Source organism: Chelonia mydas, chromosome 1 (genome assembly GCF_015237465.2).
Source record: "Chelonia mydas isolate rCheMyd1 chromosome 1, rCheMyd1.pri.v2, whole genome shotgun sequence".
Lineage (NCBI taxonomy): Eukaryota > Metazoa > Chordata > Testudines > Cheloniidae > Chelonia > Chelonia mydas.
The window spans coordinates 192,408,218-192,552,396 of record NC_057849.1 but is presented as its reverse complement, the minus strand read 5'-3'; the positions used below and the strand labels follow the sequence as shown (position 1 = coordinate 192,552,396).

Sequence of the window (144,179 nt, the reverse complement as noted above, 5' to 3'; positions counted from 1 at the left end):
ATGTGGGAACTTGTGAATTGCAGACTGTCTCATGAGCCAGGCTTTACGCTGATTTGCTTCTTGCTGGTCATGAAGCCTTGTTTTTAAAAGCAAGGATGCACCTCCATTGCTATACTGATCACTAGCACCTTTATTAACCACACTAAAGGGAACTTCAACAAGCATGCACCACAAGCAACAAGGTTAAATTGTAACCTTGAAGGCCTTCCAGACGCATGTCTGAGGATTGTGTCCTGCTTGGCAAAGCTCTCCTTGTGCTGGGGAGTAAGGGGTTAGTTCTTCAGTACTGGGCACAAGACAGGAGGTGGGTGTGGTTTGCCATTGCTGAAGTGTCTCCATTTATTATTGGGATTGGGAAGGAATTTTCCTCCAGGGCAGATTGGAAGAGGCCCTGGAAGTTTTTCGCCTTCCTCTGTAGCATGGGGCACAGGTCACTTGCTGGAGGATTCTCTGCTCCTTGAAGTCTTTAAACTACGATTTGAGGACTTCAATAGCACAGATATAGGTGTGAGGTTTTTTTTGTAGGGGTGGTGGGTGAAATTCTGTGGCCTGCGTTGTGCAGGAGGTCAGACTAGATGATCATAATGGTCCCTTCTGACCTAAATATCTATGAATCTATGAACAGTTTCTTTTGCATTTGCTGGTCCTTTTCTGTGCTCTGATTCACCTGTAGACAACATCTGTTGCCCCTCTCTGTCCCACTCTTTCTCCTGCCGTCTCTTCTCTCCATCTCTGTGGCCCAGTGCTGCTGCTGTTGCTACATGTTGGAGGGTCTCTTTTTGTGCCTTTCTGGGATTCACTCATCAGTGAGTCCAACAGAACCTCCTTGGTCTTCCTTGTTCTTGACATCAGACCTCTCTTGCTGTGCAGATGTCAATGACTGTCCGATTGGCTCTTCTGTGGCTACTGTCCAAAGAGAAGATGAGTTAGTAACCAGAGTGAACAAGGCAGTGACGGCAACCCAACCTTTCCTGGCCCAGCCACAACAGGAGAAATGGTTTTAGCAGCCTCAGTCTAGGGCACCATGAGGTTGATAGGAATCTTCAAACTGCCACTTCTGTGACTGGGAAACATAATGCGCCCCAGATGCTCTGAGTGGCCCAGTTTCTTATGCACCATCAGCCTAGGTTTGGAGAACACATTTCTGGTGTTCTCATGTGCTGTAGAGCCCCACACATGTAATAGACCCACAGAGAGCTGGGAGGGCCTCTGCATCTTTGTGCACCACTAAGCCCACTACTAACGGACACCAGTCCTGGCCTCTGTACAACTAATGGTGTTCTGGAGATGAAGTGGTGGCCTCCAGACGCCAGGGAACCCCTGCCCTTCATGCACCGTTGCCCAGAACATGAAGGAAAGCCATTGCTGGCCTACATAACTTCAGTGCTCTCTTCTACTTACCTGATCTCCCCCTTGCCCCTGACTCTTCCTACCTAAACCAGGAGGTTGAGACAGAATTTGAAATTGTCCCCCTTGAAACACTTCAGTTTGCAGCCACCAGGGAACTTGCCTATTGCTCAGTGAAACTAAAGGGTCAGAAGTCAGTGAATGCCAAGTTAAGGTTGAAAGATCAACTTTATCTCTGCCCCTTTGTGCTTATGTTACAGACAGATTTTATTTAAAGGCAATAGTATACTAGTGTCTCATGATGTAGGGCACCAGAAGTTACAAGCTAGGATAGAAGCTTTCACATGGTGAGTTCCAGCATCCCCCCACATACTCAGCAAATTGGGCCAATTGTCTGACCTTCTGCTTGTCACATCTAGGCCTCTCCATAAGAGAAGATAAACTGGGAGGGTTGGCCAGTTCAGGGGGGCAGGGAGCTGTATTTGTTCCTACTATGCAAAGGTCCCCAGGGTAGGATTGAGCCTGGAAGCATTTGAGATCACATGCTGACTTCCACCTTAAAGGTGGAATTGGTTTGGATTTGCCTCTCTTCCTCTTTACTCCTCTTCAGTTCAGTGTATTAAAGCAAGGTGCCCTTAGAGACACAGAGTTAGCTTCCACCCTCATGATCTGGACATCACAGGGCTAGATCTTTTGTAAGTGTCCAGTGGAGCCACTCCCTAGTCACTTGCTCTGAGGGACCAGGCACTGCTGTCTATCCTCCAGAAGGGGGTTTGCCCTGTTCTCCCCGACCCCTTACGGTCAACCTGTTGGTACAGATTAGACCGCTGCCGAAGGGTGAACCCTGCTGTCAAATTTCAGCAACTAATCATGAAAATGGGAGAGTTTACAAGCACCAAGTTAGCAAATGATTTCAGTTTTAAAATTTGTAAAGAAATGCAGAAACAACCCTCCCTCTCAGTTCACATATTGTAGCAAAAAAGTTTCTACATGTCCAGTAGACCCCAATGCTTTTATATCAGTTATATCACCAGATCAGTACATCAGGCTGTCACTCATTCATTGATATTGGGAAGTTATTTTGCCTTAGCACTGCTGAGGTCATTGTTAGTTTTGCATTAAAATGTGCTCATGGTTCAGCAGAATTTGTAGTTAAATTTGGCAGGTTCACTTTGGTGCACATATATTCCATTCTGGTTAAAATGTTATAAAATACTCTATAGACAAACACTGTCTATGTACAATTGATATTCTAGGAATGAACACATGAGGAGCCATGATATGGCCAAAACACAGGTCCCAGCGTCAGGTAATTTTTTGAAAAATGGGTACTGAGAAAAGTGACACAATCCAGTGGAAAACTGCCAAAGGGTGATATTTAAACTTGTATAATTCTCCCTGCATCAACTCATTTTTCATCAAACCGCCATGAAAAATTCAAATGGTGCTCAAAGTTTATATTGTGTGTCTTGGTTTCTTCAATTTCAGTTATCCTTTTACAAAACAGAGGTTTAAAGCTCCTGTTAATCTGAGTTTGGCAACACAACCTTAACTGTTATGTAGTACCCATGGCACCAAAATATTTTCTGTGGCTAAATCAGACCAATGAAAATGGGAGAAAATAACTTCTTGCTATACCCTGTTATATAATGTTTAAAAATACTTGTGGCTTAACTAGCATTTGTGGATAGTCTATTTCAGTAAATAAGTACATAAATCAACTATAGAGACATCACACTTTGTCTGCAATGTACCTTTCTACCCTCTCGGTAGTCCAGTTAATGATGTTACAATGTGTATCAATTTCATTTTTATTCCTTTCATCAGATGCTGTCCCTGCCTGTGTGACTTACTCTGTAAATGGGATGGTGGGAAACCTGGGCAGTTTCTTAACTTTGTTCTCTGTAGGCAAGTTTGACTGAGGGAACGTAGCACCATGGTTTCCACTAGGAACAATTTGTTTCCTGGTTTCTTTATGTTTCCTGGAATGAGAAGGTAGCACTGTTTCCTTAAATCTGTAGAGCGAGCCAGGCAAGGGGGCAGGATGAGGAAGGGAGGCAGAGGTTCTGAAATGAAGCGGATTTGGGGATAACACTATTTTCCTTATTCTAACAAAGTTCCTTTTTCAGTGGTTAGACGAAAGTGACTCTTTCTGGATTTCTTTACCATTTGCAGTATGACAATACTTCTCTCTAATATTAAACGGGTGTATATTTTTAGTAAGTTCAAGTCAGGTTATAGATAATAGATAAATAAACCAAGCTGCCATTCCAGATATTTATTATAGTGGTGTGTATCTCAGGAGTCAGAAAATGATCCTCAGCGACTTCACTTGACCACAAAGCTGCATCATGACACCGTAAGAGTTATTACCATTGTATCAGGTTAAAGCAGTTCTGCCACTTTGGGCATTAATCTTGGCTGGTCTCACAAACTAAGCATGGCTCGCTGGGTCAACACTTAAATAGGAGAGCTCCAGGGAAGATATGTGCTGCAGGAAGAAGTCTTGGTGATTCAGTAAGTAGCACATTTCCCACTAAGTGAGAATTAAAAACGTGGGCTGGTCACGCACACAAATTGCACTGGTTTAGCTATTCTGCAATGGGGATATGTAACGGCAGTACATGTAGACACAACTGAGCTGGCTTTACTCTAGCTAGAGTGCACCAATATAGTGAAGCTGCTGCAGCAGCCTGGATTTCAAGCACAGGCTAGTTGCCAGAATAAGTACCCAGGCCCCTGGGCAGGCTTGTACAGCCTGTGATTAATCCTGTGCTGCTGTGGCTTCACTGCTCTTGCTACTAGCACTAGCTAGCGTGAGTTTGCCTGCTCATGCTGTGCACTCAGCCTCCAGCTGCAGAGTGGACATACCCTAAGGATCATAGAATCATAGAATATCAGGGTTGGAAGGGACCTCAGGAGGTCATCTAGTCCAACCCCCTGCTCAAAGCAGGACCAATCGCCAACTAAATCATCCCAGCCAGGGCTTTGTCAAGCTGGGCCTTAAAACCTCTAAGGAAGGAGATTCCACCACCTCCCTAGGCATTCCAGTGTTTCACCACCCTCCTAGTGAAAATTTTTTTCCTAATATCCAACCTAAATCTCCCCCACTGCAACTTGAGACCATTACTCCTCGTTCTGTCATCTGCTACCACTGAGAACAGGCTAGAGCCATCCTCTTTGGAACCCCCTTTCAGGTAGTTGAAAGCAGCTATCAAATCCCCCCTCATTCTTCTCTTCCGTAGACTAAACATCCCCAGTTCCCTCAGCCTCTCCTCATAAGTCATGGGTTCCAGTCCCCTAATCATTTTTGTTGCTCTCCGCTGGACTCTTTCCAATTTTTCCACATCCTTCTTGTCGTGTGGGGCCCAAAACTGGACACAGTACTCCAGATGAGGCCTCACCAATGTCGAATAGAGGGGAACGATCACGTCCCTCGATCTGCTGGCAATGCCCCTACTTATACAGCCCAAAATGCCTTTGGCCTTCTTGGCAACAAGGGCACACTGTTGACTCATATTCAGCTTCTTGTCCACTGTAACCCCTAGGTCCTTTTCTGCAGAACTGGTGCCGAGCCATTCGGTCCCTAGTCTGTAGCGGTGGATTGGATTCTTCCATCCTAAGTGCAGGACTCTGCACTTGTCCTTGTTGAACTTCATCAGATTTCTTTTGGCCCAATCCTCCAATTTGTCTAGGTCCTTCTGTATCCTACCCCTACCCTCCAGCGTATTTACCTCTCCTCCCAGTTTAGTGTCATCTGCAAACTTGCTGAGGGTGCAATCCACACCATCTTCCAGATCATTTATGAAGATATTGAACAAAACCGGCCCCAGGACCAATCCTTGGGGCACTCTGCTTGATACCAGCTGCCAACTAGACATGGAGCCATTGATCACTACCCATTGAGCCCGACAATCTAGCCAGCTTTCTATCCACCTTATAGGCCATTCATCCAGCCCATACTTCTTTAACTTGCTGGCAAGAATACTGTGGGAGACCATGTCAAAAGCTTTGCTAAAGTCAAGGAACAACGCGTCCACTGCTTTCCCTTCATCCACAGAGCCAGTTATCTCGATGTAACATTGAACCTAAACCAGTACAAGTTTGTGTGTGGACACTTACATTGGTTTAAACCTGGCTTGCACTTGTTTCGCTTGACTCTGTTAAATAAGAGGAAATGCCCTGTTAAAATAACAGGGGCAAGCTAAACTGATATAATAGTGTTTACACACAATGTTGCCAAACTTAGCTGAATTGGTGCACCTTCACACTTTCAGTTAAACTGGTGCAACTGAGTGTAGGCCAGAGTTAAGTCTCTGCATTGTAGTGCTAAGGTTGCTCTGCTGCGGGACCTTCCATCTTTCACATGAGCCATGACACTGAGACACTGACCATTCATTCCTACTCATTGAAGATTCCACAACCATTTTGGCTCAGATTGGGGTGTTAGGACAATGTGATGTGACAATGTGATGTGACAATGTGTGTAAAATTTCAGTTTGGGTGACTAGATTCTACTTCCCCGAATTTCCCACTGTAACTTCAATACCTGTAGGGTTATGTCAGATTGCAGTGTGCTGTTAGAGAGCACTCGCATGCTACTCTAGAAATGGCTGCATTTTAATGGTGGATGAAATGATTCCAACACAACATAAGAAAAGGAGTACTTGTGGCACTTTAGAGACTAACAAATTTATTTGAGCATAAGCTTTCGTGAGCTACAGCTCACTTCATGCATCTGATGAAGTGAGCTGTAGCTCACGAAAGCTTATGCTCAAATAAATTTGTTAGTCTCTAAAGTGCCACAAGTACTCTTTTTCTTTTTGCGAATACAGACTAACACGGCTGCTACTCTGAAACCCAACAGAATATATTAATTGAAAAGAACTTTGGTGCTTTTCTGCCAAAAAGGCACACTATAAATGTAAAACTAATAATAAAAGTAATGAGATGGAGATACTAGAGGTGTCTGAACCACTAAGGTAGCTAGAATCTGTTCTGTTTTTTCCCCTCTGTGCCTGACTATTCTCACCCATTTCCCCCCCTGCCAGCACCTCCATGTTATACTGATAGGCTAAGCACTGTTGTTACCCTTTTAATGCTGACCTGTAACAACTGTTGCTATTCAATCCTTGTGCCTCCCCAGGAAAGGCTACCAAATGGTGTGATGGTTTTGTGATGTGTGGGAACTGTGAATAAGGATTGATCTTGAACTCACCCAGCTGCATGTTGAACTCTAATTCTAAACCACTTTTGTTTTGTTTCCCGGTAAGTACTTTGGTTCTGTTTCATTGCTGTGTTTTCACCTTGGATGTTATGTTTCCATTCTGTATTAGTCTTCCCTTGCATCTCTTGTGGCTAGATGAGGAATTACATTGCAGACTTCAATTAAGTTGCTGTCTGTCCTAGCAATAAGTCTGCATGTTGGAGTTTAACGGGCTGCAGTGTTCAGCTTATCTACATATTAGAGCTGCGTACAACTTCTTGGCTTCATACTTTAGAGTTACAACAACCTATAATTTCACCCTTGTGTTTCACTTAAATAACAAAATATGATTAAGAGGTTTTTTTGTTGTTTTTTTGGGGAGGCAGGCCTGTTTTTGATGGAAGATTCCCTGGATAGAGGCATGGTCAGGATCTAATTCTAAATCACAGTACCTTCATTTAGATGCAGATTGAAGAATATGAAGCTAACTTGGATGTGTTTAAAAACCGTTTGTGCCACTCTTCAATCGTAAGACTGCATTAAAGTTCAGTCAGCAATAAGACTTGCGAAGTTCCATATGGTCAATATAGGAGTGTCTCTGCATTCCAACCAGTGGAAATAATTTATTTTGGCTTTCAAAAGGCTTTTAATATGCTCATTTACAAAAGACTGCTAAGGGATCTTGGGTAACCATTGTGTGTGAAGAAGAGCCCTGTTGTGCATTGAAAATTGGTTTTGATATAGGAAACAAAGACTGGGAATAAACTGCTAATTCTCAGTGAGGAAGAAGATTAATAGTAGGGCATGCCAGCCAGGAACATGAAAGGGACGGGGAAATCAGTGATATAGCTTTAAAGAGTCAATCGCCTACTTCTAACGTTCTATTCACAAAAATGAAGTGAATTTAAGACCCATTTACTGCAGCTTATTTTTGTTTCTCTAATTAAGGCTGAAAGTTAAAAGCAACAGTCTCTTGCATCTGTACCGAGGCCATGGGGATGGGAACGGAGGGCTCTAGGTTTGTAGAAGAGGAAGTAAAAGACTAAGAGGTTTCAGAGTAAGAGTGATCCAGTGAATAACCAGGGGCCTGTGAGCCAGAGAACTCTTGGGTTCTGTTCTGAGTTTTTTCCACTGGCTTATACAAAAATTTCAGCGTGTAAGTAAATCTTTGTAGGATTGGTCCCATGCTGTGTAATTCTGTCCAAGTCACTTAAAGGGACAGCGTCAGGTTAATTTGTTAATTTTATATATTTCTTTAAATACAGATTTCTGTACCAATCTAACTAGTAACGCCTAAAATTATTACTATTGGCAAAAATTTAAATACCTACTTATTTTTTCTCCATTTTTATGACATATATTTTACTAATGTACTCAAACCTGGTCTCTGTGCTGAAGAACTTACCCAAAAATACAATCAAAATCTGTTTGTCTACTTTGCAATCAAAGGGGTGTTTGTAGCAGCTGTAGACATACCCGAGATAGCTTTGATCGAGCTCAGTGGTTCAAAAACTGTGGATTGGACCCCAAAGTGAGTAACAACCCCATTTTAATGGGATTGTCAGAGCTGGCGTTAGTCTTATTGGGGTGCAGGGCTGAAGCCCTTGGGCTTTGGCCCTCTCTGCCCGGGATGGCGGGGTTTAGATGGGCTCAGACTTTGGTCCCCCCCGGGGTCATGCAGTAATTTTTATTGTCAGAAGGGTGTTAGGATATAGATATTCAAGCCTGTCTGTAAAGGCCTGTACTCTAAGAATTTAGATGTATTCTTATCACTTGCCTAGTTATAGAGATATAAAAGAAAGACAGTGATTTTGATTCTGCCGGTGTAAAGGGCCTTCTCTTACTGTGACAGTCTGAGGCCCTGTTCTTAGGCTAAGGCCTTTGGCTGAGCAGCAGAGGCAGCCACAAGCTGGGAAGCGAACGGTCACATCCTCACATTCCAAACTAGTCACATTAAAAGAAGGTGCTACTGGGCTGTTAGGAATACAGTCCTGTCCTGATAGTGCCTATCACCTCCAGAGAAAGGGAAGTGCCTAGAAAACGTAAAAGGAAACTTAGTTTGATAGCATCCTGTCTGGCAAGAACTCACTTATCACTAGCTGGGATGTGAAATCCTCACTTCTGTATTGTTTTGTCATTATAGTTCCCACTTTGCTATTAGAAAAGGAGTACTTGTGGCACCTTAGAGACTAACCAATTTATTTGAGCATAAGCTTTCATGAGCTCATGAAAGCTCATGCTCAAATAAATTGGTTAGTCTCTAAGGTGCCACAAGTCCTCCTTTTCTTTTTGCGAATACATACTAACACGGCTGTTACTCTGAAACTGCCACTTTGCTATTGTTTGTCTGTATAATCTCTGTCTGGTTCTGTGATTGTTTCTGTCTGCTGTATAATTAATTTTGCTGGGTGTAAACTAATTAAGGTGGTGGGATATAATTGGTTATATAATCATGTTACAATATGTTAGGATTGGTTAGTTAAATTTCAGGAAAATGATTGGTTAAGGTATAGCTAAGCAGAACTCAAGTTTTACTATATAGTCTGCAGTCAATCAGGAAGTGAGTGGGTGTGTGGGGGGGAAAATGGGAACAGGGAATGGGGGTGGGGAAATTGGAATCATGTTTGGCTAAGGGCAGGAATGGGAACAGGGTGAGGCTCTGTGGTGTCAGAGCTGGGAAGGGGGACACCAAGGAAGGAAACTGGAATCATGCTTGCTGGAAGTTCCCCCAATAAACATCGAATTGTTTGCACCTTTGGACTTTGGGTATTGTTGCTCTCTGTTCATGCGAGAAGGACCAGGGAAGTAAGCGGGTGAAGGAATAAGCCCCCTAACAAAGGGGGTCACAGTGCAATGAAGTTTGAAAACCCCTGTAGCACTGAAGCCACAGCAGTCTGGACCATAGTGCAGGCTAGCAGTCCAAGTAAGTACCCAGGGTGCCCGGGCAGGCTTGTACAGCCTGCATTGAAGCCTGTGCTGCTGCACATTCACTGCGATTTGGTACCTGTGCTACCGAGATTAAAGCCAGCTCAGGTATGTCTACGTGTGGTGCAATCATGTCTCTGACTGCAGTGTAGACATACCCCAAGGCTACATCTACAGGGTGAGCTTAGGGGGCTACTCGCATACTCGTGTTACTCGGATGGGAGGTAGTGCGAGTATAAAGAACAGTGGAGCTGCAGTGGCAAGGGCTTAGCCATGCTGAGTACATATTTGGGGTTCAGGTGTGTGTGCACCCGGTATGGCTACACTGCCCCATTGCTGCCGCTGCTCGTGCTAACGTGGCTACGTTACTATTTATACTCACGCTAGTTCCCATGGAGCTAGCGCAAGTCTGTGTATGCGAGCTGGGTATCACCCCCCCCCTCCAGTCGTACTGTATTAGTTAGCCTGGGCAATAAAAATGAGCCATTGTTTATAGTCCATTTCTAATATTCCTGGTTCTAGTAAATTAGCAGGATGCCGGAATGTTTGGATTTCATGCATGTGTTTGTGGGGGAAGGGGAGGAATCTTATTCATTTCTGATCAAGTTAGATTGAATACGAGTCCTTATAAAATTAAATGCTAGGCCTAAATTGACCTTTATATGAATCCTTTATATGAAACTCTATTTACTATGTTTCAATTTCCTCATTTGTAAATTGGCTATAATAATATTAGACCTGAACAAATAATTCACAATGAATGATTTATCCTTTTTCTGCTTGCAGAATATCCACAAACAACTCTTGATGTATTTGTTACTCAGTAAATATTGTTATATTTATGAAATGATCATGAGGACAATTCTGTGAGTATTTATTTTTTATGTGCTATTTGAGCAGTATTGATTAGGAGTGATAAATTACAGGATATTCATTCTGTTCCTTAGCTGGCTGAGTCCATAGTCTATATAATTTTATATAAGAACCTTTGCATGAGTGTGTGAGAGACTTGTTTTTGGCTAACGCTCAAGCATGTAACTCTGAAATTGTCTTTTTTTGCAAGGATTTGTGCCAGTAACAATCAATGACATGAATATTTGTGAAAAGCAAACACAAAAGAAATGAGCATGGTCAAAGCAATTCATGTAAACATTGGCAGAGCTTTATTTTTAAACAGTATTCACCTGTCGCTGTGATACTTCCCTAACTCAAACGGATGTTGTGTTGGTTAAAGTTCATAAGGTGCTTCATAGATATGCTACACCTCGTCAAGTGTTTATTTGGAAATGGCAATTTTAATAAATTCCTCTGAATATAGCCAGCCACTCAGTTTGTTCTGATGTACTGATTCTAACCTGGTATTTCATTGGTTGATTGTGTCATGATATCCCTGCTGGAAAAGATGTGGGTGGAGTTCTGAGAGGGGCCTTATTATTTATCTATTTCATCAGTTTAGCATATCCATTGTTACTTTTCTGACTCACAATAGTGACTAGTCTATACATGGGGGGGAATCCAGCATTACGCACATTTTAAAGTTTGGCATGAAAGGGACCAACAGTTATATGATGCTGCTTTGTGAGAGAATGAAAATAGGGCTGTCCCTCCTAAATTCCTATTGATATAGATAACACAGTGAGGTAAAGTAGTGCCATCCCTACTCATTTTACTTGAGGAGTCTTATTGACGCCAACAGAACAATTTTTTTGAAAGCGAGCAGGATCTGGCCCTTAATGTGACGACTGCTGTCGGGCTCATATCCCAATTTAAGACCAAAAGATAACAAGGGCTAAAAGCGTGAGCTCCATAGTGTGTTCAAGTTAGCTCCTCGATTTTTAGCCTCTGTGGATCATGCATATGAGGAGGGTGTGTAATACACATGAATGGTGGGTTCCAATGACACAGAAGTTAGAGATAGAAGATCTTTATTAGATCGTTGTCCAGCCCCATGCATGCAGAAAATAGGCCACTGAAAGATGAGAAATTAAACTAACACTACATATGCTCTCAAGTCAAAGGTGCTGAGTTTCAGCTTCATCTCTGCATGTCTTCATTATGGTGGTTCTAAGTCAGATCCCTTCTGCTGTTGTCCCTTATTTTTCAGTTCAGTTGTGTGTGGGTAAAAGATCTTGAACTACAGTGGCTGAGCTGATATTAAAATCATCTAAGAGGCTGCCTGATCTATATATAAAGCTGATACAGGTCAAAATTCAAAGCTCCATCTTCTTTCTGAGGCAATAATCTACACAACCGAGCAGTCTGTGACTGCATTAACTCACTGCGATTTTTGACAGAAGAGACCTTGTTTGCACAAATCCCTTTGAATACTGATGGGAGTGTGATTACAGCTTTAACAAAAGTGAAAGCTGAATACAAATTTGGGAGGGCCAGACAGTGTTTGGTATCGCTTAGTGTTTTCATCCAAATTCTAAATCTTATTCATCCAGATGACTCTGATCTTCATATCAGTGCTCCAAAGGAAAAGAACAGAGGAGCAAAACAGCTTTTGGACTGAAGAACTGATTTTGTTATCATGTTACCAATGCACTCCATTTGGGATATTGTTCAAGGGCAGGATCAGTGCTGGGCTTTTGTTAGAGACCTTATGTTTAGAATACACTCGCTCTCCTGAGAGTTAATCCAATGGAAAAATGTTAAATTCAGGTCAGAAGATACAGAAGGTAGGATTTTGCTCAGCATGTTGAATTTTGCTGGCAGAGTAACTCTGCCTTAAGCTTAACACTAGCCTGATTCTTTTGAAAGCTTTCAAACTTAATAGCTAGATTCTATTTTCCAGTGTCAGGTTTTGTTCCTGAAACAAATTGGCAATTAGCCACCGACCAAGGGAACAAAGGGGGTTTATTCCAAGTAAATGCAATCATCATGCCTTGTCTTGGTATTTTTGCTTTCTTATGAGAGTAAAAATATCAGGTGTGTATTTTTAGCTGAGGAAATTGAACAGAACTGAGTATTATATTTAGGGTAGCTATTCTTTTCTTCTTGGTGTTCAGCTGCAGTACCCATGCTATAGCCCTAATATCACTGCTTCAGGTGTAGCAGTTTCAAAATGTAAATGGACAAATGGTTGTAGTTGGCCTTGCACGATGGGGACAGGGAGAAGGCACAAGAGTCCTCTCCCCATTTTGTGCCCCTTTGCATAGACTGGCCAACATCCCCCTGGAGAGCACAGTCACTGCTCCCTGCAAGTACTCTTCTGGGTACCTACTGTCTGAAAGGGGGTTGGGTGAAGTCAGAGCCATGGCTTTGCCTCCTGTCTCTGTCCAGGTATGGAATATGGAATGGCTCCCTCCTCTCTAAGAGCTATTTTAGAGCAATAGAATGTGCTCCTCCACTGTCCCCAGAAAGAACTCAGTCTGCCACAGGGAGAATTCTCCCTGGGGGCTTCAGTCTACCTGTACCCTACTCCAGCACAGTAGAGGAGTGTGTTGCCCAATGGTAATGTAGCATTCAGACCTCAGATTAGAGAGGAACCCTTCTAGAGGCATTAGATCCTGCAGTGAGCTGAACAAACTGGAATCCTAGTGAATTCAATGGGATTTGAGGGCACTGGGGATCAAACCAGTAACAAAGTGGTACTTCGTTCCACTCTGAGCCCCCCAAACTCATCACTGTTCTGTATTTAAGCTAGCTCAGAAATACTTGAGTTTTTAAAATAGTGCTTAAATGAATCTCCTGTCAGACCAGAATCTTGTGAGGGGCGAGACCACCTACTGCACGTTCTATTGGGAATGCCCATGTCAAACATGAGGTTAGGGCAAAGTTCCATTTCGGTGCAGTACTTCAGTGGGAATTTTAGAGGTTTATATTCTGCATGCTATGTCACCGTAGTTGAGATCTGTGTTAATGGCAAGACTTGCTGGAAATGATGCTAGTGGGTCACAGCTTATATTTGGGAACCATTGTGTTCTGCTTTTGCTGTCCATTTTCTGGCAGACTAGCATCTAATGTCATATAAGGCTGTGATAATTATTTTTTTTCCCCAATGGAGCCTAATGGAGTGAAGTGCTCAACTCCCAGTGAAATTCAATGGGATTTGGAAACATCTCCTGTAGGCGCCTTTGAAAAAAAATCACAGCCTTAGGCTTTGTGTAGGTGGGGAAATTTACTGGCAGAACCTACACAATTATATTTGTTTCAGAGTAGCAGCCGTATTAGTCTGTATCCGCAAAAAGAGCAGGAGTACTTGTGGCACCTTAGAGACTAACAAATTTATTTGAGCATAAGCTTTCGTGAGCTACATTTATATTTCGTGAGCAATTATTTGTATAATTCCCTGTGTGGACACTGAGATTTAGAGGACCCTTTTTTGATGTATCTCATCTCTTTGGAAGTGGTTTAAGCTAAAACCAAGCCATTTTGTGGCCATATGCCTACTTCTAGAAATAATTTGGTAACTCCGAAAGAATATTCAGTATATTGCGAATACCCTTTTGTACATTCCTTCGTCCAAGGAGGATTTTTCTTTATCTTGCAAGATTCAAGCACACATCCTTGTTTTAATACTAGCATGGAAAAAAGTAATTAAATAGCTCTGCAAAGAAAATCTACTCTAACTTGTATTGCTAGTTTATTCTTTTCTCAATACCTAATGCTTCTGAAGTGAGTAGAGGTCATCAGTTTGAACCATCCAAAAGAAGTCGTCGTAAATCAGTGTTCCTCATCAATAACACAGCATGCCTAGGAAAACTCCCCACCACCCTTCCTAGAATTCAGAAGTATTTTGTTTCTGAAAGTGGACACCATCCTAGGTAGCAGAGAAGGAAACCAAGTAAATAATAGAATTCTCTTAGTCATTCAAAGTGGATCACTTCTGCTGGACAGATTGTACCTCTGTGCATCCATGTTTTCTATATGGCTGTTCCACCAATCCGTATGGTAGTGTTAGAACAAGACACCTACAGAATCAGATACAAGCTGGTGGAAGAGTATGGCTACCTGTTCCAATGTATATTATTTTTATGAGCGATGATAGACATTTTGATAGACTGATGCAGTTCTGCTTCCTTTGTCTTCATCTGATCCTGCAATTCCTTTCCATGTGTAGAGATCCGGTTTTGCTCCAGTAGGAATGTGCACATGGCAGGCATGGACATTATATGAGCAGAGCAGTGGGTCAGATAGAGTGGTTATGCATAGCCTTTAATAGGTGGTGTCCGTTTAGATGGGAATCATTGGATGATATTTTCTTTGTGATGAAATCTGTGACTAAACAGAAGGCTAGATGGAGAGTTTCCTGGCAGACTCCTGCAACAGGAGCTATGTCACCACAGGAACAGCTCTGGAAAGAAATTATGATTCAGATACCTCTCAGCTGGAACTCTTGATTGCTGTATGGAAGGGAAGTATGCTGCATTTACCCATTAGCAGAGCCAATAGTATTTCTCCTCCCCGACCCCCAGCTCTCTGCGGCATAAAGCCTGCTCTGTTGGCTGGTGGCATGTGACCAAGCACTTGTATACCATAGAGATGAGTGTAGTCTGGATGGGTGGATGGATATGTAAAGTTGAAGTGGTAAAGCCCTGGCACAGCCTATTCGTTGGCTCCTCTCTGCTCTCATTGCACCTCTCTCTGCTCACCGTGCTCGTTCAGAAGAATATTGGGCACACAGTCTCAGTTTTCCTTCTCCCCAGACTTGGGATCCTAGTGAGCCCTGTGTTGCTGAGCTCCTGGCTGGGCCAGGCCTTACATCCTGTAATGGGCGGTAGTCACCTCTTTAGCACCTCCTGCTGCTGTGTGCAGTACTGCAGGCCTTTTCCTGCACCTGGAGCCCCCTGTGAGTTATTGGCTTGCTTTGCAGCTCTTCAGTGGCTTAGCACTCTGGCCAGGTTACACAGTCAAAAATCCTTTTCAGGATAGCAGAGAGACCAGCAAAAACCCTGTCTGTCTGCCCTCACCAGGAACTTCAGCCCTAGCTCTGGGGCCTTTTAATCCAGACCTTCACTTGGGTTACTAAAGGAGCCTCGCCCCCTTCTAAAGGCTTAGGCTGCTTTGCCAGTGGGGGAACCCAGGCCCACCCACTACTCCAGGCTCCAACCCAGGGTCGCTATAAGAGCAGCTGCATACTGCTCCCTTCAGTTAGTTGCTGCTACTTCCCTGGGCTTCTTCCCACCTGCCCCCTTTATTGTCACCCCATAACTTAGGTTAAAGTCCTCTCTCTCTCCCATTTTAAGCAAATGCAACCAGTTGAGCCCCTGTGGCCAGAGCAGAGCCCCTTTCCTCTCTCCTCTGGTCCCTGCCAGGAACTGCCCCGCTAAGACCCGGCAGCTGCTCTTATGTGAACCTTCTGGGCTATAAGTAGCTGCTTCCTTGCAGTCTCTCAAGACAGGCCAGGAGGAACCACCTTCACCACTCCTTTCTTGGGTGGTGTAGAAGGACTGGGGGGGTCTGCTGATCGGAGTCACAAAGGCCAGGTACAGCCTTTCACACCCTCCCCTTGCTCTCTGGTGTGGTCACGGAAGGATCGGTCATAATGGAAGCCAAATATTAAATTCTTGTTTGCTACTGTTAGGTTGGCAGATAATCTGGGTGCAGGTGTTGGCTAACGTTGAAATATAGCCATAATAGCCACAATAAACAGGCTTATAATATCCCATAGTGTATCTCCGTCACAGGGTAGACCTTCTCCTACCCTCCAAGTTCTGCTGCCTAGCCTGTCCTCGTGGTCTCCTAATCACAAACACACACAAGCTGTTTCTCTTTGACCATGTGGGCATTTATTCTTCATTTACAAACCAAAACAGAATGTAGCCCAGGCACAAACAGCAGGAGAAGAATTAGGGTCTGGCTACTCGAAAGAGCTTACAGTGGCGCAACTCCCTCTAGAGTAGCTGCTCTAAGAGGACTGGGAGAGAGAGCTCTCCCTTAATTACTTCAGCCCTCACCAGCGGTGGTAGCTATGTCAATGTAGTGCTTAAGTCAGCATAAGTTATGTCACTCGGGGCCAGCTAATTCACATGCCTGAGCTGCAGTATAGCCAGAGCCTCCCACACAGCTTTCTCTCCTCTCCTAGGCTTACCATCTGAGCTCCCCTTTCTTTCCTATCCCTCCCAACTACATATCCTCCTACTTACTGCCACCAAACATCAGTAATCCTTAACAGGAATGGGTTACTTGCTTCAATGAAGCCTGCAGCCTTCCTGGTGCTGCAGCAAACTCAGTGACCAGGATGCTACAGGTAGCGCCCTGTCACTATCTCACTATACAAATATCTTCCTTACGACAACGATGAAACAACTTAAGACTATGCATAGAAATTATTGCTCTGATCAGTTATGACAAAATTATTCATTTGTTGTCAATATTTCATTGTCCAAATGCATCACTAAAATGATTGTGTAGTCAATTAAATCTTAGTTGCTCTTTGGAATCTTGTTGTGCTTCTTTTTCTTTTGCAGATAGCCAGACGTCCCTAACTAAGCGTTCGTTGAGGTTCTTATTCTCAATTATCTTAATGTCATGGGAATATTTTAGTACAGGTATTGATGGAACTCAAGAGATTACCTATTGTGCTGGTAGTTCATACTTTGCTCAGTACTGTACTTCACTAGAGTAAGTTGGAGTTGGACACTGAAGTTATGTTGTAGTTGGCTGGTGGAACCTTTTTGGTAATATCAAAGCCATGTACCAGCCCCTAGTGAGTACCTGGCTGAGATCTTCTCCTCACTATACAGTCACGTGAACAAATTAGAAATCTCTGTCTAAGTCATAAACTTCCAGGGGGACAAATACCGCACTCACCTCTTGCCTGCCTGAGCTACCTTGTCTAAGGTTTCTTTCAACAACAGACTGGGATCCATTTAAGACTGAACAATTCATTTGTCATACCATGCAATACATCTCTTGGCTTCTGATTACTTGTTTGATGGTGTTCATTCTTTTGCAAGGGACCTGCTCCTCTTTAAAAGTTCAAAGTTGTTGTCTTTCACTAGGGTCTACTGACCATTGTTTAGAAGTGCTGAGCATATCCTGACTTCTGAAAAATCAGGCTAGATTCTTCTGCTCTAACATAACAAGTCAAATAAAAAAAACCCTCCAGTTCCAGAACGAAATCCAAATACTGGATTTTGAATATGCTTTAATAGTGCTCGTGGCACTTCTTGGATGGTTGAAAGCACTTGCTCTTGAGGTTCATCCTTCACAATGATCTTTGGATTTTGCCACTGGCTAAGTAACATACCCTGTTCTAACATATTACTCAGACCCAAAGTCTCTCCGTACGTGAGTGAGTACAGCTCTTATTAACTTTAATGCAGTCAGTCCCGTGTACCCAAGGCAGAATTTCTCTCTTAATTAGCATGCCACAGCTTTTTCCAATTCTCTTCCCAGCAGAGCATATTTATATCAAGCGAGGCATCCAGAAGTTCCAGGCATTGCTTGTAGTGGCTGAAAGTGATGAGTATCAATATTTAGCTTGCCTGGGGAGATGGCTATTGTCTGTAGGCAGAACATAATCTGTGATTAATGTCTTTTTCTTTGTACAGAGATCAGGAAGACTTGAACATGTGGAGATGTTAAAAACAGGTTAGATGAAGTGCTTAAGAACAGTATATATTCAGCAAAAGCGGCAGTCCTGCCTCAATGGACTGGAGGGGACAAATGACGCACTGTATCTCGAATACAGGATGCATGATTTTTTTTTTTTAGTGAAATATTGTATAGTCAAGCAGAGATGCTGTTGTACTCATGTCTGTTTCAGACAGTATATTTAGAAAGGAGTGGGGATGGGGCATATTTTCTAAAACTGGATTTCATGCAGCCTTGGTCTTGAATTTTGTTTTGTTTCAGCCCCAGTTCAACAAAGTGCTTAAGCACATGCTTAAATCCCATTGATTTCAAGTAAGGGCAGATCCTCAGCCAAGTTCCCAGCCTGAGTGCAGATTATATACAGGCAATGGGAGGTAAATAATCGTTGTCCCTTCCCTTTGTCCCCAGGTTACAGAGCAGATGCTGCTGCAGCCTCGAAGATGCAATAGTTCTGTGGTCCTTATGCATCTCCTTCAGATGTGTTTGGGAGTGTGAGGTACAGGAGAGGGAGGGTCTTCATACATGTACATTCTCTTGGCCTGCCCTTGCCTTGGTGCTGCCCTGGAGGAACTGAGTTCCATGCTGAGCAAGAGGTGTGTACTCCTCCTGCAGCTAGCCATATCCTGCCTTATTGCACAGAAGAATCTCACCAGTTCTGGCCCTTTGTGGGACTGGGATTTTCCCCTTAGAGCAAAGTTTTCCTTTTTGATTTTCCTGGTGTATCTTGAACTCTCCCTCTTCTTGCACTGATTGTTTGTGGGAGATATGGGATTACATTAGTAGGGAAAGCAGAATACTGTATTAGTCAAGAGTCACTCTTGTGTGGCTGTGAGAGGAGAACTTTGCCCTTGATTTGCAAACATCTTTCACAAATCAAACTGCTATACGACATCAGGGGGAAGCCCTGGAAAAACTGGGCTTAGCTGTTTAGTGTGTTTTGCTGCAGGGAGGGAAGAAGGTAATTTGTAGCTCCATGGACTGTACTGTGGTAGAATTCAGCTTGCAAGCAGTAAACCACTGAGCACCCTGGTGACAGGCCGTAGTATTTCACTACCTCAGCCTCCCTTGTTGCCCAACTCACAGGCAAACAATATTGGTTTCAGCCCCTAAGGGAAAAGGAAAAAACTACGATTAGTAGTGAAAATGTAATAGCAGCATTCACACCTTGTGACAGAAAGTTAAGCCTAAGGGCGTTTTTGATCACAGAAAAGCCTTGTCCTTTCTGGCTGGCTTTGTAGCACTGCTGTCAGTTCTCTGTGCCAGAATACAATTTCATCAATCTCAGTGGCTGTGCCTGTTGTCCTGGAGGGAGGAAAGGTACTATAATATATTTTTAAAAAAAACCATCAGAGGAGTATGACGAACCTCCTACTGAGAGTGCATTGTTTGCAAATTGGCATATTGAAATGTACTTGAGCCCATTCCGTGCTTTGTTTCCTTGAATACATTTTTGTTGATTTAGGAAAGTAATTTTCTTGGTGTGGGCATTTGTTTAGTGTTTCATTAATAGCTGTGCACTATACATTACTAAACAGGATTGGAATTTAGTAATGTATCTCACTTGGAATATGAATCTTCTGTTCAGTGCACCTCAGTGTGGGCATGTTTTGTTTTGATTTTCACAACAAAAAATACATTAAAAGAACATTAAGGCTGTGAAATAAGTGAAATGGAAAGGTAGCGATAAGGATGAAACCTGCACACAATGCAGAACTCCATGATAAAGCTACATTACTGTAACACTCTCTTGAGCTAGCCACTGAAGGGTTAATTTCCTTGTTTGTTTCTCAACTTTAATGGCTATGAGAACTGGGGAGGGCGGGGGAAATCTGTCCTTTATCATTTTTTCTGTTGAAACACCTGTAACTAATACCCCCATGAAACAATGCATGTAAATGGTTGCTGGCCATGCACAGAATAAATGTTGAAGTGCTCTGTGAATTTCTCCATGTAAATTTTTACTTGATTGTTGTGTATTTCCATAATTAGTGTAATTCTATCTAATTACACAATTTGTGTATGTATGTTAATCTCACATTTACAACTGTTTTATAATTATAAAAATCATTACGGAAGACAAATCTTTATTGGGCATAACCTTTTTGTATATTTAAATATGTGGTGCATATACCATGTACACAGGGCTTGAATGGCAACATCTGAGACATTTGAAAATGTGGTTACTTTAGTACAAGGGTTTCAAACTTGAAATAATGGCACAGGGTAAATTGATGTAATTTACCCATCCCAGAGATAATGCTGTGCATGCCACCTGCATCCTTGTATTTGTTGTCCTAGTGAACTTTGGAAATCCTATTTGATTAAGCTGGGACAGGTCATCTGTGTTTTCTTGTATCAGGTTCCTGCTGTAAGATGCTTCAGCTTAGTAAAACACAGGTCTTTTCATCCTGATGTTATGGGGCAGGGGATAGTGAATGACATGGAGTTTGAAGTTCGGCATAACTCTGAAAACTAGTTTTTGGGTTCACAAAAATAACGTTGATATTTTTCCCTTGTAATCTATAATCATGGGTGTCGCAGTTCAAGGCAACTGCACCTGTATTCCCCCTCTATGGAGCAACAAGGGCATCCGGCTCCACTGGCTGTTGTCTCTCTCTTTGGTGGAGACCCATGTCTCTCTCCCTTTTGATGAGGTATTTCCAGGCTGAACAGTTTCCTGGCCTCACTGTATTGTTCTCAGCAAGAGGCTCTGCCTAAGCAGACCCGCTTACTTTCTTCTCCGAGACTAACAGAGAAATTGCTCACCGTTATAAGTTACGCACACAGCACTTCCTATAAAAGCCTGTTGTATTCCTAAGGTACAAGCACTACAGAGAAAACATGAAAAACAATGAAAGGACCGACATGCAGGCTAATCAGCTTACCAGGGATCACTCCAATTCTAACATGGGCTCTGACAGGAGCAGTCCTTTAATACCCCACCCATGTGGGATTCCCTGTGGCTTCAATTTCATCACAAATTCAGCACAGAACAAGCACCCAGTCTTATGGGACATCAGTAGGCCCAGTCCTTCCCACCATTGCATAAGGATTGGGGCTCTTGTGGACTACAGGTCCTGTCTCTTTTACTGGATCAGGAAGAAGGCCTTGCATTTGTTTAAAATCCAGGCTATTTATTTATTTTTTGTCTGTTGGTCCCTGGAGGACCCAGTTGTAACTAATATATTAAGCCATCCCCTGAAGAGGTGTGCAAAAGGCTAATAACTAGACGAATTGCTTTAGCATCCCCTTCCTACGAGAGAAGTTATGTATGTACCATTCCACAATAACACAAATACAACTGCATTTTTAACACAATGGACCACAAAGGTGTTAAACCTAATTCAATAAGGTTTAACTTAATACAGCAAAGTTTTTTTTTATCTTAATTCCGTAAAGTTTGTCCAGGATATTGTCAGTCTGTCACAATGGGAACAAATTAAACGTGTTTTTTTTTTTTTAAAAAAGGATATGCTTGCTAAAGGGAAATCGATTTCATACTTCTGAGCTAAACAAACATCCTAATCTTTAGGCTGCCACAAATAGATGTTTTATAATATGGTACAAGTATTTATTTTTCATTAGACTTCCCTCTCCTCTCAGCTCCTTACTCCATATTTGCTCTGGATTTATCTGTCTTCTATATCTGTGCCTTGAGTCTCATCTTCTCAGTAGAATGTCAAACTATCAATGTTTGAGTGAGTGAGTTTGACATTAGTGAGCTTTCCATTTCTAGCAGATACCATTTTTGTCTTCGATTTCCTTTTCATTCTCACTAGTGTAACTGTCAGCCACTTTCGTATAACATTCATTTTATCAGTTGGTGTAATTTATTATTGTGGTTTACATGGTAAATTAAAATACTTTACCCTGATAAATGCATTCATAATATTCCCCATTGCCATTGGATTTTGTGGCAAAACCAAATATACAGAGAGATGTTATCAGTTGATCCTGTATGTCTTCAAAAGGGAGATCACATATCATAAGATGTGCTATGGTAAAATTCAACAGATAGGTAGTACCATAAACTCTAATTAATCTTCATTACACTAACTGTGGTCTTGATGAAATCTAAAAGTCTGTCCTCCTGCTTTGTATTAAATTGTGTATTTAATTTTGTCTCCCACTTAATCCCAAGTGAAATTTTTCAATGTGAAGTTACTCCCATGCAAAAAAGAATACCCAAGAACAAATGTGGTTGTGTTGAGCACCAATATTTTCTCCACGATACACTTTCTTAGCTGTTGTTCCAAGAGATTAGTTTTTTTTAATATGGCACTATTACTTATTTTGTCTTGCAAATGATTAATGAATAAATATCTTGTCTGCATTAATCTAATTTTTAAAATGTTATTCTGATCATTGGCATGTGTTTGTACTAACAGTCAGAGAGGTGAGGCTGGGTGTTCGGTGACATCAACTGTTGTTTAAAGATTATGTGCATTTATGGTTGTCTTCTTGTATGTACTCATGGTCTCTAACACCCATACTCTGTTTGTAGTGTAGATATCCATGTACTAAACTGCTGAGCTACATGATAAAGACATGGATCTATGCGCTTTGACTCGAACATTCCAACCCTCTGAGCAGCTTCAAAGTCCCGTAGAAACAATTCCTCCTTATTCTTCTCTGCCTTCCAAATGTAAAATCTCCACCACTCCCAGATTTACTCTTGTGCCCAGTTGACAATATTGAGTCCTGTGCCAGTGACAAGTTTGAAGATCAGGTGTAGAAGAATTATTTTTAAATTTTTCAAAAGTAAGTTTTCTTTGATTTGTTAGAATTTTTCCCCTCCTTGTGAATCCTGCACATGCTACCCAGTAGAGTTGTAAACTATTATTCACTGAAAATAAAATAAAAAATTGAATGAAGGTTTATGAATTCACTTCACCTGCGATTGATCCCCTTTTCTGGGGGTATCTTGTGAATATTTCTAGCAAATAGGTTTGCTGGCAGGAATGCTTGGCAAAACAGTGAGTTTTAATTGAATACTGCAGAGTACTGGCAAAAATCAAATTTAGAACTTCATAAGTAAGAATATTTATCTTAGAAACCTGATTCTGGGATTCCAGGTTTTTCAGTCACTGGCGGGGGAGGTTGTCCCAAAAACCTGAAACAAGAAAAACAAATGTCTTGTCTTGACGCGGGGGGGGGGCATTCAGTACTTACTATTGGTTAAAATTACTGGAATTTCAGATTCATATATTTTTAAGGCCAAAAGAGACCATTCTGATCATGCTGTCTGACTTCCTGCATCACACAGACCATAAAACTTCATGCAGCAATTCCTGCATCAAGTCCATAACTTCTGGTTGAACTAGAGCGTCTCTCTTAGGATCCCCAGTCTTGACCTAAACATTCCAGTGATTGAGAATCTGCCATGTCTCTTGGTCTGTTTTACAGAGAAAATTTTACCTTGGGACAAAAATCTAAAAGGAGACAGCCTAAAAGAAAGGCAGTTTCCGTAACCACAGAGGGGGAACCAAAAGTTACAGGTCATTTTGGATATTTGTGTTTGTGAATTGAAGCTTTCTGCTCCACAGCCCCTTAGCCCTTTTTTTAGCTAGTCCTGCAGTGTGTCTAGTGAATGTGGTCCCGCTGCTATAGAATGATGACTTCACAGCGGCAGGAGGTAGGTATGGAAGGGGTGATGAGGGAGTACTCCGTTTGAAGATAAAGATCTTGAATAATTAACCAATATGGCAAGACAAATGCTGTTAAAATCATGGCAGAGAGCCCAGTAGATACGCTTTAAAAGTTTTCACCAGTTTAAAAATTCCTTTTTGAAATAATGACAAGCAGAGAGATTTCTGAATATTAAACCATCCAGCTCTGGAAATCAAAACACTTTACAATTAAAGTAACATTCTTTTTTAACTTAAAACTGGAAAAAGAAAACATTAATCACAATCTAAAAGTGATCAATTTAAATATCTGCCTGCTGAGAGGAGTAAGCAGTTTAATTTTGGGAGCCTGCACGCTTCTGCTTTATTCTCAATCAGCAGTGAGTTGTGCTCATAAATCTTCCATGCATCAATGGCAGATTATACACCCTAGGGCTATATAGTACACTCCCTTTAATCCACACTCAGAATTTTCATTGACCTTAATGGGGGTGGAATGATGCCTGGTATGAATGGTAATAGGAAATCACGTTAAATTCTTGGTTACCAGCCTTGATGCAGGGCTGCTGGAAGGTAAATTAATGTCTTGGGCAACAAGTTAGGTGGCAGCTACCATCTCCTACCACCCCTTCTTCGAGGGGAGTCAGTCCTTAGGTCTTTACTTCCTAACAGCCTCTTCATGGGCAGCCTAGTGTCTCAGCTTCATCTACTGGTTCTGACAAGATCCCCTCCTCCAGGGGAGCAATAGAACTTGGACAGTTACATGAACATTTGTTGCATAAGAAACACTTACCGTTATAGTAGAGTACACAGTTCTAGCCTGTTCATGGATCGGAGATACTCTGTGCATCTTTGTCGTCAAGGAAGTTGATACTTAAGAGCACAAGCTAATATAGCTTAATACATACCTCAGAACTCCGGGTCCTGTCCTGTTCTCCCCCCCCACTTTTTTGAGATATCAGTATCTATTTAGGGTGGATTGTGGTTTAAAGCTTGTTTCTCAATATTCTCTGTAGTAAAAGTCCCCTGTGTAGGTCTGCAATGTTTCAGAGCATATAAAACATTTTAATTACTCTCTTTTTGATGGACCATAATAATACGTGTATATAAACAAAACACAGCTGTTTCTTAATCACGTGTACAATGTCAATGATCTCTCTGTGACACACCAGGATACAATCCAGACTAATGAGCAGTTGTGTGAAACCTGCCCTGCAACCATGGATGCCTTACACTGCCTTGAGGAAGTAGTTCTCACCTGGTCTGCTCAAACAGCCTTCTAGCATGAGAGAGAGAGAGAGACTGCAGCCTGCCAGCCACACTTGGGTTATACTGTGGCTTTCACTAACCTTGGTTATACTGCAGGGTGACCCCAATACACTCCCAGTCTCAGATGTCCCCCAGGAATGTATGTCCTTTACTGCCCAGTGCTCTCTTGGACAGTACAAAATACTTTAAGTTCATTCTTCCTTAAAGGGAATAATATGCCACCTTATTTCAAATGATTATTTAGGCACTTTAATTTAAACACACTGGATTAGATAAAATGGTAAAACAGGTTTATTAACTCCAGAGATTTTAAATGCATACACACAATGAGGCCTGAAAGTCAGAAATGGTTACAAAAAATAAAGATAAGACATTGACTAATACCTTACTTCACAAACTATATCAGATTCAAGCAAAGTTTCTCACCTCATGCTTTCAGCAGTCTTACTGACCAAACTCTGTAGGTCAGGACCCCTCCCCCATAGTCCAACAAATACTTCCTTTGTCGCTTCAGGTACAGTGAATGCAATGGTCAGGAAGAGAGAGAGGGAGGGTGCCTTGGGGTGTTTGTCCCTCCTTTTTATAGTTTGTCCCTCTTTTGAAAACACTTCCAGCTGGGCACTAGGAGACAGTCTCTATGGAAGGATGTTCCCTGCTGGGTTTTTCTCACCTATTTGATCCTTCTTTGTTTCCCTTCCTGCCTGATGACTCTGTTTGCTGCTTAAATGCAATTTAAGCAGAGCATGCATTCCGTTGTTTAAGACAGATCTGTTTGCCAATCATTGTTTGGGCAGAGCTGTGGGGTTTGGAACATGTGTTTAATAACATCATACAGGGAAATCTTATAACTTTATGTACAATGTTGCCACCCATTTTATCAGGATAATACTGACCAACAAAGGATCAGTTTTCAAATGATATCTTCCAAGACATGCCTTGTACAAAAATTATTACAGTAGTGAGTAAGTTGTAAACATCAGGCTATATTCTGTCGCACTTGTTTCCTGAGTCAAGCTTTATTGGTCTATTTGACTACTTTGGAAAACTTGTGGTGCCATAAGAAGCTTTGAACTATTTGTAAAATCTCTTCAAGGAGTACGTGAGGGTGAAATACACTCCGCTCACAGAAAGTCTGATGGGGCGACGGGCTCTCTATATGTAGCGTGTAGAGCAAATAGGGAGGTGAAATCCACCCTCTCAATCTTCAGTAGAACAAGGAGAAATTTTTGATCTGAAACTTTTTGGTGAAAAATGCAGCTTTGGCAACATTGAAATGTTTCAGGACTTCATGTTAGTTTTGTCAAATTGTTTCAGGGAAAAAATCCATCAGAACTAAATGTTTCATTTTGATATTTTCAAAATGAAAAACATTTTAAATGTTTTGTTTCAAACAATGGCTTATGCCAAAATTTCCTTCAATTTTTTAAAAAAACCCAATCAAAAACCATTTAAAATGGTCAAAATCAAAATAAAATGTCTTGATTTTTTTTTTATTTAAATGAAACTTTAGTTTGGCCCCACAACCTCCCCGCCCCCCGGAATTGCCAGTGAACTGAAAACTGTTATTCACACAGCTCCAATCTGGAGGTAGGGAGTAGGGCTGCCATGCAGCTCCTTATGCCTGCTTGTCCAGCCAATGGGAATATATTGCCACTTCAGTGCCAGTTGCACAATGAGTTGAAGCCATAGGATCTGTATAAAGGGGAATCCATTGGCCCCTCCTGGACTTGCCCCCAGCACGCCCTCCTGCAGAGCCTGTGTGAAACTGGTGCAGAGAGACCTTTTTCACCTATGGTGTCTCTGCACAGGGCTTAGAAGCTGCATGTAGCTACAGCTGAATTTGACCTTTGGACTATTCATTCAGGACAAAAGATGACAAAATGTAGTGCAAATATAAAACACTTCGATTTAGTAAAGTCACAAAATCATTCTCTACCCTAACCAGTTGCAGAGACCAATCTGTTACTGACAGCAATATCTCTGCCAGAGTTACAAAGAGGACATGAATTCCTCAGCTGAGAGCTCTCCGGCATGGGGACCATCGCTTCGGAGTTTGTTTGCACAGTTGAGTACAGGGGTTCTCAAACTGGGGACCCCTCAGGGGGTCACGAGGTTATTACATGGTGGGTCGTGAGTGTTCAGCCTCCACCCCAACCCCCACTTTGCCTCCAGCATTTATAATGGTGTTAAATATATAAAAAAAGTGTGTTTAATTTATTAGGGGGGTTGCACTCAGAGGCTTGCTATGTGAAAGGGGTCACCAGTACAAAAGTTTGAGAACCACTACCCTACGGGTATGCATACCCTGGTTGAGAACCACTGGTCTAGTACAAAGGGCCCCTGATCCTCCTTGGAGGTTAATTAGGTATTGCCCCAATTGAAATTAATAAACAATAATTTCTACAGAATATCCATTGAGTGAGGAAGAGGACCAAGAACTAACTACAGGACTCCAAGAACTGAGTACACATGACACAGTTCATACAAGTCATGAAATTGTGCCTAAGGATTAAAAAAAAAAATCACGTTGGGACTTTTACCCATAAAGCTATCCAGTTAGAGAGGGCTCTACCTACCTATCTTAAAGACTGCCAGTAAAATAATGGTAGCCTGTCATTCTAGTGCTATTTAGTCAGTGTATTATTAATGCTGTGCATGTGACACAAAACGTTATAGCATTATACAGAATTTCTCCATGATACTTAATGTTACAGTTTGAAGAAACAAAGTGAAGTTAATTTTTTTTGGAAGTTATCTTTACTGTTTTAGGATGAGTAATAGAGCTGTGTGTGTGTGTGTGTGTGGAGCACAATTTACAACATGTTCTTGAGTATTGCTCTTCCGGCTTTGAGTCTTTCTTTGTATGTATGTGCTTCAGCCTGCAGTTTCTCCCCAAGAAAGATGCTATTGGATAGAAAAGGTGTAAATTAAATGGAGATATTTGCTTCCTTGGCGCTTCTTGCTTACTCCAGGTCTCCTGGCTGTAAAAGTGAATATCTTTTATTTCCCGCACGCTGCTCAACTTCATATTTGATTTCATGGCCTCTGTTCCAAATCTGAGCATAATAGACTGGCAGTGATGGGCTGGAGCGGGTTCTCTGAGCTGATTTCCCAGCCTTCTCTGCCTGCCACTAAATCAGTCCTGCACAGATTACTTATCCCTGAAGCTCATAAAAATATTTCTGAAGTGCAGTTTTTATTTGCTTTCAGAATGGACTGGATTGCACCAGATAGCATCTTTTCAAAAGCTTTCCCTGGGGCAGAAACCCCCTGGGTCTTTTGCGATAATTTCATACTCTCTCCCTTTCACTGCATATTCCAAACAATGTGATATATTTTCAGTAAACTCTGTGGGTTAGATACTCAGCAGCACCAGAGTTCTTGTGCGTGGAGATGATGGAGGAGGAGCTAGGAGGAAGGTGACTGTAAGACACCCTAGCACTCTCCCAAGCCTCAGGACAGTTGGATGCAGAGTCAGACCCTGACATAATTTACAAGTACTGTAGCTTTAAAGTTGTTCTATATTCTGCCTGTAAAAGCCCCCCAAGGGCTGCTATGCCGTTTAGGGATTGCGGGAGTGCAATATGGCCAGGCCCCTCCTGCTGCTGGCTGTTCCCTTCTATGCATGGGGTGGGGCCACTCAGTGGTGACATTGAGCTTACGATGTCATTTCTACACCTGCAGAGGAGTCCACTGAATGGTTCAGGCTGAGGCAAACTTTTTTGTGTAGGAACCCCTTTCTTTCCTTACCTCCTTCATGTAGATGTAGGGCCAAATTGTGCCCAACTTCTCAGAGTTTGCAAAGAGGGGTGGGCTCAAGGAACATATTCTGTGCTGCACTCATTGTCATGGCATTGGAGGATACACAAAATGTGGTAACCTTTTTTAAAAGCACCCAAGTGACTTAGGAACCTATTTTAAGACGTGATTTAGGGAGTTAGGCCCAAGTTGTTTTTGAAAATGAGATTTAGGGTCCTAAGTCACTTATGCACTTCTGATAATTTTACCCAAGGAGACTAATGGCCATCAAATAGGGTTTCTTTCCAAACCTCTGCACTGGGTGAAATTACATGCAAGTTAATGTTGTTGGTTGGTTGGTTGTGGTCATGGACCAGGATCAAATTGTGCTATGTGTTGTACAAACACAGAACAAAATGAAAATCTCAGCCCCATAGCACTAGCAATCGAAGTGGTGTGTTCTAAGGGCGTTGCCAGCACTCACGATTTGATTGCTAGTCTTGCAATATGTGGTGTTTTCCCAGGAGCTGAAGCTTTAAGGAAGGCTGCTATTATTACATGCAACTCTGAGCTTTTTTTTTATGGTAAATAAAAAGAGCCCTGGCTTTATTATTTCGTAAATCTCACCATTTTTAAGCCAATCTCATAATTTTTGTGGCTTGACTCATGAACTGTTGGCAATGCTCTGAAAGGTGCAAATTAGACTTATGGGCCAGAGCATCTGCCCCACTATGTGGTTGACACTAATGCTCAGGGACTCCTGTTTCCTTTCAGACCACGTCCAGACTTGCATTCCAGAATCTCCAGCCCCATGCTAATGTCTGTCCCTCTAGGAACATGATCCTCTTTCTTCAGCTCCACTCCTCATACTATACCCCAAACAACACTTAGTGCTTTCTCTGCGTCTCATAATTTCTGATCCATTCCAGTTAGGCAACTAGCATATCAACTAATTCTATGCTCACCGCTGCTTGTTTTCTTTTCACAGTTAGTTTTAAAATTGCTGTTTGCTATGCTGCACTAAGTAGAATCACTGGTTCTGCTGTTGGGTCAAATGGGAGTATTTGCAGATTCGTTTAAATGAAACTTTATGCTCTGAAATGCTATCACATTTTTTTAGTGCATCAAAGTTGTCTTATCTAATCACCAGTCTCAAAAGTGTACTTAGGCTTCAGTGGTTCTTAATAAATCTAGCACTATAACATACAATGCCCAGAAATTGGTTCATGTCTTACTATATATAGAGCTAAGTCCTTCAGCTTCATTAATTTCTTTTTCTTTCATAGATTCTGGAGAAACATCCTTACTGGATAATGCATGTCCATTGGATCCCCCCCATGAATTTAGTTTTCTTTAAGAATTCAGTTCTGATTTTAAAAAATCAGATACTTCACTTGAGGCTGTATTGTGTTTTTTCTCTCCCCACCCCCCCAGCCCCTTTCTTTATATTGGTCCAGAATATCACTATTAAAATTAAATGCATTTGCTACAGATTGTATCACTTCTCTGATTACATCTTGGACAAATTCTACTGCAGAGGAAAATCAAAATGATTTAGGAAGGAAAGATAGTGTGTGGGACTGGGATTTAGGCGGTTGGAGTTCAGTTCTCAGTTCTGCCACAGACTCCTTGTGTGATTTTTGAGCAGGTCGCTTTGTCCCTTGGTGGCTCAGTTCATCGCCTGTGAAATGTAGAGAATGTATAGTTTCTCTCACCCTTAGTCTGTTTTGTCCATTTAGACTGCAAGCTCTTAGGGGAAGGGACTCTCTCTTACTATATGTTTGTATAGCATCTATCTAGGACAATGTGGCCCAGATCTCGGCTGGAGTTGCTTCAGGATTTCCTAATACAAATAAGCCCAATATGAACAGATTCAGTAAATACTGAGCTGGAGTCCTCTTCTGGTTCTAATTCATGACCATCTTTGAGATGCAACTTAGAAAATATTTAGTTTCCATTTACCATCTATAAACTCTCATTCATTGTATTTGTAGAGGTGGGGGAACACTGTGCAAAATTGTTCATAACACTTATTCATATATGTCAATTCATGGGTTTCGCATACACACCTGACCATAACATGACCTTTTAAAGATATTTTCTTGCAGTTGTGATAAAAGAAGATAGGCAGAGGGTTAAAAGGAGAAAATAGGAGTAGGCAGTGTCTTTTAAAAGACAAGACTATTTTTAAATGGTTTGGAAAATTTGAGTTGTGCATATGTGACTCCCCTGTACCCCATGTTCACCCCTGTTGTATGGTTATGAAATATTTTGTGCAAAGTGTGCCTTGTGAGGTATCATTTGAAAAGCCATAATCTGCTGAATATGCCTATTCTGTTGAAATGTGTGTAACATGACACTGCGTGTCAAATTATGAGAGTTTGTTATATGATTGCTACTGAAATATGCTGTAACACCCTCAGCCCACTTTCTCAAAGGCAAAGACACATTGGGATGGCAGCTAGGTGCTAAAAGGCCATTACCTGCTTAATCAGAGATTCACCAGCAGGGGAGTTGTAAACAAGAAATTTACAGTTCATCTAAAGCGGGGATCAGCAACCTTTGGCACGTGGTCTGACAGGTAAAGCCGCTGGTGGGCTGGGCCGGTTTGTTTACTTGCAGCGTCTGCAGGTTTGGCCGATTGCAGCTCCCACTGGCTACGGTTTGCCATTCCAGGCTAATGGAGGCTGCGGGAAGAGGTGTGGACCAAGGGATGTGCTGGCTACATCTTCCTGCAGCCCCCATTGGCCCGTGGGAGCTGCGATTGGCCAAAGCCGTAGACGCTGCAGGTAAAACAACCGTCCCGGCCCGCCAGCGGATTTCCCTGATGTGCCAAAGGTTTCTGATCCCTGATCTAAAGGATGATTTGGAGCTCACATACGCCATGGACTAATTGTCCACACCCCAGCGGAGAGACAGGGGGAGGGCTAATCCCCAGAGAGGAGAAGGATATAAAAATAAGAGAGAGTGCCACCACATTACCTCTCCTCCCCCATCACAACTCATGGCAGCAAGATTGCTTGAAAGACAATAGGAGCATCATTGGACTGGGAGGAGTGATACTAGTTGGAAGGCTTTCCAGTTGGTATGGACTGCTGAAAGTTTTTGGGTGAGAGACCTTTGTCTTCAAATCTTATTTAGCTTGGTAAAGTTTAGGAATTAGGTTGTCTTATCTTTTTGTTTCTTTTATAACCGGTTGTTATTTTATGCCTTAGAATCACTTAATCTACATTTCTCTAGTTAATAAACTCGTTTTATTGCTTTCGCTAAACCAGTGTGTTTTGGTTGAAGCATTTGGGAAATCTCTACTCAGGTTAACAAAGGCTGGTACATCATCATTTCCCTTGATGAAATGATAGACTATTAATATGCTTGCATTGTTCAGTAGTGTGCTGGACAGTACAAGATGCACATTTCTTGGGGTGCAAGGCTGAGACTAAGAATTTGCAGGTGTCACCCTATGTGTAGCTTGAGTGGCTGAGAGAACATTCATGTAACTTTATGTGCTAATGGCTGAGTGTGAGCAGAGCCTGGAGAGGCTGCTTTCCACTAAGCAGTGTAAAAGGCACACTGGGCCCTTGTGAATGTCACAGCGCCTTGTTAGATGATGTAACTGTGTGATGGTATTTAGTGTTCCCCTCAAACTCCCTGCTGTCTTTCCTCCTACTGTTTGTTATGCTCACTTGTCATGTCCTAAACTAGACTGTAAGTTCTTCAGAGCAGTAATTGTCTCCTTATGTGATTGTGCTGCACCTAATATGCATTGATCCTGAATGGCTTTTGGATGCTACGGGCATGCAACAATGAATAGCAGTATTAATTATTGCTGGTCCTAAGTCCACTGTGAAGTCAAAACTGGTTTGACCTAAACGTAAAATGCGTCTTCTTACATGATGGATAATAAGAACAAAAGGCCTGATCGTGATCTCGCTTACCATATACTGATGTAAATCAAGTGTAATACCACTGAAATCTAGTTTAAAACTGCATAAGATCAGAATACAGCTCAATATCTGCTCACTATCATGATCATCATCAGTCATCAATACCATGATGTACTTGAGTAAGCTCCCTTACCCTGTTTTCTTTGGATACCCTTACATTTCCTTCCTAATATTAAAATCCCCTTCTTTAGTGGTGGTTCTTGCTGGACTCCTCTGTGCTTTGTCCTGCTAGGACATATTTTAGAAAAGTGATTCCTTATCCCCATAGGAGACACTGTTTTTCTAAAGACTGAACATTTGGTCTGTCGGAGATATATACCGCCTCTTCCACAGGAGAGATTCAGGAAGTTCCAGCCCAGAATAACCACTAGCCAAGTGGATAGGAAACTCACCAGGGATGTGGGATATCTTGATTCAAGTCACTACTGCAGAATGGAGATTTGAATATGAGTCCTCTCATCACATGTGTTAAAATACCCAAAACAACACAATTTTTATTTGCCAAAAATTCAGAAAATTTTTGGTTGCAGTTTGTCCTAACCTGAACTGAATGTTTTTTTGTTTGTTTGTTTTTTTCAGTTTTTTGGAACTGCCAGAAAACTGAAAAATCAATTATTCTAACAGCTATTGAAATTGTAATTTTTGTTTTTTTGCTTCAGGGTCTACCTTGCTAAAATGTTTATCACTTCTCAGTCTGATCGTAATGTTGTGTGCTGTCTCCTTTTTCTCTTGCAGTTCCAGTTTTAAATCTTTCATGTTCTGTTTCTTGTAGGACAAAAGTGTGTGTTTGTTCAATGCATTTTTACATTGGCTGTATGTTTCTATATCATTTAATGGCTTGCTTGCATATATATCCTAAATTTGTCTTGCTAAATGCAATCCTTTCCCCCCCATCCCCCTCCCCAGCTCAAGTGATCTGCACTCAAGTGGTGTAATTCTGCAAATATATTTTTAAAAAAAATCTTAACTTTTTATTCCACGTGAAGGAATACCATGTGTTCCCACTGAGTCTGTGCTCTCAGATGAAGAGTGTGATCTTACTATTTCTGAGATGTAACTGAGTATACTGTCTTAACTATCTTGTTAATGAGAACATATATAGGGAATTGATAGGATATTGTTATAAGGGACTTAAACCTGGAATGTTTCAGGGCACAAGCCAACCACTACCTGATAGTGGTTAGGAAAAAACCTTCCCTCTAAAGGAAGATTATTCCATAATTTTCCTCCATGGAGCTGCTTACACCTTCGTCTCAAACTGCCGTTACAGGCCACTGTCTGACACAGTGGACTAGATGGACCACGGGTCTGATCCCTTGGAGCAACAATTATGTTGCTAATCAGACTTCACATAGCTTTTCAACTAGGCAATAATTTTATTTTCTTGGGACCTTTCCCTTTTTTCAGTTCAATTTCAGTTTTAGTTTCTTTTGGTTGCTGTTGTCAAGTTGTCCTGAAAAGAAGTGATGAGGTCAGATAGCTTGTTACATTAACAGAAATATTTATTTAGTACGTCTTGTTCAGGTGGAGCACATAGATCTGCTCTATCCATGGATAGTATTAATCCTTTGCAGATCTTTCTAGTCAACCAAAATTGAAGCATTTGATTGACATCTTGCTTAGGCAGAATGCTGATATATCTTAAGCCTGCAGAGCTGACTCCCCAGCTCAGGGTTAAGGCACTTTGAGGAAATGTTAGTTTTGACTCCATTTGTTAAGGTTGCAGTCAGACTTTCATTACAAGCCTTCTTTTAACGGGCTCCCTTAAGGACTTGTAGGTAGGGTGACCAAATATCCTGATTAATATCAGGACCATCCCGATATTAGGGGCTTTGTCTTGTATAGGCACCTATTCCCCCCTACCCCCCCATTATCCTCCCCCGTCCTGATTTTTCACACTTATTATCTGGCCACCGTACTTGCAGGTAAGTTTACCAAATGGGCTATGAATTCACTGGAAAAGAGGTGTGTTTTTTTACCTTAAGAGAGCTAACTTGGGATAGCTTTCTCAATGCGGTATAGTAATAGAGACAAGGGACAGGTAGTATTTATGTCATTGTAGCTAGTTGAGGTAAACTCCGTGACTGAAATAAAAACCACCTGTATCCCCTAGGATTTTGTATCCAGACAGCTATCTCCAGGTGAAAACACACCTTTTCTGCAGCAAATACATGATAATAATCATCGGCTCCCTCTCACTAAAGAATGACAGTGTTAACTTGGGTTACTTAAGTATGATGGAGGTACTTTAATGTTAAGCAGCAACCTTAACTTCAGCTCAGCAACGTATTTCCTCTGTCATAAACAGAGGACTTCAGTTCCCAATGCTTTCACTACAACTTCTTTAATCAGCACTACATTCATTTTAAAGTAAAAAACCTCCTCCCCATGCCCAAATTAAACGTGCCGCATTTGGAAGGTGTGGCACTGAGGTGCAGAGAGATTCTGTGGCGTGCCCTGAGTCGCAGTGAGTCAGCGCTGGAGCTGGGAGTACAACCCAAAATCTCCTGGCTCCCTGTCTCGCGCCTGAAGCCCAAGACTACCCTTCTTCTTGGCTGTCGCTACTCAGTGTCTTTTTAATCTGTCCAGGTGCTTATGTGTCTGCACAGCACCACGGTCTGACCATGGCTGATCTCTCGCTGTTACATCGAGCCCGGAAATCTCATACATGGAATGTGGTTTCTGAGCAGTTTTCTTGATTAAAGCCCTTGAATGAATAAATGATGAAGTGGACTTAACAGCTAGGGAAGAAATGGCTCAGATAGAGCTGTCGGTCTAGAGTGGGTATGTTTCCAACATTGTTTTTGGTTTTTATGGATTATTTAAATGAAGTCACTCTAATCACAATGGCTCATAATGTTTTCATTTTGTATAACAGCATTTACTTTGGTCTTCTTGTTACTGTACTCAGCACGCTCTTATGATATCTACCCGACAGCATCTTTCTCTAATGTACAGGCAAATGAGAATTGTAACCCTTTATTTCCTCCCCATTTCATCTGGAAACAAAGATGAAATTCAAGCCTTGAAGTGTTTTTAATTTTTATTTGTTTTCTTCCCCCCCCTTCCCCCATGCAATAGCAGGGCAAGCTTCCCTCATGCTGTCCCACCAATATGTTTTGATCTTGTCCTGCTTGCAGCATTTCTGAGATTCTCACAGCGTGATGACAAAAAACTGTGACGAGGAAAATCATGAGTGTGGTCATGCAGGGCAACTCAAAGGGGCTAATTATGTCGCACTGATTTATGGGCACATCTGCAAAGGGCTGTGTAGCGGGGTGGTCACCCGCTCCTGCCTGGAAGGGCTTAAAACAGCCCTGGGGCAGGGGAAAAGCTGGGCTGATTGGGAGGCAGCCTCAGCAGTGGGGCCAGTGAAGCCAGGAGCAGAAGGACTCGCTCTCTAAAGCTTGTGGAGAGGGAGGGACCTGCCTGCTGGGAGCATACCAAGGTACCTTAGGTGGAGGAGGGCTGGGGGAAGGCCAGAGGAGCTGGGGAGCTCCGGCCTGGAAACCCCCGAGGCTGCAGGGATAGTGGAAGGCCAAATAGGTACTGGGGTTGCAGAGGGCAGCCCAAGGGGTAGACAGAGTCAGCAGGTCCAAACACCCCTTGGCTATGAAGAGTGGCACTTATACTGCAGTCAGCCCCAGGGAACGGGGGCTAGGTGATGACTGGCCGTGGCCATAGACTGAGGCGAGGTGGGGGTAGAGGGTTGGGGGTTTCCCAGGGAGGGGAGACCCAGATCTGTGCGGGGTACTGCAGGTGGCAGCACCCCGGCATGAAAGGGGGCACCGGGGTCCAGGACGGACTCAGGGCCCAGCGGCAAGTGGGACACCGGCCTGCAGAGGGCGCACTGGAGGCTGGAACACTAATTCCCTGGACGACCAGCAGGAGGCGCTGCAGGGATGAGTCTTGCACCGTTACAGGCTGGAAACAAGGATGCTAAGCAAGGGACGCTTGAAAGAAAGGAGAAAGCGGCCTCATCACTAGTGGTGTAGTGGTGTGTTTAAAAAAAGAAAAAAGAAAAGGAGAGGGTAAACTAAGCTTTTTGGTGTTCCAGGCTGGGCAGAGGTACGTTAGGCATTTAAGGGTAGGCAGAGCCGCCTTTATTTTGAATTGGGTTTAGGCGAGGATGACATCAGCACTAAAACTCAGAAGTGACATTAAAATGCATATTTTCATCACTTAATTTCACATGCAAAGTGACCACACTGCATGAATTTAATGCTTTTGAGAGTTTTATAAATAAATACATTGAGTAAATGCAATATTTCCCATTTACTATGTTCACCCTCAACTATACTACTGCTCTTCACTAGAGTGGATTTTGTTGTCTAGTAACAGGTACCAGTGTACTTATTTATGATTTCTTTAAATGGTCCCTAACACATGCTAGGATTTTTAGAGGATGACAGAAAAAGAAGTCCCTGCCCTAAGAGCTTGTGGTCTGAATTTCAGACACAATACAGTGAATGAGAGCAACGGGGATTGTGGTGGGCATAGGATGTAGAAGGAAAAGGTGTACAAAGCTTAGGCTATGCAGTTACTTGATATGCACAATGGATCGTTCTAGGGAGAACTAAATAGGCAGATACCTTTACCACAGCCATAGCCAGTATTTCCCTCAACAGCTCTCCTACTAACACTTGCTGGCATGCAATGACGAGGCCCTTGCCTCCCACCAACCACCAAAACATGTAATCCCTAGCCCATTGCTCCCCTAGTGTCTGGTGAAGCTAAATGATGGCTGACTCCTGCATAGGTGTGACAAAGGTGGATGGGAGAGAAGGAACTGCATAGTTTGGCCTAAAGAACAGAAAGAAAAGACTCTCTCAGGAAGACATAGGGGTAAAACAAATGAAAGTGCTGATATACTTTAAAATACTACAGTGAATTTCCAAAATTTAAAAAAATCTAGTGCCCTTAGTTATTTTTTCCCTATAGAAGATAAATGGCTCCCAAAGAAAAACATTTTTGATTGAATTTTGGCAGTAAACAAACACAAATCATGTCCCGCCCTGCAGTCAGCCAGAACATGGGATGAGCACAGCTTTTTAAAAAAAAAAGGAAAAAGAAAGAAAAGGTAGGTGGGGGTGTGTGTACCTTTAGAGCATAAAGAAATGAGGCAATGGAGTAGCAGACAGCTGGTACCAAACAGCCAGATTCACAGGAAAGGGCAAGCCCTCGGCAGATGAGGTGAAAACACTAGAAGGCCCAAAAGTGACAGCACAGCATTTTAGTGCTTACTTTACAGTTTCAAACCGCAAATAAAATCTCTACAAGGACAAAATGGCAAAGGGGAAAATGTGACTCTTAGCGTCATGGGTCTAGAATGTCGTCTCCAACACAGAAAGGGGAGAGGAATGGAGAGGCTGGGAAATGCTATGTGGTTCACCTTGAGGAGATCCCAGGAAATGTGTTGGAGGCTATGGAGTGGAAAGAACAACAATTTCTCAGACCCTATGGGGAATCCCCACATGGTGGGAGATAGGCCCCTGTGATATGGTTGTGGCCTCTCTCTTCCCTCTGCTGACATGACTTCATCAGAAGGTATATTGGAGGACTGTCTGCTTGCCAAGACCTGAAAGAAAGAATATACCCATGTGCTTAATTTGCTAAAGTGAAGTAGTAGCTGGTTTGTTTTTCCCCCTGCAGTAACCAAGTTCTGAGTTGAATAATAATCTCTCAGTATTGTACTGAAATTGGCCTGGTTGGTTTGCAGATTTTAAAGTATCCAAAGGTGTCTGTTACGTTCATCACAAGTAATAGCATTAGAGGCCCTTTCAGGGGCTAAAACACCAGATATAGTTGATTTGGTGATGACCTTGCTGTTTCTTAGGCAAATGCTTTTTGTTGTGCAGCTGTAACATTTTCAGGCTGATGAAATGGCAACAGAAAACACACAGGGAAATTGGTCGCCCTGCCAAAGACAGCTGGGCCTAGTTCCCTCTTCACAACTACTTTGCCTTTGGGACTGTGCTGCACTTCTGGCTCCTGATTGGGTGTGGGAGTCGGGAACAGACCAGGGACCAGTTCTTTTATTGTGTTGTCACTAAATCTCTAGGTCAGTCCTATGTTCTCATTTTGATAGCTGTGTTGAGGTGTCAGCTTTTCATTTGTTTCAAGGGTTCTTTAGGTCCAGTGGGTGATTTTTTTTTTAACCTATCGCAAAAAAAACCTTCGAAATACCACTGTATGCAATATTAGTACAGTGCTGCATTCAGTGCCTTGTACAGAGGTTGGAGTCCATTTTGGCGCATGGCTTGCGGTGCTTGGAGGCAAGGGGGTGCTCCAGTTATACCATGGGCTTGAGAATATTCTTAGCCCAGTGAAATTGGTGCGCTCTTGGCACATGATGATGTGGGAGCTCATTATCTCTTTTGAAAAACTCGTTTTCCAGCCTACTGATTAAGGTTATGAGAGCCTACTTTCAATATGCCTCCTGCTCAGTTTTTAATTCCCTGGCTGACAGTAAAGAAAATTCTAACCAACTGTCAGGACGGTTTATATTATTCTTTTGTCTGGATGGCACATTGATCCAGTTGATAATGCCTTCTTGAAAAATGAGTTTGTCTAAAATCCAGCTTGCAAAGGGGAGGTATAAAGGTACATAGCGTTTTCCTCTCACTGGGGACCTTTCTGTTGTTCTGTATTTTGGTACAGAGTATAACTTAGAGTTCTAATCTAAAGATCAAGCCTCTTGCATGGGAGAAGCTGAATTTTCTGCTTTATTGTGCTTAATAGGGTATTCCCTGATTGATTGATTGTATCTGGGCATGTTACGATTTTATGAATGTGAACTTCCCTGTTAAGATTGTTTTAGTAACTAACATGACTACATTCCAAGACCCTCATTCAATTTTCACTCCGTGTTTACTCAGTATTTACCTAGGAAAGTTTCATAGAAGCGGGTTGAAATCTGAGTAAATACTGAGGGGGATTGTCCATATGGGAAAATTTTACCAGTTAGACTATAAATATTAGTGTAACTCCTCTTATGGACCATGTTCTAGAATAAGAGTGTTTTTCTTCAATTCAGCTTAAACCCCTTTTGTATGTCAGAACATAAGCTAAACTAGAAGAGGGCTTACACCAGAATAAGGGTGTTCATATGGGGTGTTCTATGATATGACTGTAGGGTATGAATTTAAACCTCTATCTTATGCCAGTATATCTTTCCAATGTAGACAAGCACTAGATTGTGCAACTGTTACTTGCATGGTGATCGCTGATTCATGCAAGTAATCCACTTATTTCTGTTCTATTCAGTTCTCATAACACCCATCACTGTAGCATCTGGGACAGTACGTGTGTAACTTCTCACCGGTGTGAGTAAGGATTGAATATCTGAGTAAACGCTGAATAAAGGTATCAGGATTTGTTCCCCAAATAATGGAAAATGCAGGCATATTTCTTTGCAATGCAAGCTGAACTACCCACATTTTTCAACCAAATAATTATTGCTTCACTCACTCTACATTCTAAAAACGAACAGACTCCCAGTCCTTGAGATAATCTTTCAGCAACTTAACGCTAAACTCCAGAAAAGCACTTAGGGCCATCACAGAGAGGCTATTTTACTCTTTCTCAGAAATATACGATTTACTATTCAGCACTTGCAGGTGTGTAGGGAACTATCTGAATGGGAGAATCTGTCCACTCCTCTAAGTACTTAATGGGTCGCTTATTTCTTCTTGCCAAAGAGAGGCTGGTGATGCGGGTGCTTTGTTGAAGTAGCCAATGGCAGAGGGAGGGGGAACGGCACTACTGTAAAGCAACAGAGAACTAGCTTAATGTCACTTTCCAGAATTAAAAGGCCCCCTTCTACCCAACCTCCTGAAATTCTTATAGGCCTCCATAGAGGAAGAAAAATGCACTGAGTTAATGAAAGATGTAAATATAACACGATTAACAGGGAGAAGGTGTAGGACAATGGTTAGAGTAGGGGTTGGGAATTGTCTCTATTAGTAATCAGGACTCTTGTTTGATTAATAACTGAAGGATGGATTGTTTAGTGTTAACCTCATTTCAGTAATGTGGGTCTACATTTGTACGGTATAATTTTGTTTGTAGGACTAAAGGTGATGGCAAATGGTTTGTTGGAAATTAATTTTAAAAAAAATCAGATGATCCCAAAGCAAAACACTAGGTGTCAATATCCCTGAACTGTGAGGAAATGCAGATCCAGATCTGTATTTCGCAGCTGGCCCTTATTCCTGTAATGGGCCAGATCAAAAGCCTGGATCCTTCCAAATGAGCTGAAGGTGATATCTGAGTTGCGATCCAAACTTGGAGATCCATTGCTTTAAAATACAATAAAGAGAATATTTTAAAATGAAGAGGAATTTTCACACAAGAAATTCACTGCTCTGCTGTTCCAAAGCACACTTATCTAGTCACTGCAAGGTATTTGTATAATCAGGGAAAAACTGGGAGTAGCCTGTTGCAGAAACACTCTCACAGATTTTAGTTTCAGTTAGCAATTGGTGACTATGTTCCCTTCACATCAAATTTGTCTTGCAAAAAGTAACAGCATTCTAACCCTACGGTGGATGAGGGAATTCAGACAAGGAAAAATATGTAACAGGTCATTGGTGACTGTCTTGTTTTAGCTATACACATCACTGGTGCTTAATGCGTAATAAATAGTGAGAGTTATGGCAGTGATGTATTTGGCTAAATATTTGATATTTAGAAAAGAAAAGCAGGTTATTTTAGAGCTTGATGATTATTATTATCATTATTACTATTATTATTATTTATTTATTTGCACCTACAATTCTGAAAGCCACTTTTTTAAAAAAAAAGTTATAATAGAATAAAATTTTACCTGCTGAGAAATCTTGGTTTTAAAAAAAAATCCTCTTGGACCAAATCCTGAAGCTTTTACTCAAACAAAACTGCACGAGGTGTTTAGTTTGAGACTGGACTGTGTGAGAATTTTAACATTTGTCTCATTATGATCAAGCTATATTTTCCACTGAGCTGAGCAATCCTTTCGACCATACTTTTCCTTTCCTTCTACCTCGGCATAGCTCTTTGGCTGCCAAGGCCAAAAGGTGCATCATTGCTGGCTTGCTTTTAAAACCTCTTTCAAAAAAATCCACATGAAGAATCACCCCACCAAATAGTAAAGGAGAAAGCTTGAAATAAGGTAGGATTTATTTATTGACCATGTATAAAGTTTTCTAAACTATCTGTTTTGAGCATCAGCAGTTCTGATTTCAAAGAATGTACAAAAATGAGTAGTGAGATAGGAAAAGGTCTGTGTGGAATGGAAGAAATTTGAGTTTGTAATGAGTAAAGCATGTTGGAATTGTAATGAGGTACGTTTGAGAGCCAGAACAAGTAAATGTATTTTTTGTTTTCTCTTTTGATATATGATATATGCATAGCACTGTGCACTTATATTTTCTTGCGAGAATGACTGTTTGAAATTTTGCTATAGAAAGTGCAAAAAACATTGAATATTTTACACAGCAAAATCATTTCTCCACAAATGAATAGCATAAAGTCAAAGAATTAAATGTCTAGCAAGCTCATGCTTTGTGGAAGACAGTCAGTCACTTGCTATGACCCTTAAAGATGCAGATTCTTCAAAAGAATGAAGATAATCTAGTTTTTGTTTTATTTTTCCACATTAATGAGTAAAGGGGATTCCTATTCTTTAAATGTAAAGGGTAGGTAAATAAAATGTGTTTAGCAGTAAAATTACTGAATGCCATTATTTATAGAGACCTGGATAATGGATCCTTTTGTTTTTATGGGTGCATGCAGTATGACCTTTAGATTGTACCTAGTACAACTCAATATTGAAGTGCCCATTTCTAAGAAGTAATAAGATTTGTTAATTGCTTTCTATAAATAACCAGATGAGTTAATTACCATTGGAAAAAGTTTTTTCCCCCCTCTGCTATCTAATGTTAATGGATTTAAGGCTAACTTGTGGCCACTCCAATGATGACTGGAAAAGTGAGTGGGGAGAGCACAGGGAGCCAGGCCTACCACCAATGAAAGTGGTAGCTGTAATTTTGATAGTAGGGGATAGAGAGAGAGGTGAATTGTTTGTGCTGTTGGTAGTGTTAATGACCTATAGAGGAGTATGTCTTACCAGCAGGAAGGTCCCAAGTCTTCATAGCTGTACAGTGAAGAGCACTGGGGTAGACGGTCTGGGTCTCTTCTCACTTACGCTGATCTAACTACTGACTTCAGTGGAGTTACTTCTGGTTTAGCTCAGTGTGTGAGAATAATCTGGCCTCATTGTGCCTTTCAAAGACATAATATTATACCTCTTCTGTACAGGTCAGGCTTTGAGGACCTGTCATGCAGTTCATAGCACCTCATACGTAATGGAATTATTTGCTTTGTATTGAAATGGAAAAGTGAAACTACATAGCTGAATCTGGCCCAGGATTTCACTGTATTCCTAAACAAAGGAAAACAGCCCAAACATCGTTGGAGGTCTCTGTGAAGCTGTACTTGCTGTCAGCGGTAATGGAGAGGAACTGCAAGCTGTGTTGTAAGATGATTTTATGTTTTTAATCATCTCATTTCAAAACCAGAAAGCATTTTTTTATAGTAATGGTTTGGTTTTTTTTTAAAATCAGGAGATTGGCATATTGGAAATCTGTTACAGGGTAGATGATGCTGTAAACACTCTTGTCTGTGAGACTGAAATTGCACTGAAATATTCAATCATAGATTTGCTTGATGCAGAAAGTTAACTTGTCTAAACTTTAGTAGGAAGTGAGAGATGAGAAACTCCTTGTTGCTATGTTTGTCTTCGTTTTGTATTAGGCCAAACCTGGGCTCTTTCGTGTAGGCCATACCACACTGCTGATGGCATGGAATGGACTTTATATAAGAACATAACAGCCATACTGGGTCAAACGAAAGGTCCATCTAGCCCAGTAGCCAGTCTTTCGACAGTGGCCAATGCCAGATGCTCCAGAAGGAATGAACAGAACAGGTAATCACCAAGGGATCCATCCCCTGTTGCCCATTCCCAGCTTCTGGCAAACAGAGGCTAGGGTCAGCATCCCTGCCCATCCTAGCGAATAGCCATTGATGGACCTATCCTCCATGAACTTACCTAGTTCTTTTTTGAACCCTGTTCAAAACTTTAGTTTTTACTGAGTCCTTACCTAACCAAACTCCTATTAATATTAATGACAGGTTTCAGAGTAGCAGCAGTGTTAGTCTGTATTCACAAAAGGAAAAGGAGTACTTGTGGCACCTTAGAGACTAACAAATTTATTTGAGCATTTTGTTAATTTTGGGGGGAAAGATGTCAAGGTTCCTTCCCCACTCTGAACAGTAGGGTACAGATGTGGGGACCTGCATGAAAACCTCCTAAGCTTACTTTTACCAGCTTAGGTTAAAACTTCCCCAAGGTACAAACTGTTTTACCTTTTGCCCTTGGACTTTCGCTGCCACCACCAAATGTCCAACCGGTATATTATTAGGAAAGAGTACGTTTGGAAACATCTTCCCCCCCCAAAAAAATCCTCCCAAAAGTTATCCCCCCCCCTTCCTGGGGAAGGTTTGATAAAAATCCTCACCAATTAGCATAGGTGACCACAGACCCAAACCCTTGGATCTTAAGAACAACGAAAAAGCATTCAGACTCTTAAAAGAAGAATTTTAATAGAAGAAAAAGTAAAAAGAATCACCTCTGTAAAATCAGGATGGTAAATACCTTACAGGGTAATCAGATTCAAAACATAGAGAATCCTCCCTCTAGGCAAAACCTTACGTTACAAAAAGACACAAAAACAGGAATATCCATTCCATTCAGCACAGCTTATTTTTCTCAGCCTGAATCAGTCCTAAATGCAGTAATGGCAGAAACAGGACTTTGCTCTGTTTAAAAAAAACAAACCAACCAAAAACCAACCCACCACCCATAAAAATTTGAGCAATTTGTTAGTCTCTAAGGTGCCATTAATATTAATGGGAGGAATTAGCCTGAATAAGGGTCAGGAATTTGCCTGGGTAAAGACCCTCCTAGTGTTTGGTCTATAATAATAAATCAGATCCTGTGGTCTTTACTTGGTCAAAACTCCCGTTGAAGTCAATGAGTTTTGCCTGTTTAAGAAATGAGGAAGGCAAGATATGGTTCTCTATGCTTACTGTGAATCAGTAAGGGCCAGATTCTGCCTCTCTCTTATGTGGGTGCACAGTGTTGGATGACTCAGGGATTGCTTCCTCCAAATTCCTTTGGAGGTGCACAATGCGCTGATGGAGAACAGGACATTGGCTTCCCTCCACACTGACCAATTGAGCTGGCTGGCTGTGCGGGGGTGGAGGAATCTGTACCTCAAAAAGGGGCATGGTAGCGTGCACACAGCCTCTGCCTTGAGGAGAGTACTTCTTGCTGTTCCTTCTGGAGCACTGTGGCTAGGCACTGCTCCTTACTATGGGCTGTACTTACATGGCATAACTGAGTCCTTGCTATTTAAGGGGCAGTGTGATTGCTTATTTCTGCTATTTGTCATTAAACACTGGTGGTATCAGAATGATAATCATGAGCAGGACATAAATGTATAACCTCAGCACAGCATGGCTTCTGCCATTACTGCATTTAGCAGATGACTGCTGCTGCAAAAAAAATGCAAACTACGTAGGCTTGTAAACCTACACAATACTTTGATGCTTAGAGTGGTATCCTAAATACAGTAATGGCAGAAACAGGGCTTTGCTCTGTTTAAAAAAACCAAACCAATCAAAAACCAACCCACCACCCATAAAAACCCCACCTCACTCAAACATTCCCTGTGGTGCCAAAAACTGTAGGTTACCATTTCCTTACCCAATGAGTAAGAATAGTTTATAGGTACGGACTGTTCCAACTAAAACCAAAGCAGGGAGAAACCCCCTCTGCCCAAGGTGCTTTTTAAAAAAAGTAGAATTCCAGAACTACAGAAGTAGATGTTATGAAGCAGGTTCAGTTTCTAGCAGCTTGATCTTTGCCTTTGTGCGCAGTTGGCTTTGTGTGCATTGATGTCTTGTTGGTAATTATAGTTCTGATGACACTCTGTATTCATGATGACACTCCATATCAGTTTCATCGCAACATGAAATGTTGCTTTTTTTTCATGAGTTTAACCCAGAATTGAAAAGGCTAGACATTTCTCACAATGGGACATGGATAACCTTGCAGATTAGCTACTGATCCTATCTCAGTGCTCGTCTCTCACTCTTTCTCTCTTTTTAGGCAGACAAGGGTTTCCCTCAACAAGCTGACGACAGAATAATTTTTCCAGGTTGATTGCTCACCCCACATGGACCTCTTGAGATATTTGTACAGAAGAAAAATGGAGATCAAAACCCAGGGAAATAAAAAGAGAGAGAGAGAGAGAAATTCAGGGTTGAAAAAGCTACCATAAAGAACCTGCTCCGGTTTCAGTCTGGTGATGAACAGACTTGTTAAGAATTCTAAGACCTGTCAAATTTTCCCATCCTAAATCCAGGCATATTTTTAAAAGAATTTTCATAATGAGTGTCTCTTTTCCCCCATCTGAAGGGTCGGAGTATTTTCTGAAAAAGTTCTGCAGGGCAGAGAAGTCAAACACTTATTCACATCCAGCAGTACAGGATAGATGGAGTACAGTTGACTTCACAGCTACAGGGGATTTGGTAAGTGCCCATCATGTAAGCCACCTAAAACTTTCTAGAATATTAGCATTTTGGGTTTTTTTTTTAAAAAGACTGCATTCTTTGTTTGTTTATCATTTTATCACCTGTTAGGCAAGGCTGACCTCATTGGGAACTCGAGCGATGGAGGAGGGGGCATTACGTTAGGAGCTGACTATGAAAAAAGGGAAACAAATGTAAACATTTGCCAGTGTCAGAGTCTGAAAAGAAACATTAATTTTTCAATTTGGATTTTATTTGATAAGATCCAGTCCAGACCCATATTATTGTTTTGATGTGAGAAGGGCATCAAGGGTCCTCTCAGCAATTCCCTTTCAACCTTGAGGTTACCGCTGCAAGTCAAACACAGTCAAACCCTCTCAACATGATTCCATCAAGGAAACAATCTTATCTGACTTGCAGTGTCAGTCTGCCAGTTCCCACACTCCTTGCATTGATAGAGACAAACCGACCGCTTTGATAGGCGAGATTTCTTATCAGGATCAGACTGCAATTGAACATCAGTTCACTGATTGGAAGTGACATCTTGAATTACAAAGACGACTGGATATACTAATTGTACTAGCGTTATTTCTTAAAATAATAATGACACTATATTCTTGACCAAGAAATAGCTGGAATTTGAAATAGTCTCTGTTAAACTGATTAACAGATACAGGTCAAGCTGACATGTTTATTGTAAATGTTACATGCACTGTGAGAAGTACCGTTACCCTAGTCTGAGGACAACAAAAGATTGTCTAGAGGCCCTGTTTTTTTACTTCTCTTGATCAAACAATATTTTATCAGTGCATGACATACTTTATTGTTTTCATTCAATTAGATCTTGAGCAGTATCCTTCCTCTCATTCTAGAGGCTGATTCTAATGGGACTTCAAACCTTGTTATGAATCCAGTCTGTTTATGAAAGGGACTCAAAACAAGGTGAAAGAAATGTCCGTAAATTAATTATTTTTCCATTTCAACATGGAACCCATTTCTTTTTCATTTTTAAATAAAAACCTGGCAGTATTGTGTAGGTACTCTGACTGAAAAGGTTTTAGGAAACTTATGGTATTATGTGTTTTCTCAAAATGAAATATTGGAAGCAAAAACTGTGAAACCTGTAGGGATTAGATAAAGTTGTAGTATATTGCAGCAAAATTTTTCAAGTAGTTTCTTAAAACCAGGAGAGCTAAAGTGATTCTGATATAATAAACTATTGCTAGTTTGGTGCAGAGAAGTCTTGTTTTAATGGTGACATGGCTGCAGTATCATCTATTTGCTAGTGATATCAAACTGTTATTTACTAAAGATTTATATTTATATGGCTCTCTCCAAAAGTGTAAAAGAGTCACTAAAATAGAACAGTATTCATTTATATATTTATTTACTTGTGTGACTAGATGACTCTGGGGACAGGCATTAAAATATGGAGCATTTCACTGCTAGATCGCTGGTTTGAATCCAGCCCAGGGTTAGAGGCAACTAAAGGTCATTAGCATCTGATGCCTTTTTTGGTGGTCTCTGTAAAATGCTTTGATAGTCCTTGTAAATTCCCAGGAGGACGGAAGCCAACATCATGATCAGTAGTCTAAGAAGACAGTCAGTTGACTCAAACATGCATTTACAATGAACTACTTCTTACCCCTACCCCTGTTCAGCATAGGATTGAGGAATGTTGGGCCTGCATGGGGAATTCTGTGCAGCTACGGACTGGGCTGTGCACAGAGGACTTTAGTAATTTTGTCTGCAATCTGTCCCCTTTTGAAAATTTACTCACAGCTGAAAAGATCTTGGGCTGATTCTGATCGTATACTGGTGTAAATCAGGAACAACTCCAGTGAAGTCAATTGAGTAAAACCAATGTAAACTGGCATGAGAGAAATCTGAATCAGACCTTTTATCCCTCTCAGTAGTGAATATATTTTTAAAAGTAAGAAATACTGTTTATTTTACAAACATTCTGCTATTATTTCACACACTACAAATTCTTCTGGAATACACAATCTGTAGTTAGTGCTCATAAAAACTGTAGGCTGTTTTGGGTAGTCATTTTTAAAAAATGATCAGCTTCATTCACTTCTTTATGAATTAACAGCATACTTGTTTATAGAGTATATTTATTACATGTGCTGCCTGATCCCCTAGTCCCTAGGCAGGTGAAACTCCCACTGAGCTCAGCTGGAGTTCTATATATGTAAGGATTTCAAGATGAGGTGCCAGGGATTCATACACTATTATTGATCTTAAAACAAATCTTTGCTGATTCCAACAGGAGTTATTCATAGGTTTACAGGCATTACGTGGCTTTATTATCCACTCAGAAACCACATCTAACTCTTGTTGGCGTCAATGTGATGAAGGTCAGTCTGAGATGCATAATTCAGATGCATATCTAGATTTTGAACATCTTCCTATTCAACAGTGCTTAGAGCTGGTATTTTGGTTTGACTTGTTAAAGAGATGGGCACCATTTGTACTTAAAACTACATCTGCGTTTGGATTTTAGTTGCCAGCACAGATTTCAGGTCTGGGGTTGAAACCTTCTCTAAACTACCCCCAATCCCAAACTTCAGTTTAGTTTGGCCTCCTCTTGAAATTTGGTGGTTTTGTATTTTTTTAGAACTTACATACAGCATGGTTTGAATATAGTTGTAACATGATGTCCATTTCTCTGTCTCACTCCTGTGTTTTTCCTGCTTAAAAATAAGTTATTGGACAGAGATTGGCAAATAAACCAGAATATTGCAAACTTTTGCTTTAGGTTGTTTTACTCCAAAACAAACTATTTTGTTGTTTTCAAAGGGCCAGATCCTGATGTCACTCAGGCTTTCATCCTGCAAACACAAAGTGTTTGATAGTTCAGGGTCTTAGTAGTTATTCCATCTTTATTCAGGCAGAGCATCCATTTGATTTCAGTGGGGGTTGATTAAGGGCTCAGGATTTTGGCTGAAGATGAGTAACAAAGCTGAGTTAAGAATGAAATTAATGTCAGATTTATGTGTTGACTCATACTAAGAAGTGCAAGTATACAAGGATGATGCTGGGATCAAATATTTGATGTTCAATGCAAGAATTATGCCTCACTATGGACGCTCCTGCATATTCTATGTATGATCTTTGTTGCATCATCTGTATGTTCTCCTTGCCCTTTTGTCAATATAATGGAATGACCCAATAACTGAGGGTGGGTAGGGGTGTCAGAGAGAAATGAAACTAGCAAAGAAGCAGATCTTAATTTACCTTTTAAAAAATGAATATTTCTTTTTCCCTTTTGTAAAATCCCCCAGCACATGAATGCATTGATCTTCAACATAACTGATTTCCTTTATTCCCATTTAAACATTGTTTAACAACCAATTAAAACTTAATTATGTGCTGAATGCCCCGAAAGGGCTGGCTAGTGGGCACATTCACCACATATTTGTGGGCTTAACTCTGTTTCCAGTTTAGCATTGCAATTCACCATTCAGGGATTGCTGATCTGCAGAATTTCTCTCTGCACTTCTGTGGGATTTTTCTGTTTTGCTTGATTTCAGAATTAGATCTTCACAGTATGGTTTGAAACTAGAGAAATCTAAATCTGAAAAGGAAAATAATTCTTTGTTCTTCTAAGTCTCTGGATTGCTCTCGCAGAATGATTGTTCTGTCCACCAGTAAACCTTATAGTTGAAGCACATCCTACAGCTTCTTCATCTCTCAGGTGGAAGTATGACATAACTTCCCTAAGAAGCTATCTAAAAACATATGCTTTTAATTATTGATATATCTATATTAAAAAAAATTTTTAAGACCAGAATCCTGTTGTATCTGTGTCAGCGCACAGTCAACCTGTGAAACTCCTTGCCTGAGGAGGTTGTGAAGGCTAGGACTATAACAGGGTTTAAAAGAGAACTGGATAAATTCATGGAGGTTAAGTCCATTAATGGCTATTAACCAGGATGGGTAAGGAATGTTGTCCCTAGCCTCTGTTTGTCAGAGGGTGGAGATGGATGGCAGGAGAGAGATCACTTGATCATTACCTGTTAGGTTCACTTCCTCTGGGGTACCTGGCATTGGCCACTGTCGGTAGACAGGAAAGTGGGCTGGATGGACCTTTGGTCTGACCCAGTATGGCCATTCTTATGTTCTTAGAAGACCCAAGGATTCAATGCATTGATGAGAAACAAGGGAAGACTTAGTACTAAAGACACGGGCAGGATGATGATAGTGTCTGATCGTCTAGTTAAAGTGGGATATGTTGCAGGAGAGAGTTGGCCTGGTAACAGGAGGAAGTTGGCCCATATTTAAAATGGCTACTGCCATCCATGTGGTGCTGCCCATTTTAATTGGTATTTGTATTTATTTTTCCACTCATATTCACTGGAATATGAATACTGGCAAAATGACCATGTAGACATATGAAGTGAATAGGACTGGAAGAATTGTTCCATAATTACAACTCAAGATATTTCACCATGTCCATCACCAATACAGACTCTAGGTTTGAAATCAGATTCCATATTTTCTTGAATAAAAGTGGTGATTTCTGTATGCTGTGGTTTGTAGAGTCATATTATACGTTGTTCAGTAGCATTCAGACAGCTAGTAGGCATGTGTGAAAATTCTTGCAAACTTCAAATGTTCTGTAATTTTGATCATGGATTTTTCATGTCTGAAAATTTGTGTTGGAAAAGTTTTCTTTCTTATTAATTCTCTAAAAAAAACCACGCCTTTAAGTCATTCAATGAGGGAGCATAAACAGTATCATGTGAGTTTGCTGACCTGTCAGACACTGTGAATAATGATAGATTTCTCTCATAAATTATTTGGTGAATACTTAAAAATAATAAATATATTCATGGAAATCAGGATTGGCTCACAAATGAATTGTGATCAAAATATAGGGCTAAATTAGTAATAAATCTTGTTTGTAATGAAAATCCAGCCAGCCCTACCAAAGAATCATGTCAGATCTTGATTTCAAGATGGAAGGATGGGAGCGGAAGAAAATAAGTATGATAGACACAGAGCTTATCAGTCAGATGCAGAAGACCAGAGAGAGGGGCTTGAGCTGGATAATCCACAGACAATTACTTTGCCACAAACATCAAGTTATAGATTGATTTAAACAAAATGCTTTTGTATTCAATCACAAATAATACATTTAATTCTGGACATTTGTGAAGATTTTCTGGCACGGCAAAACTTGGGAAAGCAGGGTTAAGGTTCCAAAAAATGGTGATAATGATGTTAGTGGGAGGTTGTTGTCACCATGATCTGTTTCTTTATGATGCAAAGTGTAGAACAGTCAGAACTGTCTCTGTGCTGTGCATATAAAGAACCAACTTGATTCAGTAAAGATCTCTGCTAGCTGTTTCTATATTGTGAAAATTTATTGTGTCATTAAATAGGGCCCTTAATTTGTAGGACCATTTACATTTTGAATTGATTATTGTTTGTTTGAAAAAACAGAATAAACTGCAGTTTACAAAATGACTTACTTAACCTGGCTTGATAGGTCTTTTTAAATCTCTGACTGTCCCTTTGTCCGTGTCCTTTCTATTAATGCTTGAGATATTAATCAAGTGAACTTCTGTTGGTGTTAATGGAAATCTTGTACACAAATTTCACCTCTGCCCCTAAATCCATAGGGAAAATAGAGCCTTTCAAAGTAGAAAATAGCATACTTAGTACGAGGGAGGGGAAAAATCATTTGGAAGTGAAATTTTTATTAAATGGTTTAGAAAAATATTTTGGTGTGTTTGGGCCACCTTTTCAGTTTTCTTCACAAAGCCAAAACATTTGTGTTTTTTATAATCGTTTGAACATTAAAGATTACTTGAGAAAACCCTCAGCAGAGCCACCAATGGGAAAAGAGGACTTAGAAAAATAAATGAGAACTCAGCATGTGTCAGTCAAAATTAGATCAGGTTTTTCAGCTAAGGATTTCATAGCCATTAAGGATCATATTTGCCTTATGGCATATGTCAGCATCTTTAGAGTCCTAAAACTTCAAACTGTCTTTTTGACAACTGACTATATTTCTTTCCTAGGCTAAGCAGCATTTTCAGGAATGTGCTGTGTGTGTTTTTCTTTTTCAAAATAGGCTCAAAGGACTTCACACAGTATAGTTAAAAAAAATAGCAAAATTATGTATACCGTGATTATTTGCTCATTTTTTTCTTGTTTAAATAGAAAAAAATATATTTTCTGCACCTTGAATCTAAATACTGAAACTAGACTTAACTCTTTCTCTCTCTCTCAGACAGACAGACACACAGACACACACACACACACAATCCGTCGTGACTTGATTACAGTGTATAAATATCTTCACTAGGAGAAAATACAGGATACTAAAAGGCTTTTTAATCTAGCAGAAAGAGGCATTATGAGATCTAATGGCTGGAAATTAGTCAGACAAATTAGAAATAAGGCAAACGTTTTTAATGGTGGGGGTGATTAACCACTGGAACAAACTACCAAGGAAAAGTGATGGATTCTCTATCTCTTGAAGTTTTTCTAGAAGATATGCTTTAGTCAAACGCACATTACTTAGAACAGGAGTAACTGGATGAAATTCTGTGGCCTGTGTAATTCAGGAGGTCAGACTAATGATCTAATGGTTGCTTCTGGCCTTAAAAATCTATGAATCCATATCTATATAAAATTCAGCAAATACTCCAGGTAAAATGATGAGGTTGATAATTATAATAGTCTGGCCATACGAGGTTATAAAGGTATATAATTTTACACAGACTGTTTGCTGCTGGTGTTGGTCCATTCACCAACAGGATGGTCACTAGCACTTTTGTGCTGGAGTATTGCAACGAGTACTATGTGTTTTAACAGGCGGTGGGCATGTGATGGGGAGACTTGGCTGTAGGTGTGCCACTGTGGGAGGCTTGCCCGGACTAGTGGTCCCACCAAACATAGTTGTCAATCCAAAATATAGTATACTAAACTTGAGCCAGTGGTTGCAGAGGTTGTTCTATTCTGTTTTGCACAGGTTTTTAATACTGCACTCATCACTGTATTATCTGCCATAAGATCTACCCCATCTAATGTTGTATATAAATAATATTTCCTTAGATGTGGAATAAGCAACATAACTACTGAAGATTCAATTGATTCTGTGTGTCAGCTTATACAAGTTAGGAATGTGTGCTACTTTTTTATACCTCCTTGGAGAAGAAATCCTAAACCTCAATGGAAAATTACCAAAGTCCCACCTTTAAGTTGTTGTCTAAAAATAAGATGGGTAACATGAAGCTATTGAAATTTTTTTACCCAATTTTTTTGAAAAACATAAATTGAACAAAAAACTAGTCAGGCCCCCAGATCAGATTGCCTGGGCATGAATATGAAATGAAGGGTCCACTAGAGTATATTATACCTATAACAATCTGAGTCTGTCTGTCTTTAACATGCTAGTCAGAAATATACAGTAGAATCCTGCCAGTGCCTGTTCCTGCCCCTGTGAAATCTGTTGGAGTTGTCATTGACTTTAATGGTAGCAAGCTGAGTGCTAGAGATCATGGTGTAGAATGTCTGAGTACTGTCTTTGTGATTTAATATGCTTCACTTCAAGGCTCTCTAATTCTGCCTTTCTACTGCAGATAAGTCTGCAGTTCCCAGGCCAGATCTTGAGGTTCTTCTTCAGTATTTACTCAGGATCCAATTGTACTCTCCTTATCCATGTATGGAAGGGACAATCCATGCATGAATCTCACCTCCACTAAATGGAAAGGGTGTGGGCTGCCTCTGCCCCTCCATACCTCCATCGTGCCCTGCACTCCTTAAAAGATGACTCATGAGTCTGGTGTTCCATGAAAATCTCAGAGATGCATGCTACCCCTTAGCTCCTCACACTGAAGGGTTGGTAGGGGTGGGAAGATGGGGAGAAACTGAGCACTCTGCCCTTAGTCAGACAGACTTACATTGAAGTCCAGTGAGTAAGGAGTAACTAAAAACTGAATAGGCTTGTTAGATTCTGGCCTACTCAAGAGGTTACTGGAGAAAAAGTGCTGCAAAAAATGTTATTTATTTGGGTCCATTTCTTCTGTTTTTCTCCTCTCCTGCTAAGACAAATAAAACATCAGCAGCTGAGGTTAGGTTAAATATTCAAAATTTTAGAATTGACAGTAAAATCTGTTTTCCATTGAAACGGGAAAGGTTACTGTTATTCAGTGTTTTCCTTAGCTGCTTTTCAGATCAGGGATTTTGGTAGTAAGAAAACCAGTGTAGCAGCTAGAGAGGTAAAGCCAGATGGGTGTAAATCCAGTGTCATTCACTGAGATCACAATGTAACTGGATCAGAATCTGGCCCAAATAGAGCAGAATAATTGCAACTTCGTCCATCCAGTTCTGTAAAAGGAGAGGCGCCAGGATGTTTTACTGCAGGAGAGATGTCATTTTCCTGAGTGAAAAATATGGTTCTTACAAAATAAAAATACAGATTGTATGTGAAAGAGCATTTCCAGCAGCGGGAAACAGAGGGTGAGGAGGAGAAAGTGAGAGAGTGCAAGTAAAGATTTTTGCAGCAACTCATGTAGCCAGCCATTTTCTTTCATAGCTTTTTCAACTCTTCTTGTCAACATTCACTGACAATAGGGTCTAATGAATGAAATAAGAAAGCCAAAATGTGCTCTTATTAACAATGCTTGAAATAAAATGGGATTGAACTTTTGTGACCGAGCAAATGTTGGCCCAGAAGCTGCACAATTGCTGTAAGACAAGCCTCTTTTGGATGGACCAATCAAAAATCTAGTTTGATTATAAAGTACCATGTTTAATAAGAACCTACTATGTACGGTATTCCATTTTTTACTCCGTGCTTGTTCAAGCAAAACTGCACAGAAATTAATGGGTCAAATTTCTCCCGATTACACTCATGTAACTCCCTTGACTATGCTGGGATTGCAAAAGTGTAAATGAGAGCAGAATTTGGTTCAACATTGTATATGCTCCAGCTTGCTTAAATTTTACTTGGAGGGGAGGAGGAGTTTTTGTGTTCCGGGAATGTACCTTATGAGGCTCTCGCTGCATGAGCCTTTTAAAAGGCTCATATTTTGTTGGCTCTGTGGGCCCCATCCAAACCCCAATGGAGCTTTTCCGTTAATGTCAGTGCGCTTTGGATCAAACCTTGTGCAGGCACTAAAGATCCATTGGTACTTTTGCGAGAGAAAAGGGTTTAATCTAATGTCACTGGCTAGAACTTTTCCCTCACCCTGCAATTGTCAACTCCTGTGCGCTATGGCTGCCGTTTGCCATGCTAGAATGGCTGCATTTCAGTCATGTTGTATTTATACAGTTTGTGAAGGACTTTGAGATTATTTGGGATGAAAGACTGATGATAGTAATCTGAGTAATGTATCACTAGTACCAGCATTATAGAAACCCAAACTTCGGAATTTACCACCTCTTAGAATTTCACAGCATCTACTGTCTGGAAATATATGGAATATCTTAAGAGCTACGTTAGGGTGTAAAGTTATTTCCTAAAATAGAAAAAGTTCTGTGTCTTCTAAATTCTGCAAGTTTTAGATCTTTTGTGAAAAATTTTTGACATTTTGATAAAGCAAACATTCTTCCTGATTGGCCTATGTTATATATCTATTGCATATATACTATATCTTGAGGGTTTTCCCTCAGTCAAGGTATGCTCTAATATGTCCATTTGTTCTGATTTCGGAGACTGGTTGCCAAATTTCATTAAATTTTCCGTTTCTATACAAACTCTCTAGTAAAGGCTAATGCAACTGCAGGCATGCTTCCAAGGCAGAATTTGGTGATAAGATATAAAAAGACAGATTTATTTCAGCACCTTAAACTTGAGAAGTAACTTACATACATTTAGCTGTATTGTTTTCAATGGTTTACTGAAGCAAAACTGTTGTTCTGTCAGATCTATCTAATTTGGCAATACCTCTCCTTAAGTATCTGAAATTAAAAGAACAAAAATACTCTCTGTATGCAACAGTTAAATGCTCTGTTAAATCTGTAATATACTTTTGAAGCCTTTATTTCTTAGCTGTTTTAGGAGCTTTTTTCAAACCTTGTTGGACTTTGTTCTTGCCCATAGGATATAGGTCAACTCCCTAGAAATCAATAGGCATTACTCATATCCAGCAGTCGGAGAAATGGGACCCCCTACCCGCGGTGTATTGTCAATTTGGTTTGTGAGCCTTGTCCCTGATTCCTGGGTTGAAAACCTGAGTGGCTACAGAATCGTTTAATAGTTGCATTAAGGCTCTTTAATGCAATAAACAGATGCATGCAATAACTTCATAATGTCTTGCTAGGTTTTGCAATGGAACGAATATGGTTACTGCTCCTCCTGACAATTCAGGTGCTTTCGGTGACTGCACAGTTCAATGGATATAACTGTGAGGCCAATCTACATAGCAGGTTTCCTGGTAAGTGTTAATGGGCTTTTTAGAATGGGCTCTTTATTATGATTTCCAGTGATTATTACTTTTAAGTACAAAGCTTTAATCTGTAAAAAGTCTAGAAACAGACTTTCACATTAAGGAATATTAGCTGTCTAAGTGACAATGAAACTCCTCTGGAGTTGCATGTTATGCCAACATTAAAAGGAAAAGGCCAAATTCAGCTCTGGTACAGGTAGGTGTAATTACATTGACATCATTGGGGTTTAACCCATTTATGCCCTTATATTGTATCCAGAAAGTTCACCAGAGTTAATGTTGCTGGAATGATTGCTCCCAAATTTAAAAGAATTGGCCACTTGGTATAAAAACTGGGTGCAGCTAACTTTGTAGACATTTTTAACTGGAATTTTTTACTTTTTACAGTTTTTACTCTGGTAGCATAATATGGTCGTTTAGTCTCCCCTTATGACAATACATGTAAAAAATTCTAATATTGAGGAAGCTTAAATTAGGGCCGGCACAGAGTTTTGCTGTTGACTTCAGGATCAGGCCCTTAATAACTAGACACATGAGCGAGCCAGTATAGATAAATATAAAGAAAAGATGTACACTAATGTTTACACAAGAAGGCTGTAATTACACAGGGAACTCTGGAGACATCAAAAATAATGAAAGCAGACCTTGTGGGATATATTTACATAAATCAGAGCCAGAAATGAAACTATATTCTTAGTAACATGTATATTGGGTTATGTGGCTGAAATAATGTACTCTGTCTCTTGCCTCACTCTCCCTTCTTTGCTTCTTGACTGCTAAAAAAGGAAGCCAGTGTATAAGGGCTGATATCCTGCTCTGTGCTTCGACTAGTAATTGAATCAAACCATATAGCACGGAACTCTTAGCACAGCACTGTGCTGTAACACTTCTCAAATACTTTTTGCAATTATAGCTTGGATTTGCTAGCAGGATTCAGTTGTTGTTGTCCAAATTATGAGCCAGCAGCAGTCTACAATATGTAGTATTACTATTTTTTCCATACTGCCAACAGTGTGCTAGGTGCCTGCGGGCAGGTTTAAAGACAATAGGTTTGATTCTCTTCTCACTTAAACTGGTATAAATCATGGGTAACTCTGCTGAAGTTAAGGGAGTTACTCATGGTGCGAAAGGAGAATCAAATGCGTTGGAGCTACCCTAAAGAGTTTACCATCTAAATACACCTACAGGGAGAGCTTGCAACCATAACAAAATTTAACTCTTGTCATTACTGACATTGCTAGAGTTGTGCAGCTGTTCACTGGATTTTTTTTTTTTACCAGTAGCATTCAAGGCTCCTTGCTTCTAAGTGTTAACGAGGAGACCAGCGTGTTGTTTGTCAATAGTGGCCTGAATTAGAATACATTAAGAGTACAGCTTGAAACTTACTCCAGGTTTACTCTAAGGGCTGGTCTACATTTATAGCTCTGCAGCTGCAGCTCTTTAGTGAAGACTATCTATGCCGTCAGCAGAGCTTCTCCCAGGAACTTAGGTATACCACCTCTCCAAGAGGCAGTAGCTATGTTGATGGGAGAAGCCCTCCTGTTGAGGTAGCACTGTCTATGCTGGAGGTTAGGTTGATATAACTACGTTACTCAGGGGCATGGAAAATCCACACCCCTGGGTGACGTAGTTATCTAGACAAAAATTGGTAGTGTTGACCAAGCCTAAGAGTGGGTAATTCTCCTCAGACAATCAGAACTTGTGGCTGCCTGATTCAGCAGCAGCATAAAGTGGACTCTCATTCTACCTATCTGTCTCCTTTCTGGTGTATGTGAGCGGGGGGAGGGGAGGGAAGGGAAGGGAAGAGGGTGTGTCTGGCAAAGACAGGGACATGGCAAGGCCAGACGTAATGTAACTTACAAATATCATTCAATTCAAGATCAAATCGTGTCAAACCACCCTGATAGCTTTCTTTGACAGGGTAACAAGCCTTGGAGATAGGGGGGAAGCAGTAGATGTGGTATATCTTGACTTTAATAAGGCTTTTGATACTGTCTTGCATGACCTTCTTTTCCTCATAAACAAACTAGGGAAATACAACCTAGATGGAGTTACTATAAGGTGGGTGCAGAACTGGTTGGAAAATCGTTCCCAGAGAGTAGTTATCAATGGTTCACAGTCATGCTAGAAGGGCATAATGAGTGGGGTCCCACAGGGATCAGTTCTGGTTCTGGTTCTGTTCAATATCTTCATCAATGATTTAGATAGTGGCATACAGAGTACACTTAAAGTTTGTGGATGATACCAAGCTGGGAGGGGTTGCAAGTGCTTTGGAGGATAGGATTAAAATTCAAAATGATCTGGACAAACTGGAGAAATGCTCTGAAGTAAATAAGATGAAATTCAATAAGGACAAATGCAAAGTACTCCACTTAGGAAGGAACAATCAGTTGCACACACAGAAAATGGGAAATGTCTGCCTAGGAAGGAGTACTGCAGAAAGGGATCTGGGGGTCACAGTGGATCACAAGCAAAATATGAGTCAATAGTGTAACACTGTTGCAAAAAAAGCAAATATAATTCTGGGATGTATTAGCAGGAGTGTTATAAGCAAGACACGAGAAGTAATTCTTCCACTCTACTCCAGAGGAGGCCTTATCAGTGTGGAGTATTGTGTCCAGTTCTGGGTGCCACATTTCAGGAAAGATGTGAACAAATTGGAGAAAGTCCAGAGAAGGGCAACAAAAATGATTAAAGGTCTAGAAAACATGACCTATGATGGAAGATTGAAAAAATTGGGTTTGTTTAGTTTGGAGAAGAGAAGACTGAGAGGGGACATAACAGTTTTCAAGTACATAAAAAGTTGTTACAAGGGGAAGTGAGAGAAATTATTCTTCTTAACCTCTGAGGATAGGACAAGAAGCAATGGGCTTAAATTGCAGCAAGGGCGGTTTAGGTTGGACATTAGGAAAAACTTCCTAACTGTCAGGGTGATTAAGCACTGGAATAATTGCCTAGGAAAGTTGTGGAATCTCCATCATTGGGCATTTTTAAGAGCAGGTTGAACAAACACCTGTCTGGGATGGTCTAAGTAATACTTAGTCCTGCCATGAGTGCAAGGGCCTGGACTAGATGACCTCTCAAGATCCCTTCCAGTTCTATGATTCTATGTATTGGCAAGTTTTTTAAAAAAAAATAAAGTAAAATACTCCTATGGTTTAGGAGTTACCCCCTGCAGCTGGGGTAACTGTGCTCACACTGCCAATATGACTGTATGCTATGAGAAGGTTATCTTGGGGAAGGCAATTTTGTCCCTGATGTTGAGCCCGCTGAAACATAGATGTGTGTTTTTGATAAAATTAGAGCTCATTCTACAGATGAGCATAATTTACACTCTGTGCATAATCGAGGAGAAGAGAGGAAAGTAGCTCCAAGCCAACTTTCAGTGCCCCTGTTCCTGGCCATCTTGGAGCCAGAATAACTGAGCTAGCCACTGCACCAGCTGGTATGCCCCCTATACAGTGGAGGGAAGAGAATGAGTGGCATAGAGCCAGTTTACACCATCTTTATTCCAGATGACAATTCCCCTGTGGCAGCGGGATCTTTGGCTGTCCATTCAGGCAAGGTTTGATTGGGGTTACACTGCCATAAAATCAAAGTGAAGCAGTGGAGAATCATGCCCTGTGTGTCTCAGGCCCATCTTTAATGATTATACATGGAAGTCTGTTTCAGGCTTCTTAAATTAACTTTTTAACAATGTTTCCTCTCAGTGTGTGACAAAGTGTTAGGATAATTCTTTCCATTACATATGCATCGAGAGGTGTATATTTGCTACTTGATACTCATGAACTACTCAAGCTACTTGTGTTAGTTTATTGTGTGCATCTAGAGGACAGCTTTAAAGTGTGGTTCCACTCTGAAAAGGTCTCTGTAGCAGTGGCCCTGTTGGATATTATGTCTATGGTCTCAATGATTCCAGATAAAATGTGTTCAGTTTACCAGTAAAAAGACGCTTTTTTTCTACTGCCATTCTCAAAACTAACCCCAGGATGTGAGTCAAGCTGAGTTATTGGTGGTGGTGCACAAAGCCCTGCATGCTGGATCAGAGGGAGATCCCCCCCAGAGCACATTTCGCCAGCAGGCAGGTGCATGAGTTCACAGGTGGGCTCACAGTCATGTCCATGAACCCCACAAAGCAGAACTACATCAGCTTCACTGCATAACATATGTCTGCTCTGTGTGTGTATTCACAGTGTAACAGGATGGACTAGGCTCAGACACCTCAGGGTCCTGCCACACCCATCCCGAGAAAGGGGCAGTGGAGCTAAGTCCTCCAAGTCACCTAGAGAGACTGCAGGAAGGAACCAATCAGAAGGGGAAATTGCAAGGGGCTAGCCAATCAGAGGGTTTCAGGCTAGTATAAAAGGAGCTGCAGAGCACACCTGAGTCAGGTCCTTGCTGGAGCCAGAGTAGTGCAGGGGGTGTTCCTGGCTGGCCAAAGGGAATTGCAGCACCACAGACAGCTCAGTGCTGCCAGGGACCAGGGGAGTTCTGTCTGGAGAACTACTAGTAATAGTCTCTGTGCCATGATCTACCATTGTCCTTTTCTCTCATGCCTCTTTGCCTTGAGAACTTATCTTAGTCCTAGCCTCTTTCAATCAGGACTCTCTTTCTCTCCCCCAGACTTCTGTCTGGAGAGCCTGTACCCAGTCTTTGCCCTGATCTCTCAGGGTTTACTCTCCCAGGTATTTCTTACCTGGAAAGCATGTCTGCAGTCCCTGACTCACTTTCTTCTCCTGGATTTCAGGGTCTCTGTATGCTGATCCTCTAGCTGCATCACATAATCATATACTGTGTTGAGCAAGTGCTGTTTTTCATCTTTGATGAACCAGAGATCTTTGGTCATCTGCTCATTCTTGAACGTGAGATCCTCCTGCTCTCTTTCGGCTGCCTCTAGTTGTTTCACCAGGTCATTATCTCTTAGGAGGGAGCTCACGGAGCCTGTCTGTGCTACTCCCCTCCCTATCCGAGTGTCCTGTTCTATACCCCTGCCCTTCTTTCATCTTTCCCCATTGGAGTGATTCTGTCTGGGCCTCTGTGCTAGTTAGCACAGTGCTTATTTCAATCTGAGTTCCAGAGCTCCATCTGTGTTCCCACTATAGCCCTCTGGGTTCTCTCCCTTTGGGCCTGGGCCAATGCTTCCTGCAAAGCCAAGCATTGGTCCCTCTGCCCCTGGGCTTCCACCTGTGCCCGGGCCAAGTCCTGCTCTACCTAGACCTTCTGGCTAATGATTTTTCCCTCAGGAGATGTTGGCTGCACTCAACTTTTGTTGGCATTTCCTCAGTGGGTCCCTCACATCTGGGGCATTCTGATCTTGCCTTCAGGCTCTTTTCTGGGATCTCCTTACCTGGATCCCAGCCCTTCTGCTTTCCTTCCCAGCTGAGCTTGGACCCTCTAGGTCCTGGGTTACTGTCCAGGTCTTTTCCACATGAGGGCTGAGTAACTCCCCAGTCTCTTCCCAAAATTGTGGGTCATGGCAGGTCCTTGACCACACCAGCACAGTTGAGCTCTCCGGCCCTGTATCTCCAGCCCAACTTCTGCTGTGGGATAGACTCGGGTCTCCCGATTGTACACAGCAGACATGTATTGGGAGGTGCCAGTCCAGGCCAGTTGTCCTCACGTGGTGATCCCCCACAAAAGTATACCCACACCCTGAGTCTACCAGACCCTTAACTATGGTGCCTTCGAGCCTGACTGTCACAACCCATGGTGGGAACACTCTGATCTTTGGAGTATACTCCCACAGATTGGTCCCATTGTAACAAGTTTAGTCATACTCCATTACTGGGCAGTTCCTTTTAATATGCCTGCACTGACCACACCTGTAGCACACTACTGGGTCTCCTAGCTCCTTCCCACTAGTACTTCCTATAGGCTGCAGGGCTTCCTGGACCCCTTGCTGTTGCAGTGTACCTCCTAACTCTAGAAGCCCTGGGGCTTTTCCCCCCATGCAAGCTTCTCTGGGCCACCCCCCGGTGAACACCTCTCAGTTCACCGAGGAACTTGGGCTGTTCCTCTTCTTTGGCCTCAAAGTAGACCTCAGCTTGCTTGACTGCTTCCCCCAGTCAAGGCCAGCTTGAAATGCCTTACCCAGCTTAAAATGCCCCTCCTGGTAGGACCTTCAGGAATTGCTCAAGGACCACCTGATCCAGGAGCTTCTCCACCGAGCTGGTCTCTTGACAAAGCCAGCCCAACTCCAGGTCCTGTAACTTCTAGGCCACTACCCATGGCTATTCTCCTTGAAGGAATGATTCTGTCCAGAACTTGTGCCAGTATGCCTTCGGAGTCATCCCCAGCCAATCTAAAATGGCTGCCTTCATCACTGGGTAGGAACTCACTTGCTCATCACTTACCACTCAGTAAGCTGCTTGTGCCTCACCCATCAGGAGTGGTGCTATGTTGGCCACCAGTGGCCTCTTCCAATCCTGCTGCCTTTGCCACGCACTTAAAGGTTCAGAGGAAGGCCTCAGGGTCATCGTCCAGTCCAAGCTTTGCCAGGCCCAGTGCCAATGGACCACCCAGTTCCATCACCATCTGGGTTCCCAGCTGTGGCATGACCCAGCTGCCTCTGTATCCACTCCTGCTGGCTGGAGTGGATCTCGTGCAATCACTGCTGTGCTGCAAACTAAGCTTCCTGTTTCAGCAGGTTCTCCATCAACTGCAACAGCAGAGCCTGGGTCCGCTTCTGCTGCATAGCAGATCCCTGCTGCTGCTGGCCTGCCATCCACAGACAAATCACCTCTTCCATAATCATGCCCCTTGTTGATCAGGGGTTGGTCTGAAAGATCACCACTTCTGATACCAAATATAATGGCATGGCACCCACCTCTCAAGAGCACCCTTTCTGGTCAGGTGTGTCTGCAGTCTTTAAACAGTCCCAGCCCTGATATCAAGCCATACCCCCAGAGCTTCCTCCCTGGAGGCAATGGTTTTGCCCTCTGTGGGCCCTTCTGGCCTCAGGTCGCCACTGGGCCACTAAGTAGTTCAGATCCCCTTCTGGGAGTTTATCGTTGTTCAATTGTAGGCCACTTCCCCAGTGGCCTATGGTGCGGGGGGAACCTGGGCCCATCCACTACTCTGGATCCCAGCCCAGGCACCTTGAGAATAGCAGCCAGGTGCCACTCTGTCTCTTTAACAAAACTGCTTTCAGTTCCCTGGGCCATTTCCCCGCAGCCCCAGCCTTCACCGATGCTTCACCCTTACCTCAGGTCTCTTATATGTTCAGCCTCTGGAGCCATCCAGGAGCTCTTCCTCACTCCCCTGGTCCCTGCCAGCCCTAAGCTATCTGTAGTGCTGCAGTTCCTTTTGGCCAGCCAGGAGCAACCTCTGCACTTCTCTGGTTCCAGAAAGGATCTGACTGTGGTCTGCATTACAGCTTCTTTTACACTAACCTGGAACCCTCTGCTTGGATAACCCCTTGCAACTTCCCCTCCTGATTGGCTGCTTTCTTCACAGTCTCTCTGGGTAGCTTGGAGGACTTAGCTCCATTGCTCCTTTCCTGGGATGGGTTTGGTAGGACCCTGAGGCCTCCAGCAGAGGGCCTCTGGGCCTAGTCCACCCATCACACTGTGAATACACATACAAAGCAGATATATGTTATGCAGTGAAGCTCATATAGTTCTGCTTTGTGGGGTTCATGGACATCGCTGAGCCCACCTGTGAGCTCATACACCTGCCTGCTGGGGAGATGTGCTCTGTGGGAACTCCCTCTGTTTGGCGCAGCTTATGGGCTTGACATGGGTGTGGATCACAGAGCCTCTGGCCTGCTGCTTCTCAGACGAGGTGAGTAGGGGGAATGGATGTGCAACCACGACTCGTGCAATGATGAAGGTGTGACAGCAGTCCTCGAGCCTGAGTATGGTAGAGATTACTTCTGGATCACCCCATTCTGCATTTGTTCCACATGCAGAATTTCCCTTGATGTTTCTTGCTTGAAATTCCCCATTGGCAAGTGCAGAATTTCCAGCTGAGAACTGCACTGCAGATTCCAAATGAGGGTTTTTTTTCCCCGAAAGTTGTTTTGCACAAAAATAATGAAAAAAGTTTGGCAAATATATGCAAGTTTGGCTTAGCTGCATGTGTAAACAAAGGAAATAAAATCTCCCTAAAGCAAACATCAGAAAAACAGCAGCAGCCTATCCATTTTTCATTTGATTATATTTTTATCATTTATTGCTGGGGTGGCATCTTGAACACCTGTGGCGTTGCATAAATAATCTCACACAATTTTGATTTATGCTGTTTGAAGGCTGATTCCAAGCTAAGGCTTGAACTAGTCTGTTGGATAGAAGAAAAAGTATTATTCTGATGAACTGAAAATCCTATACCTTAATATTTAAAGACTAGAACTTTGTAGCACAGACTAAGTTTTGCTGGAATAGTTCTGTCCGCTTGAAATGGGAAAAAAAAATAATCGCTCCCTTTAGCTGAGATAGCTATGCTGGAAGAACCACAAGTGTAGACCCAACTATTTTTAAAAATCAAGGTTGATTTTTCAAATTATACTTTCAAGGATGCTTTATTTACATGAAAATGACATTGTTCTTTGGTAACCCTAGAAAAGTTAGCATTGAAATGTGGGACTGAAAATCATGTACCCATTGAAGTCTTCAGCGTCATCTTCATCTAGGGCACCACTGCTAGATATGTTGTTATATGTTGTCATAGATATGTTGCTAGATCCTTGTCCATTCTGCACTTGGATGTCTTCCTACAAGGGAGGCTGCTCTCCAAACATTTTCAGGGTAGTGTGCATCTGGTCTTTGCACATGAGCATTTAAATAGCTGAAGGATTGATTCATGAGGGCAAGGTATTTGACACATGGCTGGTGTGATCAGTTCATCCTCCAAGACCCATCCATGGCCAATAGGGGAGGGTAGTTTTGGATGCACTCGTTCATCCTACAGCCATTCCATTGCTTGATAATCTGCCCTCTTGATAGCAAATGCAAGAGGGCATTGATAAATGCACAGCTTGTTGGTGGCAATTTTTCTGTGTTTGTCTGCTTCTTGGAAAATATTCACTGATTATAGCTCTGCAAGTGTCACAGTGTTGGTCTTCAGACGGTAAACGTTGCAGATAAATGCCTTGAGTGCATTTATGAACTCATCAGTGACTGCTTCAGCTGTCCTTGCTCTGAAAGTGCTTGGAAGAGTCTTCAGAGGCTGAATCAAATGCCTTCTGGTAAGAGAATTTGGTCTTTCCAACCAACCTGCCAGAAAGGTCACATCCTGAAAGGGCATGGAAATCTAGCAGTGTGTCAGCTTTTAATGGTCTAAGTGATAGGAAAACATCTTTGAGGGATATACAGTGATTCTGTACCCCAGCAGCCTGCACAAAACCAGAATCTTGTGGAAGTTTTGGGTAGAGTCTTACAAAGCGCACTAGAACATCTGTGTCTTGTGCAAAAATCCAGAGTTTAGTAGCACCTCTCTTTCTGGCACTGATTGCCCGCAAGATAATTTTAGTGTCAACCTCCTCATGGGAATGAAGAAGAAGAAATTCTACTGAACAGTGCAGGGCAGCAGCTTCATTATGCCATGTAATGGTGAAACTCTTTAAGCAATTCTTCACAATCTGGAGCATTTTTCCTGTCAGATATGTGCTTAACTCATCCTTCATGTGAGTATGGGACAGTAGCTTCTCCATTGTGACATTGGAGATGTTGGTGGAGTCAAACATTTTATATTGCCCCGGTGTAATACTGTGGAGTCTCTTCTTTCTGGTAATATTTTTTTAATTGATTCCTCTGCATACATGTCAAATAAGAGGTAGACATCATCATAGGTCCAGTATTTTCTCCGTAGCCTCATAATGAAGTGATCAGCCAACTCTCAGCAAGTGTTAACAGTTTCTGGTTTGTTGAGAGCTTCTACCTCAGCTGTGTCATCTAGACTGCTACACTGAAAGGCCTCTGCTGGCATAAAGTACTGGTCATGTTGTCGGTAGATGCTGGTTTAGGAAAACGATGCAAGAAGTGCATGTTTGCTGTTCACCTAGCAAACATGCATTGAATTTCTGTCGCATTCAAACGTCAATTTGGTACCATTTTACCAAGTATAATTTGGTACTTGACCTATGTTAGACTTGGGAAACATCACAATGAGGTCTTGACATGACCAGGAGACGAGCAAACAATGACCTGTCTGTGGTCAGTTCTGTAATAGTCCCTGTCACCATCATTCTGAATGTCGTCTTTGCATTAGAACACAGCTTTAGGCTGTTCTTCTTGATTCTGTAGATTTTTACGAATCAAATGACACCTCCCTTACCTTTTTGTCATTAACTTGCCCACGGAATTACATGTGCTCCCAGACTAAACAGCTGTCTTTGGGTTTAAAGCACAGTTGCCAACTTTCATGAGGTAAATAAGAACTCCGACTTTCAAAGTAAGCCAGATATCATGCTAATCCCATTTCAAAACAAGCCAACCCCTAAGAACCCCAACACTCTGTGAATAGATTCCACCCCCCCGGTGTGCAGTCTGGCACTGTGGTGGGCCTGCTGTGCACCCCGACTCTCTTCCCCCTTATCCCTGCTTGCCCCCCCTTTCCCTTGCTTGCTGGGAGCTGATCCAAAAAAAAAAAAAAAAAGCAACAAGCTACAACAAGCAGCAAGCTACAAGCCAAACAAGCTACAAGTCAAAAACTAGCCAACAAGCAACTCACAAGCCAATTAAGCCAAAAACAAACCCAATTTCTGCATTTTTTCCCCCCGGGTTTGGCATGTCTGGTTGAAAGCTCAAATTTTTACTTCAAATTCTCTCTCTCCCTCCCTCCCTCCTCAGAAATGACCAGAGAGCAGTAGACCTCAAAAACCATCTTGGTGAAAACTTTGTCAAAACAGATAATCTCTTCAAAATGTTCCGGCTTTGTCAAAACGAGATATTTTGATTAAATTTTATGGCATCAGAAGTGTTCCAACTAGCTTCCTTAGTCTACTTTTCATTCAGTCTGTTCTAAGGCAAATTCTTGGCAGCATATGGAAGTGTGCCTGGACAAAACTGAGCTAAGGATCTCCGTGGATGTGGACCTGAATCTATATCTATGCATATATATATATATATATATATATATATATATATATATATATACATATGCCCACCAGTACCACAGTATCTGAGCACTTTGCAGTCTTAACTGTATTGATCCAACCAACACTCCTGTGAGGAAAGACAGTGCTAATGTCCCCATTTTACAGCTGGGAACTGAGGCACAGAGAGATTAAGTGACTTGCCCAAGGTCACATAGGAAGTCTGTGACAGAGCAGGGTCTTGAATGCAGGTCTCCCAAGTCCCAGGCTAGCACCATTGGACCATCATTCCTCTCTGCTTACTGTTTGAAAAACACAAAGGAGATGCATTTTGCAGTGAAATTATGAAAAATTTGTAAATTAAGCCTACACATGTAAATTACTAGTGTTCAGTGTCATAAATTCAGTAGAAACTAGCCTGAATTAAAGCATTCAGGGAGGGGAAGTAGGGGTCTTTGCCTCTGGATTCAGATTCATCTCTAACATCTGTACTCTGTTTTTTGAGTTGCAGAATGGGCAGATTATACAGGAGTAACCCTAGGTACAGTGACAGGGAAGAACTCGGGATTGGGAAAGGCCAGATTGTTATAATATAATCCAGAGGTAATAAAAATATAATTTACAGAGCTAGGGCACTGCTCCTCTTAAAGTCCATGAGAGTTCTGAAAATGACTTTAAAGGTAAAGTAAAAAGCACACTTCAAAAGTTGGTAGGAGTGAGGGTGGATACTTTTATTTTACATTTACATTTGGCTGCTGGCAACACTGCAGCATAATCTTAATGGCAAGTTCCTGTTGCTGTGCCCTCTTTTCCTGCTGCCCCCTCCTCCTTAACATATAACTGGAGTGAGTGACTTGCTATCCATATCTACTGATGGCAAAGGGCCTGATTCTTCTCATACCTTTGTAAATTGGGGAGTAATTCCATGGAAGTCAACAGAATTGCATACGCTTATATGTGAGGAAAATCCCAGCCCACCTCAGCCCAGCTCCTCCTACTTGCCTCCTACACCCATTTCTGCCCAGTGCTTAATGTCTGATGTGTAGAGCAGGACCGAGTTTGGCCTGTTATGTACTGTATTTGATTATTTTTTCTTTAATGCCACCATTTAAGGCTGCATGTAGTGTTGACGTAGCTGTGTTGGCCCCAGGATATTAGACACCCACCTTGTCTCATGATTAAGGCTATCCACATGAAATTGCCTGGGCTTCTGTTGCATGGGGAAGAGCCAGTGCGTTGCAATGGAGATTCATTTCCTTCTGCTGTGGCAAATGCAGCACAACAATTTATTCGAGCCGTTGTAATGGGATAGTATTGACTGAAGTTGTTCTGCCATTTTCGGTAGCACTAAATCCTGAAGCAAATGCAATAAACTAGTTGTTGTTTAAAGGAGTAATGCCTGCATTTAACATGCTGAAAAATGTCTCTTTGTCGAGCATTGAAAAAAATGTTTAATCGTGTGCAGTCAGGAATGAGTCTGAAGGCAAAAGCTATATTATCTTGCACTGAAGCTAAACATAACTATCACTTGTTCCTCTAGCCCAGAGGTTCTCAAACTCGGGGTTGGAACCCCTCAGGGGGTTGCGAGGCTATTACATTGCGAGCTGTCACCCTCCACCCCAAGCCCTGCTTTGCCTCCAGCATTTATAATGGTGTTAAATATGTAAAAAAGTGTTTTTAATTTATAAGGGGGGGGCACACTCAGAGGCTTGCTATGTGAAAGGGGTCACCAGTACAAAAGTTTGAGAACTACTGCTCTAGCCTGTTGTGAAGTGTACAATTCTTTCACTGAAGATCACAAGAGTCTTCAGGACTTTCAAACACAAGGCCATTCTTCATCTAAAAATCTTTGGAACAGAAAGATGTGACTAGCTCTAATTGCCATTTTCTAGGTGTTTTGTATTCAAGATGTTACAATTTGCAGTATGGTACATCTCCAACATACTTCACTTTATTGATCACTATCTCTCACAAGCCAACTGATTTGTATTAATGCTAACACTGAGTGTTCTTAAAAAGGAAATCTTCAGAACAGTCATAATGAATTAATCTTATAAACTATTGATTGCACTTCAGTCCTTTAACTGTCCTGTTTGAGCCTGTACTTGGCACACGAAGTGGACTCTATCCTGCCTCAGATAAGCACTCTCAGCTTCTGTGAGAGTTGTATGGTTGCAATGGAGGGCAGAATTCAGCCCCCTGAATTTCTATTGAAATCAGTGGGAATTACAAATGTATTCATACAGTGCCTAGCACAGTGGTGTCCTGGTCCATAATAAATAAGGGCTTCAGGATCAGGCCCTATACATTTAACCCTTTTCCCATTTGTATCCCTTGGCATTCTCTCAGTTTGTCAATGAGCTTATGATTTATTTAATGGTGAGATTTTGGGTAATCACATAAATTCCATGAAAAGAAAAGGAGTACTTGTGGCACCTTAGAGACTAAACAATTTATTTGAGCATAAGCTTTCGTGAGCTATAGCTCAGCTTATACTGAAATAAATTGGTTAGTCTCTAAGGTGCCACAAGTACTCCTTTTCTTTTTGCGAATACAGACTAACACAGCTGTTGCTCTAAATTCCATGGTAGATTACATGCCAAGTATTTTAGTTCTGATTCTTCATCAGCCTAGTTAAAGAACAGATTAGTGAGGTTTTTACTTGATAACACAATACGGATCAAACCCTCTGACAATAGTATGAAGAGTGATATGACAGATCTGTAGAATATAACCAGACTAACTGATGTAGGAGTCATCCTAGCATTCCTATATAGTTGTCAAATGAAATCCCAGTTCTTACATTTGCTTTTCCTGTATTTTCCTTACAGCTGAACGAGATATCAGTATCTACTGTGGAGTACAGGCAATTACTATGAAGATTAATTTTTGCACAGTTCTTTTTTCTGGTTATTCTGAAACAGATTTGGCCCTGAATGGGAAACATGGGGACGCTCACTGCAAGGGGTTTATAAATAACAACACCTTTCCAGCAGTGGTCATCTTCATCATCAATCTCAGCACTTTGGAGTCCTGTGGAAGCACTCTTGTGGTAAGGCAAGATCACTGTCAGATTGTATAATAGGTAGTAGTGCCTGGAATAGAGTGTGGGGGGTGCACCAGCATTGTATCCTATACAAACATCTCTGAAACAGTCTTATACACTTGGTAAAAATTTGCTTTTTGAAAGAAATGAATAGCTCATCAATTTGAGTGCCAATAAGAAGCCAAGGATATAGGATATAGTGGTAGACAACAACTTTATTCTTATAGAGCTAGTTAGGAATTTTCCTTCAAAAGGATTTTTCACTGGAAAATGCAGTTTCTGCAAAAATCAAAACTTTCTGTAGGAATAGTTCAATTTTGTGGAAGTTTTCCAAATTTCCATCTGGAAAAATGAAACAAATATTTTATTTGGGGTTGATTTTTCATGGGAGTTGTAGTTCAAGCTCCCTGACTGAACTAAATTTCCCATTTCAACACAATCTGCCCTCTGACTGAGTGGCATGATGCATCATGGAAGTAATGTGTCTGCAGGCTCATCATGGGAGATGTAATCTGGCCAGGAATCCGACTCCGAGTGGAGAATGGAGACATCAGGTATCTGAACTACAGCTCCCATGAGGCAATGCACCACCATAGGGAAATGCTGTATAATACTGAATTGACCTGAAACAAATGCTTTGCCATTTCTGAATCAAATATTTTCAGAATGTCTCAGTTTCAATATTTGAATTTTTCATCCGATTTCAGGACAAAAATAAACATTGAAACATCGGAATTTCCCACAGGAAGGAAATTCAGATTCTCACTCAGCTCTAATTCTTATTTAATATACTGCAAGTGTATGTACCACAACTGCTGCTGGATGGTGTAAGACCTGCTCAAATGTCTGATTTATGTTGCACTGTAGTGGTTGGTCAGCAGAAGGATGGAAGCCTTAATAGTGTTAACAACTAGTTGAGATTCTCTTTTAGCGGAAGAGGTAAATACTTGTGTTTCTAGAGCCAATCATCTTAGACTTGATATGCTATGCAGCATAAATGACAGCTGTGATATCTGGCTGTGTGCGGACAGCCACAGATGAGTTATACTCAGGTTGTCACTTAAGGCAAGATTCTGGTACCTTTTTTGCAGAGCTGTAATTTAATTAACTTTAATGGAGTTACTCCTGATTTATACCAGCGTGAATGAGAGCAGAATTAGGCTCTCCGTCTTCTAAATTGTCGTATCCAACAATGCCTCAATCTGTGGGGCAAGCCCAGATTTTAGACGTGAATTTCCTTCTACCCCTTAAGAATTGTTGTTCAACTTTTTGCTATAGGTTGGATCGCTGCAGTATGCTTTCAGATGTAAGGTGGGGATTTCTGACACACACAGGGATGGTCTGGGTCACTGAAGCCTCCAAAGTCTGCATTAAGTAATTTACAAAGAATAACAACTTACAATATTTTGCAAGATTGCCATTTATAGCCAGAGTTGATAATGACACTTCAACTTAAGTACTCCTAGCATTTTTTGTTATATGTTCCTGTTTTCAGTTGCTTATAACTTTGCCAAAGTGTTCAGACTGAAACTTTCTATGTGCATTCTCTGTCTCAAGCTGAACTTTCTTTTTAAAGGTTCAGCAAAAATAGTTCAGTTTTTTCCAAGGGTAAGGTTAGGAAAAATGGGTAGTGTTGCCAATGCTAGCCCCCCACCCCAAACTGTGTGGCTTTCTTATGTTTTAAAAAGAGCTCTACCACCTCCATAGTTTGGAGCAAGGCCTTGAAATTTGGCCGACAGCTCTAAGGTCAGAAAGATGTCTTTTGCTGTTCCCATGAAAATTACCCAGATTGGGCAAAATTATAAGCCTCTGAAAATTGCCATTTTGACATGTTCATAGAGCTTGTTAGAAATTTGCTGTTAAAATCTTTGAACATTCTGCCTGCTCTGTGCAGGCTACCATTCTCTTTGGAGCTCCCTATATAGCAAATTCTCTGAATATGCACTCATGCCCCGCAGGGCTCCCTATGTGTATCCAGATAGTGCAAAGATAAAGCAACAGCTTGCGGGGAAACAATAGCATCCCTTATGGTTTAGGTATGTTGGGCTGAGAGTCAAGAGGAGACCATGAATACTGATCTCAGCTGTTCCATTCACAGGTGTAATATACCCCACGTTTCAGAGCCCTTATTGCTAAGCAAGACTCATACCTCTCTGCTTCATGAGGGAATCAGGCATCCTTCATTTTACAAATGGTGTAACTGAGAGGCTGTACTTCTGGAAAGGCTGGGAATAGAACAGAGAACTCTAACGTAGCAGACTCCATTCACATCCTCTTAACCACTCCAGCTTTCAGAATTAACGTGCCACATTTTTGTGCTAGGCTGTACTGTCTGTAATGTCTAGACTTCTCTCTCCTCCAGAGCTAGGAATGTGGATTCCTAACATTTTTCTGCTGTCTAGCAAATGGCTATATACACCAATGGCAAAATGTACGGGGAATAACAGCCTACTATTGCAACCAGGTTTTCCGTTAGTTCAAGAAATCAAGTTGTGCTATGAATCTAAAGGTCCTGGATTCAAACCCTGATGAACTACCCAGGTGTGCCGAGGGCAGCGTGGTTTGATGAATTCCTGGTTTTTTCCCCCAGTTTTTATTTTTTAAAAATATAGGAGATTACATACAAAAACTACATCAAAACAATGCAAAATCAAGATACGATTAGGAAACACCAGAGTTAATCTCGTGCAAACTCAATGTGACCCTGTTGTGTACATGCATTATAAGATACTCTTAATTACATATTCAGTTCTTAATTAGTATTTTCTCCACATGACCATTAATTCACATAGTACATGGGATATATGGTGAATGAATCAGTGGGTTGCAGGAAGAGAAAGAATGTTCAGTTGTGTTTTGAAGGTGTTGGATGGGGACCCAGGAGAGCTGGGTATTGTTTCTGTGTCAACTACATACTTATGTGATGTTGAGCAAATCAGTCATAATTCAGACATGCAACGGGGCTGAATTAAGGTTACACAGGCAACCTTAATTGTGGCATTGTCTAAATATTGAGTACTTGGATTTTCAGCATTGGCATTCTTTTAACTTAGTTTTTGTGTGAGTAATTTATCATACATAGATATGCATCTCCATACAGACAGATACAAGCATTGACCAGAAATTCAATTGTTTGACTTGAAATTGCTTTGGTGTCTCATTAATATCACTTTAAAAATACTATAACTCTCCCATTTCCATCATCTATTATGTGATTTGGAAACCTTCACAAACAAACATACCAGTAGTGGCCACGCATCACTTCAGTGAGTGGGATTCTGTGTAAAATAACTTCATTTTCAAGTATTAAAAGCTCCACTATTTTGTTACCTTTCAAACCAAATTGAACTGCTTCTTCAGTCCCTTCCTCCCCCCAGTGATCCATGGGAATTCATCAGGAATGTTCAGAGAAAATGCCCACCTGAAAAATTATTCACGCGACCTCAGGACATTCCAGGTCTGTGTTTAGGCTCTACGGCCATATTTTGCATTCAGTCAGACCGCTGTAATCCCAATTGACTACTGGCTGTGCAGGTGAAATAGAAAACAGAATCTGATTTAGTAAGCCCAATTCGTCTCTGGTGTACTGAATGAAGTTACACCAAGGATGAATTGGACTCGAAGTGTCAGAATTTTTCAAAGTGTTTGTATTTCTCTCTCTCTCTCTCTCTCTTTTTTAATGTGCTTAACCTTGTGGTAATGTCTGTTTTCATACCTCCCTCAATAGGTATCCTCAGGTCCAGGCATCAATGCATATGGGAATGTATCAGTGGTACAGATAGGTAACGTTTCAGGCTACATAGATACGCCAGATCCACCAACAATCATCAGCTACTTACCAGGGCTTCTGTACAAATTTAGCTGTAGCTATCCATTGGAATACTTAGTCAACAATACACAATTGGCTTCGTAAGTATGCTTTTCATTCATTCATATATATTTATATGTATAAGGGTGAGGGTATCTGTCTACATGCATCTGCATAACCCAACATTTATCTCCATAAAAATTGTGGTCTTGTACTGATGGTGAAAAAAGTAAAACCAAGATTGTGGGAAGAAGTGGCAGGGAGAAAGGGGAGACTGAAGAAAGAAGAAAAGTTTATTAGGGGATCTATAGAATACAATGATTTACCAAAACTACTGTAGTTTGTTGCCTGACTAGTGTAAAAATATGCCTTCTAAATGCATGTGGTTTTATGACAAAATAGTAGCTGCATACACATTTTAAATTTCCCATGCAATATAATTTTTTTGTTTAGGGTAATCAATGAATGTGTAGTGCAAGGAAACACATTTTCCAGGAGCCGACACACTATATCATGGAGAACTGGTTCTTTTATGCCATTTTGCCTTTCTGCTAATTATTTGCCTGATTCATGTTTTTAATAGCCTCCATTACTTCCAGTATAGTTAAGGTCCTGTCATTGTCTCCACTATAAATTCCTATTTTCAGAGGTTTCTAACACAAATCTTAAAAAAATCACTCCTTATGATGTATCTCAAGAACTGATTTTGAGTAAAGAAGCACTGAAATATGAAAACGCAAACAAACAAACAAAACCCTTAAACAGTTTCTGGTTTCTAAATCTGTTTTAGGTCATCAGCTGCTATTTCTGTAAGAGAGAACAATGGGACATTTATCAGCACTCTGAGTTTGCTGCTTTACAATGTAAGTATAAAATTAGTAAACAAATTATATGTAATATTCTCTGAATTACATGGCTGCAGCTCTCTTTGACAGAGCAGAATTAGGCTCCTTATGTGTTCATTATGTTCTATTTTCCCCGGAGGGGAAGCAGGCCTTTCAGACCATTGTCATTCATCTAATTGTTACCTTGTGCTTGTCCTTTTTTTTAATTTATTTTTTTTAAATGCACCTGTTGTCTCTCTTCTTAGTCTCTGCCCTGAATGACATACCATCTCTCCTTTTATTCTGCATTTGTACAGCGCCTAGCACAATGGGATCCCGATCAACAATTAGGGCTTCCAGATCCTTGGGCAGTACAAATTATAATACGTGATGCACTAGAATTCATATATATTGCATATTGTACCTGCATATTATATTTATTCTAAATATGATCTTATAACAATATTGATATGTTAAATTTCTCACAAACTTATGTGGAGTCCAAGCCTTGTCCAAGTATGTTGACCATTTTAAATAGGAGTGAAGTATGCAGGATTTACTCCCAATCTGTACATCCATACAGATGCTTATTGCATGTACTTTGGAGACTTCATGGGTTAATATTTTTAATAACAGCATTTGGCTGCTGACACTTCTCTCATACTTTTTCAGATAATTGGGTTTGAATACACATCACTGTGTAAACTTTTATTATGTAAATCTGGACAACGACAGTAAAACGTAAAAAATGTGCATACGTCTATTTATAACAGCTACATTCATTCCTGAAATAATTTTTGTTGATTAAAATTTTTATTCATACATTTTAAATACCTGATTTAAATATCAATTTTTCAATCTATCAAGCAACGTTTTTGTAAATTATGAATCTGATTTTTTTGGCTTTATTATTCATGCCATCGGGATGCTGAGTTATAATTCATGCAACTGATTTAAAAGTCAATGCTTTTTTCTTGGAATATAATGAGCTATAAATATTGTAACAGGACATTTTCCAAAGGCATTTTTTTTAAAATTCACGTTTGTAAGTTTGTCATTTGGTAGAGCAGAGTTCTTAAAAACAGATTAAAATGAAGATTATATTTCTCCCATTTTTAAATAAATATGTAGTAAAAAGGAGAGAGAGCCAAATTCCTCAAAACTACAGGAATTGTATAGTGGATAGGAAGAGCCATTCACCGTTTCTGCAGTGAGAGAAGAATAAAATTAATATCATGCCGGAATATGCCCTTGAATGAAGTGCCCAAGTTTAAAGGGCCTGATCCTGCCCAACTGAAGTCAGTAAGGTCAGATCCAAGGTATTCAAGTGATTAAGAATGAAGTCATTGGTGTTTGACTCTGAGTTTTGATCTTGTGAGATGCTCCTAGAAGAAATACTGCAATTCACAGAAGCATGAAAAAGCAACCAAACACAAAGTATTAAGATAATCTTAGTAATTGTAACTATTTTCAGGAACTTGTACATAGATGAGCTATACAGTATATTTTGCTCCTGATATTAAAGACAACATTTACAAATGCAGACCCCAAAAATAGACATTTAAAGCCATATTTAAGTACATAAGAGTCCTGCTTGTCAAAGGTGTTGTGCATTTGTAGCACCCAAAGACTCTGTGGCTGTGAAAATCAAATCACTTTTTTAGGTGCCCAGAAGGATTTAGGTGCCTAAGTTCAGACAACTATGTTTGAACACTTTAGACAGGCTGTTTGTTTTTTGTCACTTATTTCTCTGATGTTTAAAATTGTTATCCTTAATTCCCCCCCTCTCTCCCCCCTGACTTGTTGATGTTTTCATTTGTTCTGTTGTGCTACTTCGTGCCTTTGCCGTGTGCGAATCCATCTGCAAAATTTATGAACGCAAGCACAAAACTAACCATTATGGAAAAGACGTAAAGAGACTAATAGGGATTAAGGCGTGGATTTTCAAAGGAGCCTAGGTGATTTAGATACCCATGTATAAATCCTTGGCGGTGACTGCAGCATGTGTAGCTCAGATACTGAGTTAGCTTTGCTCTAATTAGTTTGCTAAAAATAGCACTGTTGTCATGGCAGCACAGGCCGTGCCACAGGCTAGCTGCCCACGTACAATCCCTTCTTCGTCCCTGGGTAAAAATTCAGGCAACTAGCCCATGCGATGGTCTGTGCTGCTGCAGATATATTTAACAAGATAGCTTGATCAAATTTAGCTACACATGTTGCAGTCGCCCCTCACAATTGCAGTACAAAACCTGTCTTTAGACTCCTTTGAAATTCTCAGCCTAAACCAATAGCGATCTGTAGAAATTACTCCAAAAATCTGTAGGACGTAATAAGAGTGAGATCTTTTCTACAGATTCTCTTAGCCAACATACACATTTAACAGAGAAGTACACCCCACTATCAAATTCTACCGCTTAGCTTAGAAGTTCTGTAGCCAGTTTTCTCTCATTCTCTTTAATATTTGAAAGGACACTTCCATAGGAGTGAAGTACGTAGAAAGTTTACAAATTCTGTTTTTCATTCCTTTAGAAAAATCACATGCTTTGCGCATTTAATTTAATATTTTCCAAACTTTCTGGTGTCTGCTACACTGTTCTGGTTTTATTGCGACACAGCTTGTACAAGGCAGGACTTTTTGAAAATGTGGACTGAGTCTTGGGTGTCCTCATCTCCCACTAGAGGCCTTTCTCCCGTATGCTGAACCTCCCCCACCACTCCCATCTTTCTACTGCTCATCTGCAATATATTAAATGATGTCTGGTCCGCCCTCCCCCCCAAGTGGGTCTTGTATTGCTGAATTATGTCTGTGTGAACAAGTTCCTACTTCAGCTCCTGGAAACCTTGGCTAGTAGGCCCTCTTTGTGAATTTAGCAGCATACACAGAGCACCGGGGTACATCCACCAAGTGTCTTTGATTGTTTATACTCCAGGTACATCACAACATAGTGGGAGATATGCTCCCTTGCTGCTCCCTGGCTCAGCTATTTACACAGTTTGATTTCTTCTCAGGAGTACCCAGTTGGTGAGCTAATTACCTCATTAGCTCATCAGGTTCTGGGCAGGTGCAAGTGATCCCTTCTACCCTTCCAAATCCAAACTACCGAAGTCCCTTCCACTCTACCTATACCCGGTGCCATGGGTATTCTAAGTGACCAGGGTGCTGGCTTCCAAAGAGCTCAGTTTATAACTGCTAACAGCACCCTGTCACAGTCTGACACTCCATATTCATTTTACAACATTGTACAAGCTGTGATTTTCTCTCTCTCTCTGTATACACACTTACACTAGTTTGGTAATGGAGCGTTTGAAAGGAGGTAATTTTTTAAATACAGTCTTTGTTTGTTACCTAACACTTTTAACGTGTCATTTCCCACTAAAGCTGCATTGTGGAGAGCAAAACATTTGTTCTAATTGTCTGAGGGCAAACCTTGAACTTTGCGAACCTTGATAGCACTCCTGTTTCCGCTAAGCCAACTGACCAAAAAAGCTTCTGTGTTGCAAGGTGTTGGTATTGCCATTGTGTTACAGCAATTGTGTGTGTGTTTTTCCAGGACTCAACCTACAGCCAGCTGCTGGTTATCCCCAGTATAGGTTTACCTTTGAAAACAAAAATATATGCAGCAGTGCGAGCAACCAACCTAGATGGCAGGTACAGTAAAAGATATTGTTTCTTCCCTTTCTAATTTTTGCAGCTCTTGAGCAGCATCAATCACCATGTAAATATATAATTATATATGGGGTTTTTTTTTTTGACCGTCTTTTATGGGGCTTGGTAGAATTTGATTTTTTTTTAAAAATAATTTTGATGGATAACTGATTATTTTCAAGCATTGCTTTTTATTAATTTAAATTTTTACAGGTGTGGAAAACTATGGGAGTGTCCAACAATAGGAGATCAATTATGTAATAACAGTACACATTGAGATTCAAAAAGTTAAATCTTTATAACTGTTAAGATACAAACTGTGAACATTGCATCAAAGTATACAAAGTAAATATCCTTACGTTGAACTCTAATAAGTTCTGCCATTTTCTTACCTTTTCTATCTGTACATTTTGAGTATTATCGATGGAAATATTTTTTTTGTAGGTTTGTGTCTGTAAGGTGAAATCCATGTTTACTGATAAAAATCTAATACTTCCAAGCCTATTTACAAGTAATGAAATGGCTAATCTGTGTGAATCACTTCCCTCTGTTGGACGGAATCAGATCTGTTTTGTTATGTGTCACAGGCCCTTTATTGGTAATCATCAACAATGATTCTCCTTGAGCTCAAGGGAGCTTTTGTAAGAGGAGGAAAGAAAGGAAACAAAAGTGTAGGAATAAATGGTCAGTTTCCATAATGGAGAGAGGTAAATAGTGGTGTCCCCCAGGGGTCTGTTCTGGGACCAGTCCTATTCAACATATTCATAAATGGTCTGGAAAAAGGGGTAAACAGTGAGTGACAAAATTTTCAGATGATACAAAACTAGTCAAGATGGACTGCGAAGAGTTACAAAAGGATCTCACAAAAGTGGGTGACTAGGCAACAAAATGGCAGATGAAATTCAATGTTGATAAATGCAAAGTAATACTCATTGGAAAACATAATCCCAACAACACATACATACAAAATGATGGGGTCTAAATTAGCTGTTACCCATTGAAGAAAGAGATCTTTGAGTCATTGTGGATAGTTCTCTGAAAACATCCAGTCAATGTGCAGTGGCAGTCAAAAAAGCAAACAGAATGTTGGGAATCACTAGGAAAGGGATAGATAGACAATATCATAGTGCCACTATATAAATCCATCATATGCCCATATCTTGAATACTGTTTGCAGGTGTGCTCGTCATATTTCAAAAAAGATATATTGGAATTGGAAAAGGTACAGAAAAGGGCAACAAAAATGATTAGGGGTATGGAACAGCTCCTATATGAGGAGAGAGTAATAAGACTGGGACTTTTCAACTAGGAAAAGAGACAACTAAGGGGGGATATGATACAGGTCTATAAAATTATGACTGGTGTGGAGAAAGTAAATAAGGAAGTGTTATTTACTCCTTCTCATAATACGAGAAGTAGGGGCCACCCAATGAAATTAATAGGCAGCGGGTTTAAAACAAACAAAAGGAAGTATTTCTTCTCACAATGCACAGTCAGCCTCTCAAACTCTTTGCGATGTTGTGAAGGCCGAGACTATAGCACGGCTCAAAAAAGACCTAGATAAGTTCCTGGAGGATAGGTCCATCATTGGCTATTAGCCAGGATGGGCAGGGATGCAAAACCATGCTCTGAAGTCTCCCTAGCCTCTGTTTACCGGAAACTGGGAATGAGCGACAGGGGACAGATCACTTGATTGCCTGTTCTGTTCATTCCCTCTGAAGCACCTAGCATTGGCCACAGTCAGAAGACAGGATACTGGGCTAGATGGACTATTGGTCTGACCCAGTATGGCCATCTTTAAAAAAGGGAAGAAGGAGGATCCGGGGAATTATAGGCCAGTCAGCCTCACCTCAGTCCCTGGAAAAATCATGGAGCAGGTCCTCAAGGAATCAATTCTGAAGCACTTAGAGGAGAGGAAAGTGATCAGGAACAGTCAGCATGGATTCACCAAGGGCAAGTCATGCCTGACTAATCTAATTGCCTTCTATGACGAGATAACTGGCTCTGTGGATGAGGGGAAAGCAGTGGACGTGTTCTTCCTTGACTTTAGCAAAGCTTTTGACACTGTCTCCCACAGTATTCTTGCCAGCAAGTTAAAGAAGTATGCCCATACATTCATGGACTATAAGGTGGATAGAAAGCTGGCTAGATTGTCGGGCTCAACGGGTAGTGATCAATGGCTCCATGTCTAGTTGGCAGCCAGTATCAAGTGGAGTGTCCCAAGGGTCGGTCCTCGGGCTGGTTTTGTTCAATATCTTCATAAATGATCTGGAGGATGGTGTGGATTGCACCCTCAGCAAGTTTGCAGATGACACTAAACTGGGAGGAGAGGTAGATACGCTGGAGGGTAGGATAGGATATAGAGGGACCTAGAGAAATTGGAGGATTGGGCCAAAAGAAATCTGATGAGGTTCAGCAAGGACAAGTGCAGAGTCCTGCACTGAGGACAGAAGAATCCCATGCACCGCTACAGACTAGGGACCGAATGGCTCGGCACCAGTTCTGCAGAAAAGGACCTAGGGGTTACAGTGGACAAGAAGCTGGATATGTGTGCCCTTGTTGCCAAGAAGGCCAATGGCATTTTGGGATGTATAAGTAGGGGCATTGCCAGCAGATCGAGGGACGTGATTGTTCCCCTCTATTCGATATTGGTGAGACCTCATCTGGAGTACTGTGTCCAGTTTTGGGCCCCACACTACAAGAAGGATGTGGAAAAATTGGAAAGAGTCCAGCGGAGGGCAACAAAAATGATTAGGGGACTGGAACACATGACTTATGAGGAGAGGCTGAGGGAACTGAGGATGTTTAGTCTACGGAAAAGAAGAATGAGGGGGGATTTGATAGCTGCTTTCAACTACCTGAAAGGGGGTTCCAAAGAGGATGGCTCCAGACTGTTCTCAGTGGTAGCAGATGACAGAACAAGACATAATGGTCTCAAGTTGCAGTGGGGGGAGATTTAGGTTGGATATTAGGAAAAACTTTTTCACTAGGAGGGTGGTGAAACACTGGAATGCGTTACCTAGGGAGGTGGTGGAATCTCCTTCCTTAGAAGTTTTTAAGTTCAGGCTTGACAAAGCCCTGGCAGGGATGATTTAACTGGGATCGGTCCTGCTTTGAGCAGGGGGTTGGACTAGATGACCTCCTGAGGTCCCTTCCAACCCTGATATTCTATGATTCTATGATGTGAATCCTGTCCAATGCTGCCATGAAATTCTTAGTGGAGATGATGTGCACCAAAGTGATACCCATTGAAGTGCTATATGGTCACTGATTTGTAACAGCTTCTTTACTGTGGAACAGATGGGAGTAAAACCATGTTGGTTAAATTGTATCATTCATACACTGCACAGTCATTGTGCAGTAATGTAAGTAATGCAGAAAAATAAAAACTATTATACTGCCATAGAATGGTCTCAGTGAGAATGCAGGGATTCTATACATGGCTCGTAATTGTACATAACTGTGTAGGTTCAGTTCATCAGCTAGTACTATCAACTTGTACCTCCGTTTTTTTTTTTAATCTTTTTCCTTGACGATTATCTTGCTCCTCATGCAGATGGAATGTTTTGATGGACTATTGTTACACCACTCCATCTGGTAATCCCAATGATGAGCTTCGATACGATCTCTTCTTTAGGTAGGTACTTTGCAAATCCAGCATTTGTATGTAAATGCCCTCCTTTTAAGACCGCAATTATGAGCCTCTGTATGATAGCGTGATGCTACATTGCTTGACAGGCATGAGGTTTTTCAGGAAGGTCCAATGTCTATGCTCGTAAATAATTTATTAGTCATTAATCTAGCTATTTGTGGACATAAATATTTGGTAAGCGTGCACAGGCATGAAAATTGCGTGCACCAATGTAGGTGTAGAAATAGGCATTTTGCATGCACATACTAGGGGCCCTCTACTCAAATTTCAATGGGTATGTATTTGTTAACATTTATTTTAATGCAAGCGAGAGGATGCCCTGTGGGTAGATGATAACCATCTAACATGTCTAAGGTGCTGATTCAGGAAAGTGCTGAAGCACAAGCTTAGGTGCTGTCCTGAGTGGGAATGGCTTCCTGAATCGGGACCTTAAAGGCTAGCAAAGAGCAGCGTGGTGTCTCAGCAACACCGCAGATTGAATCATATCAGTGGCTCTTGATGGAGCTGCTACCTTCATTCAGAGGTGCTTATCTATATAAATGAGCTTACCTGATAACTTTTTGTTTCAGGTCTCATAATTATTTGGAGATTTGAATTTAAATGGAACCTGGAGCTGAGCTCCCTTGGATTTGGTTTTGATGTAGCAAAATACACAATTCAGTACCACTTTAAAGAAGTGTGTGTGTGTGTGTGTGTGTGTGTGTGAGAGAGAGAGAGAGACAGAGAGAGACACACACACACCCTTTGTGGGCTTCTTCAATAGTGGCTCTCCTTCCTGCTATAGCCCTCCTTTCAGCAGCCACCACCAGTTGCCTTCTTTCTTGTCCTAGGACTCTTCTTTTCATCCCCCACCAGCAGGCCCATCTCCTAGTCACCTGATCCTTGTCAGGTGACTGGACTTATTACCTCCACTTAGGGAGGCAGGCCACATCTGGCACAGGTTCAGCTGAGCTCTGAACCCTCTTAAAGGGCCAGGTCCGTTTGTGACAGGGTGCCGTTATACATACAATGTCAAGCAGACTTGATTTCCAGTTGTCAGTATTGTTGGGTCCCTATCTGCATTCGCTGAGAATGCAAAACCAATGGGACAAAATTGTGCTCTGGCATAATTCCCACTAATGTCAACGGGTGTAAACACTGCAGGATCAGGGCTAGTTATCTCACATCCTGTGTGTTCCAGTCTAAGACAAGTGTATCACCTAAAGAAAATATTGGAAATGTGGCATTCTTGAACACAAATCCTTTTTAGTGTTTGTAAGAGTAATTCTGACTCTGTGCCTTTTGTCCATTGTCATTCTCTGCCTGCCTGTGCATCTGAGCAGTGCTCACTGCCATGCCATCTCAGACCTTGACGTACTATAGCACACTTGAGACTCTCGTAGCTGCCCATTTTGGACATCATGGCACTGTCTTGTTTTGCACAGAGCTTAAGCATTGATCTTTTTACTTATAGTCCCTTATTCTCAGGGGCTAAAAATCAGAGGTACACATGGTCATCCCAGTTTTAATCTTTTATACCAATTAGCTGCGACAAGGACCCACAGACAACTGTAATTGAGAATGGCAAGAGTCAGATGGGCCGGTTTTCCTTTGAGGTGTTCCGCTTTGTGAAGCACAAGAACCAGAAGATGTCTACAGTCTTCCTCCATTGTGTGACAAAGCTGTGCAGAACGGATGATTGCCCCTTTCTTGCACCAGTAAGTTTTGGGGGGAGCTCTGTCAATAATCTTTATGAATCTGTGCTGTGCCGGAGGCAGAACTGTGGGACCATTCTACACCTGTAATTTGCAGATGGATAGGGGAGGTGGAGGGCATCTGTGCAGATGAAGAAAGCACCTAGAGTTTGAACTTGTCGTTTGTTTCTAGAGAATGTGAATGCAACAAATGAAGAGTGGCATTTCAAAGTCATCATCATTGTGTGACGTAACACTGGGAACTGTAAAGCTGAGGGGAATTGGGCTTGGCATAAGGAGTGTTCACCTTTAGGTCTCTGGGTCAAATCATGCCTCGGATGATAGAGACCAAAGGTGACCACTGTCAGAAAGCCATTCAGATAGTTTATGAAAAATGAGCTGGTGGTCTTAGTATAGCTCCTAGAAAGCTCAAGGATAGAGAATGAGTTTGAGCCTTAGACTGACCTACCCACTCATTTCTAGATGTGATCCCCACAAGACAAAGTTGAAGAACATTCATAGGATGTTGCACTATCACTTCCCCCTGCTGTACCTATTTAGTGGGTAGAGCATATGAGTCTTTAATACCCCTTGCCTAGCAGCAGAGCTGGTCAAAAATATTCTGATGGAACATTCTTCCATCAGAAAATGCCATTTTGTTGAAACTCAAACTTCCTGTGGGAACATGTCTATTTTGATGAAATTTTATTTCAGGAAATTAATTACTGAAAAGTTTGTTATACTGTAATATGGATATCGTACATGAGCTCAATGCAGTTCCATAAATGAAATGAGGCAAAATACAACTGGAAGCCAATCATTTACAACATGCACTCTTAGGAGATATTGCATCTCTTTTTATTGCAAAGTAATTGAATACATACAAGAAATAAAGTTGTAGTATCACTTTTTAAAAGAGCTGGCATTAAATATGGAAGCACAGGAAGGCAATAATTCTACTCCACTCTGAAACTGTGATTTTGATTAACTTCTCAGATTTGCAGTAACAGAGAAAGAAGAGATGCTGTTAAGAGAACAACTTGGAGCCCTCAGAGCACCTCTGGAAATGCTGTAATCTCTGCTGGCCCCATCATTACAAGGAGCGGTAGGAATTCTCAAACATTTCTGTATATTGCAGGAATTTAAAAACAATGCTTTGCTGTTTGAGAGTTTGCAGTGACTCAGCTAAAAAACCCAGCTAACTTATTTGGGTCTATTCCTATGGCTAAACTTTCATGTAAAAGTTCTGAGCCAATTGTTTTGGTCATATATGCATTCAAAACACCCAATGAAGTCATTGTGAGTTATGTGCATGTGTCTGAGGCTGCCATAAACACCTAAACTCAAGAGGCTAAATTCTCATTGCCCATACAGATGCAGCTTCCATTGAAGATAACGGAAGGTGCACCCATCTAACTAAGAAAAAAATTAGCCTGATTCATTTTGCTTAAAATCAGAGCTCAAGATGGGAAAACCACAAAATGGAAAAAATTGTTTAGAAGCTAATCAATACCCACTTTAACATTGACTACTCCTTCTCTTGCCTGGCTCTTCCACTTCCATCTTAGGGTATATCTACACTGCCAAAAATGGTGTGTTCTTAAGTAGGGTTAGCTCACTTGATTTAAATTAGCAGTGAAGACACAGCAACTTAGCTCTTAACTCACTTTAAAAGTTTGAATTAAAGCCTATAGGGCTGCTAACCTAAGTTAAAACACAAATGGCTGTGCATTCACTGCTATTTTAACCCAATTTAGATAGGACGAGTAAGGCATACACCATTTTTTGCAGTGTAGATGTAACTTTAATGACATTAACTGTGACTTGTGTTGGTAATATACTTTTTGCTCAGCTTTCAGCTGTAAATAGAGCCTGAGGCAAACAGTTCAGGTTTTCAATTTAAAGACAGTTGCCCAGATTCTGTTCTCACTTAAACTGGTTCCTATTCAGAGTATAATTCCACTGATTTCTGTTCTCCCAGAATTTTAAAGCGTTTCAAATACATCTTCGAATTTCTGAGAAGCATTCATTTTGTGAATACCTGTGCTAAATAGTAAAGATAAAATATTTTGAGCCAAATTCTGCTGTCGGATGCATGTAAGTAACTGTCATTGGGTCAGTGGTTTCAGTGGAGTCGATCTAGACTGAAACCAATGAAACTGAGAGCAGAATGTAATCCCATAGAGGGAAAAGAATTATTAGGACTTTAGGACTAATTTGTCTCTGTTTGCTGTGTAGTGGTGGATGCATGGACATGCAAGAGGAGACTTTTGCCCATAGAGAATTGGGAATGTATTCAGTTTTTTGTAGGTGCTTGGTTAGAAAAGGGTTTTTTTTGTTTTTTTTTTAAGTAGAATTGGATGAATAATGCCAAAAAATTCTGCACATATTTGAAGTAGATAAGGCGTTTACTTCGGCCATGCTCATGGCCCTTTTGAGTTCACTTTTCATGAATGTTCAGTTACTTTAAAAATATCTGGGGAAAACTAATTTCAGAGTTGCAAACATGAGGAAACTGAATTTTCAGATTTGCAGTTATTTTGCACCACACATGATCATTCAATCAGGGAACAGAAACAAGACCACAGGATTTATTTGAGCAGTCATAAGCAATACAGCTCAAATTTCAAATATTTGGGATCAATCTACATAGGTTTACAAAAATAGAAAAATATTAATCAATTGCCTTGGATATTGAATACATTCAAGTAAACCACAGAATGTTCATGGATATTCCATGAGCAGAAGAGGTGGCTAAATTCTTTAAATACATGATTGTTGAAAATTCTTTGCTTAGCTCTAGTTTAGCCATGAATAGATATGAAAAGGGGAAATAATCATTTTGCAATTGTCGTCTATTTCAGAAATGGAATTCAAACATTTTATGGAATATATAGAGGACCATTTTACTTCTATTTCTGGCTTTTAGGTTGCACAGGTAGGAAAGATAGTTGGGTATATGAAGCACTGGACTATGACTCAGGAGGCCTGCGTTCAGTTCCTGACTGCCACAAGTTTCCAGTGTGACTTTGGGCAACTCATTTAATCTACCTTGTGCCTCAGTTCCCCTTTTGTGAAATGTGCAGAAGGGTACTTCCCTACCTTGAGGCTAAAATCTATTAATGATTGTAGGACTGTCAGGTATTATGGTTATGAGGAGCCATATAGAAACCTAGATAGATACATAGGATTGCTGCTGCTTGTGACTGTCTGTCTCATGTATGTTGTAAGCTATTTTAACACTGTGCTCTTTCACAGAGACCTTGCACTTGTTTGTTTATCTATAATAAATCATTTTAGACAAAATACGTGCTTTCTCTCTGTGTACAGAAACAAAATAGTTATCTACTTCTGAAGGCAAAAGTGTTTAAAAAAAAAAAGAATGGAAGCCATTGTATATCCTAGTTAAAAATAAATACAAGTCAGGACCTTGAAATAAATGTACTTTTGAGCTGTGATTGAGGCTTACAAACAGAAAAGCAAAACCAAACAAAGATAAGATATTTAGTTTCAGGACCGACAATGAGGAATAAGTGAAAATTAGGGGAAAAACATAAACTTATCCCTAAAAACATAAACTCATCCCTCTGTGCTCCTGTCAAGAAAAAAGTGTGTGTGGAGGAGAAGTTTTCTAATGCTTTCTAGTCACAGATTTCCTTAATGAAATGAAGATAAAGTACCCCCACCGTCGCAGAGATCCTTCCCCCTAATACAGCACATGGTGAGAAGAAGTAGTTCCTGCTACATTGTTTTGGATCATATTTTTGTGAAATGGGACAGAAGAGAATTAGCAACACGTTCAGATAACTGGACCTTGATAAAGATTTTTTTTTTTTGGCAGAGTAATAAGTGGTGCATTAGACCAATATCCTCGCAGTATAAATTAGGAAGCTTCTTACAGTTAATGTTCCTAACCTGACTTGATCAGAGACATTGATTGTGACAAGCCACCATTGCCAACACAGTTGCTGAGTTTTAGGATAGTCCTAGCTTTATTTTTGTCTGGTTTTAGTGGGAGTGAAGAGAGGATGCAGATATTGATATCTGTAAAATATAATAGCTCCATTTTTATATTTTTATACAGATGAGACACCAACCAACAATTCACAGCTAGGTAAGTTAATCAGAATAAGAGAAACACAAAAGAGGGGTGTTACAGGAGTGCTACACTAATGAGTGGGTAAACCATTTGGATTCAGCTATGTGTTGAAGTTTTCCTTATTACCATTAATTTAAAAGGAGAAAATATGAATGTGTTCTAAAGAAAGCAATTGATAAATCTGGAATGCTCCGTTAAGTTCATGTGCCCAACAGTTTAACAAATTCCAATCTCTACTATGGAACTAAAATTACAGATCAAATGCAACCCTATTTATGTTGCTATGGCACATTAGGAAACAGTGCAACTGCCAGAAGCCAAATGGCAGGTTTAAGCAATAAAGTCATTTCCTACTACAGATGAATTGAACCACAAAATGGTCATTATGGTGCAGCCTAGCCTGGCAGGCTTCACAGCTCAAAAAGGTAAAAATCCTGTTTCAGCTCCTGTAGTCCCTGACCTTTGTCCTGGATGTAACCATAGGAACCACACATATGGTCTGTGGTAAGGCAGATGGGAATGAGTGACAGGAGATGGATCACTTGAGGATTACCTGTTCTGTTCATTCCCTCTGGGGCACCTGGCATTGGCCGCTGTCAGAAGACAGGATACTGGGCTAGATGGACCTTTGGTCTGACCCAGTATGGCCATTCTTATGTTACAGAGCCCAGTGCTTCTGCTCTGGTGGTTGAGGAAGTAGGCTGTATGGAAAAAATATGGGCTAGTATGGGGGGAGGAGGTCTGCAGATTGTCAGAGTGCTCCTCCTCCTGATCACCTGGAATTCTTTTGGGTGGAGAAATACATCTGTAGTGCATTCCTGGTTTCTCGGTTACTGTTGTCTGGCTGATCACTCTTTGTCAATATTTACTAGGGACCCATGTAACAAAATTCAGCTGCTATCCCTCCTGAAGTCTAAGGCAACTGGGAAAGAACCCCCCCTAGTTCTCCCTTCCTCCAACCTCCCCTAGTTCCCCCCTTCCTCCAACATTTGAATGGTGGGGACTCCAGAAGCATGTTAAAGTCCCTCCTCCATAATAAAATCATGTAAAACAGAAACCTGGCATTAAATAGAAAGATTTAGGGTTCCTGTCAGCTGACATCCTGCACACCTGAGTATGGAGTTCAGATCATCTTATGCGTTAAATATTGTCCTCTTGTCTTATACCCACGCCCATCATGGTGAATGTGCATGTGAAGGAGCTATGCTCCTGCAGCCACTCCCTAAATACATTAGATAGACTTAATGTGCAGTTCAGTATCAGCCTGTTAACTGTAATTTTTGTATATAAAGGCATTGTGGCAGGAAGACCCAGCTCTGCAGAGAGAGATTCTGATGAGACCTTTCTGTGCCTTTTTTTTCCCTTGCAGCTCATCCAAATGGACCTCCTTTCCAGCTGAACTCAGTCACCAGTGCACTGATTTCAGGAATAGTCATTCTAGGGATTATGAGCGTTTTCTTTTTTGTATGTTCCGTCACCCTCCTGCGCAGGAAATGGCCCAGCAGCTCAGTTTTGGGTGGCATACGAAACCCAGTTTTCAACTAAAAGGAACAATTAATTTGCACTTGTTCTGGGGGTGGGGGATTGCCTTCGTTGTCCATGAAATATACTTATGTTATAAATTTACCAAGGCAACATTCTGCCAGTATCAGACTTCAGCTAGTCTTATTTGTAGTGTTGTAGACTTTATTGTATAGCTAAACAGTCATAGTGATGGCAAGAATCCTACGTAATTCTTCTCATTTGTGTTTGTGATCAGACTATTGAACATTTTGCCTGTGGGTGTACTGACAATAAAATTGGTGTCCTACTGTCCTACTGTGAACTAGGGTCTTAAAATTTAAAGATGCTTAAGATAAAACACCTTTAAATACACCATTATTAAACCAGACCTGGCCAACCTGCCACATTCACATTTAACCACCACCTTTGATAAAGACTGCCTCTACTTTTACCTTTTTTGTGTATTTTCCTACTTTATTGTGGGACCTTATCGAGCAAATTATGTAGCTCAGAACCTACATTTTTATTTTCTATCTGGATTAAAAATAACTGCAGAAAGAATCAAATAAGTGGACGGTGATTATCATTCATTTGGAAATGGGGTCATATGACACAGTGGGCAGAAGACTGCTCTGTCTTCTAATTCCATTGAATTCAGTGGGATTGCACACAGTGTAAGAAGAGTCAAAATTTGGCATGGTATCTGTCTGTCAAATTGTTTAGTGCTGAAAATTCAAAGCCGTTTCCTGGGTACAATCCTGTCGTTCATTCAGACAAAAAACTCTCACAGGGAAGTCTTTGACAACTTTAACAGGAGCTTGCCTGCATCATCAGTTGTTCAATTTTTGCTAAGCCTTACTTAAATGCAATCAGCACTGCTATTGCCTTGAGTTAAACTCTGCTGTCATGGACATCCTAGGGTGGAAAGAGTTTATTCCTTTATTTCTAAAACAAAACAACCCTCCCACCCCCGAACAACAACAAAAAACCCCAACACTTTTCCAGCCAAAAGGATGTTTTAGGGCCAAACTCTGCAGTTGGAGCAAAAACTCCACTGAAGTAATTTGAAAGGACCAATTCTGTCATATCAGTTGCACAGTTCAAAAAATAAGGTGGTCTTTCCACCCAGAGCTTTCCACAGAGTGATGCTTCCCTTTGGCTGTTTTCCCCATGAGTTAGACTTCCTCCTTGTTTGGGGAAAATCCTTGCAAGAACAGGCCACGTGCCTTACCAGACTCTCAGCTCCAGCTAATCTGATAAACCTCAGATCATCTGAATTAAGTGTGAATTATCATGTGTCCCTATGAATAGGAATTTAGGTACATCTATCCAGGAATCTGGAAGAGGATATTGGTACTGATGACAAGCGTGGCAGTGGTAGATACAGTAGATATATTAATTTGATTGCTAAACAGTTAGTTAGGATTTGGGTCTAGTCTCAGTAAGTAAACTCTTAACTTCATTTACCATGTACTGTACATATTGGCTCAGCAGCACCTCATTGTTATTTATCACTTTTTCCCGTATTAATCATGTGTGTGCTTTCTGTGATGCGACAGAAGTGGTTAATGTTCAGGGGTCTCTGAATCTCAAGACGAAATGCAAATACAGACATGTCATATCACTCTTCTCTGATCTAGACAATGCTGTATAAAGGCCTGTTCAGAAATTATCCAGCCTGTTGTAGTGTAGGGTCTTTAACAACAACACTGTGCATGTTTTCCTCCAGTCTTAATACCTCAGAAACAATTTTTTGCACTTCAGGGGTTAGGTCTGATGACATGTAAAACATGATTGTTTAATAGAATAAACTGAAAAATATCAGAAGAAATATTTGTCTGAATGTCTTTCTTAGAGGCAACATGTAGGAGAGGACATAGTGGGGGTCAAATGTTCCCACAGATTGGCCTGCTGGGAGTGGGAGAGAGAGGGGCTCTATCCTTTCCCTGCTCCTCCCCCGTGGCATGCTCTGCTTCTGTCCCTGGCAGCCAAGCCTGGGCAGGGAGAGGGCCACCGCTGCCTCCCCGCCAGGCTCTCTCAGGCAGAAGCGGCTTCGTCTCATTCCCTGCCCGGCTGCCAGGGAGAGCGGCCGAACATGCAGGGAGGAGGCACAGGGAGAGAAGACTGGAACCCCTGCTGCAGTTAATGTGGGTGGGGAGAGTGCGGTGGCCCGGGATGGGCACAGGGCAATGAGGTCACTGGGCGTAGGAGGCACGTGAGTGATCACATGTCCTCCCCTTTAGATTGTTCCCCTCCAATATGGGGAGGCACCAGTCGGCTATGGTTATTGTCTTGATTCTGTTTCAAATTAAAATACTTAATCCTACAGAGGTGAAAATTGGGATCACATGTTTAATCTAAGTAAATTTCTTATATTGTGACTAGAGCTGGGTGAAATGTTTTTTTATTTTATTTTATTTTATTTTATTTTATTTTATTTTTTTTGGCTGAATAGTTTATTTGCCTAAAAATGGGAACTGTTCATGAATTCTCATCAATTCAGCTAATAATTTCTGCGGAAAAGTGTGGGGGGGGAATGCAAAAAAAAGTCAAAATGTTCATTTTGATGTGTTAAAAAATAAATATTTTGACTTTTTGTTTTGAAATTTAGCTAGATTTCATTAAAGAAAAGTGGTTAAAAAACCATCTCAGAATGAAACATTTAGTTTTGGACAGAATTAAATGTTTTGTTCAACCCCAAAATTTTTTTGCATGGGTTGTTTTTGTTTTCGTAAGAAAAACAGAAACATTGTTTCAGGGCAACCTGAAATGATTTTTTTCAGATACTTTGGTTTGGCCACTAAATCAAAAAACCATTTTACTGGCTGAGCTCTAACTATGACTTAATCTAAACAAACATCAGATAATCATAGTGAATCTAAGGGGAGTAGGGAGAAACTGGAGATTTGCAGGAAATGAGTGCGATTCAGATTTCAAGGCTTATCATGATTCATAGATTTATTTTTTTAAGGCCAGAAGAAACCACTGTGATAGTTTAATCAGACTTCCTGTATAATGTAGGCCATAGGACTTCCATGAATTAATTCCTGCCTCAAATCTAATAGCTGGGTTTGAAGAAGAACATCTCATCTAGAAAAGATCCAGTCTTCATTTAAAGATTTGTAGAGATGGAGAATCCACCACATCCAATGGTAAATTGTTCCAATGGTTAATTACCCTCACTGTGGAAAAAATTGTACCTTTTTTCTAGTCTGAATTTGTCTTGTTTCAATTTTCAGCCACTGGATCATGTTACACCTTTGTCTGGTAGACTGAAGAGCTATCTATTATCAAATTTCTGTTCCCCATGTAGGTTTTTATAGACTGTGATCAAGTCACCCTTTAATCTTTTCTCTTTGATAAACTAAACAGATTGAGCTTCTTGAGTCTTTCACCATAAGGCATGTTTCCAGTCCATTAAGCATTCTCTTATGATTCAGGTAACACCACTGAAAAACAGTAGTCATTGTTATTGGGGGTTGGGGGGGGGGATTCTAAGCATAACCCGTGATCAGTTCAATAAGTTTGTTATATCTTTGAGTCCATCTCAGCTCTTGGAAGGGACAGTACCATAAGGGAATTGTTGTAAATAGACATAAATTATAATAGTTAACAAGGAACCACCCACTGGTCTGCTGGCAGCTTGGGTATTGTGCTGCTGCTATAGTACAACAAAGTTCCATGTAAAAAGTATTCTGCTTACTAGATGACAAGTTAATTAAAATGTCCAATATCAGGTTTACCGCCCCCCCCCCACTATTGCCCCATGTGATATGTTCTGCTATGTGAGTGAAAAATGCATTATGTTCTAATGACTGCGCCATGCATGTCAGTGGGGACGTGATCAAGGTACCAGGCTGGGAGTCAAACCTGGGTTCTGTTATTGCAGGTCCTATTGATGGGCAAGGCACTTAACTGCTTCGTGCCTCAGTTTCCTGATCTGTCAAATGGGATAATCCCTACCCCATTTGTGAAGCACTTTGCGATCTACAGGTGACAAGTGCAATGCAAACTATTAACAATGCAAAACTATTATTGTCATGTATTGATCTGGCATTGGATGTTTGTTTATTTATTTATTTTGCATACCATCGCATGGGAGCATACTTGTCCACTTCTTGGGAGCGCACTTGTCCATTGGAGATAAAAATAACCAGAAGAGGTAAGTCTTATTAACGCACATTTTGTTGATCGCATCCTCCTGTACTAATGCTAGATATAGCTTATGGAAGCAATGTCCTTAAAATATGTATGACCTTTATGCATGTAATGTCATGAGAGCACCTAGCAAAGGTATCAGTAACCTTAGTGGAAGTACATCAGATATGTACAGCATGGTACACAATAACACACATCCTGTAAAGCAAGCCTTTAAAGTTAGTTTCTCTCACTTGCCATTATTCCAAGTATTTGACATATTTTTCAAAAACAATGGGAATTAACATAGGGTCAGATAATCAGTCTTGTTCTTCCTCGTACAGTAGAGTAGAATTTGGGTTCCCAGTGTGGGGGATTTTGCCTATGATAGTTCAGTTCGAGGTTGGGGCTTGCCCACATCTCTGAATAGGCCTGGGGTTTAGCCTCCAAAGAGCCACTAGAGTCATTTGTACTGAGCTTCAATAATTCCTGGCCTTTTGTAGTTTCCCCAGTCTCTGTTTTAGGAGTGGGTCAGTCTGTGATGGGGAAGCCAAAGTGACCCATGGAGCATTAGCTTGAGCCAGGATGCCTCCTATGTTTCATTGAGGGAGTGGAGGAGAGTTCCTGCCAGTTAGAAATGGCGTAATGCTGGTCTGCCTGAAGGTAATATTAGTGACATAGAATGGAGAGAGATTACCAGGAACTGGGATGTCAGCAAAGTAGGGCCGGTAGAAATTAGAAAGCACTATAAGGTCATCTGATTATATGACTTTTTTGGGTGTGACATCTTAGCCTCGTCACACATAATGGGGTTCTCCTGCGTTTTAAGTGAAAATAATAGACCAGAAGAATGTTTAGCTGTGCTAATAAAACTGGTTGTATAAAGGATGCACATGATATTTCTGTAGACCCACAGGGTAACTCCAGCTATTAAAATACTCTTGGTCAACCTAAATGCAGCTTACAAGCTTGTGATCTTAAAAAGCTTAAAAAGTCAGTGAATCAATTGATTGGTGATTGGTAGAATAACCACAGAAGATTCTGAGGGTTACTCTAGATCCAAAGGAACTTAATAAAGCTATAGAGAGTTGTGAGTACTTTTGGGGACCCTACTTTGGAAGAAATAAATAGCATAACCAGCTGGAGTTAATATATCCTAGCTGCTAATGTATTTCAGTTGATTTTGGCAAATAGTCCCTGGATCAGGGTATATCACAGTTCCCGCTTGGTTTGGCAGACAATGTTTCTGATGGCTGCCTTTCGTATCTCTAGTGTACTGGGGTATTCCACAAGCGGGTACGATAGATACTGAAGTGATTAGAAGATGTTCTAGCCTATAAGATTTCCTCACTTGGAGGGCAAACAGGGTAGAGGAGCACAATATTAAACTAAGGAAAGTTCTCAGTGTTGCGTGCAAATCATTCTGCAGATTCCTGCCACTCCTTATGTAAGTGACTCTTGAAATCTTTCCAAGTGCCTTCGGAGCAGAGGTGATAAATTTTGTTGGGAGAAGACAGATCTACAAATGTATGTGACTAAATTTCCCCAGTTACATACACTGGTATGCATGGGGTCATGCTCTTTATTTGTATGAGTGCTATTTGTGAAAATGTGTGTGAATCCAATACCTTCTGTGCTGACTTTGTGCTGTAAGTGGACTATTCCCCCGTCAGCAATGAAATCTTGTGCACTCCAGTACGAGTTAAAAAAAAAAGATGCTATTTATATGATTAGGAGAAACTCTCCGCAAATTGAACAGCTCATGAAACCATATTGGATGAATGTTATTCATCTGAGCCATATGGTGGATGCTTATGAATAGGGCTCGATCAGCACACAGCTACGGATTTATAGCTGCAGAGGACCTATGGATCCTAGGCACAGGTTGAAATGCTTGTGGTATACTTTAGGGCTGCCTGGTATGATGTGTGAACTGCTTTGTAATAAATTAGGATGAAGCTTTTCTTTAGCAGCCCCTGGCCTAGGGCATTTTACATAAACCACCTTCTGATTTAATGGAAAATCTACATCCACTCTTCTCCTGTCTCCCTCTGCAAACACACAGCCCAGCTCTGGATGCATTCTTTATTTCCCCCCAATGCCCTATCAGGGGGCTGAAGACAGATTGCTTCAGAGCTGGCAGAGTAGAAGAATTTGGAACAGAGGTGGTGTGGGAGAAGGTCAGCCACTGAATCCTGGACCTAATAGTCAGTGTTTGTTTAAATGACTTCACAGACAGGTCCAGAGTTGAATTAACAAGCCTTGTTTACAAATAGCAAATACATTAGTAGAAATCAGGAATGTTTTGCAATTGATTTGCAAACCAAAAAAAGCCTAAATCATCTGTGTTAAAAGATGTATTAGCATTGGAAAAGATGCAGGGAAGGGCAACAAAAATGATTAGGGGGTATGGAATAGCTTCCATATGAGGAGAGATTAAAAAGAGTGGGACACTTCAATTTAGAAAAGAGACAGCTAAGGGGGGAATATGATAGAGGTCTAAAAACATGACTGGTGTGGAGAAAGTGAATAAGGAAGTGTTATTTACCCCTTCACATAACACAAGAATAAGGGGTCACCCAATGAAACTAATAGGCATCAGGTTTAAAACTAACGTAAAGAAGTATTTCTTCACACAACACACAGTCCACCTATGGAGCTTGTTGCCAGGGGATGTTGTGAAGGCCAAAAGTATAATTGGATTCTAAAAAAGAATTAGCTAAGTTCATGGACGGATAGGTAAGGCCATTCTTATGTGTTTTGGTTTGACTAACCCTGTGACCAAGATGGTTTTTTTCCTGAATACAAGAAGCAGAATGTAGCATCTCTGCATACATCTTTTTTTTATTTATCCCTGAAAGCAGTTCTCTGAGGTTGTTTCTGTTCTTAATTTCCATATTTTTCACATAAATGAAACTTCTTTTCAGAAAGATGGTGCCTGAGGACATCCCCAAGAATATAGCGTGACACTCACATCGATGTTTTACAGAGCCATTTCCTCTTACTGTTAAGAATCTGCATGACATCCACTACCTCTGCTATTTAAAATGGATCTCACAGTCTGATTTGGTGAGTGCTTTTTCCTCAGCACATAAGAGAATTTCTTTTTATCTCATGTCTCTTCATTCAAAACCAAAATGTTGTTCCTATGCTTGTTGTCATGTTGTCAGGCTCATAATTCTTAGCAGGCAGTAACATTTGTTTGCACGGTCCTGCTTCAAGAGCAGACAGAAGTTTTCTGTGAAGTCATCAAACGCTGAATTGAGGAGGAATTTGTCTAATTACACAGCTGGGTGGTTCAGTGAGCTGGATTCATCAATGTGATAATAGGTAGTTCTGGACAATAGTTAACATTCATAGTGGCAACTCATCGTTTCTGGGCCAGGGAAAGAGAGTGACTCTGGACTCTATAGCTTGCTGGTTCATTAGGGCACTCACTGGAAGGGGGGAAGCCCCTGCTCCATTGACTACTTAATTATTCATAAAAAGTGGAACAGCTTCAACAGGAGAGAGTGAGAGAACCCCACCCCAGAATGCCCCATACCTCGGTGATTAAGGCCCTTACTAAAGAGGTGAGAGACCCAAGTTCAGATCCACACCAGGCAGAGGGGGGAATTGAGCACGGGTCTCCCACATCCTAACCGCTTGGCTAAAAGTTATGAGGGTGGTGGCGGCAGCACGTCGTCTGCCTCCAACTGTTTTGTGACTCTAGCCATTTAAAAATGCCACCCAACATATTTTGGGTTGAATAGCGTCTTTTGTTTGCCTCAAAATGGATTTTTTCGGTTTGCCAATTTTTTTTTATTCTCAATTTTCAGATGTGGGTTGATCCAAACCAATTTGTTTTGGAACAGCCAGAGCACCAAAAAATCAGTTGTGTCCAGCTCTAACTCCGCACTTGTAGGAATGCATCTAAACTACTCAAATATGGATATATAAACCTAAGGGGAAATCACTGAACAATAACCTCTCTGGGTGTCTGTGTTCTCTGACTTAAAGGAAATACACAGCCAATCAGTGAGAAGAATGGAATAAAAGACCATGGGATTGGGTTGTGAGACAGCATGATACATTTGGTATAAACTGCCTCAGGAACTGTAGAAAAAAGATCCGACACTCTGGATTGCGGGGAAGAGATTCAGCTGGGTTACAAAGGTTAATGCCCTGTTACATTAACAGGAGCCACTATCCTTCGACTTCAGTGGTTGCTGGAACAGCTGATAAATTATAATGCAACTCCATGTCCACTCTTGGGTGTGGCTTCAGCTTCTTGAAGCGGTTTGTGGCTGGGATGAGGTAATGCAGGTTGGTCTGTATCAGGGAGGCCAGCCTCACATGGCGGCTTCAGCAGGCTCAGAAGAGTGCAAAGGTGAAATCTAAGCAGCCTGCCCTGGGTGCAGATCAGATATGCCTCATTGTTTTTGCAGCATTTTAAAAACCACAGGAAACTATGGGAAAACTGATTATCAATATTTGTAGAGAATGGTATTGGTATATTGATTGGTTAATCACCTAATTCTGCTGGGGCTGGGAGCCTTTAATTAAGTTAAGCTTGTTAAATGAAGACAAGTGTATATTTCCACCTGTCCAAACTTGTGGTTGCAGCCTCATTCAGAAAGATTTTTATCGTGGATAATGTTCTAGGGCAAGTAGAAAACAACCCAATAGCATAGAACTGTCTTAATAATAGCTTTGGCTATAGTTTAACCCTCTGAGAACATAAACATTGCTTTCGCTTGAGATAGGGGCATGAACTCTACAATAATACTTTGCATTTGCTTAGCACTTTTCATAAGGGGATCTGAAAGTGTTTCATAAATTCCTTAAGCTTCACCTGTGTGAATGATATACAATGACTACCATTAAAAAGGGAACATTTGCCAACAGTTACCAAACAGTAGTATCAGTGAGATAATACAGTATTCCTAATAGACTCTGAAATAAGTGGTATGACAACTGCTGGTAAATGTTGACTTTTTATTACAGGTAGGACCTGGTAGGGCTGCTTTTGCTTTTGCCAAACTTTATTTGCGCTAAAATTTCCGTGCTGGGCTGCTACTTCACAGTGTTGTTTTTTTGGTTTCAACTAAAACAGTTTAACCATTTCTGAGAATAAGATTAAGGGAAAATACATTGTTTTGTCCATATTAGAAAGATTCTTCCTGTTTTGTTGAGAAGCTCTAGCGCTTCTATGCGCTGGAGAAAGGGTTTGCAATTTGGGAGGGTGGGGACACTGATGCCAGGAATGTGCCTTTTGCCATCCCCATGAAAATTTGCCTCAAAATCGCCATGCTAAAAACCTCAGTGGTTAGGAACAGAGTGAAATGGAGATAGGATTGGAAGGGAGTGGGGGATTGGAGCAGAATTGGAGGGGTCATGGTTAGGTGCAGAAAGTGAGGAGACCTGAGGTGGGGGAAGGGGTGGAGAAGAGTGGAGGGCTTGGAGGGCAAGAGCCAGGACGCTCGGGAGTGATGGTGGATAAGAGAAGATGGGAAGTGGGGCAGGAGCTAGGATGAGGGCACAGAGGCAGAAGTATCTGTAACCACTAGAGCGCGCTGCCCTTCAGAACTTGGAATTAAACCAAGGAGTCCTGAATCTCTACCTTCCTCTGTTGTCAGCAAACAGTTGTGAAACCCACTGGCAAAATGTATGTCGCATCCCTCATTCCTTATAAAGGATAATAGCCTACTACTGCTACCAGTTGCTCTGTTAGTTCCCATGGCAGACATTTGTGCTATGTATCTAGAGGTCCTGACTCAGCTGGTAACCAAGGTAGGGGACAATATTGTTACACATAATAGAAATTCTATTTTTTCCCCATTTTTTTAAATTAGGAAATTACATCTAAAAAACTACCTTAAAAGAATATTGAGTTAGCAATGTCAAGCATTGAAAAGTTGGGGAATGCCACAATTAAGACTGCCTGCACAAAGTTAATTTGGCCATGCTGTGCATTATCATACTCTGTAATTACATGATCAAATACTATTTCTCTACAAGACCCCAGGGATTCTTTCCACAGTGCACAGGATGGATGGTGATCTGAGAAGGAATCAGGGTTTGGTGGAAAAGGAGGCCGTTGTCTGTAGGACCTGTGTCTCATTACTGCACAAGTTCAAAACTGTAGTGAATAAGGCAGGGCATTCGAGGAAGAGAAAGGAGGGTCTCATGGGTAAGACAGTTGAATGCTGCCCTAGAGGACGGGATTCTTTCTCTGCCTCTGCCACAGAGTTTCTCTATGACAGTGAGCTAGTCACCTAAGGTGTACTCTTAGACCAAACTGTTCATAGGTGATTACTAAGGGTATATCTACACTGGCAAGTTTCTGTGCCACAAGTTATACCACTTTCATTAAAATGCTGGAATTAAACTGCTGTTGAATGTCCACACTTGTGCTCCTTTTGACGCTGGAGAGCCTCCACATTAGCAGCTTTTGCAAGGGCAAAGACAGCAGTGCATTATGGTAGCTATCCCACTGTGCAGTTGGCCACAGGGTGCTTTGGGAAGGGTTTGCAATGCCTCATGGGGCAGGCACAGCATCACATGATGCAGGTTTCCCAATCCCATTGTTCCATGGGCATCCTACTACATTGCCAGCTGCTTTTCAACTGAAGTGTATGTGGGGGGGGAGAGTGTGTGACAGGGAGTGTGTGTGTGTATATGGAGGGGGGAGAGACATTTTGGGGGACAGAGAGGGTGTCAGCATGCTGTCTTGTAAGTTCAGACAGTGGCAGGTAGCAACCAGCCCTGAGGCAGGGGGAGGGGGAAACCCTGACATCAGCCCCCGCCTCCATCCCTGGGTGCTCTGCACAGCAATCTCTCTCTCTCGCAAGGGCTGTCAGAAATGGTGCTTTGAAAGGGTGCATGTCTCCAGGGCAACCGAGTTCAAAACAATGAGCAGAGCATTCACTTGAGACATTATGTAGGGTGACCAGATGTCCCGATTTTATAGGAACAGTACTGATATTTGGGGCTTTTTCTTATATAGACACCTATTACCCCACCTCTCCCATCCCGGAGGCCAATTACAGCACAGAGAGCAATCAAGTGCCTACACTGGCAACAGAGCGCTGAGGAAATAGCCTTATGACTCTCGTTGAGGTGGTTTTTTTGCAGCACTGCAAATGAGGAGTTTCTGCGCACAAAGTGGCGTGGCAGTGTGTACATGTCTGCAGTTTGAGTGCAAAAAGCTGCTTTACTGTGCAGAAACGTGTCAGTGTAGATGAGCCCTAATTGTTTGTCTCTCATTATCTGATGCCCAATGTGAGACAGCTGGGGTCCGATTTGTAAAAGTGCTGAGCAGTCACAGCTGCAACTGAAATAATTTGGGACCTGTCCTTTGAATATATAAAGTTGTCTGGAAAATCAAGGCCTAGGTGTTTCAGATTGGTACATTGCCTCTCAGCTGTTCTGTTTGGGGCTCGTTTCACATAAAACCCCAGTGTCTTCAATGGCATTACTCTGATCTTATACCTTTGTAAAATCAGAATCTGGGCCTTTATAGTTAAGAAACTAAGGCAAACAAAGTTCAAAAGGCAACCCCCCGTTCCCCCTCCACACCTTCAGCTGTTTATTCTTATGATTTCAACAGGATTGCTCTGGTGCTAGAGCGGTTGAATATGATCCTCATTGCTTTGTGAGTTTTTCTCAAGAAGAAATCATGAGGAAGAGTCCTACTTCAGACGACTTCTTGCTGCTGTGATTGACTCTGTTAATTGTGCCTCCAGGTGTGCCAGGGACAGACAATAATCTCTCTTAATGAGGATATGCAAACTACATGTTTTTTCCACTGCCTGCAGCTTGATAGGACAAAGCAACTGAGCTGGATCCTTGCTGCCATTTGTACGGCATAAACCCAGCCCCCCCTGTGAGGCATATGCCTGCGACAATTTCAAGGCAGCGAGCATACAGTGCAATAAATGTTAACATCCACGTGTGTTGATTTGATGTGGTGAAAACAGCTCTTCAGTTCAAGCTCCAGTGCACCTCATAAATGGATCCCTACTTGAATAGTTGATAGAAACACAAAGTGCCTGTTTTACGGAAGAAAATGTGGATTTTTCTGGCATAAATTATATGATTTCTTTTCTTGCTTCTCTCCTTGTCTATGTTCCTCCCCTTCCTTTTCTCTGACACTATAGTTTCTTGCCCCTTTACCCCTCTTTCCTTTCTTGTTAGTCTCTTTCTAGTTCTTTTTCAGCACCTCTAAAGCACAATCCTTCTCCCATTGGTTTCAGCTTCTACCTTACCAACAGTAAGGAGCAAATAATTAAGAAATCAATTTGCAGACACTTAGAAGATGATGAGGTGATACGTAACAACATGGATTTGTCAAGAACAAATGGTGACAAACCAACCCAATAGCTTTCTTTGACAGGGTAACACGCCTTGTGGATACGGGGGAAGCGGTAGATGTGGTATATCTGGACTTTAGTAAGGCTTTTGATACTGTCTTGCATGACCTTCTCATAAACAAACTTGTGAAATAGAACCTAGATGGAGCTACTATAAGGTGGTTGCATAACTGGTTGGAAAACCATTCCCAGAGAGTAGTTATCAGTGGATCACAGTCATACTGGAAGGGCGTAATGAGTGGGGTCCTGCAGGGATCAGTTCTGGGTCCAGTTCTGTTCAATATCTTCATTAATGATTTAGATAATAGTATAAAGAGCACACTTATAAAGTTTGTGGATGATACCGAGCCAGGAGGAGTTGCAAGTGCTTTGGAGGATAGGATTAGAATTTAAAATGATCTGGACAAATTGGAGAAATGCTCTGAAGTAAATAGGATGAAATTCGATAAGGACAAATGCAAGGTATTCCAGTTAGGAGGGAACAATCAGTTGCACACATACAAAATGGAAAATGACTGCCTAGGAAGGAGTATTGCAGAAAAGGATCTGGAGGTCATAATGGATCACAAGCTAAATATGAGTAAAAAGTATAACACTGTTGCAAAAAAAAAAAGCAAACATCATTCTGGGATATATTACCAGAAGTGTTGTAAGCAAGGCATCAGAAGTAATTCATCTTCTCTACCCCCATGCTAATTAGGGCTCAATTGGAGAACTGTGTCCAGTACTGGGTGCCACATTTCAAGAAAGGTGTGGACAAATTTGGAGAAAGTCCAGAGAAAAGCAACAAAAATGATTAAAGGTCTAGAAAACAAGACCTATGAGGGAAGACTGAAAAAATTGGGTTTGTTTAGTCTGGAGAAGAGAAGACTGGGAGGACATAACAGTTTTCAAGTACATAAAAGGTTGGTACAAGGAGGCGGGAGAAAAATTGTTCTCTTTAATTTCTGAGGATAGGACAAAAAGCAATGGACTTAAATTGCAGCAATCTAGGTTTCCGTTGGACGTTAAAAAAAACTTCCCAATTGTCAGAGTGGTTAAGCACTGGAATAAATTGTCCAGGCAGGTTGTGGAATCTCTATCATGGGAGATTTTTAAGAGCAGGTTAGACAAACACCTGTCAGGGATGGTCTAGATAATACTTAGACCTGCCATGAGTGCGGGGACTGGACTAGATGACTTCTCGAGGTCCCTTCCAGTCCTTCAATTCTATGATTTGTGATCACCAGCTGCTGATGCATATCACAGGGCCAATATTAATAGCACTTCTGGGGCAGTATGTAATGTAAACATGTGGACAATAGGGAGAATATTCTTAATTTTGTGGGCTTGTGGAAAGTGCTTGATGATGGAGTTTCAGAAAAATCACAGTCAGAATCAGGCCCTGCTTTATCACTGAGAAACACTGAGTGGGGCTTTCTTTGAAGACTATCAGTTTCCCCCCTAACTCAGCTGGGATGTCTCTCTCCTTCCCCCCAACTCCAGGAAGTACAGAGTCACACAGAAATCTTGAGAAATGGTGTGCTTTTGTGTGCACTTAATTGTAATTCGGTGACTTAGTTCATGTGAGCAGTGCCAATGAAATAGGAAGACAGAGTTAGAAGGGTGTGAATAACTGATTGTTTTGGTTTAGTGGCTGAATTGAAAAATTTGAAAGACAAATTTCACATCAAAGAAAATGCTTCTTTTAGTTTTAGAGGGTTTTATACCTTTTTAAAATTAAAATTTAAGTAAAATTTGAAACACTCACTTCAATAAAAAAAAGTCAAAATATTTTGTTTTGAAAATGTCAAAATGAAACATGTTGACTTTCAGAAATATTTTTTCTGAAAGAAACAATTTGGCAAATGTGAAATGTTGTAGAATATGCTTTTTCTGGTGAAAAAACTTTGTCTGAAAAATGTCACCTTGTTCTACTCCAGAATATCAACGTATCAAAATGACATGGGAAGAAATCAGATATAAGTGGCCTGCAACACTTATTTTATTAATTCTATTCTTTCATCTCCAATACTCTGAAACTGCAGAGAAGAGAGAGTTCATTAAAAAGTGACCAAGATTAAAAAGGCAAGGATTTAGTTTCAGGACATAAAGTGAACCTCTTGCAGGGCTGAGGTTCCATATTATTATTTCCATAGTTACAATAGTTGAGGTGAACCTTCAGGCCCCACCTCCAGCACAAACAGAGTCAAGCTGGGGGATGAGTTGACTAGAAACCTGTCAACTGATCTGGATACAACAGTTCTCCCTCCCATCCCTGTGTTGATGGAACATTTAATTTTGTTCATGAACCATGATAAAACCATTCCACTTGTAATGTAGTAGTGGCAGAGCAGTGGAGGGGGCAAGCTATATTTAGCATAGGGTTTTATACTGCTCCCTATCACTATAGTATCTAAAGGTATGAGTACACTGCGGTTAGACACCCGCGGCTGGCCCGTGCCAGGTGACTTGGGCTTGGGCTGCGGAGCTGTTTCATTGCAGTATAGACTTCTGGACTCAGACTGGAGCCCAGGCTCTAGGAACCTGCGAGGTGGGAGGGTCCCAGAGCTTGGGCGCCAGCCTGAGCCCAGAAGCCGACATTGCAATTAAAGAGTCCCTTAGCCTGAGCCCTGCAACCCCGAGTCAGCTGTCATGGACCAACCACGGGTTTTTAATTGCAGTGTAGACATACCCTGGGCTGGAGGTATAGGAGAGAGAGTAGCCAGTTGGGGCCCTTGTCTCACAGGTCTCCTTGACAACAGGTCCTGGCACCTGGCCACCATGTCCTGGACTCTGTTGGACACTAATGTCCACCTCTCTGGGGGCAGCCTATAAAACACCTGAGCTGGCCGGGGGTGGGAGAGTGGGACACAACTGCACAGAGCGAGACTGTCGACATCCTGTGACATCATAAGGAAAACACTCTGGTGTTAGGATTCAGATACTTCTAATGCTACTACTGTACAACACACATTTATTTTCCATAGGGTCTGTCATACAAGCTGGATCCCAAAGGGATTAAATGGTCACGTTTAAATAGCGGCGTAAACGCAGAGGGAGAGGGAGACATTAAGATATGCAAGCAAGCATGGAAAGATGTTTTTTCAGATGAAACTTGAAAATGGATCAGGCCTGATTCTTTGATCTGAAACAGTGTTTTCAGTGTAGGTTACAGCACCTTCCAGCAACCTAGATCAGAGTCACAGACAACAGGGCTCTGTATTTTATTTTTGAGCACATAAAGACTAAACTATAACATTGCCCAACAAGCAAATCTTTATGACTGATATACAGCTGCAATCAGTTTAATGGTTGTGCTATTTTGTTCCTGAACCAGCAGGTTTCCAAATCAATATAAGTCAGCATGAGAGAGTGCTAAGTTGCCACTGTTGTAAGTTAATGTTAGCAAATTTACTGAGGCATCATATAACTGGAGCCATTAAGGTTAGTATACATAATGTCATAGTGTCAGCAATGTAGATGTAAGCTCAGAAGCAGTTGAAATTAGCATTGCTTATAGCATTGTTTGTATCAGGCTGTATTGCTCATAATACTGATGTTTGGGGAAATACTTCTTTGGCAGATGTCACACTTAACATCCAGCTGTCGGGAAAAGAGATATAATGGAGTTAAAGATCTGTATTAAAAATGAAATGAAATGGGTGAAATGTCAGGAATAATGTGCCTGTGTGTAAATAAATAGCCTGAAATTCTTGAGCTTATCACTTGGCTTTTGTTTGGAAAGCATGAATGTGGTGTCCTGCAAATTTCAGTGGTAGTTCAGCCCCCCCTCTCATCTTGAGACCAGATCATCCCAAGAACAATGGGAGGAGTCTGAATTCTGCAAAGTGAGTTATCTTAACATTTTATAGAGTGCTGGTCACCATAAAACTGGGCACAGCTGTGTTACATCCCCAGAATGAATTTTGGGCTTTGAAGTTAAACTCCTATTGCGGTGTGGAATGACAATGTGAAGAAGTTTTTCCACAACACAGTTGTGTAATAGCTCTACGTTGTGTTGCATTATGATGCGGTGCTTTTATTGTTGCATCCTGGTGCCATTATATTTCTCCATAAACAAAAAGAAGATGGATATTTAGCCCTACACCAAAATAGCATTTTGGGGGCATGTGTGTGGGGGAAACTACTGAAAGGTACTCTTTCGCCAGTAGTGAAACTGCAGTTTGGAAGCTAGCAGCAGTTCTAGTAAGGATGTGCATTTTATTTCCTATTGAGATGAATTTATTCTGTGTAGACAAACAGCCACATGAAACAGATTAAATTTTGAACTGAACTGCTCCCCTTTCAAGCATAAAGCCTTAAAGTCTATCTCTTGAGGGAACTTTCACTTTGACTATATCCTCCTGAATTCAGACCTGGTGTTAACTGGTGTAAATGCCAATTGGTGCATGGATGATTGCCCTATAGGTTTGAGGGAGAAGAATCCAGTAGCCTGTGGACCTGGAACCCCGCACCCCCACAGCAGTTTCCATGAAGTTAGGGGGAAGGAAAAAATCACTTTCTTTTCAGTGAGCCCCTCACTGGGATCTTTGGGTTTTGGCTTTTGTCTGCTAAGGGAAGTGGCACGGGGCAGGAGCCATAAATTGTAGGGAATGTTAATTTAGTATGTTAACGTTACTATACGATCAGTCCCCACCGGTTTCCTGAGCTGTCATCTAAAGGATTGTGTGACTTTAAAGACTCGTTATTGGAACGTATCTTACTTTTTATAATCAACTTCAGCCAGCTCAGCACCCATGCTGAAAGGGGTGTACTTGAAAGAAATGTCTAACTTTAGTCAGCAAGGTACAGACTTAAGGGTATTTGGGATTTTTATTTTGTATTTTGACCAGCTGCTATACATCAGTGCACACCTCTATAGGCACTTTATTAATAAAGAAACATCTGTTAATATGCTTATGAGTGCAATGGACTGCAGTGCACAGTCTGTTCCGCCTGCTTTTTCTCTAATAGATTATATATCCCATCAACTGTTTATACGTGAAAACCAGATTAAACTACAGAAATACCTTGGATTGAGCATTACCATTTCATTTACATTTGATAGCAGAAGCATGACATTTGTGCTTAATCTACACTAATTTTGGCTTTCATTGGTGCACGAACGTGATCTTGGGTGCCAGTCCTCAACTTCTTAATCAGGCAAAATTCCCACTGAAGACTCCTTCTATTCCCCAGTGAATTAAATAAAGAGACTTTGAGTTGGAATTGGCCATTTATGGATCATGTGGACTCAAGCTGAGCCTATGGGTTTGGGTTATCCCTTACAGCTCAAAATTCTGATACACGAACAAGCAAACAGTGTCTACAGAAGCAGAGAATGCAAACTTTCCTCCCAAAAGGTTGAAAGTTATTTATGCTAATTGATTCACTGCTGCTGAGTAGCTGATAGGGAGGATGAGAGTAATTCTGATTAATAGACTCATGGATTTTAAGGCCAGAAGGGATCATTAGATCATTTAAATTCATAGTTTTCATTAGACTATCTAGTCTGACCTCCTGTATATCATAGGCCATAGAATTTCATCCAGTTACTCTTTATAGATCCCAATAGCTTGCGTTTGACTAAAGCACAACTTCCAGAAAGGCATCTTACGTGTGTCTCATATAAAGCAAAAATAGATTTTAAAAAATGTAATAACGCTGATAAAAGTAAAATAAAGATGTTAGTATTGTGTGCATTTTTATACAGTCATAAAGTGAGAATTCTCCAACAATTACTACACAGTGTTCCTGTCCCTAGAACAGGGAGTATCTGCATAACCTCAGATACTCTTTTTCATTGCAACCACTATATATACTGGTGAAACTTGAACTTATGGACTGTTTGATAAGTTCTAAGTTTTTGATCTCTTTCTTCATACAGTGATTGCAGTTAAAAATGTTTCTTTCCAATTTTCACCATTAGGTAAGAAAATTCTGTCTGTCTTCGAATGGGCAGAACAGGTGTTCCATCTCACTTACCCTCACAAAGCTAAAAGGAGCTTTACTGAGACCATCGTAGCCCAGTGAAATTTGCCCAGTGCACAGAAGCACTTAACAAGGTGAACAGGATGGTTCAGATGCAATCAAAATGGAAAACAAATCCAATGTCTGAATATGGGGCAATGATACGTCTGAATATAGGGCCAGATTCTGCCATCCTTACTCATGCTGAGTAGTTACTTTACTCTGGGCCTGATCCCAAACCCATAGAAGTCAATGGGAATCATGCAATTCACTCAAATGCGACCAGTCTGGCTGAAGTTAGTGGGAGCATCAGAAGAGCAAAGTGCTACCCACCAGGAAGAAGGGTATCAGAAGATGGTCCTTGGTTAGGGTGACCAGATGTCCCAATTTGATAGGGACAGTCCTGATTTTTGGGTCTTTTTCTTATATAGGCTCCTATTTACCCCCCTCATCCCGTCCTGATTTTTCACACTTGCTGTCTGGTCACCTTATCCTCGGTTGGATAAGTGGAGTGAGAATTCTGGGTCTTCTGCTCTAAAAACACATGGCCTGATTTTTGACTTTAATGGAAGTTGTGGGTGCTGGGGACCTCTGGAACATCAGACCAATAATTTCCTATCACTCGATAGGGAATAGTCATTAGCTGTCAATTTACATCTCCTTGGCCCAGCAATTAGAGATTGATTATAATCACAAACACTAGAAGGTCTGACGTTCAACTCAGTGGAGGAGTGATACTAGGTACATACTCTAGCCTCCAGGGAATATAGGTAGAGTACATAGAAGTGTGCGTGTGTGTGTGCAATGACAACACAGTCAAAACACTACTTATTTTTCCTAGAAAGAAAAATGTGGGTATGTCTACACTGCAGCTCGAGCTAGTGCACTAAACATACCAGTGTGGACATTGTGGCACCAGCAGAGGCCTGAGCTAGCCTTTCAAGCCTGGACCCATGCGACTCCCTTGGTCTGAGCTCAGGTGGCTAGCCCAAGCCTCTGCTGGTGCTGCAATGTCCACATGGCTCTTTTTAGAGTCCTAGCTCAAGCCCCACTAGTGTGAGTCTGTCTACCTGGCCTTGGAGGTTTGTTCTCAGCTACACTGTAGACGTACCCTGTAAGCAGACATGCCATACTCGTGGGAAAAAACCGCAGAAATTGAGCTTGTTTTTGGCTTAATTGGCTAGTTTTTGGCTTGTAGGTTGTTGCTTGTTGCTGCTTCTTTTTTTTTTTTTATCGGCTCCCGGCAAGCAGGGGAAGGGGGGCAAGCAGGGGCAAGGAGGGGAGAGAGTCAGGGGTGCACACCACAGTCCCAGACTGCATGCTGGGGGGATCTAGTCACATAGAGTGTTGGGGTTCTTAGGGATTGGCTTGTTTTGGCCTTGTTTTGAAATGGGATTAGCTTGATTTTTGGCTTATTGTGAAAGTCAGGGTGCTTATTTACCATGTGAAAGTTGGCAACTGTGCCTGAGGGGCAATTTGGTCTAGTTAATGGAAAGTGGCCCATCACACTCTCCATCCTATCATGTATTTATTTTAATTACTTACTTCAGTGGGAGTTGCAGGTGCTCAGCACTTCTCAGGATCAGGCCCTTCACATGTTTCTCATCCTAGCACCTAACTGTAAGAGTAAGGGGATATTTAACAAAATGGAACAAGCAATAAAAGGAAATACTATTTTACGGATTGTAGCATAGAGTCAACTCAGGGAATCGGCACACAGAGGAGCTCAGGTACTAACAGGGGTGGGCGTCCACAGAAATAATTCAATAGTCATTGAGTCAAATATTGGATTGTAAATTCCCTCTCCCAGCTAAAATAAACTGCAAGCTTTTATGACTGCGGGTAATCCCTGTTTTATTTATCTTTAGTTTTTACTGTATCTAGAAACGCAGTAGCTGACCCACACATATGTTTATCACATCTCACAATTTTCTAACATTTCTGTACTGTTGATGTTCCTTGTGAGAAGGGCAGTACAGAAAATAAGTTGAGGGGAAACGGTGCAATGACCTGTAATAACTCGAGCCATCCTGTTAATGCTTGTGAGCAGTTTTTCTCTCCGCACCCGAGGAGACAGATTTGTTATTTCGTTTATCAGTTGGTGGTGATATCAGGGGTGGGAGAACCAAATGACCTACAATAAATGGATGGACTTAATCCATGCTTAGTAACAAAAGCAACAGCAGCATAAAAAGAAAAAAAGAAGTCTATGTTAGCAATAGCCAAGTTGCCAACTAACCTCCTTCAACATCAAATGATGTATGAGTAAATCAGAAGTATTATTTAGAAAAAAAGATGTCTTCTCGGGGACAGTCCTGTTATTTCTTATAACAATAATCTATCCGCAGATAGTAGAAAGTCAATATTGTGTTTGAGAGAGGCCATTGACATTTTAGGAAATTGCTTTGCTTTATTTTGCTTGTGCTAGAGAATTTCCATTTATTATCTGAGATCTGGTGGTGATTGATTCGCGGAAGCGGGGAGTGATATTTGAATAGTCTGAGCTTCACTGACCTACTTCCCATAATAGCCCGATAAGATGCTCCACAATGGATTGTTCTCCAGAACAGATGTATCTGGAAAAAAAGCATTTTGCTTCATAGGAAGTTTAATCTCATCTCTGCCCCTTACTGGCTATACTTTAATTCAAACATTTAAGGCATAAGGATTACCCAGTGAGGCACCCTGGGCTTTATTTTCTTTGGTTGTTTGCCTCTACCTTCTGCCTCCTGTTTAAGGATTACCCATAATAGCCCGATAAGATGCTCCACAATGGATTGTTCTGCAGAACAGATGTATCTGGAAAAATTCAAACATTTAAGGCATAAGGATTACCCAGTGAGGCACACTGGGCTTTATTTGCTTTGGTTGTTTGCCTCTACCTTCTGCCTCCTGTTTACCTAAATCCTTCAGCTGTCAGCCTCAGTCTCCCTGCCCTTCTAGCTCCTCACCATCCTTCTTTCCTCTCTCCATCTCCCTCCTTTTACCCCATGTTCCTCTTGCTTTTCCTTCTCCCTTAATCAGAAGAACACCCCTCTTTCTGTGAATCTGGCATGACAGCTACATTGCTGGCTTTAATTTCATCTTAATTTTTGGAAAATGGAGCATTCTAGCATTTAATCTGAACAGAAATGTTCAAAGTATATCAAAATTAAACCGATTTTTGCAAAGAAATATTGAAAAGGACAAACAAGATATGTAAAACGTTGGGCTTTGCAACCTTTACAATTGTCCTTTTGAGTCAAATGATACTCAATAAGTCTCTCAAAAGTTGACTGTTTAGTATTTTAATGTTGAGGCTGTTTACATCAATAATTTATTGCCATGTAACTGAAATTCACAGAAGGGCTTTAAGACTTTGGCTGTTGTTCAAATAAATAGGAACAAATGAGGCGTCTCCACAGTTATTTTTTCACTGAAATAAAGTTATAGCTCATTAAGGCATGAGTCCATGGAAATGAGCTCCCACAATTAAAAATACCTTCCATTAGTGATGATCTATTTCAGGAAAAAACCAACCAAACAAAAATCAGCCCAGCCAAAATCAAAAAATACCGTCTCAGAAAACATCTTTCTGTTTGCACTAATGTATTTTGAATAAAACAAAAATCAATTTGGTGCTAAGGCTTTTTTGTTTACAAAAAGCCCTCAATGGAATCAGGTTAAATAATGGAAAAAAATATTTTTCTGCCAAGAGGGTGTATCATTAAAACAGGAATCAGACAAATGAGACCCTAATGCATCTTAATAAAAACAATATATTCCCATACTTGTTCTAAAATCCTGAGGCTCTACACATTCTTTATACTTTGGCTGCCAGCTATGGGAAGCTCAATTATAATTGCCCCCCTTCTAGCTCCTTATGGCACCTACAATAGCTAGCTACTGCAGACTGTGTTACAAGAATGTTGCAGTTTTCTGAAAGCATTATATCCTTTGTACATACTCCAGCACTGTGTTCAACAAATTAGAAAGGTAATGATTTCACATGGGTCTCCAACTGTTGAAAATATTTTTCTGGCCTAGCTATTATGCTTTTTCTTTAAAAACTTGCAGTTTTATTTTGAAAAATAACTACAGTGTGTAAAAATGGCACTTTCTTACTCAGCAGGTCTGCTATGTGTGTGTATTAAGAGTCATATACATTTTCTTTAATGAATAAAACAAGTGTTTATTGCCCTATAAGCCTGTTAGCACTGCAGAAACCATTGAACTACAGGACAGTGACCTGATTCTTTTCTGGCTCAATCAACAATCAGCAAAATTGTTTTAACTAAATTTAGATAGCAGAATCTTTATTCTTGATGATGCATGAGCCAGAAAGAACTCATCTTAACTTTCAAGTGCCAGGCTGAGCTTGTATGGCTCATAGTTAGGGAAATACAAATCTTTTAACCTGTACATTGATCAGATTTGATTAGGAGATTATAAAGGACAATAAATGTGGATGCTCACCGGGTCAGTTTCACAAAGTCACTTTTCAAAATCCCTAACTGCATAAATAAGGTGATAACTAACTCTCTCCTGATTTGCAAAGTCTTCCAAACTGGTGTACCATTCAGCTATGTTAAGTTTCATAGCATTTTTCTAGTACTTAACACAATCCGTGTTTCGGCAAAATCAGGCTGGATTTTGATTAAATAACTAATGTGGTTTTTCTAATGTTCAGAAGACAATTAAGATCTTTGGTATCTGCTTATTCCTCCTGCTGCATTTTTTGAGGTGATCGCTTCCTCGATTCCTGCATATATTTCTAAGCTGAGTTTCAATTTCAAATAGAAAACCACCGAGACTGCACACTGATGTAATAACATCGTGGTTTGCCATATTGACTACAGTATAGGAAATAAGAGTGTGACGATTTAGAAATGTGTGACTACTTTAATTTTTTCACACAAGTTTATGTGGGAATTTGGTGCCCAGGAGTGTGAAGGATCTATAGAACTATCATTAGACATAATGTGGACAAGCATGATACAATACAAGCTTAGTCACTGCCAGTTACTTTTTAATTGTTTGACACTTGGATAACATTGCGATGAATGCCTTAGAAGTACCTTAGATGTAGTGGATAGATGGAATGCACCTCAAGTCTTTGACCTGTAGTTTCCCCCACTGTTCCAGTACTAGGCATTCTTTGAGCAGAGACTGCAATGATAACAAGTTGGTCTTCAGCCCGTTTCTGAAGGTAGGGAGAAGCTGAAGCAACCTCTTCGATATTTGCACTGTGTGCAAACCTGAAGGCCAGGCCTTCCAAAATGCCTACTGTACTGTGGTGTAGCGGTACTAAGGAGATCTTATTCATGACAGAGTATTTTTTTGGAGTTCAGTATGCATGCTCCCCATTGCCTGGTCCTTCAGTGCCACTGAAACTTGGCTTTTTGGCTGTGTCTGGGCATTACCAGGATCTGGCCATTTTAAAAACATTTGTTAACCCAAGTGAAGCATGTTAGCCATTTAATATGTATTCTTTAGCCATGCTAAAAGAGAAGTTGTATAAATCCAGGTGATGAATCTAATGCTCTGACTTTTAATTCATCTAGTCAGCCAATTTTTATTTGCACTGCTGTGTTACTATGGGGTCAGGAGAGAAAGGAATGAATAAAATGGAGCAGAACAAGATTTTAGATCTTAGCTAGGAAGAAAGAAAAAATGCTGAAGCTTTTTCTATGGCCCTATTGATAATACTGTTAGAACTAATTGTTGGCCATGCTGTTAGGCAAATGTATGTCTTTAATCTACTGAGGGGAAATAGATAACTGAATTCGTAGTGAGGCAGAAACCTAGCAAAATCAAATGTATGTTCAAAACCATTGCCCATAAGTTTAACTAGAACATTAGGGGACAGTGTTCAGTTGTGCCAAGATAGATATATAAAGGGAATTCTATGCCCTCTTTCTGCTTCCCCTTCTCTCAAGCAATTGAAGGACAAATTGTCACTATATTTTCAGTCTAATGCACTAGCAATAGCTTAAAATGTTGTTTCTCAGCAAACTCATCCTCTGGCTTTGTCTGTCATGCTTGATCTGTCTGAGCTGGAAGAAAATATGTGCCGTGTTAAACCAAATGCAATGTTTTTAAATTAACTACAATTTAATTACCATCAGTCTCAGTGGACTTACTCTCTTCTATACAGTATTTATATATGTTTGTTATACTCTCCTGACTAATGCTTATAATCAATTCCTGCATAATGGAACAGAATGTAGAACACAGTTATCCTAGCAGAAAAGTCAGTGCAAGATTCCTTTACTTCAGCTTAAAAAGCAAAAATCAACCACTGTAACTCAGCTGTCCTCTTCATGTCACCTCTTCCCAGGCTCGATGTGGCCCAGTTGTGAATCATAGTGGGGTTTCCCAGGGAAGCCTTCCATACGTCCCTGCCCATCTCCACTGGAAGATCCTTGGCGGTGGAAGGGGAAGATGTCATTCTCTGGCATCCATCTTAGCCTACATCTACATGTAGTCTCCCTCTCGCACAGACATACTCACTGTCACTCGATAAATAAATAGAAATAGTAGGGTAGCGATGGTGACAAGGGCAGTGGCAGCAGTAGCATGGCTAGGCCAAGGCGACGACAAACACCTCCTGAAAATGTTTATGGCCTGGCTAGGCTGGGCTGCCGCTGCCTGAGCTACGGCCACTACACTACTATTTATACTGGCGATCGCTCTCAGCGAGCTACCACCAGTGTATGTGTACACAAGCAGAGGACTCTCACCCCTCGCTTGTAGCCTTAGTGAGAGAAGATTCTAGACTGGGAAGTGAAGAGAGAGAGAGAGAAGCTGTGTGTTGCCAACTCCAGCACAGCCAGGCTTCTCCCCTGGATTGCTGATGCTGCCACACTGCACCATGTTGAGGCACACCCTGCCTTGAGCGCTGTTCCAGGCAGTCGCCGGGCTGGGCTGCCCAGGCTGAAGAAGTTCCAAGAGCACCAGAACACCCTGGGCACCAAAAGTGAGCGTCTTGGCAAACCTCACAGAAAGGGGAACCCTGCTTACAGCAGAGAGTTGGGAGCTACTGTGACCTCTCTCCTTTTGTAGGCGTATAGTTTAGTACCATAATCCAGACACCATGTAAATTACCCTACCCTTAAACACTCACGCAGCATGCAGAGACCTCTGATGACATCTTCCATAACTTCTCAAAGATAATTGCTAATGGCTCAGATATCTCCTCAGTCATCTCCTTGAGTATTCAAGGATGCATTTCATCAGGTCCTGCTGACTTGAAGACATCTAATTTGTCCAAGTAATTTTTAACTTGTTGGTTCCCTATTTTAGCCTCTTCTGATCCTACTCATTTTCACTACATTAGACGTCTGATCACCACCAACCTTCTTGGTGAAAACAGAAACAAAGAAGTCATTACGCATCTCTGCCATTTCCACATTTTCTGTTATTGTTTCCCACCCCCCACCCGCCCTCATTGAGTAACAGGCTTACCCTGTCCTTGGTTTTCCTCTTGCTTCTCATGTATTTGTAGAATGTTTGTTTTCTTTTTACCCTTTATGTCTCTGGCTAGTCTGATCTCGTTTTGTGCCTTGGCCTTTCTAATTTTGTCTCTACATTATTGTGTTATTTGTTTTTTTCATCCTTTGTAATTTGATTTAGTTTCCACTTTTTGTAAGATTCTTTTTTTAAAATTTTTAGATCATCAAAGATCTCCTGGTTCAGCCAGTGTGGTCTCTTGCCATACTTCCTATCTTTCCTATGGACCCTTAATAATGTCTCTTTGAAAAACTGCCAACTGTCTTCTATTGTTTTTCCCCTTAGACTTGCTTCCCATGGAATCTTCCCTACCAATTCTCTGAGTTTGCTAAAGTCTGCCTTCTTGAAATCCATTATCTTTATTTTGCTCTTCTTCTTCCTACCATTCCTTAGAATCATGAACTCTGTCATTTCATGATTACTTTCATTCAAGCTGCCTTCCACTTTCAAATTCTCAACCAGTTCCTCCCTTTGTCCAAATCAAATCTAGAACAGCCTCTCCCTTTGTAACTGTCGCCACCTTCTGAAATAAAAAATGATCTCCAGTATATTCCAAGAACTTTTATTGGATAATCTGTGCCCTGCTGTGTTATTTTCCCAACAGATGTCTGGGTAGTTGAAGTCCCCCATCACCACCAAGTCCTGTGCTCTGGATGATTTTGCTAGTTGTTTTAAAAAAAAGCCTCATCCATCTCTTCTTCCAGGCTAGGTGGTCTGTAGTAGATCCCTACCATGACATCACCCTTGTTTTTAACCCCTTTTATCCTTACACAGAGACTTTCAAGAAGTCTGTCTCCTATTTCCGTCTCAACGTCAGTCCAAGTGTATACATTGTTATATATAAGGCAACACCTCATCCCTTTTTCCCCCTGCCTGTCCTTCCTGAGCAAGCTGTACCCCTCTTTACCAATATTCCAGTCATGCATATTATCCCACCAGGTCTCTGTGATGCCAGCTATGTCATAGTTGTGTCTGTTTACTAGCATTTCAAGTTCTTCCTGCTTATTCCCCCTACTTCTTGCATTCGTGTACAGACATGTAAGATACTGATTTGATTCCCCCACCCCAAGTTCTGTCTTGTCTGTCCTTTATCCCTGCTATAACAGCCCATGCTCCTCCCCAAATTCCAAACTTTCTCCCAGGTCTCCATGTTCTTGACTTACCTGTGGGCTTTGGTCACTTGCCCCCTTTGAACCTAGTTAAAGCCCACCTCACTAGGTTAGCCAGTCTGTATTCAAATATGCTCTTCCACTTCCTTGATAGGTGGATCCCATCTGTGCTTAGCAGTCCTTCTTCCTGGAACAGCCTCCCGTGGTCAAGGAAGCCGAAGCCCTCCCAGCGACACCAATTTCGCAGCCAGGCATTCACCTCCAGGATGCATCTGTCTCTGCCTGGGCCTCTACCCTTGACTGGAAGGATCGAAGGGATGACAACCTGTGCCCCCAACTCCTTCACCTTTACTCCCAGAGCCCTGTAGTCACTTCTGATCTGCTGAGAGTCATACCTCGCAGTATCATCAGTGCCCACCTGGATGAGTAGTCAGATGGGGTAGTAGTCAGAGGGCTGGATGATCCTCAACCAATCCCTTCATAACGTCCCAGATATGGGCCCCTGTCAGGCAGCATACATCACGGGATGCCATGTCAAGGCATCAGATGGGTTGCCTCCATTCCCCTCAGAAGAGAGACACCAATCACCACTACCCTATGTTTCCTCCTGGAAGTGGTGGCTGTGATCCTCCCAGCCTGGAGGTCCATGGCTTCTTCTCCTCCTCCTCCTCCTCTTGGGGTGATTCCTCACCAGTCGTTGCATGTTGTCTGCTGCTACCTACAAGCCACAATAGTGATGTGCTGTTGTTTTTTGTCCTCCGTAAGGTTATCTACTGTTATCTGTGCAAGTTTTCTTGAGTGGCTAGAGTATGGGACAGTGAATCAAGCCTTCTTTGTTCTATTCAAGGTTCCCGCAGGGTCTCATTTTATAATAGATATGGTGAAAGAATATTCAGTCAACAGTTTATTTGATGGATTTGGGGCATTTTTAATCATTTAAATAATCCAACAAATAACATTTCATGTTATTTGATCAACTCTTTAATCATCTGGAACAGAGTCTGACAGATAACTTATTGAGGTTTTTCATTAGTCATTGAATACATTATTCATGAGTAATTGTTTACAATATTTGATCATCCCTGGCATGATCTGACTTCCATTGAGTCTTTCCACTGCCTTGAAACAGAGGTTGGATTTGGGCCTTAAAATCGCTAACTTCTCTTTACCTATCTGTAAAATGGGGCTGGCGGTACTTTCCTACAATTCCTAATGGGTACTATAAAGCCTTATTAATTAAGACCCTGAATCTCCAAGCTGTGCCATGGAATCACACTCCTAAACCCATGCACAGCTCAATTGACTTTAATGGAGCTCATTGTGGGCATACGGGACTACCTTCAACTTGCAGGATCGGGCCTTGAATTTTAGACCGGGATTTTCAAAGAAGCCCAAGGGAGTTAGGTCCCCAACCCCAACTGAATTTCAGTAGAATCTAGGCCCCTAAGTCATTTAGGCTCCTTGAAAATCCCAGCCTTCAGCTCTGTAAGTTTGAGTCTCTTGGAAGAAAGTACTATATCAGAGCAAATTATTACTGTTACTGACATGATAATAAAACGATGAAATTGGACATTGTCAAGAAAAGTAGCTATGAAACCCAATAGCATAAAACACCACAATTTACATTACACATCATATGGTACCTGTATTTGCTCATCTAAAGTTACATTTCATGTTAAATTATTGGCAAATGACTACAGAAGTGATTACATGGCCATTCACAGTACTTATTAGCATTTCATTGATAACATTATCAAATAAAGCTGACTTAATTGTCCTCTGTGTGTAAATATTTACATTTTCAAATGGCAGCTCCATTCAGTTCTTTGCCACTGAGGAACACAGTATATTGCTTCTCAGAAAGCACAGATTTGTCATGGGTGACTACCTCTATTCTCTCTGCAGAAGAAAGGACATAAAAGATGGTATGATTTCTTGGGAGAGTGTACAAGAATAACCACATAATTTGTGTTCAGATATTTGCATAAAAAATGTACAGTAATTTGTCACAGTTTTTAACTCAATATCCCAATATCCATAAAATCTAGAGCGGAAAAAGAACTATTAGATCATCATGATATCTATGTCCCTACCATTTCAGAATTTTTTCGTATAGCACATTTACTAATGTTTTATCCACATTTAAATCCACAAAGTGATGGATTGGCATTAGTTTCCTTGGGAGATTATTCCATAATCTAAGATCTCATCACTGGGGAATTTTCCCTGCTATTCAGTCTCAGTTGTCTCTTTCTTTATTTCATCCCATTTCTTCTAATTATACTTCTGTGCCTCATGCTTTTATGTCCTATCATCTTAGTTGTCACTTAGCCACTCTGTCCATATCTAGGTCTCTTAGCACAAGACGTTCAAAAGCACAGAAGGGAGTTAATGTCTAACTTCCTATGTGCTTTTGAAATTCCCACCCTCCATCTTTCTATCGTATTTCCTCCTACATGTTAGGATGATAGTAGTTAGAAATGTAAAAGAGCTATTAAATCGTTGTCCATTGTCTCTTGAGGATTGTCACGCAGGGCAGTTCTGCTCACCCTACAATTTGTCAATATTTTTCTGGTAATGTGGTGCTCAGGTCACAGAGCAATGTTCCAGATGCTGTTGCATCAGAATCACCCAGGGCCTTATCCCCAACTCAATGAAGTCAATGGGAAGATTTTCATTCAGTTGGCCTTGTACCAGGCTAATAAAGAGGAACATTGATGTGATGCCTCTGAAGCAATGTTAAGGAATAATCATTTCATAAATAACAGCCTGTTGCATGTTGCAAATGCAGAGGAGTTAAAGGACAACAATCCTGCATAAAAATGGAGGCAATAATAGACAAATATCTAATACATCTTTTACATTTCTAACTACTATCATCCTAACAAGTAGGGGAAGCAATCATGCAAGTTGAAGAACAGCTAGTGAATTGTGTGTTCCAGTGGGTTCTGCAGTACTTAGACATTTTCACACTTACCAGCCTGTAACAGGGTAGCACGCTGTAGGAAACTGAGCATGGATTCAGGATCCTCTCTTGAAGGATCCTACTATCCATTGCTTTATGGAGGTGAAATAAAATTTCTGCTGATTCATTGTAGCAGGTACAAGCATGTAAGTCCAACTAATATAAAAGGGCTTGGATCCCCTCTTCCAGGGGCAGAGGAGAATTAGGGCAGAGCCTCTTGCCTGTTCTTCACTTTTAGTCCTTCAACCTCTGGACCCCAATCCCTCTCAGTTCTTGAATCTCTCACCAGCACCTCTTCCATATCTCTTGTTTTAAAACTCTCACTCAGTTCTGCCTTCTTCCCCTGAAGATATAAGCACACTCTGCTTTCCCTGATCCTCAAGAAGCCAACCTTTAATCATGCCTGCCCCTCCAGCTACTGCCTCATCTCCCTTTATCTCTTCACCTCTAAAGTCATTGGCCCCAGTTCTCAGGTACGCCATTCCTGTACTTAATGTGGGAATGCAGTGGGCATAAAGGTGGCTTTAGGCCACCATTACAATCCCTGTAATCTGGGGCCATTTGGGGGTCACTGCAGGTCCCTAGTGCCAGTTAGAACAGCATCAGGGATGATTTAACCTGTTGTCTGCCATGATGTGGGGTCCTCCTCCCACCCTAATGAATACACACCTCCTCTGTGCCGGAGGCTGGGAGTGGAGCTGGTGTAGGCCTACTTTGGCAGCTCTGCACTGTTGGGGAACAATCATATTCAGGGGATATTACCCAGGAAGCCATTTCCACTCTCTTTAAAACCTTCTATGCCACCAGAGCAGCACCGAGACCCCTTACTGGAATGTAGAAATGTCCCCACTGCACGAGGGGTTTACAACCACCATCCTGAGTGCCTCTCCTCCAAATCTAGTCTTAATCCCCTCCAGATCAGGCCTCACTCCACTTGTTGTCACAAGGGCTTCCTTGGGTCTTTTAGCTCTATCATGTCCTGGTTCTCCTCCTACACTGGTCACTCCTTCAGTGTTTCCTTTGGTGGAAGGGTCCTCCTCCTTCCCTTTTCCATTTTTTTGCAAATCATACAAGGCTTTGCCTTTGGCTTCCTCATTTTCTCCATCTTCATGCTTTTCCAGGTGATCGCATCTGCTACTACTCTCTCCAGGCTCACAACATACAAGTCTGCTTCTCCATTCTGATCAGTCTCCTACCGATTCAGTCCCACACATCAGCTCTTCTCTATGACATCCCTTGGATAGCTCTACTCTAAGTGATATGACCAAAACTGAGGTGCTGATTGTTTTTCACCTGAAACCCTTTAAGGCAGCAAAAATTCTCAACCAGGATCTCATCTCCTTTCTGGATTGCTGTAATCTATTCTATCCTCTCTGGTCTTCTTGGCATCCCTACTAGATTTTCCTCGTCTCCGGTTCACACAAAATACAGCCAATAAGTTTATCTTTCTGGCCCACTGATCTGACTACCTCACCCAACTCTTTGACTCTCTTCACTGGCTTCTCCCTGCTCCAATGTATCAAGTTGAAGCTTCTTGTCCTTGCCTTTTTGGAGTTGCATAACTTTGCCTATCAGGCCTAGTGTCATCACATGACCCTCCCAATCTCGTAGTGGATAGTGCCTACAATATTTTAGATGCTGTAAAATAATAAGATCAGCTATGAAATGAGACTGTGCAAGAAAGCACTCTGCTCCCTCTGTCTATTCGGTGTCATAGAAATATTTACTCTAGTGATGACTCGTGTTAAAAAGAGCAAAAACTGCAGAGTGGACACAGCTGGTGTGGCAGAGTGAGTTGGTGTCTAGTCTAGTTTTCATCTAGTCAGCAAGCTTGTTCATTCAGGTTTCCATTCTCCCCTTCAGGTTTTGTCTGAAGTGGCTTGCTTCATGTTAGCATCTCTTTTGTATAGAACAGTAGAGGTTAACATTTTCAAATGACAATCTGACAACAGCAACTGGGAAATGTGACTAAATCCATATGTGGAAGTGATTTTTTTCATTTGCATTTTTTTTAACTTCTGTGGAACTGCTCTTGTGAATAAGTGCTAATCGGCACAAGTTAGGGTTGCAGACTCACCCTCTGAGAAAACAAGGAGAAAATAATGTGTGCTAATGGCAATATAGGAAATATTTTTAATGTTTAGAATAGCATAAAAAATAACAATTGCCAATAGAAGAGAAATGAAATGAGAGGATAAAGTCTAGAAAATGAAGCAAAGCAAGCAAAAAGACAAATAAACAATAATTAAAATATTCATGAGAGAGACAACGTGGGTGAGGTAATATCTTTTATTGGACCAACTTCCATTGGTGAAAGAGACAAGCTTTTGAGCTCCACAGAGCTCTTCTTCAGGTCACCAGGTCTTCCTAAGACTGAAGAAAAGCTCTGTAAGCTCAAAAGCTTGTCTCTTTCACCAACAGAAGTGGGCTCCGTAAAAGATATTACCCCACCCACTGCATCTCTCTAATATCCTGGGACCCAGACAGCCAGAACAACACTGAATAAAATATTCATGTCATGATTGTTCATTTCTAAGGGTACACTGCCACCTAGCAGCTTTTAAGTGAAATGTACCATAATAAAATGTTTTTAACCTTAGTGTGGATCTTTAACTGCCTGATTCCCAAATCTACTGTGTGGGCTATGTATCTATACAAAAATCTTCAGTAAGGAACGTGTCAATGTAGTTATATTTTTTGCAGTTGAAAGCTTATGCTCAAATAAATTTGTTAGTCTCCTGTTCTTTTTGAGAATACGTTTGGTAACTGAAGAACTTCCTGATTCCACCCAAGTAACCTCTACCCCCAAAAGTAAGGACTCATTCAGTTTTCAGGTGGCAGTACTGTTATGGCAGGGGACTGGTGGGTCAGGACTCCTTAGTTCTATCCCTTGTTGTGCCGCTGGCTGACTGGAGTATTATGCTCACTACTTGGCATGATGTTATGAAATATTAACAAACAGGAGCAGTTGAGGGAAGAGCTAGAAATTATGAATGTGCTGGAAGAATCCACTTGTGTGATAAGGAAAGATTGCTAAATATGGAGGAATTTCTAAATGGGATCAGCAGTAGCAGTGCCAACAAATATCTGATGGGTGCAGAGATGGAGAGGAATATTTAGGGTGGTTCTCCAGGGATGACTAGGAGTAATGGGATGAAATTTCAAAAGGAAACATTACAGTTATGTATTGGGGCATGCTTCCCTCACAGCGAGACCTATTAGGCTGTGCATAATCTCCCAAGGGAAGTGGTGGAAGCTTCATCTGTTGGGGCATTTTAACACTAGACTAGATTAAATACTAGGAAGTTACCGAAGAGAAAAATCCTATGTTGGCATAAGGATGATCTAATGGAATAAATTTATCTCTGACTTCTTTAAATCTGTCCTTATCTTAGATTACATAGGGTATATAGATCATTCTATTTCAGAAATCTTCCAGTGACCCTATATTATATAATAGCATCAGTTTAATTTCTAATATCTTCCCCATCCAAGGATGGAAGAGAGAGATCCTGCTTTTATACTTCCTGCAAATGGTGATGTAATAGGAATTTTCCATCTCTAACTAATTTGATCCATTATAGATTTGGTTTTATGTTAGTACTGTGTAATTTGAATTACTGTGGAAGTCCCATATATTTAGATCAATGTTGCTGTGTCATATAGGAAAGAGACCCCTTTAGTTTGACAGATACACCACTCAAAAATCTTATTGAGCCACAAGCTATTTTTAGTTAATCATCTGTTTAAAAACAACTCAGTGGCCTCCTTCTAACGTGTTAATGTCTTCTATTGGTATGGTTTTGTGGGACTCAGAGATTTGAAAATGCCTCTGAAAAGGAAGTGAGACTCAGAACTTCCTATTCAAAGATGCATTTGTGTATATGTCCAAATTGGCATTATGATCAAAATGACTGGTTTATATTTGTAACTGCTTGAGTGTACCCACTGCTTAATCTGAGCACAGACTTTACAAGAAAAGGGAAACAAATAAATCATTAACCTCTGGAGGGCTGGATTGTCTTCTCACTTACAAAGATGTAAATAAGTGGACTCCGTGAAGGAACACAGATGGAAAACCACTGTGAGAGCAAACTGAAGACCTGGATTTTTGTGATCTCAGTAGACAAGTTCAAGTTACAACAAAGGAAAAGCAAAATTTTTCTCCTTTTTTCTCCTCCTCCATATATTTTGAAATCTCATTTATCTTTTTAAGAGTTTGCTATTGGCAAACAGCCATCATTCTGCACCATACAGAATTTTTTTCTCCTTCTTAAGGTCATTTAACAAAGGTAATTTAATAACAATAGCCATAAATGTATTATACCAGCCTCGTGCTATGTTACGGAGCATGTTGCAACAATTACCATCTTTATATATGGGATATAAGTGCTTCAGTTCCTCTGTCATGCTGAATCTTCGTATTTCTTTTTCTTTTTTCCCCAAGGGTCAGCTCAAAATAACTGCTCTTGGAGATACAGACAGAAGCTCCAATTCAGGAAAATAATTCTCATATTCTTAAGTCTAAGCATGTCCTTAAAGTCTCATTTCCTTAAGAAAGGATTTCAGCGGATATGTAAATGTTTTTCTAAATAGGAATACTTGCCTGAATGAGGACCAGATCTTGTAAAATCAGTTACTGTACTTGAATAGGTTTGGGGGCACATTCTGGCTTCACAGAAGGCAGCTTTGAGCCTTGAAAGTGCTCACTGTCTTCAGTGTTAGTAAAATAAGAACAGTGGTCCAGACCAAAGGACCACCTTGCCAAATAAATTTGTTAGTCTCTAAGGTGCCACATGTACAATTACAAAGGTTTCAGAATAACCTGGAGCTTCTAAATGACTTAGGTCACAAGGCTCAGTTTTGTGGTGGAACTCTGAGTATTGGAAGCAGTAGCTGTCAAACTGTGGCCCATGTAACTCTCTTCCCCAAAGTCTGTGGAATAAAATGTTTTGAGAAGCCAACAGTAATGGGGAGGGAAGATAGCAGGGGAAGTAATCCATGTAAGGACAGTTCGCTTATTAGGTAGCCTCACAATAGAATAGTTGAAGAATCACTTGTAGACAGGAAGAACTAGCATGTGCCTTTAGGGGTCGTAGAGGTGTGCTGCAGGAACAGATGTGAGAAGGGGATGGTGGACAAGAGATTGGGTGGAAAGCAAAGTAAAATATAAGGAGTACTTGTAGCACCTTAGAGACTAACAAATTTATTTGAGCATAAGCTTTCGTGAGCTACAGCTCACTTCATCGGATGCATTCAGTGGAAAATACAGTGGGGAGATTTATATACATAGAGAACATGAAACAATGGGTGTTACCATACACACTGTAAAGAGAGTGATCACTTAAGGTGAGCTATTACCTGCAGGAAGGGGGTGGGGAGAACCTTTTGTAGTGATAATCAAGGTGGGCCATTTCCAGCAGTTGACAAGAACTTCTGAGGAGCAGTGGAGGGTGGGGAATAAACATGGGGAAATAGTTTTACTTTGTGTAATGACCCATCCACTCCCAGTCTCTATTCAAGCCTAAGTTAATTGTATCCAGTTTGCAAATTAATTCCAATTCAGCAGTCTCTCATTGGAGTCTGTTTTTGAAGTTTTTTTGTTGAAGTATTGCCACTTTTAGGTCTGTAATCGCGTGACCAGAGAGATTGAAGTGTTCTCCAACTGGTTTTTGAATGTTATAATTCTTGATGTCTGATTTGTGTCCATTTATTCTTTTACGTAGAAACTGTCTAGTTTGACCAATGTACATGGCAGAGGGGCATTGCTGGCACATGATGGCATATATCACATTGATAGATGTGCAGGTGAATGAGCCTCTGATGGTGTGGCTGATGTGATTAGGTAAAATATAGGAGTTGAATGGAGAAGTACATGAAACCATAAGTAATCCAGCTGGACTGGCTTGTTCTTCATGGTTCCTCCTTGTGAGTGTTGATATGCACTTAGGAACTAACATTGCAACTCTTCATTAAGACAATGCCAGTAACCAAATCTCATGCTTCAGGGCTTCTGCTTGTAGGGGCAGGAAAGAAATGCTGCCCCAGACTGCATAATTGTACTTTAGGGTTTGTTTTGCCTTCCTCTGAAGCCTAAGAGATTAGCTACAGCTAGAGATGCCACACCAGACGAGGTAGGCCAGTGCTCTGAGGTAGTATATAGAATCCTCTGTCTTAGATGCCAGGCTGGTGGGTCTTGCTCACATGATGAGAGTCTGAGTGCCAGATTTGGGGTCAGGAAGGAATTTCCTCCTAGGTCAGGTTGTCAGTGACTTTAGGATGGTGGGTTTTTTTATTTTTGTTTTTTTTTGCCTTTCTCTGCAGCATTGGGCATGGGCCACATATTAGGATCATCTGCGCATAACTCACCTAATCAGGGCATAAGTGGCACCTGAGTGTCTCCTGGTCTCTGTCTCTGTGGGATAAAACAGTTTAGTCTACAGAGGACTGAAAGGCTTTCATCTAACTAGTCATTGGATTCAATATAGAGGTATTTGGGTGGAATTCAAGTCAGACTAACTTATCTAATGGTCCTGTCTGGCCTTCAACTCTATGAAACTATGGTGATGGATGCTTTATAAATACAGACAATTGCTCTACGTAGAAATATTCAGTAGCATGTGTACTTTGGGTGGGCAGGCCAGGGGAGGCTCATGCTGGAGAGTCTCTCCCCTCCAGGACTCTCCCCTCCAGAAGAAAAACAAAACAACCCCCCCCCAAATACTAATGATCATCCCTATAATCCCTTACTCAGAGCAAGCTGTGGATGGGTTAAATGAACTTGTATTGTCTTATTTCCTAATAAACTGGGGAGGCGATTATGAAAAGTTTATAAGCTTTGTGTTAGATAATCATCCTCATTGTTTCACTCCTACTGCATACCATGTAAAATAAATTAAACTAAATGAGCCTTTATGGGAGTTCTTTGTAACAATGTTTTTGTTTAGAATTTTTACCAGCTTTACGGAGCTCCTTAAATTACGAAGTTCTCAGAATGATCTTCCAGTATCCATCATGTTTGCTGAAACATAAAGATGAAATGGGAACCTAGTTCTCATATAAATACCCTCCGGGACTAATTACACTGATTTGACTAGACTAGCAGTTAGATCTGAATTATAGTCATGAATAAGTTAGATCTTAATTAAAGTCATGTATAGGGTGCAAAAGGCAATGTCATACATGCAAAGAAGCTGCTTGGTAATAAGTAGAAATTAGTATTAATAATACGTTGTGTATGAGATTTGGTTTCCAATTTATTCTGTCTATTGCTCTATTTAGCTATCTCTCCATATATTAGAGCATACTGTTCTCATTACCATAGTATCTGAGTGCAGTACCTCTGTCACAATGTTAAGTAAAATATCACAAAAGCAAAAAACCAAACCAAACAATCCATTTTCAGACATCAATATTTAAAGTGCTCTTCAACTGTTAAGGCTTTTAAAGGTGTTTTTTCCATTTTGGGTACTACAGAAACATTGGCAATAATATAATGTATTGTAATAGTAATAATTATTACTATCTTTTAAATTCTATAAGGATTTCCCAGAAGGTCAGCCTGTGTTTACATTTCCCTGCTCCCATATCCAGTGAGCTTCCTGGCATTGACTGGTACTAATCTTTCCCCTAACTCATCTATATAGGAATGTATTGGGTATATGTGGGTGCATTGGTAATAATACAGTGTACTTTTAAAACACTGTTAGCATGTGTGCAATCATCAGCTTCATCTGTTTGTGACTACAGACCCTGCAACACTTAGGACAATGGCAAATTCATTCCAGGTTTCAATCTAAAAGTGAACTGACTGGATTAAGCAAAGTGAGTGAGGATGATAGGCCCAGGAGTGGGGTGGATGGGCAAATAGGGTTCAGTATAGAGGAGATTGTTCAAGACTCTACAGTGTTTTTGAAAATTTTATTTATAGGAACATAGCCATTTTTTGTGTGTGTTGCAATTAATATCAACATAATGACAGATCATCCTCTTCTGCCCTAACGTGCACGTAAGGGGAAAACCTACTCCATGAGTAAGTAAGGATGAGCATTAGAAACTGCAATGTTCTTGCTCCTCATGACTGGAAGCAGTGGTGGCAGGAAAGAAGCAGGGTCTAAGGCTTGTGCAAACTATGTGAAGCCTTAAGATCCAGGCGAACTCCCAATCTTGCCAATCTCTTTGCACCTCTGGATCCCCTCCAGCAACTGTAGCATTACAGCTGGTTCAGCTGATGAAAAGAGAATCCCCTGGCAAGTCTCTTTGGTTTATTTTAAAAAAATTATTATGATTATTATTTATTTTACTTATGATATTTTACTTCATTTTGCTATCTCTTATTCATACTTATCTAAGTCTGGAAAAAAAATCACACCAGTGGTGGCAAGAACAAACCCATAGCCAAAGATACAAGATGCAGTGTTTGGTTTTGGTACAAATGGGCCAGCTAGACTGTATTCTTACACAGATTAGGATGAAGACATGATTTGGAATTTGGATGCAAGTCTAAATCCTAGCCTGGAGAAATCTGATGAAATTAAAAGGCAAATATAGAAAACCTAATATAAATAAATGTTTTGTTTTATACAACAGACACTAAACCTGTGGAACTTGTTTTGTTACACAGAATTTAATGGAACACTGTATAAACCCCAAACTGGGACAGAAGGGGCTAAGGAGCAGTTCTGGGCCTAGGTGGCTCCACCCTGGAGCACCTGCAGAGCCTACTCCAGCCGGCTGAGGCACTTAAAAGAGAGCCAGACAGCTCAGAAGAGGGGCAGGTAGGAGAGATCTGTCTTGGGAGCTCCTGAGTAAGGGTGCTGCTGGAGTCTTGGATGCAGGTGGAAAACCCGCAAATGGCAGCTACTCCAGGCCCTAGACTTTCCCCAAGACTGGGGAACCCTCCACTCTAACCTATGAGGCTTTTGACCATGCCCTGGACTGGGAAAGTAAGTGCCAGGAAGTGGCCCAGAGGGGCGACCCTGAAGCACTCCAACGTGTTTTCTCTCACACCTCTTCTTGAAGGGCCTTGGATTGAAGCCTGATGGAGAGGGAGGGTCTGGGCTCCCCTACCAAACACTCTCCTGTGAAAGGGACACAAACCTGTCCTCCTCGTCCCTTGGCAAGAGTAATTGTAAGCCCTGACACACGGGCGTTCACCCCGCAGGCCCTGGAGTTTGGCTGAAGACATCGGGAACTTCAGGAGAAATTGGGCTGGATGTATTTTGTTAGACTGTTACCCAGTAAGGGGGTGGACTCATTTGATGACCTGGCCAGTCACCAATTGCTACCTATGGGAAGGGGAACTCCATAGCTGGCAAGGGACGCCAGAGTTGGGGGAGAGCTGGGACCCAGTGACCTAACCACTAGGCACCACCACTGGTAAGCCCAGCCTTGTCACAAATACCAACACGAATTAGACATTTATATAGAAAATAATATCTGCCATTGACCAGCTAGCATAAAAAAATATTAAGGAGATAGCTCTCCTGCTTCAGGACGTTAATCGATCACGAACTATCTGGGGTTTGGAATAAACACCCCCCCCATAGGAATATTACCGCATGTGTGTCTGCTATGGGGGATACCTTCCTCTGAATTGTCTGGCTCTGGCCATTGTCAGAGACAGGCTATCAGACTAGATGGACCCTGGGTCTGATTCAACACGGCAACGCTTATACGTCCTAGGAATTATTAGGCACTAATGCAAAGCAGTGCATTGTCCTAATATTTCCCCCGAACAATGCTTTCATTTCTGGCAAGGCTTCTCTTTCAAGACAAAAATAACAAAAAAGAGATGGCTTGGATTGCAAATACAGGTAACACATCCCCTTAAATCATTGATTTATTGACTCAGAGCTACTTAAAAAGGTAAAATCTCATCATTTAGAAGTGAGTGGCAGGTGGATTATTCAGTATGCATTGTTATCAGGATGTGAATGATGGCTATCAATTTGAAGTTTTTGAGTGAAAGCCTGCAATAAGGTTGATCCATGGAAGGCTCTTCCTGTAAGGGTAAAACAACTGATCCTTCACTTTATGCCTACAGTGGAATTTATTACGTTATCCTCTGCCAGCCCTATCAGTTCTGGACTGTGGCACTTCCTTGCACACAGACAACGATTAGACCAAAGTTGGTCTCACTCGGCTGGTTTTATGCATGTGTTTGGTTCAAGGTGTCTTGCTCCCACTGGCAAATGGAGACACTCCTTAACTCTACTTGGCATGAAGGAGCAGAGAATATCACTCTGACTAGGGCTAATATAATTAGAAGTACATTTATATTTGTGCTGGAAGACCAAGGTCAGAAGACCAATTAATCTGAAAGATTGGTTCACTGTAAAATGCTTGACTGTTTTCTTCCCGCCCCCCAACAGTGCTGTGCATCTCCTCTGATGTCCTCTCTCTCTACAGGCCTGTGCAATGTCAGGTTAGGTTGGAAAAGAAAGTAGGAGGGATTTAAGTAGGTTATGGTGCGTTGCATATGTGTCAGTGAACACAATGCAGGAAAAATCTACGGTCATCTTCTGGGATCTCAGGTACTAAGATGATAGGGCCCTATAAGTTCCTAAATCAATACAGGTTTCAGAGTAACAGCCGTGTTAGTTTGTATTCGCAAAAAGAAAAGGAGTACTTGTGGCACCTTAGAAACTAACCAATTTATTTGAGCATAAGCTTTCGTGAGCTACAGCTCACTTCTAAATTGGTTAGTCTCTAAGGTGCCACAAGTACTCCTTAAATCAATACAGTTATCTCTAAGGAAGTGACATTCGCCAACAGTTGCCATGCTATGTTATCTGAGATACCATAGGAAATAACTGAGATAATTGTTACCAAATATTGACTTTTTATAATGGTGATCACTATAGATTTCAGGTTAAAACAAGTGTATCACATGCCTTTTACTTCATGAATGAAATAATAACCCTTTACACTCATATAGAACTTACACCTGAGGAGCTCAATGTGGTCTTTACAAAGGGGAGGTAGCAACTAATATTATCCACATTGTAATGGTTTCGGGGCAGGGTTACAACTTTCATTAACTGCCTACCAGTGGTGATTCCTGGGATATTCTTAAAAACGTGCCTGCCTCTTCGGGCTTGTGTGTCCACAAGAGGTGTGCTGCTTCAACTATGCTGGTGTAATTCAAGCAGTACAATCCGCCCTCCCTACTGGTATAAAACAAAGGGATCCATGAAGGGACTTAGGCAATGCAACGCTGAGCATCAAGCTCACAGGAACAGGACTGCTATCCATGAAGCCAAGTAGGCCCCCCTGAGCACACCTGCTAGATCAGGACCCACAAGCAACTTAGATGTCCAGACACTTATCTTCCCCAGTTTGTGAATCGGTCTAGGGATGAAGTGGGAGAAAAGCATCCGGACCCCTAAAGAGAAGCAGCAGTGTGCATGCTCGGAGGCTGAACATAGGTGTTGAGGGAATTTTTACTCTGAAAGACTTAGGTGCCAAGGGAGTTTCTCTGGGATTTAGGCTCCGAGGACTCTTCACGGATCCCACCTGAAGTTCTTACACCAGTATAGCTTACTCCCCTCTGGGAACAGAAAAATCTCTACTGGTGCAGGACACCTTTACAGCAGTATAAGTGCATCCACACTAGACGTCGAGCTGGTGTAACTATTTTGGAGAAAAAGTCCCCCCACCCCAGTTGACAGTTATACCAGTACCACTTTCCAATGTAGACCAGGCTTTAGAAAACATGTTTTGCTCTGTAATGATGTCAGATTTTTTTGTTGCCCTACATTCTGTCTAGTCATTTGTCCGAGCCAGATCAGAACTGGAGTACTTTGGTCCAGTGCAAAGTGAGTGTAAATGGCTGTACAAGGTGCATGATGATGGAGAGTCAGGCCCTATGTTTGCATTATGATCTTTAGCTTGCTATGTGTATCATGCATGTGAGCTGGCCCTACAGCTGAGGTGGCTGCTGTTTCTACATCTAAGGGATGGAATAGCTTTTCTACCTAATATAAAAATAGAGAATGTATATTTGTGTGGCCAGTGGGCCAAAACCAGGCCATTCCCTTGTCAAAGTCCATTGGAGGAAAGGCACATGTGGTGCACTCATCACACAGGCGGCCTAAAGCCCTATTTGGAGCACGGGAGCTGCTGCAGAAGCTGCATTTCAAGATAAAGATCATTTTTGCTTCTCATCTTGGCTTTACCCTGCAGATCTTAAGAGGATTCTTTTTGCCCTTGAATTATGGCAGTTATGAATAATCTTTGCTGATATATTTTTTTTAAATTGAGCAAATATTTCATGCTTGTGAAGAAGGTCAGAGATTAGCTGTACTAGAACATGAAGTACCAGTTAACCTCGGGCCACATGTAGCTGAGCAACAGCAATACAAGCGTCTCTTATGGTACATTGCGAAATATCTCCAAGTATAAACCTTCAGGGTCCATTAAACAGAACCCCAGTGTCCTTATCTAAATGTATCTAAATAGATATGCCAGTATATTTTCTTTCCTCCAGAAAATAAAAAGATTTTGAAGAGAAGCAGGTTCTCACTTTCAAAAGGAGCAATTTCAAGATGGTTTGGAGCTGCAGCTGCTTTTCAGATCAGGCAGGCCGGAGACATTAATACTGTTTTAGTGCATATTTGAACACTAGCTGACATGTACAGAAACACCAGTTTTAAGACATACATTCTTATTCCAGCACCACTAAATGGCCCGGCTGGCATCTGCTATGTGTGTGGCAGGATCTGTGCCTGCTTCCTGCAGAGGTGGTGGGATCCTTACCCTACTTGTGGCGGTAAAAAGCATGTGGAAGTACTAAGTAATTCTAGTAGAACTATCGAGTGTGAGTAACAAGCTCTGAAATTGGTTCAGCTCGGTGACCTAGTGTGTCTGTGCTGTTCTGGGAGGATTCAGATTTGGGTCCCAAGCTTGTCACTTGCTGTAGGTTGGCAAAGGTTGGGAGAATAGTGGAGGCAGCAAATCTAGCTCATGGTGGGCAGAGGGAGCATGGCACACCACTCTCTATTGACCCCCCCCCCACACACACACACTTTCCGAGCGGGCTGCAGGATCTGGGTTTATAACAGGGGTGGGCAAATGTGGTCAGAACATGTGAATTCCTCCCTGAACATTCACTTGAAACTGTGCTGAAGTAAATTTTTTTTTCTGAAATGGCTGTGTCAGAACAGAGGTTTTGTACTGCCATCTCTCAGCCACAATGCGTTAAAGCCAGAAAGAGGAGCAGAAGGACTTGACTGCATATTCAAGGTACCAGTTCTGAAGAAAGGAAGGGTGGGCAAGTTGGTTGCCCACAGGACAAGTGGGCAGAGGATTTTTGAGAGGAAAGGGGACTAACAGTTGACCCCTCAATTAAGGAGGATGAGAAGGAGACCATCAGGCCAACTGTGAAGAAGTGGTAAGGTGAAGCACCGATTTGCTGCTCCCTGAAGATGCTTGTGGAAGCAGGTCACTGAGCTCCTACTTGGAAGACCGCTGAAGGTAATGAGGGGCAGGGGAAGACAAAGAGTGGAGCGGGAAGCCTGAAAAATGATGGGAGTCCTTAAAAGGTTTGGATAAGCATCCCCTCTTAATCAAATCCAAGTGCTGAAACTGTCATTCATCCACCCTTAGTTTATTGATGGTGAGAGCTCAACTCAACCTACTTTTATAAGATCATTGGTGAGGGAAAGGTTGAGAATTAGAAGACAGAGTTTCCCACCTGTAATTAAATTATACAGTTATTTCAGGCTATTGTATGCTAGGCAAGGCATCGGCCAAACGAGCTGCATTTCTGATAGGTACGTAAGGGAGGTTTCCTGTAGAAAATAGAACTCTCTTCACAAATCACTACAGAACGGGTCATCAAAATGTTTTTTGCACGTGAAAATGTGAATTCAAAAATAATTCTCAGGTTCTAGGAGCAGGTAGAAAACGGGGCTATGAACAACACTGAGCAAATAAGGAAGTTTATTTCTATAACTTAGGGAAAGTTCCTCTCGTTCACAGAACAGACACAACCACAGCTGAAGCTACACTGGTTAGGCAAAAGTAATATTGCAAGAGCTTGGGAAGTGTTCATTAGCTATGGTGAGCGCAGGCATAATGTTTTGCTGGAACTTTGCAGGCAACTGATTGTCATTTTGATAGCTAGACTACAGTAGCTTATACTCAGTAAATCCCCATGGTCTGTGTATATATTGTCATTCACACGGAGTTATTTTTCGTTGTCCAAGAGCTACATAAAGCATAAGCAGTATCTGCACAATGTACAGTATTGCATCCAAGGTTACTGGGAGAACTTAATTGATAGATAAGACTCAGTGTGGAGATAAAGAATTAGCGGTTTTACTTGAGACATGCTGCACATATGCCTGATATGGAGTAAAACTCACCAAATGGTACTCTCCAAGTGTGTACCGGTACTCTCCATGTAGTACCTGAGATGGATTCTTAGCGGATGGTCTCTATTTTAGGACTTCCAAAGTTTTGGTCAGATGAGATCCATTTTAGCCATTACATATAGCCACGGATAGACTTTTTCCCCACACAAGAAGAACAGAAGGAGGGAGGAATGGAGAGAATCTACATTGAAAAAAATGAAAGATTGAAAATGACATGAGATCGAGAGAGACCAGCTGACATTTGTGAAATTCAGTTGGGGTTTTTGATATGAAATCTTAGGCACAATTAAAAAGGGCTTTGAAGTAATGGTAAAATCTTTAGCAGACATGAAAGTGGCGGGGGGTATCAAGGCTCAAGAACCTTTCTGCACGCATCTGCATGTTTAACTTCATTAGCTTGGTGATGTTTGAGGAAATTTTTAGCTGTATTGAGCCTTTGACCAAATACTTGGTGCATGTACAATCTCGCATAATCCTTAATTCCCAGAGCTCATCAGTACCCGTGGGTGTAGCTAGCAATGAAGTAGGCTACCTTTTTCTAGTATTTTTCATTACTTGCATGAATAGGGGACTCAAAAAAGTAGATGACAGGGTTCAGTGCCCATACATGGGAGGGTCAGAAAGAGAGAGTTTTGCTTCATCGTAACACAATAGAGACTGTGACATTTAACATAATTCCTGTTCATCAGCCTTTCAAAACCTGAGTTGCCTAATCTCCTGGAGCCAGCAATTTATTGGTTTATTTATTTTGGACACCAGTGAAATGTCATTTTTTGCCATTGTCATACCCCAGTAAAGGATAGACAAGGGGCTATTGGGTGGAGGCTGGTAAATGATCATTATAATTTCACAAGGCTGTCCTAAATTATATTTCAGTAAATTCAACATCTTGAAAAATAATCTGAAATGAAGTTGAGTTTTTCCCTCCAATTTTTATTCATTTTACAACGATAATACCACCTAGCACGTACATAGAGCTTTTCATCAGGACATCTTAAAGAACTTTACAAATGAGGTTGGTATCGTTATCCCCATTTTTCAGATGGGGAAAATGAGTCTCAGAGAGGTGACCTGACTAGCCCAGCAGGCTAATATAGTTTTCTGTACTAAAAGCCTCACCCACTGAAGTGAATAATAAGGCTCTCATTCATTGACTTCAATAGGCATTGGATCAGGCCCAAAAGGAAGTTGATGGGATGGATTCTCCAGTCTGCTACAGCTATTTTGTGCCACTTGGGCAGCACAAAATAGCTATATTCTGGCTGAAGATGGCCAGTAGAGGATTTCACTTGTATAGGAGAACTCAGATGGGGTAAAACCGGTGGAGGCACTGGCAGTGTCACAGTCTCCTACACCAACCATCCCCACCACCTCTGGAGTAGAGTGTGCATTAGGGAGACGGATGAGTGAAGCAGAGGTGGGCTAGGGGTCGGCGAGAAGCATTGTGTGGGCATGGCCAAGCAGAGCTCTGCTATGCATCTGCTCTGTTTACATAAATTAGATTAACTTCTCAGCTGCTTTACTGTATGCTGCAGCTGGGCAGCATAGGATCAGAGAGTTGCAATCAGCTCCCTGATGCACCCCCCTCGCCCCTGGACTGAGCAGAGCATGGCTGTAGAGGAGAATATTTCCCACAGTAACTGTTAAGCTAAGATCTCTTGACCATGGCTTTGTAGAGCTTGTTCCATTGTCCTTTTCACTGTGTTTTCCATTATTTGTGGGTTATGGGTGTGGAAAGTTGAAACGTGACTCGTGCTGATTTTCAAGAAGGGTCAGTGACAAAATTAGATTTTTCTGCCTATCATCCTAACTCAGGCTGAAAGCCTGCAGTCTGTTTCTTTGGTGGTAAGTGCATGGTATTGGGAAAGACTCATGTCACTTTTCAATCATGACAACTATCAGGGCATCCATTTACAGGAAATGATCTGATGGCTTTTGTAAATACTTGTTTGAACCAGAAAAATGCCCAGATATAAAAGGAGGGATTAAAGATCTAAATCTTACTTTCTGCTATATCAATTTCAGGTGCCAGAGTAGACAGTGATGTACTTACTGTTGAAATCTTCTCCCTAAATAAACTGTACTGCTTTCAGATGGGTGTATTCTCCCTGCCCCTTCCACTTCTCCTTCCCCTATGCTCATGCATGGCTTTTATGTGGGCCAGCCATTGCAGGAAGACTGCATTGTTAAGGAATAGATTGTTCAGCATCTCTGTGGCAACTGATGTTGCCAGAGCCTGTGGCAGATTGAATGCAGTTATGTGCTGGCCCTGTGCTGTGAGGAAGCCCAGGGTATGATGTTTGGGAAGGGAAGGGAACGGAACTGTTGAGGATCCATTTCCTCTGTTCACAGGCTTTCTCTAAGCCCTTAGCTTGGATCCATCTTTGATCCACCAGGAGCTATGGCATTACATGGCATTAAAAGGCATCCTCCAGCTACTCAGCACACCGTGTGCTGATGCAGGTCACCACAGAGCCTGGGAAGCCTACTATTTAGCAATACATTGACCCAGTGGTTGTTGGTGGCTCTTGAATTTTAGAAAATTAGGCAAGTTGCTTCATTCATGAAAATTTCCTTTGTGTGGTTAATTAGCTCCACAGATCTGTTAAGATAGGTCTTTGGCCGGCACTGCAATGAGGAGGCAGATGTGTCTTTTGCTGGAAGGGCAGGGAAGCCACTCCCCCTGAAGGGACTGCCAATGAGGAGTGATTGGCTTCTCACTGCAGGCAGACTGACTGGATCCTACCTGCTGCAGAGCATCCTTAGAAGTCAGGAAAAAAAGTAGGAAAATAATTTTCAGAAGCTCATTCCAATCTGGCCCTAATTTCTTGGTGGTTGTGTGGAGGGTGGTTCTTGGGGCTCTGGCCTTTTTCCTTCCTGAGGGTCTTTCCACCTTATTGCTCTCCTCTCAGAAAATGGCAGAGAAGGCAGTTAAGAAGGAGAGCAAGGAGGAGGTTTTGCAAATCTTGTTCATCCCCATTGCTGGACTTTTTGGATGGAAAACTCTGCCTCTTGCAAGGGGGAGGGCTCGCAGTGCTTCTGAGGAAGCACCATCTGTGCAATGGTCACCTCAGCCCTTCTAGGCAAGGAAAGAGGTAAGATCAGTGGGGCCAGGCAGAAACATGACTTTTGGCTCTATTGGCAGCAGCAAAGACCAGTTTCCTCTCCGGTTGGGGGCATCGCTCTAGATTGAATGTATAGAAGCCATGGCCTGCTCCACAAGCTGATGCAGTGATTCACTGTGCTCTGGTTCACCACTTATCCATGGGCCACAGTGGGTGGTTCTGAGCTTGCACTGGGACACCACGGAGGGTGGTAAGAGGCTTTGAGGTCCATCTTTTAATCAGATTTGTATAAATTTGGGATAGCATAAGAGGGAGCACACAGATCAGTCCCATTTTAGAGCTAGGGATAGTGTCAGAGATTCCCTACTTACAGTGGGGAATACAGTGTTGAATGTTACTGTGGTGGGGGTGTAAACACCACACTGGCACCGAAGGTTTAACTGGGGCTGGAGAGCTCAATCAGTGCACCTGGAAGATGAGCATTTTAAGATGAGACCAGCTGTGGGAGATCTAGGTGACTACTAAAGAGGAAGAGTGTCAGAGCAGAAGGTGGCCTGGGAAAGATTAGGTTTTGAGACCTTTTCCTGATCTCTGGCAAAGGGTTAGGAAAGATATGGAACAGCCGGAGCAGGGGGATGAGTGGGTGGGGAGAGCAAACTCTGGTGGCGAGCACAGGTAAAAGATCTGAACTGCCATGGAGAGAGCCCTGGGAGATGATCAACTGAGGAATGGAGCACAGGGCAAACATGAGAGGGGCAAAAGGCCAAGCTGGAGGAGGACAGAAGTGCGTGCAAGTTTATATTTTCAGTTGGGATTTACTGTGGGGCTCCAGAGGAAGCCAAGTGAGCCCCAGCCCTGAAATAAGGTTGAATGCCGAGAAGCTATGGAGCCTACGAAGACAGGGAAGTCATGGCATTTGGGAAGAATACAGGCACACAGTGGGCCCAGGAAAAGGTTGTGGGGAAGGCCTGCTGACAGGCTGAGGGTAGGAAGATGCCCAGGGAGGGAGCATGGGGGATGGGTCTGAATAGACCGTTCTTGCCTGCTCACAACAGGTTCCCTAGCCTGGAACTCAAAGGAGAGGGAGGGCATGAAGCCGCCTGATATAAGGGGATAAAGACATTTGAAAACCTTGAGACATGAATGTGTCAGGACCTTGGGGCCCAGAGCTGGGGCGCTGAAGACCTGCTGTAAAGACATGGAACTCTTAATTATTGACTTTCTGTTACCCTGGGAGTGGGGGACTATAAGTGACCTGGCCAGAGAACTGCACCTGGAGAAGAGGCAGACAACCCCAGGGCCAGAGTAGATGTCGGCCGGGGCCACCAGATGAGGGGAGCCTGCTATGCCACACTCAGCCACAAGGAGGTGTGCCAGCAGTGAGTCCGTTCTTCCACGGGTTACATACATAATTTCTGCTGTGAAATGTTTCACTTGTAGAAAAAGCTAAGTTCGAAGGAAGACAGATCAGCCATAGAAAGAAAGGTAAGATGGCCGTATAAACTACCAAGTTATGAAAGGTTCTTAGTTTAAACGATCACATTAAATAAGACCTAATGAAGGATGACTCTCTCTTTTCTAAGATTCACATAGGATTGATAGTCCCTATCGTTTAATTTGTCCACTTCATTTTTTAAAAAAAAAACTTGCTTTATAAACAGTTTGAGTAAGATTATGGTACAGGATATAAATTAGCAGGGTATTATGCACTGGTTCTCTCTCACTCCCTGACCTTGGGCTATATTTTTCTCATGGTTTGTGTGAAGTGTTCGCTCGGAATATGAAAAAATAATAAGAGCAGCAGCAGCATCAATAACTCTTCAGCAGGATCTGACAAATCAAGGCCAGATTCTGCCTTCAGTTATACAGACAAAATCTGCACTGAATTCATCTTCAGTTGCGCATGTAACAGAGGTCAGAAGCTGACCCCAGATTGTTGAGGCCACAATTACTACTGCGACACATCAAAGTACCTGAAATTATTCTGTAGGGGCACCACGTGGTATTGTGGCTTGTGTAAGGAGGATTCCTATGGCTGTCCATCGTATCTAATGGTGACATCACAGCATCATGTATGTTCTCATGTGCCTGTATAGTCCGATCCATGAGAAGCAAGATCATGAACCGATATCACACAGGAATGTGCACTGAAGACTTACCACATGTCTATGGTAAACTGTCCATTTTTTACACGCATATAAAAGGGATGCTATCACTGCTGCATTGTATATAATCAGTTTTGTTGACTGATGGTATGCTGGTTGAGTATCTTATGGCAAAGTTTTCCAATGCTTTCCTTGGCTTTCATATTCTACTTGATATATCTCGATCCAGGGAATCGTCGTCACCTGAGATGGTACTGCCAAGGTATGTAAGACGTTCTTTAGTTCTGTACTATTGATGATGATGACGTTTGGCTCAGTGGAAATGGTTGATGGAGCTGGTTGGGAGAGGACTTCATTTTTTTCCAGGCTGATGGTGAGACCAAACTCTTTAGGTGCCTCAGCATACCTGTCAAGGATAAGCTTCAGGTCACTTTCACTATGACTAAGCAGAGCACAATCATCCGCAAAAAGGCTTTATATATGAGTTCCTCAAGAACTTTTGCAGTAAGCCTTCAGAAATTGAACAGTTTTCCATCAGTTCTGAACCTTACGTAGATGCTCTTTTGAAGGTTGTCCATTGCATAATTTAGAATGGCTGCAAAGAAGAGGCAAAAAAGGCAGCACACAGCCTTGTTTCACCCCATCAGATATGGGAAATGGTTAGAAAGGTCACCATCTTGGGAGCAGTTATGTATTCGTGGAATTGATGTGTGATAATAAATTTGATGGGACAGCCAAACTTTTCTAGATTTTCCAGAAGTCATTTCTGCTAACAGTGTCAAACCTTTTTTCAAACCAATGAAGACAGCATGCAGTTCCATGTTTCGTTCAATACATTTTTCCTGAATCTCTCTCTCTCTCTCTCAATGAAAATCATGTTTGTGGTGCTCTGACCTGGTCTAAATCCACACTGGGTCTCTGCTGGAAACTTCTCTGATTATTATTTTGACAAGCTGACTTGTGCAAAATACAGGTGAGGATTTTACTACCTACAGATAGCAGGAAGAAGTTGCCCATAGTTACCACAGTCAGATTTGTCACCTTTATTTTTGTATAATGTAACTGTAATTGCATCTTTGAAGTCTGGAGGAATGGCCTCAGCTTTCCAGATATCCTTAATGATTTTATGTAGACAGTTGACAGTTTTGGAGCCTGCAAGATTAAAGGTTTCAGCTGGTATGCTGCCTTTGTCAGGTGATTTATGTAACTTAATTTGTTTGATAGCTTTTTGCACTTCCTCAGTTGTAAGTGGCTGGACAATTTCTTTACATACAGGGTGCTGTCTCCGTTACTTTAGGCCTGTGGGTTGACAGTACAGTAGAGGGATGGTTGAGTACCTCAGGTAAGTGCTGCACCCATCTTTCAGAGATGCCTCTCTTTTCCTTGCTTAAGGCAGATCCGTCTGAACCCTTTAGTAGAGCAGGTCCTGATTTTGATGGGCCATACATGGCCTTCAGAGAATCATAAAACTTCTTTGTGTTGTTAATATTGGCATAAGACTTTGTTTCTTTTGCTTCCTTTTCCACCTGTTATCCTGTAGGACACAAAGCTATCTTTAAACCTTGGCTTTGAAGGTCCTTCAATTTATCTTTCTTGACATTTTGCCAAGACATAAACACATCATTCTTTTCCTTGAGGATCACTCTGATTTCATCATCATTTTCATCAAACCAATCCTGGTGCTGTCTTTGCTTTTTGCCTAGAATTTCTTCTAAGGCTTGAAGAATGCCAAATTCAAATACATTACACATTTCATGTTCGTTACTGGGTGGTGCTGGAATGCCATCAAATTTTCTTCTAATTTTTCCATCTGTTTTTCTTGAAGAAATTGATGTTTCAGCTTGTGATGGGGTGTACAAACCCCTCACTGAGAAACAAGGGGTTAAGGGATTATTTTGGGCTCAGTCAGCCCTGCCCCGCCACACCTGCTACAAATGAGAGGGAGTTAAAAGACAGGGAATTAGCTCATTTGGGTGGCAGATCTGGAGGTGAGCAGACCTGCAGCCCACAGCTCCAGCAGAGCAGAGGGAAACCTAAAGGCTCTGACATAGCTGCCCAAAGGGGCGCTCCTTGACGGAAGGGAAGACCCACCCCAGAGACAACCAGAGAGGGAACTATCCTGTGACCTTGGACATTGGTAACTCCCTCTTACTACTTTTTAGTTTGGATTTCCCTACCAGGGGAAGGCCTTGGACTGAGATGACCCAAGGGGGGGGGGGGCAGGGATGGGGACTGAGAGGACGAGGCCCAGGGAGGACAGCCTTGAACAGCCTTGGTTGCCAGATTACTGGTAGCCCAAAGGCCTGTGGGTCGGAGCTCAGTGGAGTGGGAGGGCCCGGGTTCCCCTCCCCACAACCCCTTGGCAGTCCGGTGCTGTGGCCATGACCATTAGGCCATGCTTCCCAACAGACCCCGAGTGAGGACCATTGCACAGTTTTATGTCCAATTTTGGTTTAATCCATTTACCATTATTTTCTGAGGGGCAACAGCATGTAAATTAAAATTGGCTCTGATCATCCTGTGGTCAGTCCAACAGTTTGTCCCTTGAATTGCTGTGGTGATCTTGATGTCCCTTTGCTGTATAATGACATAGTCAATCGAATGCCAGTGCTTTCATCTCAGATGCATTCAAGAGATTTTATATTTGTCAGCTTGCCTTAAGATTTTGTTGGTAATAACGAGTTCATGCTCAGCACACTTGCTAAGTGGGAGGAGACCATTGCTGTTCATTTTTCTGACTTCATTGGTCTTTTTTACATCACTCCAAGCCTTGCTATCTGTTCCAACTCTAGCATTAAAGTCTTCCAGAAGTATGAGCATGTCTTCCACTGGCTATAGATTTAATCATGCCATCCAAATCAGAATAGAGCTGTGCTTTTGTTTCCTCTGGACTATTTATAGCTGGAGCATAAGCACTGGTAAGAGTTGCTAAGCATGACTTTCCAGGTGGAAAGTCATACAGTAATTAGGGGTTAATTTTTGCTCACAGGTAAGTCTTTCAGTGATTTCAGGAGGCTGTTTCTAATGGGAAAACCAATGCTATACATTTTGTCCTCCTCTGCTACTCCTTCTTTCCAAAAGAAGGTGTAGCCACCTCCTAGTTCCTTTAGGGAGTTTTGGTCTCCAAGTCTGGTTTAGGTGAGGACAGCTTGTATCAATGCTGTGTCTAGAAAGTTCCCTCACAATTAATGCTGCATGCCTTTCAGGTCCTGATGTGTTATCTCTATCCCTTAGAATATATATGTTCCATGACACCATGGTGAGAGCTCTTGTTTTTCTTATAGAATACCACTTGGCTGGATCCACCAGCTGTGGTAAACTGGCCAGATTAGAGTTGGGGTAGGCAATATTTAAGGCACTTTTTCTTGCCCCTTCCCTTACTAGAGTCAGCAGTGCTGCCCTAAAAAGGGCTGCTCAGTCACCTGGGGTGTTGCCGAACATTCTTGCTGCCCACGCTTCAAGGCTGAAAGACCAGATTCCCAGGTTGCCTGCGGGCAGATCTGTGTTTGTGAATCTGTGTTTACCTACACCCGCTGCTTCGCCACTCGCCCATGGCCGCAGGACTTTTTCTGAATACCTGTACATAAAGTTTAAGTGAGAAGACCATTATGCAGAGGCAATAAATCTCTGTCTCTCTCCCCCCTGCCCCCCATTGAAGTCAGACCAGTGGCACATAAGGTTGCAATGACTGAGAACTTAATTAGCCTCAGTGCACAGCCATTGACATCTTTGTGCCTTGTCAAGCCTTACGTATTCCATGTAAAATTCCTCCAGTGCCACTCCAGCTGTTGGACCAAAAAGTCTCCTCTGACTGATCCACCAAAGCAGACTTAGTATGCTGGAGATAGGCATTTCCCCTCACCACCGGTGTTCCTGATGGCTACCCTTCCACCTGGTTTAGCCCACCAGTTGAAGCAGTGTGCTGAGGTGTGGCCGTTGCCACAGACTAGCAGCTACTTGGTGCTGCAGGTGAGAGATGGGTGCAAAGTGAGGACTAATGAAAAAGAACCACTGGAGAATGCAACAGATCTGACTTCAGAGATACTACCTCTCCTTCCACACACCAGAAACCCCAAAGGAGGATTACTGTCTCCTTGACTGCTGCTCTTGGAAATGTTGCTAAATAACTCCACCCCCTTTCACAAGCTGCTTGTGAAAGAATTAAAATTAAACTGAAATTGCACGGGGTCCACACTTAGAAAATCTAATCTGGGATTTGATTTATTTCAGATGCTGTGGTGATTAGAACCATAGTATAAATAAATAACCTACCCACTAATGCTGGATTTTCTTTGGCTTTTAGCTTGTACTAATTATCTAGGCCAATACTGCTTGTTTTCAGTGGAAGTGGCACGTGCACAGAGATTACAGGATGAAATTTATTACTCTGTTTCATTAGATAGGAAATGATTCATCTTAGCAATAGATGCTCTCCAAGGAAAACATTGACAGAGGAAATGAAACTGTTCTCTGTGTGCACTGAGAGAAGGACTTAGATTCAGTAGTGTAATTAAGATGGTTATCCACGGGTAAACAAACATAACTGACTTCCATTAAAGAGAAAATGTATTAAATATGGAAGAAGAGCTACTCCTCAAAAATAGAACAGATTCTCACACTCACACTACAGTGTTGCCAGGTCTCATGTTGGAAGATATTTTGTTTTGTAGTCATAACTTTTTTTTTCTATCAG

General features: G+C 41.5%; 1 protein-coding gene and 1 long non-coding RNA gene across 2 annotated transcripts in view; both read left to right on the top strand.

The window, feature by feature from the left end:
* The window catches only part of LOC122464148, a 22,472-nt gene extending 12,128 nt beyond the window's left edge, over positions 1-10,344 (top strand). Inside the window, exons 3-4 of the long non-coding RNA XR_006288068.1 lie at positions 6,494-6,615; positions 10,265-10,344. This is a non-coding gene — a long non-coding RNA (uncharacterized LOC122464148). The remainder of the gene's footprint in view (positions 1-6,493; positions 6,616-10,264) is intronic.
* Positions 10,345-44,358: 34,014 nt separating this feature from the next.
* ZPLD1 (zona pellucida like domain containing 1) lies at positions 44,359-93,051 on the top strand. Its single transcript, XM_043538544.1, has 12 exons — positions 44,359-46,009; positions 46,123-46,235; positions 56,522-56,635; positions 70,511-70,731; positions 74,453-74,634; positions 75,324-75,396; positions 78,909-79,006; positions 82,560-82,640; positions 84,181-84,352; positions 85,325-85,433; positions 88,413-88,442; positions 89,797-93,051. Exons 3-12 carry the CDS (start codon positions 56,530-56,532, stop codon positions 89,970-89,972), a joined length of 1,248 nt encoding a protein of 415 aa, XP_043394479.1. The 5' UTR covers positions 44,359-46,009; positions 46,123-46,235; positions 56,522-56,529; the 3' UTR covers positions 89,973-93,051.
* The last annotated feature ends 51,128 nt before the right edge of the window (positions 93,052-144,179 follow it).

What these genes read in the sequence shown, in the direction of transcription:
- ZPLD1 (XM_043538544.1), top strand. Translation starts at nt 56,530, where the DNA reads ATGGAACGAATATGGTTACTGCTCCTCCTGACAATTCAGGTGCTTTCG. An exon ending in TCTACATAGCAGGTTTCCTG is followed by an intron (nt 56,636 to 70,510) that starts GTAAGTGTTAAT and finishes TTTTCCTTACAG; the next exon opens with CTGAACGAGATATCAGTATC. An exon ending in GCAACCAACCTAGATGGCAG is followed by an intron (nt 79,007 to 82,559) that starts GTACAGTAAAAG and finishes CTCCTCATGCAG; the next exon opens with ATGGAATGTTTTGATGGACT.